The following is a 143,407-nucleotide window of genomic DNA, read 5'->3' on the forward strand; positions in this document are numbered from 1 at the left end:
AGAAATATATATTTTTTTAATATATAAGCAATTATTTAATCTAAAAAGACTTTTTTTAATGAAAAGTTTTTTTTGCCATAAAATATTACAGGTTAGTGTTAGTGTACAAGTGTTAGTTTGTAACTAATAAAGTAACTTGCAATCCAACTTAGTTACTTTAAAAAGTCAAGTAATCAGTACATTATTTAAATTATTTAAAAAAAAATTAGATAATCAGTTATTTTTTCAAGGTAACTGCGGCACCACTGGGGGGCTATAGCAAGTTTTTGGGGGGGAGTATCTCATCTCAATTGAGTGTGAGAGCTCCAAAAACATACGGTAGTGCTTATGAGATCATTTTAGTTGTGTGAGAGTTAATCCTGAATGATATCACTGTCTGGCCCTCATATTTCACAGCCCAGCGTTCCAAATTCGCATTGAAACAAAAATTCATCATTTCCATCTGTTTGCCTTTTCACTGATGTTATGAACACCAACAAACAAACAACAACAACAAAAACAACTAGAGCTACCGACAACATCCGCGTAACGTGTTGCGGTGCCCTGAGCGGGGGTCACGCTGAGGTGCGCAGTGCGCAAGGTAACAGATAACACATGTCGGGATGGGAAAGAGCAACAAGGCAACATAAAAGAGTGACACAATGGAAAAGAGTGCCACAAAAGGAGCGCCAACACAAAGACATTGACACGGCTGGGCAGGAATGTGCCGGCAGGTAGTGCACGGGGCCGCAGGAAGCAAGCAACGATACAATAGCGGCGTGTGTGCGTGCGTGTGTTCAAAGGGGGTGGGGGTGTATTGGCTTACCTGCTATCACTTACCTGCTCAGCACGACACTCAAGCAGGGAGGCGGCCTCAAAGAGAGCCGCATCAATGGTGGCTATTCACAAATTGTACTGGAATGTGTGTGCGCGAATTTCTGTAATGGACATTTTTTTAAATTTTCCATTTTTTTTTAACAAATGTTTTGAGTTCAGAATTTGTTCATGGAGCAAAAACTGCACTTTAACAAAACTTTTTTTATTTTTATGTATTGAGCTGCATATAAGGTATACAAAAAAATATGCCTAAATAAAGGTTTGACAACAAACAGTTGTTAAAGATTAAATAAAAATGTATTGTATTTTAAAGTTAAATCTGACATTATAGAAACTTTCAACAGTTAAGTCAGTGATTATTCACATATTACTAGTGGTAGTTTTTTTTTTCCAGCATTGTTGGAATTACCTGAGTGCTTTTTATACCAAAAAACAAATATAATTGACTGATTCAAAGCTACTCTTTAATTAGACTCCATCACATTGCATCAACTTCAAGTTTTGGCAAACAATCAGAGAGAAGATTGTGTTGGTAGTTACACGCTATTTAGACATCGAGGTCACGATGCTTAGCTGATTAGAAGGCGCTAAGGATCAAATGACAGCACTTCCTTGCAGCACAATGCAAAGCCTTTCAAGCCGTTTGTTCCAAGAAATCAACACAATGAAGGGGATTTTTACACGAGATATCTTCTTTCTAACACACACAAAAAAAGACCCTTATCGTTTCCTAAAATTGGACTGCATGCCATGAAGGCTGCTTCCAGTTAGTAGGCTGCTAGTAGGACGAGACTAGTCGGACATCCGAGGCAGCATTAGTCAACTGGTCATGTTGAGCTCGGTTGTGACGCTGACATAACCACGCGAAAAAGAAAAAAAACACTGCTAATTATTTACACAGTCACTGACTACAATTGGATAATGACGGCACTAGCTTGGCGGCGTTAGCGGTTTGTAGCTAGCAGCTAGCTGCTAGCGGCAAGTTCCCGGTAGGTTGCGACAGCTGATGGCCTATTAATACTAATTTCAAAGGCAGTGTAAAAGTTGAAAATCTTTACACTTTGTTGCTTTCTGTTTCACTCTGACGCAGTGGCAGTTCCTACCAATCCATTTTTAACAAACCAGGCTTACTCAAATGTATTGTGTTAGCAGGCAAAAACGCTAATTTTGACATCACTTCCAGAGGATGATTTTGCCCAAGATAGAAACACCCTGTGATTGATTATTAGTTTTAATTTAAATTAATTCTACAAACGCAATATTAATCAGAGTACCATAGTGCTGGCACATCCATTGTATTCTTGAAGGGGGAAAAAAAGTGGATTTAGTTCATCTTTTAGGAGCTTGAAGCCTCTTTTTTGAGGAATTGTTTACTAACCCATACCATACAGCACTTGAATCACAAATTTGATCAAAATACTCTATAGTATTTTATTATGTAACATATCAGAGTTGACAGTTTTTACAGTTGTCTTGTTGGGACACGTTGTGCTATCATTGCATCAAGTTTGTATGAGACGCAGAGCGGAGTACCAAAAACACGACAGATGTTTGAATGTAACCTAAGACGAGTCTCACGAGTGACACAAGACGTGGGTCACAGGGACCAAACCATGTGACCCTGCACTGCAGCTGGGGATCATGCGGTGTGTGTGAGTGATTTTTGTGCGTTGTATGTGTGATGCTAGCATGTAGCACGTGACACTTAATAGCGGAGTGGACATATTTGTGGCACCGAGATAACACTTGTGAGATGATTCCCACGCTGAATGATGCAACTTGATATGACGAGGGATCTCTCATATCAGATGCCATCTTTTCATCGTGTAAATCATCACACATCAGCAGTTGTTGGCCCTTAGGATAAGTTACTTTAAACCATAAGATGTATACTCGTAGCCGCAATTGAATTGACACGTATCGGTTGTGTGTCTTTACTCATCAAATTAGATATACAGTTTGATGCAAAAGTATTTGGACAATGACTTGTTATGATTTGACCTTTATGCACAACCACAATGGATATGAAATTTAAAAAAAATAAAAAACGTGACCAAAGACTACACCTTCAGCTTTCATTTAGGATAGTCGTAGTAGTACTAGTATTTTGGCACTGGAAATAATGCACCACAGAACAGATATCTCGGTTTAGGGTAAGAACGGCAATTGAAATACATCGGAATTTTTTTCTCCCAAAACCAATAAACATTAAATACAACAATGTCTTTTTTTTTTGCGGAGCCGATCATTGATGTAATTGATCGATTGGGCAAATAAAAACATTACAGCCAATCACCGATTTTGCATAAAATGGAAAATATCATCCAATCCCAATCCAGATTGGTGTAAAATCGAATCTATATATTTACACATTAACACATTACAACATACGATAAAGTAGTAAAGATAAAAAAATAAAGTCACAATATTACAGGGAAAAAAAACATGTAGCAATTTTAAAAGTCAAAGTTACATAAAGTACAAAGTCATAAAGTGACAAAGGTAAGAAAATAGTTATTTTACAAGCATAAATCAAATAATTAATTAATTAATTAATTAATTAATTAATTAGAATTTATTTAGTTGTCAGGTGATTTTTAATTTTTTTAAATTACTCTCATGACTTCAATATTTAACTCACGATTAATCACAAATTTTAAATCTGTTCTAAATGTACAATAAAATGTACACTAACATACATTTTTCTACATTTTTATAATCTTGTTAACATAAAAGTGGGGAAAATGTTAAACTAAAAGAAATATGGCTGCATCTTTTAGTCAATTCATAAAATTAAAAAGATGTACTGTACTGTAAAAAAAACGAGTGCGGTATTGATTTGTGTTGAGGTCATTTTTCTGCCACTAGATGGCATAATTGCATTTGTAAGACGTTGGTGACAGCTCAGTGCATTTTTCTTTTCATATTAGGAGCTATCTAATCTTGAACATGAAGTAACTTTTTTTGTAATTGTAAAATACAACTTGACCCCAGCCTCCTCAATTATATGCATTAATCTAAAATTTCTGGAATTACCCCAGTACAGGCTTTCCAAGTAAGGGGTGGTCGTTTATCGCGTGTTAAAAAAATTTGCAGCGTTAAAGAAACTTTAACTCAAAATTAACAAATTAAAAAAAATTTTTTTTATAGAAAGTACTCTAGTCGAAATTAGGCAGTAATAAAGCAGAGTCCTTTTACCAGAGACGAGTCAATGGCTTATCTCTAGCGTGGCGTCCTTAAAACACACATTTGTGCACTGACATTGATCACATACAAACATATACACGGTCACAGTCACAGTCAAAGTCCATTCACATCACAACACAACACATGTGTGGTCACTCGGGAGTGTCGTGTTGTTCTGGTGGGCTTGAAGTGTGTTTTCATCAGTTCTTATCTGACTGTGTGTGCGCGTGTTCCTGTAAAAAGCTCTGTTCTCTTGATAAAGGCCAAGCTAATCCATTTAAACTCCTTTCAAAACCGTACCATGACATCACTACTTTTGAGTTGCTCTCAAACTGAACTCAAGTCTATTTTATTACAAATACTGTAATAGTGCATCGGATTTATACACTTTACAATGGAACGAATACATTATTCATGCACTCACACAATCACACCGTGGTGGCGGTAAGCTACTTAAGTAGCCACAGCGAAATCAAATTCTTTGAGACAGTTGTAAAGTAATAGTTATATTTTGATGTAGAAAAGTCACAATGTTACTAAATATAAAGTAACATAATGCAATGAAAACCCCTAATGGTAGGAAAATAAAATTTTACAGTGACAAGACATAAAACTACCCAAAAAAAAAAGTCGAATAAGTCACAAATTGAACAAATAATTTGCTTTGCAGCTTTTAGATATGCACACAAAAAAAGAGGTTATTTTTTGTTATTTTTATATTTTTAACTGGATTCAACAACATTTTAATGTAGGAGATACTTTATATTGCCTCTGGTGAGTGCATGATGTCATATCAATTTATTTTGCCTCCTCCGGCCTGCTTTCCTCCCCCCCATATTCTCCACTATCTCATCTCTTATAACGCTCTGTCTCTTCCCCCTCCAAGATGGGAGTGCCAATTATGTTCCTCCACTTCACCCCTCCCCTATCTAGTTATGTCACTCTCTCCGTCTGCAGCTCCTCCGCCGATCGGTGGGTCATGAAACAGCACTCATACTTTCCATCAGCTCAGCGTCACGCAAGGTGTTACGATACGATTTGCATGGCCTCCCCCCTTTAAAATGCACCGTCGTAAATCAGCTTTTATGTACTGTATGTATTGTATACATGGGGAGCCCCAGGGATACGTTCCACACCCACTCACGATAGGCGAAAATCAGAAATAGGGATCGTTCGCAGAAGAGGGCTAAAGAAAATGTGCATTTAAATGGTTTATTTCTTGTGCACATGAATGATGAACCATGAAATAGTGGGGGGATAGCGTATTAATAACACAGCTGCTCTTGTATATTTATGCGTTTATATTTATATGACTCTGCAATTGCTGAAGTGGCGGAGGCCTGTTGAATGCATCAAGACTATAAAATTGTCATGTGCTTGTAGTGCTAATTGCATAAAGGGCCAATTCTGTCAAGCAGTGCTTTATTTGACTGGAGGGGGCGGGCGGGAAAGTGGGGGTGGGGGTGAGTTATGTAACTGATGGAAGGACGGAGTCGTACATAAATGCGAGCAAATGAAAAATAAAAAAAAGAGGTTTTTCCGTGCTCGGACTTGCCGGCACCCAGGAATGTCGCCTCCTGTTTAAGAAAATATATATGCTAAAATACAATAAAAACGAAATAAAGTGGCAGTAGTGATCACAGGAGGTAAGAATGTAAAAAAATATTAGTTATATGTATGAAAAAAAATGCCACACTGTAAAGCAGAGCTCAGGCTGTCAGTCAGAATGCGACAAAAGAGTAAGATTTGTTTTTTTTAAGGGAAGGTGGGGGGCATTGTCGTCTGTGCAGACCCTCGAGTGTCAGACTGACACTGCGATGACAACACCTCTTCAACACGCCACTTTTTTTTTTTTAACTCGCATGAGCCTCAGTCAACTTCAACTGCAGCACAGCAGCAAGACCATGCTAGCAACAGCATTCCACTTGCAATCAAATATGACAGCATCTATTCCAGATATTAGAATGTAGACTATCGAGTGACATCCAGTCATGCAGATGGTGTATTTTGCACGCGTAATCTCATATGGACGGAGCTATGTTCAGCATGGAGATTGGTGTATCTATAGCTGGATCCATTTCTGTCCCCCTTCTGACATTTAAACTTAAACCAAGCACAAAATACACAAACATTCACTTGTTGTGTAAATCATAGACAAAATGTAACTGTAGCTGTTCTACAAGTGATTCAACACGAACTTGCAAATCCAATATATATGATAAAATTTGTTTTAAATCAGCTTTTTTGCTATGATTTTGTTGATGTAATCCTCGTCATGTGAAACATTTTGTTTTATTTTAAATGGTAGAAATTGCACTCTGAATTTGTGTCTCTCAATATACATGCAGCCCTGTTACTAAAGTGTTTTCAGCCATCTTGGGAAAGACACAAAAAAGCTACATGACTCAGCAGAATTGACATCTTTAACTCATTCACTGCCATTGACGGCTATAAACGTTAAAAATTAATTTGACTATTTGTATTAGTTAAACATTTTTTTCCACTTTTGTTAACAAGAGTATGAAAACCTAAACATTTTTTATATATAATCTTTAAAAAAAAGAAGAAGAAAAAAAGAAAAGATTATTAAAAATTATTTTATAAATTGTAATTAATCGCATGACTTCAATAGTTAACTCCCGATTAATCACAAATTTTATATCTGTTCTAAATGTACAATTTTTTTTCTAGGGTTTCATACTCTTGTTAACAAAAGTGGAAAAAAATGTTAAACTAAGAAATAGTTCAAATGAATTTTTGACGTCTATAGCCGTTGATGGCAGTGAATGAGTTAAGCTTAGGTAAGGTGTCTTTTCTATTTTTCATATATTTTTCAGTGTTTTCAGCCTGATGTGGTGTCTCACTGTCCTAAACAAACACAAAGGGTTACTTATATTATCGAGAAAAGACAATATTATCAAACTTTTCTTTTTTTTATTCTTGAGCTAATGTTGATCTTAACGTTAGCATAGCAGCTAACACAGCTAGCATATAGTCGTGGGCAGAGGTGGAAAATCCGGGTCCAGAAAATAAAAACCCAGCCAGTTTGGCTTTAGCCTCAGATGCTAGCTAACTAGCTCGCTAGCTAGCTCACAGTCCCATGATGCCCGTCTACCTGCTTGGGAGCCAGTTAGCTAGCTAGCACCAGGGGCTAAAGCCAAACTGTGGCAGGGTATTTACTTTGTGAACCTGGATTTGCCACCTGTGGTTGTTAGTAAAAACGCTAACATTATTATTTATTTGCAACTAATGACAGTAATTAAAGTAATCTGCGTTCAAAATGAATTAAACTTTTTTTCTTTTTTACTTCAGCTACATTTTTGAAATAATTAAACGACACTAACTGGGCCAATGTTCCTTATGGTCAACACCAGTGAGAAGAGCCTAAATGACAAAACATATTTTAGACACTAAATGAAAAAACTAAACAAAAACAAACAGATAAAAAACCTTTTTTTTTTTAACGTTTTTTTCCCCCTTCAAAATCACACTCTTTGCATCTTAACATTTTTATTCTACTACACTGTGATTTAGATTTAAATGTGATTCATAGTTCAGTCCTAAACAACATTCTATCATTTGATGTATTTTAAACATGATGTCTACAATGGAGCGACACAGGCTCAGTTGTGGACAGTTTGGAAGATGAACTAGCCTGAGGGCCTTTTCTGCACTCAGGCAAATAGCATGTAAACACTGTCACAGCAGCTGAGTGTAGCCTTGTGCTGATGTCTGATTGGTGCTCAGGGGAGAGAGGAGCCATGCAACTGAATACTCACACCAACATTCATGTCTGGAGTGTTACAATAGATGGATTGGCCTGTGTTAATCGGTAAAAGTGATTGATGGGCACTACTGCTGCTTGTCTAATCCGGTCTTCAACCCCTCACCGAACTCTGACAGAAATCCACTGCAAGTGTAGCAGATTGACGTCAGAGGGATCGCCACTAACTCCCTCAAACGCCAGCATGTCGACACACAATCGCACCAATGGGCCCGCCCGCACAACGCTCATTCACGCACACACGAAAAAACACACACATTCGCACAGAGAGATGGCTTGTTCGTCAAGCGCCAACCCCGAGACGCCGCGCTTCTACATTTCAAAGGCCAAGGTCAGACGGGCGCGCATTGACCAGGAAGTTACGCAGTAATAAGGCCAATTAGGAGGCTGCGGCCAGGAGGGTATTCCGTTTCTCTCTTTCTTCGCCCACTTTGCGAGGATAAAGCCTCACTTTGTCCTCGTAAAACCATCCGCAAAAATGTTAAAAGCAATAAACACGCACATTCTCATCGGATTTTCGCTGCCGCCGTGAAACTCTCTCTGTTTACACCAGTGGCGAACCGTGCATGTGGTACCGGGGCATTTTGGGGGGACTTAGTACTCAATAAACCGCCAGTACCCCGTCGAAATCAAATCTAATAAAATAACATAATATACAGCATACGTGCCATGCAAATCATATTAAAAAGTTAAAAATCAGTGTTTAATAATAACATGACAAAAAATGTAACGTAAACAAAATCACACCGTTAGTTTTGCTTTAACATTACATCAGTTTACTAGCTGAAGCTAGCTTAAGGCTCTGTGGCGCAACGGATAGCGCAATGGACTTCTAGTTAAGCAACATTTGACATGATTCAAAGGTTGTGGGTTCAAATCCCACTAGAGTCATCTTATAGCAAAGTTTTTTACAAATACTGTAGTCAATAGCACTTACTTCTTTGATATCTTTTTGACCAAAACAATGTCAGCATGAGTCCAACCAGGGTCAAATTCTCAACGCTAAAGTGTCAAGTCAAGTTTATTTGTATAGCCCTTAATTACAAATTAGTTTCAATGGGTTTCACGTGCCCACAGTGGACAAATATTAGCGACATCCCCTCATCTAAACCTCCTAAAAGGGCCAAATTCAAACCAATCATTCAATCAATCAATCAAGAATAGAATACATTTTTAAAGAAGAGTCAAAAGATCAGGTAGGAATGAGACCCAATCCCATTTCCAAAGACCAACTTCAAGTAGATGTGTTAATGTCTCCCTACAAAAAAAGCACTGCGTTGGCCGGGAATCGAACCCGGGTCAACTGCTTGGAAGGCAGCTATGCTAACCACTATACCACCAACGCTGTGGTCTAGCACCCAGTTTGACTCCAAAGTAGTCTAATGATGATGAAGCCTGGTGCCTATGCCGTCTGAATTTGGGTGAGAAGCAGGACTGGTTGCCAATCGAAACGCTGATAATTGATTGGAAGGCAGCTACAATACTAACCACTATATCATCATCAACGCTATACAGTAACCTCTAAGGAATTGACACTTGAATCTACTGCTGTATAATTCCAGCTGTTAATTACATTTGGGGCTATTTGAATTGTGCTGGGATAGCGGTTAGCATAGCTACCGTCCAAGCAGTTGACCCTGGTTTGATTTGGAATGTTCGTCGAAGGGGCTGCAGGAGCTCATACTTATCATATTTCTATTGTCAATGTGCTATTTTGCCTGTGGAAGGACAAAATCACAACCTTACTTGGAAGAAGTGCAACGCAAGACAAAGTCCAGAGTGTTCTAGTCAAATTGTCACGTGGTTAGTGTGTGTGCAGCACAGAAAGTATTCAGGTTCATCGGGTTTGGAGTGTGCATGTTCTCCCTGCGCTTTTATGGGTTCCACCCCAAAAGAAAAGAGAGAGAGAGAATGGTGTTGCTGTTCAGTGGACAATCCCATCTACAACTACTTTTTAATTTTTGTATTTTTTTTTGTCGACAGCAGCATTTGAATCCTGGTTGTAGTGATTCTAAGGTTGTGGGTTTGAGTGCCACCACACTAGTATTGACAGAGTTCAAACATGATGCGCTGTATTCTATTTCTTTCGTGTAATTTGATAGTCAAAATCAATTTGTCAGTGTGAATCCAATATCATGGTCGAAGATGACTTCAATTGGCTCATACTCAACCTTGAGTCCATTTTACTCTGTGGCGCAATGGATAGCGCATTGGACTTCTAGGTTGAATTAATGTTGAGGAGATACAAAGGTTGTGGGTTCAAGTCCCACCAGAGTCAATTTATAGTGTATAAAAAATGTAACATAACAATACTTAGACAAAGAACACAAAGCAATTCAATGGCTATGAGAGAAACGCTAACAATTAAATCATTTGAACATGAATCAAATTATTATGAATTTTTTAACAATGTACAACTTACCAATCATCAGATGACCATTATATTCACTATAAAGTTTGTTATAAGTTCTAACCAAGGATGTTTCATTGAAAGATTTAAGGCCTTTTCACACTGCACTTAGCAACGTGTAGTACTCAGTCGACAAACCCAAACTTTAGGTATGCGCTGAGCAGGTGTAACAACGAAATGGCTTGTCGTGTCACAACGTGGGCTTTTGCCTAACGTGGTGCCGGTGCTCTGATGTCCAACGACACATCCAATTGGACAAGAGTTAACGGAGTGATTTCAGAGTATGAAAAGTACACACATGCTAGAGATCCTGGTAGGCCATTAAGCAAACATTTCCAAATATGGTTGAGCTTGTATTGGAATGTCATTGGTCCCTATAACCTCCACAGCATTGAATATCAAGAATACTAAGCGCAGAGTGAAAAGGACTCCATAGGTGTTAATAAAAACCACAAAAAAACATAAAAACAACACCAATGCCTTGAGTTTATAGAAATGAGTTTCTTAGTTGCATTTTGTCAACCGGCTTCATCATAAGATGAAAACGGTGGCACTTGAACGCCAACACCTTGGTATGTCATGGTATTACCTATGCTTAGCATCACAAAGGATTACATTGAAAAGTGTTCTTGCAACCATCGACTGCATTTAATGTGCAAGTAGAAATGTTATAGTTACACAACACCGGGCCCCAGCAGTGCACACTTACTAAGTTTCTGGTACATTTGTGTGCACTAAATAGTAACATGTCAGCTCTCTTGCCATCAAAGTACTTATATCTATTGTTTTGGTGTGTCCTGTTGTTATGGCAACAAGATAATCACACAGTGACCAGCATGTGTCCATTAATAAGCACTCATGGAAGGATTAATACTTCCATTTCAACAAGAGCGGCTACGATGCTGCAATAACAGAAAGTAATTAAGTGTTCCATTGTTTAACTCTAACACTTATTTAATGGGAACATTTTAAACCGCAAACATCGCAATGCTGTTTGTGTTTTGTTGTTCGTCATGACAAAACACAAATTGTGCGGTTTAATTAGGTATTAAAAGTTTGTGCAGCAGCTCTTTGTTCTCATTCCGGCGGTGGTGAAAAGCAGATTTGGAGCTGATTCACAGCAGACGTCATGACCTCGTTCCCAATGTGTCCCACCCACCCGGCTTTCTTTTTTCGCGTGCTTAACGACTCAACTTTACTGACATTCTGTTGGCGGATGTCCTGTTGAACCCACAAAAGAAAGAGTGAAAGTTGTCAGAAGCACCAAAGACATTTTTTGGAACTCCCCAAAGAATATTGCTAACGGCAAATGAAAGACATTTGCTTGTAAACTTTACTGGGAGTGACATTCAGAATGTCAAGGCAAAGGTTGTGGGATGAGAATGAGGGAAGGAAAATGTTCATTATTGTGATTGTAGTTTACAGTGGTGTAGAAGTGCTTTGCATCATAATGCTTCTGATATTGTATAATGATGTGGTGTGGAGGTAGGACAAGAAAGTTGGGAATATTTACGTACAAAAATGCAAAGTAACAACAGAGAGTAGAGATGGACGGATGCATGGACGCAACCTTGAAAATAAAGAACCTAAAAACAGGACCATAGCAACTGACAACTTCATCATAATTGAGAAAAACACATGTTGTAGATGAAACTGCTGTAAATCAACACGAGCACAAATACTACGAGGATACGTCTTGTACTTCTCCCACCGGTACGTTCGCAACTGACTTTTTTTTTTTTTTAGGTCGGACCAATCAGGCAATGTTTAGGGCGGGACATGCAGCTGTGACGAAACCAGAAAGCACCAATGCCGGGGGGGGAAACAAACAAACCTATCATATACGAGGACGCTGGAATCAATTCTGTTCTCGCAGAACAGACCATCAAGTCACTGGGGGAGGAGTTATGAATGCCGACTGGGTGACTGGAATTACTAAAGATTTCAAAATGCTAGCGGGTCACATTTTATAAGTCACAAAAATGGACATCCATATGAAAGACAATGTCTGGAAACCCAAGTCACAGCCATGCCAACGGAGTGGGAAGCATTTTATAGTTGGCAAAAAGTAGGCATGTCCAAAGAAATGATTTGTTGTGTAACTCCCTAACTTGATGGAGAATACGTGACTGTTTTGAACTGTGTCCTCATCTATCTTGTTATCAGGTCTGCCCGGCAGCCCTAGGTGAGTCCAGACACGTAGTCTGGACAGTGTCTAGGGTCAAGGCCCTCCTACAGAGCGCTCTCCATAGGTCACATCCTGTCCGAAATAGGGGGAGAAACAAGGAGGGGGGGTGGTGTTCTTACCATGAGAGGTGGGAGGCAGGATGTCAAAGGTCAGGACTGCTTTCTCAGGTTTCAAAGCTTGCTTGGGGTGCTGAGGTGATGAGATCACTGTGGGTAGTTTAGCTCTAGTTAGGGCCACTGTGTTGCTGCACATCACGGTAATGGCTTCCGCAGTTAAACACTAAAAATGGAAGCACTTATATCCTTTGGTTAATAGAGGAGAGTTGGGGGGGAAGTGATTGGAGCCCCCTTTTAGGCCTCTTACCTGCTGTGCGCTGCAGCTCATGCTCAAAGGGAGATTGTAGTCGGTGTTGTTGTCTTACTGTGGGATTAGTCGGCAATCAAGCATTGAGGGCGGCTCAGCTTTTTTCGGCCTGAGTGGACAAACACAACCCCAGTGTGAGCTCAGTTAGCAATAAAAGACCTGTGGCTCCAGTGGACTCGGGCGTCGGTGTGCGTGGAAGTGTAACTGTCTGTGGATGATGGACTGCAGAGTGGAAGAGGGGTTTAGAGAAGCAATTAGGAATTGTGCATTTCTATTGAAGGGGCCAATTCCATTTCAGGATAGATTTACACCGTAAGTGACGCAATTATAATTTGAGATATGCGGCATGGCAAAGTAAAGAGAAGAAAAAAAACAGATCGGAATCAGGCCTCTTCCAAATGTAGATACAAATCTGAGCCGTGTCTATTTGCCAATCAATGCGAGTTCAACGTCGTCAAAATACAGTCAACCCCAGTGAAAACTGCAAGTTAAAAAGATTTATTATGTACAGTAATTGCCTGTAGATGTCACAAAATGGCAGGACTTTTGTCTAAATGAAGCTCCTCAACTCACTGCAGTACTAATATGCCACTTGACTTGACTTGGCTTGGCTCGATGGCGCAACATCAGAATAGCATTGCATTCATTTGAAAAACAAGAAAGGCATGAGAGTGTTCTGTATTTACTTATTAGCATGTACAATATTTTTGCATTATTTTGATCCTCAAACCAGGTGGCCAACAGTAAATGGCAATCATGTATGGCATCAGGCAACATGGTGTCTTATTGGCTAACATGGCTGCCTTAGAGTCAAGAGGTCATGGGTTAAAATCTCATTTCAGGCTCCGGCTTCCTCTCACATTCTTAAAACATACATGTTACGTTCAGTATATTTTCATTGAGCCTCTCGATCCGAACTAGAGTGGGCTAACTCAATTTTTTTTAAATTAAGTTAAATGCAGAAATGACAGAGGAAATGTATATTTCAGAAGAACACTGGTTTAAATAAAGGTTTAATTTTTAGGTTTGACATATAGAGGCTACTCCACTATAGCACTTTGTTTAGCTTGGATGCTATTATTATCCGCATGTAAGCAAATTAGTGAATTCTATCGATCAACGTGACCCTAATGAAAACAAGTACTATAGAAAAATGAATGGATGCATATACATTATCAGTATGGCACATTTGAAACCACAGCACAACGGGTACTCCATGCAGTACTTTTGCTAGCTAGTAGCTACAGTAGCTAGCTAGTAGCTTTTAGGTCGAGCTACGTCGAATACAGTGGACAAGTAAGTAAATAAGTAACATGTAAATAAAGTCGGGGCTTAATGTATACACACAGACACAGCATATGCTGCTTTAATGATTGACATCCATTTTGAATTGGACGGACACTAGAAATCAAGCAGAAATAGATGTTGGAGCAGAAAGACAAGAAGATGTCAGTCTTCTGGCTCAGGGCCTGAAGAATAAGTCATTGTTTTTGTGGGCTCGCGCTGAGAAAGTGAATGCACATATTCAGTCGGGGGAGAAAGGGCAGCAGGGGATAGCGAAGAGAAGAAAGGGAGTTTGGCGTGGGTGTGCGCCACACAAAAGGGGAGAAGAGGACACTGCCAACTTGCAAGAGTGAAGAAGCACAAGTTACAAAACGTTCTATAGCGAATGAACTAGAACAGTCAAAAACAACGTTTTATATGCTGTATATATAAAACAGCTGCGGGGGAAATAAAAGATGCCCCCCACCCCCACCCATCCCACCTCCCATCAAATTAATAAATAAATGAATAAAATATTCAAAAAATATTCCAAATCAAATTTTAAAAACATATCTGTGAATATGTAAATGTTGTTAAATATGCTGGGATCCACTTTTGCATCAGTACTTCTTGTCAATCATTCTTTTCATTATGAATTTTTTTCTCTATACCTGTAAAAAATGTCCTTACGGTTATAATTGCCTGCTGTATCATAACCTACACAAATAGATTAGTGTGTTAATTTAAATTAAACGTGAAAAATGTCGACGTGAGTCTTAAAGACGTCTGTTTGCATACATTCATGGAATAAAGAGTTAAAGAGAGAACTAAAAAGATCCAAGATGTTGTTTTGTGAAGCACTTCAGCAGGTGTTATCTCACTTTAGCGATAAAGAACTTGCGTGGCGTGACGCAAGGGAAGGAGACCGACCATGTCGGGCTTACATAAGCACACACACACACACAGTCTGTGGTACTGATCCAGATGTCGCGTGTGTGTCAGTGCACTCTTGATAGACACACGGAGAAAGTCTGGACACGAGCGTCTCTGTTTCCCATCACCGTGAATCCACTCAACATGTGTTCTGGTCGGCAGCCAACAACTCACGCTGATCCACTTAGTCAGAGCAAACAGTCGGAATCAAACAAGCCGTGATGGAATGGAACACTTCAGACCGTGACCGCTCATTAACATTTATCAGCTGGGGTCTTGAATGCGTCAATGAGAGTAAAAGGTCAAAGACGTGAAAACGGGCAATTTAGGAGCAAATCATTTAAAAAAATATTTAAAAAATTAAATCAAAATCTGCGCTATTGGGATTAATGAAGTACGAATAGTCGAATACTAAAAAAGTCCAAATAATCAGGTTGAATCAGGAAACAAGATTTTTTGAAGTGCAACACTAGTTGCGTTTCCATTCACCCATTTTTATTGGAATTTTCAAGAAATGAAAATAAAACTGAATGGAAACGCTAGAAATTTGAAAAAGGGCCCAAAATTGAAAAAAAAAAAAAAAACTTAGAGGGGGTGGATTTTGAAGCATATCAAAAAAAAGGAAAATGCAAATTTTGGCTATGGAAAGACATAGGACTTATGTTTGTAGTCCCAAAGCAATGTCGGACGATAAAGTAAGGTATGTTTGGGGGGGGGGACGAAACAGAAATCTTTTTGGAATTAATTAAAGAAGCGAATATTAATATTATAGATGGAAAACAGCAAAGAAACGCTACGGTTTATCAATAATTACAAAAGAAAACTCACATGATGTCATCGCACGGCGCAGTCACTTCCTGGTCTTTTTCTTTTAAATTACTGGTGGATCACATCTCTATGGTGTATACCGCCACCTACAGCGGCGGAGTCCCCTCTCAATATTCGCAAAAGAAGAACAGATGGAAACGGGCTTTTTTGCACGTTTTCAGAAATTTGCTTAAACAATTCAAAACAATTGGATGGAAACCTGACTATTGGTAAAAATAAATAAATGAATAAAGAAATAAATAGATAAATAAATAAATAAATAAATACATAGCAAAAAATATATAATAATTTTGGATGGTTCATTTAGCCATAATTCCAAACCACTTTGGATAATTATTTTTCCTATAATTAATGAATTAAAAAAGAAACCCTTTTCAATTAATCTAATGATATAAGGGAAAACCATGTGCCACTGTTTACATGATCGGCAATGTTTGACCTTCCTTTAGATTATAGCCTTATATGGAAGTCTCCATTCATAATCCTATTAAAGTGTTACAGTGCATAGTGTATGTAACTCCCATTATATCACACAGAATGTCCATTTATCCGACAGCAAGGAGCAAAAAAACAACAACATAATATACCTTTTTTAAACGTATATATGTATGAAGTATATACATGTACTCCTAAGTGGCAAAAACTCAAAAAGCCCTCTGATTGACCCACTAGTAAACACTTATATGTATTATTTTACCAAGAGAGCAGAGTGATTCAATAAATAGGGTAGCTACAATGATTGTATGTGGTTGCATAAGTGTGCACACCCTCTTAAAAATGGGAATGAGGCTGTGTTCCGACTACTTTTCTAGTAAGCTTTATATACAAACACAACTTTGTCATCGATTTTACTTCAAGTAGTCACTTTTTGCCACCCAGAAGAACTTTGGCGCCTCTTTACAAACATTATTTAAAGGTCCATTCCAGTAGGTAGCTTACAAACAGTTATGAAACAAATCAGTTTGTTCTAATCAAAACTTAATTTGAGTCAAGATGAATGGAATATTCTGTTAAGAGTTGTATGTGTTGTATCAGACTAATTAGGTTCATATTATATTAAATTGTTGTGTGTGCAAACACTGCTGGGAGTACTTTAACCTATTGGTGCACGTGTCTGCGTATGCGTAACTAATCATCTTTATTGACGACCTCCAAACCTTTCCGTTGATTCCGCCAGTATCTGCATACTCTCGGAATAAATGTTGACAATGCCGCTTGATCAAGGAGTTCCTCGCACTATCTGTGGTGTCCACAGAGGGAACAACATGGAGTACTTGGAGGTGCGTATGTGGCACTCCTCCTCCAAGCCTCCTTTGTCAGGCTTATCTGCACCGTATGAGAGATGAAAGCACCGCGGGCTGCCTGCAATCACGCAGAACGATGGAACAAAACAAACTGATAAAGAAAAAGAAAGAAAGAGTGGAGGGAGAAGTAAGGTTAAAGTCATGCAAAGCAAATATGACCCAGATTGAGAAGATTGGATTTCAGCAGAGGCAAATGACACATAAACAGTACTTCAAACCAGCTGAGGAAAACAGGAATTATTATATAATATTGTATTAGAAATAAGACACGCTTAATTTAACACAGGCATATCACAATAGTGTCCAAGAGATTGATTTTTACATTCCTGTGAAAATTAAGACTTTAAGACTTTAAGACTTGAAAATATATGTAGCATAATTTACTTTTTTTTTTATAAACCACTTATTATCCTGATATTCTACAATTTGCCCCCCTCAAAACCCTATTCTTGTAAAAATAAGGGCTTTAATCTAGAAAATATGCAAGAAAAGAAAGAGTACAATTTTACTCTCACAAAAATACAAAACAACTTTAATCTGGTAAAATTAGTTTAATCTTGCTAAAATACTATTTTCTCAAAAACATGTTTTTTTTCTTGAAAGTTTGTTTCTGAAAAACATATGACTTTTTATCTAAAATTATTCAACAAAAAAAAAAACTTTAATATTGACAATATATAATTTTTTCGAAAAAAACAAAAACATCTTTGAAACATTCTCAAAAAAATATGGTCCTTTTTTTTCAGGAAAACCGTTGCACACTTTTGCAGCGGTTTTCCAAAAAAAAAAATATAATAATACAGGCCTTTTGATCTTGAAAAACAAGACAAAACTTTTTTCACCTCAAACCTAGGGGCTTGAAATTGGAAAATATGCTACTTTATTCTCATTAAAACAGGAAATTCTTGCAAAAATTTGTAGTAAGAGTTGAATCTGTCTTTCAGAAGTTTTAGCCAAGCAAATCAAGTTCTAATATTTACAACTCGAGTCTGACTCGTGATTCTCGTCCCCAAACGCTGCATCAGAGCCCTTTCAATGGAAGTTTACAAAATGACATGATGTCCCGCTACATTGTCACACTTTACATTTCCAAGAACGTTCGTTGGAAACGAAAGCTTACGCTGCAGCAATTTGCCATCAATCAGTCTATTTTTCATGTCCCCGGATACGAATTTGGCTCATAACACCGAAACCAATCAGTGTTACAGTCTGGACAACTTGAGCTTTGCAAACTTTCCTTATCAAGAAGCGCAGAGTGTGTAGTTAATGTCCACCACAACCTTCAAAACGACAAAGCCCGATTGTGACATAAGTCAAGTTATGTATTAACTCCGACCTCAATAGTTTCAACCATATGTCTGACTGCAGATAATGAAGTGATAACGTCATCTAAAAGAACTTCAGGAGTGGAAATGACACAAGCCTCTGCTGAGTTAGGCTTTGAAGAGTGATATAAAAGTAAAGCATTTGACATGAATGGAGCAATAAAAGCTGGTAGCTAAGTTGTTTTGAAAACTCCTTCAAGTCACCGCTGATAACAGTCAACAGCGTAACTATGGAATTTGCTATCAGTTTCCTCAGTAAGAGACATCTTTATGCCAGGCAACACATTTATAAATAGAAAGCGCTGCCCTTTATTCTCAAATGACCCGTTCTTCCACAATAAATGTTTACAATGCACACACATCAGGTCACGTGCTAACAACAAGGGGGGGGGGGGGGGGGGACAAGCTTGATAACGCGATAGTGACGGCAGATATTCTGATAGCATTGTTCTGCTTAAAAGTCAAAGATTCTGGCGAAATCATGATAGCAATAACATTTCCTTCTTCTTATGTTAGCTTGCTTGCTGTCATTTCTATTTAGCGTCGGATGGCTAAAGTTTACTTAACTTCTAGTCATAAATATAATATATAACAATTTGACATGTAGTCATAAATTGTTTTGTGACGTCAAAGCGATCACAAAATCTGGAAATGTAAGTTAAGATCATGTTGTTAGCACTGACCAGCTAAATCACTTTGGAGAGCTATTAGCTTAACTTTTACCTCGCCACAAAATGATTTGAAAGGTTTCACATATGTTTTTCCTACTACTACTAATAATAATAATAGGGGGGGGGGGTGTTGAAAGAGGCGCAGAGGACTTGATTGGTTCTCCCCATAATGAGACTGCACTGTGGGGGGTGTTTGTATAAGCTTATTACAACATAATCCTGCTAGCTGCGCCATTGTAGCATTTCAGACAAGCTTGCTGGGGTTTTTCCTCAGATGGAAAGACAGTAAATGTGATGTGTTTGAGTGCTACTAATAACTACCAACCATCTTTGGAAAGATACTTTACACACCTAGTTAGCTAAACTGAGGAGTTGCTAGCTAGATTCATGGTCCAACAATATTTTAATCAGGTAAACGAGTAAATTGCCCATTAGCTACAGTTGTGTCACCATGTGATCTGTTTTTATCCCCTATATGACTTTATCATTAAATGCTAAATGATTACTTTAAATGCTATGGTAGCGTTGCTTAGTTGGTCTGTTAGCAATTTTGTTGTCATGCTTCTCTTTCGTCAGTCTCTTTAGCACTGCTTTATATCCCGACAACACATTATAGCAGGTTCATTCGTCTTGAGCGTGTTACAAAATTGACTTTCTTTCCTTTAAAAATAAAATAAATAAAAAAGAAGCTGATTTACGTCAAGAATAAGAAATTCACAGGGTAAGCCCCAGTGTAGGTGTCTTTTAATCACGGCCCCAGACATATTGCATCGCATTACAAGGGCTTGGGCAACAGTTAATCCCAAAGACAATGCACAAAGTGGAGCACAGTCTACGTGTCGGATCCCTTCCCACCCAACAGAGCTGACTAGCATAGTTAATGTCCCCCCGTAATCCCACCCAGCAAGCAGCGGTCCAGTCATCATGCTGGCAATTATCTGAAGGGGAGCTGCAGGAATCCCTCAGCAACTCTTAATCGTCCAAACTGATTACGAAGCGCTCAATCGCAGAGTCAAGGCACCGTCATCCCCGATACAGTTCTCCGAAGTTACGTAAAGACATGGGTTCAAGGGGGCGGGCGAAGGAATTCAATAATCTTGTGGAGAATTACAGTAGAAAGAGGTTACAGCTGACTTGTGTTGCGAATTTCTTGATGAAAAAAAAAAGAAAATACAATTCCGTAACATTCTTTGACGATAATGGCGGTAGAGAACTGCTAAATCACTCAACTTTGCTGAATCCAATGTAAATAAATGATTTAGTGGAATTTTGTTTTGGGCTTCAGTAGTTTCTGTATCAAGCTTTGCAGACAAACCAGTGATGGTGGGAATGTAGCCCATTTGGCCGGGGGATGACGTGTTAAAACTTGGAAGAAGGTAGGCTACAGTTAAGCTAGAGATATAGTTTTACTAAACGTTGACAACTAACGATTAATGACTGCCAAAGCATGAACCACAAATGCTGGTTGAGCCCATTATCTTGTCATAAAATGGCTACTAAATGTTTTACGGGACATTTAGCCACCATTTTCTGGTTTGTGGATAAGCGTAGAGTAGTTGGTGGGAAGACATTTTAGAGACAATCAGTGGTAGTGAAAGGGACAATATGAGGAAGCCTCTATGAGAAAATACTTTGGATTGACATTCACTTGGGCATTCCGCAGACCATCCGAAGGGAAGATACATTTAGCTAGCATATCAACTGCATATCACAAATGTGCCCGATACTGCTGATGTGAAAAAAAAAGATTACACGCATTGGAGCGCATCACAAGACACAGTTTTACTCACATCCCCAAAAATCATGAACACTGAATGACAGGTTCTTTAATATTTAGTTGCTCTATAGGGTTTAACTCCGTAGACTTGGCTAGTCTGTTGAAAACCCAAACGTTTCGGTGCTAAGCAAAATAAAGGAATTAAGCTTACTGTTCCAATAAATTTGGAGGTTTTGTACATTTTGAAAAATTTAAAAATGGAGGTGGAGGGCGGAACGAGGTACCGAAGTAGCTGCCGACAAATTTGACTGGCCAATGACTGCCAAAGCATGAACCCCCAAACACCGGCTTAGCCCATTATCCTGTCATAAAATGGCTACCAAATGTTTTATAAGGCACCATTTTGGGGCTTTTGCGGATAAGGTTAGAAACATTGAACTTTGGCTGAGAAAAGGTTCGTACGCAGTCCACGCAAGTGAAAGTGACAAGGTTGAGCAACTTGAGCAGTTAGTGGGCCGTTGTTTCAGGAGAAGACAGTGAGGGACAGAAATGTCTTGTTACTGAAACATTGTTGGAAAGTGGATCTGAGCTGACTGTACTGATTAGGCCACTTACCCCCCCCCCCCCCCCCCCCACACACACACACACACACACACCACCACTAACACACACAACATTATGGTGTATCGTCTGCCAGAAGGCACACACTATCTTTCTATCATTCAACATTCTTGGTCTATTGGTATTTGATGCCCATATAAATATCAGGACAAAATGTCTTTTGTAAGCCATTAACCATCTGATTGTGCATAGCTTGAAGTCTTGGTGGCAGCGGAACCTCTGCAGCGAAAGCTTCGAATACAACTTCAACTCATTCAGTGCCAGTGACGGCTATAGACGTTAAAAAAATCCAAATTTAACTGGGCTGGCGTTGAATGAGTTAACTGTTTCACAGCTTTGACTCTGGGGATGAGACATTCACCGTAAAAAGTTAATTTCTATCCCTCAAAAAACTCAAGTCCATTGGGGCTTAATGGACTCAATTTAATTTTTTTTACCTTTTTTTTATGATCAAATATGAGTTCCCATGATGTAAAAGTGCTGCAGTGCCACCAAACATTTTTATGAAATATTTTAAGGAATGTATTTTGAATTCAGGTCGACACATGCAGGGCTCTGTGGCGCAATGGATAGCGCATTGGACTTCTTGACAGTTGTAGTAATTCAAAGGTTGTGGGTTCGAGTCCCACCAGAGTCACCTTATAAACCTTTCGACAGAACTCAAGAGTGAGACAGCTATAATTATGCGATCATAATTAGGATAGATTTGAAGCTTCAGTTTGTGCAGCTGTTGACAAAGTGAAAAATTTGCATACCAATTTGCATAATGTAATGTCAATTGCAATGTACCTTAATCAGTGGATTTCTTTTCACTTTTTTCTTCTTTCTCGTCACAGTTACTCAGGTACATTCTTTCATAATCCTTTCAGTTGACTTTGTTAATTCACTGCTGCAACTAACTGCTAACTAACTATGCTAACTGTTTAGCATAGATGTCTATATCGTTTTTTTGGGGTAGCAGAAACTGGAGGATCACGGTTCGTTCAAGTTGCAAGTGGTTGTCGGTTTCCTGATGGCTTAATGGCATTTTCCCGTGGAATTTGTGTGATTGCTGTTGTGTAACCTTGATCCTTTTGTGTTTCGTACATATTGTAACTATAAGGATTCTGATTGTCAATTTAAAATTTTGTCTGTAGGACCAAATCATAACCTTACTTGGAAGAAGTGCAATGCAAGACAAAGTTTAGCGTGTTATATAACTATTGTCATAAACTGAGGCTTCAGACGACTTTTGATACAATAGATCGTGTTGGATTGTGAGTTTCAAATTATTGTGGTTGGAAATGAAACCGTAAGGCTTTCAGTCATGGCTGTGTGGCGCAATGGATAGCGCGTTGGACTTCTAGGTTGTTAGAGTGAAGAGATTCAAAGGTTGTGGGTTCAAGTCCCACCAGAGTCAAATTAGCCTGGTACATAATTTCCCAAATGTACCTGAATAGCATTTGTTTAAACGAACTGGTCGAAATCTTCAATCGACCTCTACAACGATTCTGTTCTCGAACACATGACTTCTGGTTAAGTTCAATTGTGAAGGTGCTCTTAGTGGTTAGCATAGCCTTCGAAGCAGTTGACCTAGGTTTGATTGCCAGCCAACGCAGTGCTAGCAAGAAGCCTTAAAATAATGCGTTTGCCGGGAATTGAACCCGGGTCAACTACTTGGAAGGCCGCTATGCTAACCACTATACCACCAACGCTGGAGAGCAGTTTGTAAGTGATCAACGCCTTGTCGTGATGACGGAGTCATGCTTAATCCAAAAATGGGTGCCACAGAAAAGTGGTACTTTAACTTTAAAATAGGAAAGAAGCACTTACTCTCCAAATGTCATATCACGCTTCATTTCAGTTTATAAAAACTAGTAGAATTCCGTTTACGACGACCATGGTGGGATTCCAAGTGGCTCTGTGGCGCAATGGATAGCGCGTTGGACTTCTAGATAGCTAACAATCAAGTTATTCAAAGGTTGTGGGTTCGAGTCCCACCAGAGTCAATTAGCTTTTAAAGCATTCTGACCAAATGTGACAACAATAGCTAAACTTGCAATATACTTCAACTCTTAATGAGCTACATGTTAGCTTGTAGCACTGGTGGTACTGTATAGTGGTTAGCGTCACTACCTATGATTATTTTTGTGCCTTCAAATCCCCCCCAAGTCAATTTAGCATTTTGACAAAAATGTACATTTGTTCGAACACACTGGTCTCTGGAACGCTAACACGCAGCAAAGCTTTAACTTCTGGGTCACTTCAACTATTAAACTCCAAAATGCTACAATGCAGCATTGGTGGTATAGTGGTTAGCATAGCTGCCTTCCAAGCAGTTGACCTGGGTTCGATTCCCAGCCAATGCATTGTTCTGTTTCTTGTGCGAGGCGCCGTTTTTTTTGGAGCACTCTCACGGCATTGTTACATAACTAATAGTGTTCCTCAAACTGCATTGTAAATTTAAATTACAGAGCCCACAGTGTTGTGTAACAGTTCTGCTATAACAATACAATAATTACTATTATAATATTTACGATTGTCAGGGTGCAATTTTGTCTCTGGAGGGACCCAGAAACTTAAGACGTACATTACAAGTTCATATTACAGTGGTTTAAAAATGCTGCAACATTTTACTTTTCATATTTTGATTTTGTGTTTATACACAAGTTCAAAACTAACAATATTCACACGATACAAGTGAATAATAATTTGCATGAAAGTGTCAACAAAGAGCGAAGAGTTCAAATGTTTCACATTTTATTTTGTTCCATTCAAACAGCTTAACAAAATCGCTCTGTTAAGTACCGCTTATATTATGGTGACATTACAAACATCATATTATAGGACATATTTATACATACTATGTAACATACATAAATGAAAATGGCACATTCATGCATCTGCTTTGTTCATGATCAGTCGTCGGCCCAGAGTGAGCAGATATGAAGAAACCGAAACAGAAATGAATGAATAACGGGCTTCTGAAAAATAAGAAGCAAACTAACAGTATAATTCTAGAACGTGTCTCTTTAGTGGTCAATAGAGGAAGGACAATCACTAGCACTTTACATTTACGACATATGACAATGACTGTTTTTGGCACCGTATTTAGTTGGAGGTAAAAGCAGTGCACTCGTTGTATAGCTGACACTTGAGTTGAAACCTCAACTGGTCCAAAGGCCATTTGTTGCATGGCACTTCGAGTCAGTCTTGGAAATGTGCGTGGTGGCGCGATTGACAATAGCGCTACCCAACTTTAGTTAGTCATTAAAGGGCTGATCCCTTTAAGGCTTTCACCTGCACTATACAGCATCAGCTTAAGGCACATTACAGGGGGGGAGTTTGCAATAAAATAAAAAATTAAAAAAAGGAACAAAAAACATTGTTATATTTGTTAAAACTGTCAGTAGAAACATAACAGTAGTACAATTAGTAATGCCCCATTTTGTACCTAGAATTGTGTTAAGATTTTTTTTACCCCAAGAAGTCAAAATTGTCTTTTTTTGGGAGGTCAAAAATGATGTATTTAACTTTTAAAAACACAAAATCATCTGTCCTTTCTTTTTTACACATTAGCCACAAACACAATAAAAATTTGACGCATTTGCTGGTAATTTGACTCAAACCATATTAGATGTTTTTACAATTTTTTGCTGAAAAAAATGCACAAAAAAAAACATCTAAATTCTGCAAAATGAGACAAAATGCGCACACACACAAAAATCTTTGGATGTCCTTTTTTTGTGAGCTCAAGGTGCAAAAAAGCAAAATCTCACAATATTAAAAAAAAAATTGAAACATTTAAGTTTCTCAAATAAATATGAGAAATTGTTTCATCTACTGAAAGTCTAATGTTTTAGAAAACATGATTTCATCTAAAAATCAAAACCTTATCAATCTTAAAAAAAATTATTTGGAGATGCACGCTTATCAGTGGACACCAATAATCCAAACCCAACTACAGCAGACCCCCACATTTTCATATTTGGCATTTGTGAATTCAGCTATTTTTCTTTGGGGAACCTATTCCCAATATTCACGGAAATTTGGAAACTCCACTTATTCACTTATTTATTTTTCCTGGAGGTGGGAGCCTCAATTATAAACAGATTTTTGTTATTTGTAGTCAGGCTCTGTTGATTTATTTGCTCATCATCACTCTGCGGTTAATTCTACAGCTGAATGTTGCAAAAAATAATAATAAACCCCCCCCCCCCAAAAAACGCATTTGTTCAAAGCTAATAATCAACATGTTCTCATGAAAAGTATTTTTTTTTTATCCAGTTTCAAACATTTGATTTGAAAAACACTCAAACACACACATCTTCATCTGCTGTGAAGATAAAGAAAGGTGCTGGCTTTCATGCACAGTACACTACCAAGCAGTTCATTTTGCTATTCATTAGTGGAAAATTGTGTGAAGGTAGTAAAGCAATAAAAGGTGCTTTAACAAATCCGAGGTCATTTAGAACTTAGTGTCCCAATATCAATTAAAAATCTCCAGTGTGCTTGGTAAATTATTCGTAGTCACCATGGTTACGGTAATCCGCAAACACTGAATCAAGGCAACTGGAATTTTCTTATTTGCAACAACGATGCTTGTGAGCCAATGAAAATCTTCATCCTGTGAACGCAAAATGAAACGTGTTTTGAGTTTGGCAAGAACAACGTGGAATTACAGTGTACAGCCCATATAGATGATATAGCTTGAATATACAGTTCTCAGTTCATATGCTGATTATCACATTTGCGAATGCTGCGCCGCGTGCCGTTTTTGTCCTTTTCAGCGGCAAGCCACCGCAAGTGTTCGTACCCTACTGGACGCACACGTACTTCTTCCACCACGACTTGGAGAGCATCTTCATCTTATCGGCCGTGCTGCGCACCTTCCTCTCTCGCCGCAGCCTCCGCTCGCAATTGCGCAGGCCCACGGCGATGGCGGCGTCGAACACCTCCTTCAGGTTCTTTTGCGTGAGCGCCGAGCACTCCACGTAGGTGACGGCGCCGATCTTGTCGGCCAGCGCGCGGGCGTCCTCCTCGGCCACGGGACTCTCCTTCCGCCGAGCCAGCTCGATCAGCACCTTGACGTCCTGCCGCAGGTCGCACTGCGTGCCCACCAGAAGGACGGGCGTGAGGGGGCAACGCCGGCCGATCTCCGGGACCCACTTCTCCCACACGTTCTGGAAGGACGCCGGGCTGACCACGCTGAAGCACAGCAGCAAGGCGTCCGTGCGGCTGTAGCAGAAGTGACGCAGCTTGTCGAACTCGTCCTGGTGGACACACAAAAGACAGGTGAGGATCTTAAACGCGCACTGTTATTACATTTGGACTGATTTATTTACTTGTGGTCTGAAACAAAACAGACACAGGGTCGAATTATCATAAATTCAACCCAAACGAACCCATTTCACATGAGGCTCATCAACATTATTGTCTACATACAGAAGAATGATTTAGCGAAGCGGGCGTCTAAAAGTAGTGCTCTGACGCTAAATTGAGTGAATCTGCTCAGGAATAGACGAAGTGGCCACTTCATTAGGTAGGCCTGCACAATCTATTGACATTCAGTTTTCGCTGTGTGGTTAATATTGCTGTTGTAGTAAAATTGCATTAGCTTTTTCTAATTAAGTGGGTCGAGATTCGCTCCCCCCCGCCCTGGCCACTGGATTATTTGTTTCAGTTAACTCATTCAGTGCCAGTGACGGCTACAGATGTCAAAAATCCAAATTTAACTGGGCTGGCATTGAATGAGTTAATTTATAATAAAAAAATTAAATTAATTTTATTGTGTGCTCTATGTAAAATGACTTTTATGAGCAAATTGTAATTATAATTGGGATATAAAGGTCTTTAAAAAAATATCTGTCATTGTTTACATGTATCATAAGTACTTATGGTATCGGTATCGTTGAGTACTGAAGATTTGAGTAACGTATATCGGTATTGAATTTTTTTTTTACGTCAATTCATGTTGTGGTGAGTTTTTGTACTTAAGAGTTGATTACGTTTCATGCCATAAGATTGATTAATAATTAGCATGGGCGACGATTTTTACCACGATGTCTCCACACTCTTTGCCAGTAACGAATTCCACATGCCTTCAAACGTGGGGACCAAAAAGTCGGCATGTCAGCCGTGGTTGTGAAAACCCGGCCGGCGTGGTTACTTGGTGTGGAGCCTGGCTGTTTCATAAGCACACTCGGACGAACCCTGGCCTGGGAGCAGCACATTTGATACGCATGAAGCCTGCCGGCCATTGCCAGCGCTCTTATCGAGCCTCTCCTAATACCGAACTCATAACGTGTCGTGAGCTGCTGCAACAACTCACACACACGTTAGCGTGTAAGGGCGAATATCAGCAGATTCAAGTCGACACTTATGTAATTCCACGCGCCAGAAATGGTTGTGGGTGCCGATGGACTGACTGACATCATGTGAGTGACACGTTCAGGCGCAAGCAAGGCACATGGGATGGATAGATTTGGCAAAAAGGCGGGATTAGTGGAGAGGTTTGTGTTCTTCATAGGAGGAGATTTAGATTTTCTTGGCGCGCACGGACGGCAGCTTGCCCGTATTTGGAAGACCTTGCGTAGCAGCCAACCAGGAAGTAACATGGAAGCTTTTTCCCTACTGGTTGCTGTTAACACTCTGAAATCACTCCGCCAACCCCCTCTACGACTGGACGCAACTTCTGACATCATTGCAACGCCAATCTCGAATTGAACATTTGAACATCGCAGCGAGATGCCACACAGCAGTGTACAAACGGCATGCTGTGCATTACTAAGTGCAGTGTGAAAAGGCCTTTAGGGTTGCAAAGGGGTGGAACATTTCTGCTAAATTCAAATTTCAATAAATTTCCATTTTGGGCCCAACTGCTAAGGTTTTTTTTAGGCCAATTCCGATATTTAGCAGAACAAAATTCTGATAACCTGGCTGATTAATTAAAAAAGACATATCATAAATAAAATAACTTGTCTTGCTTACAACAATATAGATATGACTTAAAGGCTGAACATTTGACAGTTTTACAATGCTATCTCCTTTAGTATTGGTTATTATTATTTAAATTTACATCAGAGAGAAAAATCTTTAACTCATTCACTCCCAGCCATTTTTACTGAAGCAACCCTTTTCGCTCCCGGGTGTATCACTGGATTTTGCAAGACCCACAGAACATTGTGTTGTATTGCTATAAAAACATGGAACCTACCAAAAGAAAGATGAGAGTCTCTTCTTTCATCAGGAAAAAAGTTCATTTCTATCTGTTTCTGTTTTGCAGCAATTAGCATTAGCATATAGCTAAGTTTCATCATTCTTTACAAACCTGTGGAAAACACTGGGAAAAAGAACTTGTTGCAACATGGCCCTGGCTGATCTCTTATACTCTGCTGCCACCTGCTGGCTGTTTTTGTAAACCATTGCTTTAAACATTCTCTTCAGTTCAGAGGCTTCATCAAAGCCTTCTTTATGCTCTAGCATAAAAAAAACATAACATATAAAAAAAAATTGGGGAGTGAAGGACAAAGTATTAAAAAATATATATTTATACATTATTGGGAGCAAATGAGTTAAAAAAAATAAAAATAAAAAGACCCATTAAACTGACCAGCAAGTTAATTGGTCAGGACCTAAATCTTCTAGAACTGCTCCATCCTTGGTTGTGTGTGTGTTTGTGCGTCAAACTCACCTGTCCCGCAGTGTCGCACAACTGCAGTCGAACTGGGTTTCCGTCCACCTGAACCACAGCTGTGAGAATACAAAAAAAACAGATCAATTGAATTCAGACACACAAACACACACGCCAGTGGGACAGTTTGTACTCATCAGCCGTGTTTTTGTTTGTTCAGTGCGACTCTTCCACTGGGCCTCATTTTGAAAAGTGCGTGAGTCATCCATGTTTGAACGACGGGGTCATTCGTTTTTACAATCCAAAGCAGCGGGCACATGGAAACGTTTACAATAGGCCCTTAGGGCCGTGCGTGCGTGCGTGCGTGTGTGTGGTCGCTTGTATACTTGATCAAAGCCTTGGCTGAGACCAGCAGACTTCATCATAGCGCTAACAAAGAAGCATTATGGAACAACTTGAACCGCCAAGGCCTGACTTTTTTTTTTAACGTTATATTTTGTATTTATGTTCAAGTGACCCATATCTAACATTTACATTAGTGACCACGAGAATCAAATTGAACGTGTAGACATTCAAAATGTAGGTAAACAGAACATATTGATCATTAGGTGGGTGTATATTAGTATCGGACCGATTTATCGGCTTTTATTAAAAATTGGCCGATTTTTTTTTTGCAGATTTTTGGCAATTTTCTTTCCAAAACACAACATAATAAAGATAATGACATTCAAGGGGGTGGAGTCAAGAATTAGCATTAGCTATAAACTATATCTGCATCAAATCGGCTCCAAGCTTGTAGCTAATGTTAGACTGTATTGTCTGTCAAATGATCAAGTCAATAGCTTTGGTATAAAATAGAAATTAAACAGTCAAAACAAAACAAAAAAGAGCAATAATGATGACATTACCGAATGAACAATACTGAGCTCTTTAAAAAAAAAAAAAAAAAAAAAAAAAAAAAACTTAAACAGTCTGACGGTTTGATTTTGCTGTTTCATGCTGGAAAAAAATATCATAGTTGTGTTTTTCAAACATAGCTGTTTCGATATGTTACGGTCAGACATATGATACTTGTTAGCCAATCTGCTACAAGCTCCAACTTATCACCCCCATCGCGCTCAACACTCCGCCCGCCACCTGCGACGTTGCATAACTCCTCTCAAGTCAACTTTCACACAAAAAAACTGGGTCGCTCTCATTCATTCAGGGGGGGCCTGAAAGAAATGACATCATCACCGAGCGGTGCCCCCCACCCGACCCTGCTACCGCCGCCCCCACCCCTCCACACACACACACACACACACACACACACACGCACACACACACACACACACACAAAGTGCACAATCATTCTGTGTCAAGACAATCTGTGCCTGTGAGCCTCTGTGACAGATGTGGAGGAGAGCGCCCGCGGGTCAAGGCTGACGACGACAACAACGGGCCCGCTTGTGCAACCTAAAACCTGCCAGCGAGACACTCACTGGCTCTTTGTGATTTCTCTTCCCACACTTGAGTGTTTTTTATGAGGATTTGTGGCAACCCGGTTGGGTTTTAAAACCTCATTAGCGCAGAGGCTGAAATGTACAGCGAATAGAGCCGCAGCTATCAAATCGTTCTAGAATCGATTATTCCAACTACTAATTTAATAATCGGATAACAAAATAATAATTTAGCACTATTAAAAACTATACTGTACTATCTATGCGTTGAGTGTATATGGCTTTAAAAGGCTGGGCCTAGTATGGTGAGTGACGTGGGTGTCAACGAATGAACGAACAATTAAATACCACTGCAAATGTATTGAGGCAGTAAATATTTCACGCACCACTTTTTTTAATCATGAGTATTCTACTGGTTATCCCATCGATTAATCGGATAATTGATTGTGCATTTTTAAACGGAATAAAATGCGCATGTGAAAAGGATTGATTTTTATTTTTGTAGTCCTCTTGTGGTCATTAACCTCACGTTCTAGTGTACGATTAGTGACTTTTGGTGTGTATGGCTTTAAAAGGCGGGGTGTGGTCTGGTGAGTGACGTGGGTGCCAGCAGGAAAAAAAAGTGTAGAATTAGCTAGTTATGAATTATTATGAGTTATGGCCATAGGCATCCCATATATGAATGCGCTTATCACGCATTTGTTTAATAAAGCAATTTAAGTGCATTGGTGGCTGTGTTACCTTGTCTTGGCAAATTTGTTATCGTTCTTTTGTTGAAGTCGATACGAATTACTTCTGGGCTAGAAACAATGTTTGGTATGAGTATAAACTTCTTTTTACACTTGAATGACAGTTAATAATGTCAAAATGTTAGGTAAAAACATGCCTACCCTGTACAGGTAGTTCTATAGTAAAGGCAGTTTGCCACCAGAAGGCATTATTTTTATTTCCATCATTTCCTATGGAAATAGTACAAGTTGCCTCCAAATCCAAACAAACTTCAAAAAGCAAAGCTAGAGGACACGCGGGGCTGGATGTGATTATGACATAACGCACGTCGACTTGCTGAAAATCACTTTCATGCACGGGTTGCAACTCTCATTTGGGTTGCTAATATTTCAGCAAACAAAAGCTTGCAGGGACACGCTTGGAAAAGTGGCAACATGGCAACAACATCAGAGATAAGTCAAACACACACACAAACACACAAAAGGGACACGGAAAAACAAACACGCCTGTATTATTATTATTATTACGATAGGACATGGAACAAATTTGGGTGGGTGCTGCTCTCACCATCTCAGACAGGTAAGAACACATTCGTGTTGCCTCTGCCAAGAACTTTATTACAGTCTTAAATCAGTAAATCTCATAAAAACTACACACGTGTAACTTTAGACGTACGATATTTTGTCACTGGCGCGGTCACCTTAAAGCAGGGGTGGACAACATATGGCTCGGGGGCCAAACTAAATTAATCCAGCCATTTTTCTATGCCACTCATCATGATCAGGGTCGTGGGGAGCTAGAGACCATCCCAGCTGATAGATAGATAGATAGATAGATAGATAGATAGATAGATAGATAGATAGATAGATAGATAGATAGATAGATAGATAGATAGATAGATAGATAGATAGATAGATAGATAGATAGATAGATAGATAGATAGATAGATAGATAGATAGATACATTTAAAAAAAAACATACTATAAACACGCACTAAAATATTAAAGGAAAATTTGGGACAAAAATATATTTTTTAAATAACAAAATACACAAATTGGAAAAAAGAGAAAATGAGATATAAACAAAAATTACAAAACAGAAAACAATAGAAAATATTACAAAATAAACACAAATATTGTGAAAAATAAATTTAAAAAAATATTTGATTAACAAAAAAAATTACACTTAAATACAATGGGAAAAGAGAGAGACACGCCAAATTAAATTATCTTCTATATTAGATCAGTGCGTTCCATGTAGGTTGCTCCCTCTAGTGGAAAATGAAAGGATCCCTCAATTAAATGTTCAAACCGTGCATAATATTACAGTAGCTTCGCCTTATTTTTATTTTTTTTAATCGAGGGCAGTCCATTTGTGAAATTCAGTTGTATGTAACTTTTAAGTACAAAACATTTGCATTTCCTCTCTCTTAGAAATAATGTGTGTTTTCAAAATTGTATTCGGGTATTTTTTTCTTTCTTTGTACAAGTCTAACATATGCAAATTGACTTATACTATTTGAACATAGTGGTAATGTTGTAATTGCAGTGTAAAAACGAAGTGTGTAGTGTTAAAACGGCTAACAATATGAAATACACGATATATCGATAAAATAGCGCTTAAGATATTTTAATACAGTATTCCCCTTTCATTAATCAGACTTACCGGAAAAGTGATCAAAGGCGGTGGGGACGTATTTGGTGGGATATCCGTTGGTGGTGTAGCTGACCACCAGGCTGGTCTTGCCTACCGCTCCGTCCCCGAGCAGGACGCACTTGAGTAGCCGCTCGTGAGGCTGTCCCGGCCGGCCACTCTGGACTTTGTGCGGCGGCACCGGCGGAGCCATGGTCGGAGGGTATTCCATGGAGGAAGAATGAGGGGACATTCAAAAGAAGTCAGAAAGAGTGGCGTTCCACGTTGAGGAGGAAAAGAAAAGCGAGTCGCTTCGCTTTTAGCTGTAAAAGCGCGTTGAATCTCAAGGGAGTTTGGTCATTGTCCCGACGAAGTGACGAGCCAAGCGTTGCCTGACACAACTCGATTTTTAATGACCGGTTGCCAGCGAAGCCTGGCTTTTTATATACTCGGTTCATTTGCATAGCCCCGCCCACTTCACGTGGTGAGCAGCATGTTTTGGACCGTGCTGAGGTGATCTTTATTTGTTAACTGCCACAAGAGAAGCAATGGTAGAACTTTTAGTGTGAGTACAGTAGTACACTGAAACGTTAAAAAAGAAAAAAAGAAAAAGTATTTTCACATGTCAGCTTCTGGGCCATCTCAAATGTCCATTTTAATTCGATTTTCTACAGCTGCTCTCTCACACACTGACCTACTTTACCAGCTGATTCCATATGGAACATTAACACTTGTACGTGCACTAGTACATTCTAACAGTAGTTCTCAAACGTTGTACAAGTACAGTAGTACGACCTTAAAAAACACTTTACTGTCCAAGTAGTCTACTAGTCCGACATTAATCTACAGTAGCATAGTAGTACTCATCAAAAACAAGACAAAAGTGTTCATAACTAAAAAATATTGTTATTATTATTATAAACGTTTGTAATGTTAGGTTTTGTAAGTTAGCACTATACCTACTTAAATTATGGAATTAAAATGCATTACTCACAAAAGTTAAATGAAAAAAAAAACGTTTTAACCAACACTTCTTAAAGATATAATGCAAATGTTGATTCTAAAAAGTTAAATACAGTACAACTGAACTATACTAAGGCAGTGGTTATTTTGTGTATCACTAGAGGGAGGCCACGTAACACTTGTAGCACTCTTTTGACTGCTGGAGAATTACTGTACTACTACTAAAAACAAAAATTTAGTTTTCAAACAAATGTTTCTTTTTACTGAGCATTGATCAATTAAATGTTGTTGTTTTTTTAATAAAAACTACTTCATTTAATCTGTAAACCGTTCCAGGTTTGTTCCTATCAATGTTAAAACTGTTAATTTAATTGTGAGTGACTTGTTTTTGTAGTTATAAGTTAAGAGTCAAACTCGTAGGCATGTTTGAACACTGGAATTTTGCCGACCTCTTGTGGCCAAAAATAGCAGCACAGCGAGAAATGAATCCCTCCCCCCCAAAAAACAAGATGTTGACTTAAGTTTAATATTTGATTCTGTGAGTACAAGAGCTATATTTGAATTTTACGTATGTTCTGATATAAATTACATGTTCTGCAAAATCCTAATTCATTGTATAGTGAGGTTGTTAAGCAAGCAGTGGTGCTCGTAGCTTGAATGGGAACCTGTGCAAGACTCCCCTTTCCCCTCGTTGGCATTCTTTGATGTCGAGGGCGGTTAAATGTTTCTGGGACATGGTTGACATCAGGTAGGTTTTTATTAACTTGAGCTGTGAAGAGGGCCCCTCTGCTTGAGCCCAGAACAATTGCAAGACCAATCCAGAGTGGCAACCATGTCTTTTTTCCACAGACGTCATGCCATTCATTACACATGAGAAGAAAATTTCATGAAGCTGGGTGTGCATTCTTATTTCAAAAATTGTCACTGCATTGTCATATCAACTAAAATTGTAACAAAAAAAAATACTTTAAATGACTTATATATCAGTAATAGTGTACTTACTTCATGTATAAACTATATAAAATATATTGCATTTCTATTCAAATAAGTTGGAAGAACTGCAATGGGCCCGGGACTATTCCAGGGTGCACCCAAAGTCACTTGGGATCAACTCAAATTTTCAATGTAAATTAATACTCCTTAATATACCATGACAGATGAAGACATTGCCATATATGAAGCCACAAGACTGTACATGTTGGAGACTATCCTGACCAATTTTATTATTTCTAAAATCGACTTTTTACTTACAAGAGAACCATTGTCATGTCATCACAAAGGTATCGTACAGGTACAAAAGTCCATTCTTTGTAGGGAAAGGTGCAGGGAAATAAGAGGTGTTTGTTTGTGTGGGGGGGATAAAATCGTTCCTGAATACACTTGATCCTGCAGTTAGAAAGGCACCCCGCACTTCCTCATCCTTTCTATCACAATGACGCCCCACCAGTAGAGAACTTGGCCCATAATTGATGGTCAAACTGCAATAATGCACAATGTGAGATACTAACATGAGAAAAGTGACGGCAGGAGAAAACAGGAAATGTCTTAAAAAGGACAAAAAGGGACTTTAATTGCTTGTTTGAGTGACTTCCTTACTCGCGGGCACACACACACACACACACACACACACATGAAACCGTCATGAGAACGAATATGCATTCACAAAATACCATGCACCCTAACTGTCAATCAGATGATGGCAAGTCAACATGAAGTTTCCTTAAGGGGGGGTCTTAGGAGCCTCATTTGGACAACAGCTTTCAACAGACACTTTTGGATATTTAAAAAAACAAAACAAAAAAACACTTGTCTTTTTTTCATACGTCCTGATTAAGAATCAACCATCTAAAAACCTGAAAACTTAAGTTCAGTTCTAATAGTAAACGTCCCATCTTCCTTCCGGACTCGGCAGCTCGGTCATGTGGAGCTGGGACTGCTTGCTGGGTAAGACATCGGAGTGACGGCCCGCAGCTCCTTTGTGATCAGCGTGTCATCCATCAGTGTTTATTGGATTTTAGGTTTGGCATCACCCTGGGTCAGGCCGGGTGGGGGGGCACCCCCGTGGGCCAGTCTTTGTAGGCTGTGCGAGAGAAACATACGACGGCGTATTAGGGCCATGTATATTTTTATTTTTTTTACAGAGGGTGTATGTAATATACGGAAGAGTACGGAAGAGGATTAGGGCCAGTGAAGAGAAAAAAAAAGGTTGGCAGGATTTTGACTTAATTCTTAGAATTCTCACTTTAAATTGAGAATTCTCACTTTAATCACAGAATTGTGACTTTAAAGTGAGAATTCACACTTTAATCTCATTTAGATTTAGTCAGAATATCACTTAGATTTAGTCAGAATTCTGAGATTAAAATCTGAATTCTGACTTTAAAGTGAGAATTATGAAAATAAAGTGAGAATTCTCACTTTAATCACAGAATTGTGACTTTAAAGTGAGAATTCACACTTTAATCTCATTTAGATTTAGTCAGAATATCACTTCGATTTAGTCAGAATTCTGAGATTAAAATCTGAATTCTGACTTTAAAGTGAGAATTATGAAACTAAAGTGAGAATTCTCACTTTAAAGTCAGAATTCTGAGATTAAAGTCAGAATTCTCACTTTAAAGTCAGAATTCTCACTTTAAAGTCAGAATTCTGAGATTAAAGTCAGAATTCTGACTTTAAAGTCAGAATGTGAGAGTAAAGTGAGAATTCTCACTTTAAAGTCAGAATTCTGACTTTAAAATCCGAATGTGAGAGTAAAGTGAGAATTCTCATTTTAAAGTCAGAATTCTGAGAGTAAAGTGAGAATTCTCAATTTAAAGTCAGAATTCTGAGATTAAAGTCAGAATTCTGAGATTAAAGTCAGAATTCTCAATTTAAAGTCAGAATAAAGTGAGAATTCTGAGATTAAAGTCAGAATCCTGCCAACCTTTTTTTCCCTCTTAACTGGCCCCAATCCTCTTCCGTAGCAACACTTCTTGACCCCCTATCAGCTGACTAACAGTAACCAATTAGAACGTAGCAGACTTTAGGTAAATGCAAGTGAATGACTTAGAAAAGCAGATTCAACATATCAATTTAACGATTTATATAACATGACCCAACCGAAAAGTATTGGCACACACATCAGAGTACGCTACGTGTATTTCTCGTAAATTTGTGATTTTTTTTCTCGCAAATTGGCCACTTTATAATGTTACAAATCTGCAAGGGCTTTTTTTTCGTGAATTTGTGAGTTTTTTTCTTTGCAAATTTGCCACTTTGTAATGTCGCAAATATCTGAGTATTTTCTTGTACATTTATGATATATATATATATATATATATATAAGGCGTATATATATATATATATACGCCTTCATTGAGTGGATTTGAAATTCGGAGCGGGAAAAAATTGTCTCGTTAGAACTACAGTATCCATCTATGCCACAAGATGGCGCTGTACTCACAAATCCTTGACATTGTCGATGACTGCCTGGATCCTCGCAATGAAACCGTCCACTTGCTCCTAAGACACATTCACATACAAACATCCAGGTTATAGTGAAATATGCAAATAAAGTGGAGGAAAGCGATGGTCAGGACGTCAAATGGTTTACCTGACGCCGTCGGTAGAAAAGCGGCAAAGAAAAGAGAGCGATTACACCTGTGCAGAGGGAGAATTATTATTATTTTTTTAAAGTGCATAAGGCGAACACAGGTTGCTAAATATTTCTAGAAGCAATGTAGTACCGATGATGAAGAGTGTGAGGCCATTGCACAGATCTCCCAGGTATGTAACGAGATACATTAGGACCAGCAACTAGAAAGCAAGGAGAGAAAAAATTTAACCATAAAGTCTCACATTTGCTGCTAGACATTTTTTGGCTGTGTTGAGGCATTTTGAGGGGGACAGTTTTCTTATCATGTCAATATAAAATGTCACCACTTGTCAAGATCTAAAAAAAGGTTCCAATGAGATCATCTGCCACAAAAAGAGTAGCGGGCATCAATGGTGTCAGTGTCTCCCTTTATACTCCACAGTTAGCGCATCCCAATATGGGACGCGACGGTCTCGGATGGGGAGGGACTCCATCTCATCGCGCGCCATCTACGCAAACCCTCCTCCTCCTCCTGCTGTCGCCGCGTGTCATTTCACATTCCCGCCAGGTCAGGGTTGACATGGGAAGGTCCTCAGGTTAAGGCTCACTTCGCTCGCACTCAGTCAAAATGTAATGCTAATGTCCTCTGCAGCCTTGTCTATGTATAAACATATGCTGTTAATAGCCCGGGTGGCCAATATAAAGGCAGCAGATGACTAAAGGGAGATAAAATACTTACAACTGGAAATGCATCGTTGAAAATAATATTGTCGCAAGGAAGTGGTCAGTTCGTATGAGTCGGGTTTTGTGTGTCTGCGTTTGACAAAGTTTTGCTTAGTGTTTGTTGTCATTTTCATCCTTCTGGTCGGACTAAACTCTTCCCTCAATTTCTCAGCAGTATCCCAGTCATGAAAGGTTTTGCAATCACCAAATGAAGTCAATGATTAAATCGCTGATTATGGTTTTAAATTCGCTAATTACTGCATTAGGAGTCTTTCAAACCTGACTGTCATGTTGTCTGTTTGGTTGCATAATTTAATAGCTCAGGGTGCTGGCACATTAATTTGTACCACGGCAAATTAGGACCACGTATAAATAATTTTTTTTAGAGGGCTAATATGGCACTTCATAAAGTGTATATTTTTTTATTATGATAGTGTGTGGATCTCAATGTGCAGCACTTTGGAAACGCTGTGTTTATAAAATGTGCTCTAGAAATAAAGTGGATTGGAATATACAAATGTGACGTGATAGTTGCCGGCAGTGATGTTGGCCAAATTTAGTGGCTTGGCGCCAAGTGAGAAGGCCACTGCTGTCACAAAGCCAGTGATGTGGAGGGAGTTAGGATGGATGGCAAGCAAATTGAAAAAAATGAAAGCAATACAGTAAAAATTAATGATGGGGAGGGAAGATTGGGAGGGAAGGCAAGGCCAAGGACATCAACAGACACATAAGCACGCGCTAGCCATTGGATTGTCCGTTTTCTCTCACCTTGAGGGACTCAAAGAGGTTGGCGACAAAGAAGAGTCTTTTCAGACTGTCCACAGCACACAGAGTCATGACAATGGCTTTCTGCATTTGCAACTCGTTCTGCTCGCCGCTTAAACTGACGTCCATTTCCAGGTATGACCTGATACACGTTCAAATGATAAAAAGATATTAGAAACTGACATTTTTTCCAGAAAGAGTTGGCTGGAAAATAAGACAATTATGGGCAAAAAATAAATATATATATATATATTTTTTTTTTTTAATGGCCGCCTCCACTTGGGTGTTTTGGGGTAATTCATTGAACCCTCAAAATGGTGTTGTTAGCCCTTCTATGGAGTTTTCATTGTGTGTTAGCATTAAGCTAACATACTTTTGTTAGTTATGTGGTTTGATTATACACACGTGTAATTGTTGGTTTTATGTTTACAATTAAACTGGTAATATCAATACATATCTTGAAGAAAGCACGTTGCCAAGCGACAGATTGTATCTCAAAAAACTTCCAACTCGAAAGTCAAAAGACCACTGTGTACATATTTTCCACATACAGTATATGACCAAACTGTGAAAGAAAAGAGCTTACTTGAAGGGGTGTTCCCCGTCGCCCCACTTGAGGGCATGGAGGACGTTGTAGTAGATGCGCACCGACATGGTGACGCACACGACGGCGAGAGACACCGTGGAGACCACGGTGATGATGCTGAGCTGGAACAGGCACAGCAGACCCACCACGAAGCCCGTCAGGAGCATTCCCGTTCGTTCTGTGTCCTTCCAGTAGATCAGGTCCATGACTGGAAGATAAGGTGGAAAGAGATGCGTGGAAATTAGACAAAAATGATGCCTGTTCATGTCGTGAAAATGATCAGGAAGGTTGTTACATTTAATTTTTTACATATGGTTATGGTTAGTTAGTCGTAAAAATGGGGCCCTCTAGTGGTATATGAAAGAATTAATCGCTAAGTCCAGCTCGGTTCAAGTCACATTTGCATTTCATCTTTAAGGGGAAAAAAGAGGCTGCTTTTAAACATTTAGGTGAAAAAAATATATATATATTGAAATTTTCATTTAATCATTATTTGAGTTTTATTTTTAAAGCGTTAACTAATTAATTAATCACAAAAAATTATTGCATTTGCATATGACATTCAGAATATTTGTCAAACTATTGGGGTCATTTTTTTTTTCATTTTAAATTATGCAAGTAATTAACTGATTAGGAAAAAGAGGAGGATGAGCATGTGAATGATCAAATTTTTTTGAAGACGTCCTCAACATTAAATGTCGAAAAAATTAACACATAACAGGTGCTCTTTAAATTTGGCGGGCAAAAAATGTTGATAAAAAAAGCCATTTTAAATAGATATATATATATATATATATATATATAGTATTTTTAGTCATTTATGTATTTAGCATGAATTTTTTTTTTTTTTAATATTTCTGTATTTTGTCATTTCCAAAATATTTCCTGTATTTTTGCGAATATATCTTTTTGCATTCGTTTCCAATTTTTTGACATCTAATATTTGAAAACATTTCTAAATTGTGTGCATGTTTTCTATGTTATTTTGTTTCCAATTCCATAGTACTGCGCAACAACAAAGGTTCCAATCTAATCAATAATGATTATTTTCAAATTTAATATATTTATATATTTGTTTTTGTCATCTACACTGTAACACATTTCTGTAAGATCTACAGTAAAAAAAAAAATACAGCATTATCTTGTTTTTTTTAAATGTTACAGTATTTAAGTGTACACCGCAATGCATTGTGGGTACAAATAAAGTACAGTAATTTGCTGTAAAATTAGTCCATTTGCTAGAGTGTACTAAAAATAAGTCTCAATTTTGATGAGGAGGACACGACCGTAAAAAGTTCAAGAACTACTGGCGTATAGCAAGTAGCAATTTTGATCATGGCGAAAGATCAACGAGTTCCAAGATGCCGTGGCGGGGCAAAGAGGCTAGAGTAACAGTCAGGGGTGACCTGAGGAAGAAGAGTGCTTTCCAGCCTCCAACATGAGACGCCAGAGCGGCGAAGAGGACACATACAGATCCAGCTTGGGCTAAATTTAGCCCTCAGATGACAGAGCGAAGCAAGCGGTCGAGGGGAATTCAAACGCAGCCCAAATGGCACCTGCTGCCAGGCGTCAGCACCATTTTCTACACCCGCTTGGTTTCCCCTCACTTCGTCACCCGGCAACAGCTGCCCTGGAGACTGAACAGTCATGGTGTCATAAAATTATGAAACACACTATGTGATTCTGTCAGCTAGTTTTTCTTCCCAACATCGTGTTATGCACTTAAGTGGCCATGCAGGTGTTTATACTATTTTGGTTACCTAATTGAGCTACAATAATATATATAACAGTGTACATGAGTGGTACATTAATACTTTTTTGACAGTGTCCATCATAAGTGAACATTAATGTTCACTAAACTAAAAAGGACCCGATTTCACATTCAGTAAAACAATTTGTAAGGAAATTGCGAAAAGTTCATAATTATTTCATTATTTCAGCCTGTCCCTATGCCATTATTAATTTGACATATTATTGAAAATAATAAAAGGTAAAGAAGTTTGATTTAGTTCCAAGACCTTTGGGAAAAGTGTTTGGGAAGATGATGTCACCACCAGGATTATTATAGTTTTAAAATTGTCATTATAGTTAAGTTTTTATTTTGTTTTGTTTTTGAAATTTTATTAGTTTTCAGGGCGTTTTCGGTTTTAAAAATGCTTAGTTTTAGTATTAGTTTTCTTTTTGAAAAAAATTGTGCATTACTTGTGTGCAAGATTTAATAAACTCCTGCGTTTCAGCTGAATTAAATGAAAAAGCAGGCAAGGCGAGCCATTGGAGCCAAAAGTCAAAACTTCAAAATTGTCACCAAGGAAGGACGTCATCTGAAGATGCTTTTCTATTGGCTGCTGCTCGATGACGTCCCTTCACACTTTCCAACATCCGTATTCCGGTTAATATTTAAATAAATACTGTATACTTAAATCACATTTAAAATCAACCCCAACGGCTCATGTAATAATTACCAAAGACTAAAATTATATAAATAATTAAATTACATTTTCACTATAATTATAGTTTAAAGTTAGTTTCAGTTAGTTAGTTAGATGTTTTTTTTAAAGCATTGTCATTTTTATTTTATTTTATTTTTTTAAATTTTATTTTAGTTTTAGTTATTTCGTTAGATTTAGGCCCCGTCCAGACGGAAACAAAGTTGTTCTTCAAACAAATCTCGTACACACAGAAGCATTTCAAGACTTGCGTGTGTCCAAAAGAAGACGCTGAGGACGTTTAACGGCTGCAATGTATATGCCAAGCCTGGAGTGGCGCTGTAGCGCAGCCACAGGGAGTTAACGGAAAGCGTAGAAGAAGAATCAGCGAAGAAGACGGACACTTTAACTCATTCAATGCCAGCCCAGTTAAATTTGGATTTTTGACGTATATAGCCGTCGCTGGCACTGAATGAGTTTAAAAAAAAGAAAAAACTTTATCGCAATCTACAGATCAAACATGGCTTTGCATGTATCAAAACAATGGCGGGTGATTCAAGTACAACACTGCTCGTTGAACGTGGGAATAAAGAAGCGAAATATTTTGCTGCAAAAGCATAAGGAAGCTGCGCAAAACCACTACGACACCGCTATCTGCCATTGTTGTTGACAGACTGACAGTTCGCGCGCAGACACGCGAGAATCGGCGCATACGTCATCAATCTGCGGCAATGCGTCGTCATCGAGCTGCGACGTCATCGCTGGAGGAGTATCCTGCATATGGTGTCCAGACGGACGCGTACGGGGCGCGCTGGAGCCCGGTTTCAAAAGTGATCGGTTTCAAACTCCGAAACCGTGTGAGGATACATCGAAACTGGCATTCGTGTGGACGAACCCAAGTTAAGAACCATTGCTTTAATGGAAATGAGGAGATGAAAGCAAGTGCTGCACTCTATTTACCCTCAATTGCTTCTAGAGATGACTATTGAAACAAAATTATATTCCACAAGATTGACAATATTTGTTAATCATTAAATTGATTATTATCAGCTGTCTTGGCATTCACCACATTACACATTTTAGAACTTCTGAGCGGCAATAACGAGAAAAAGAAACTGTAGACACAATACCACGACATCATTTCATTCTATTTCCATGATAGCTGATAATGTAGGAAAATAAATAAATGACAAACAGCATCACAATTTCCAAATAACAGCTGCCTTCTGGGTATTGATCACAAAATTTGTCACACAATCACCCCCCCCCCCCCACCAGATATTCACTCGATCAAAACTCGTCCACCGTACTAAAAGAAGCTGGATCCCGTTCCTACTTTCGTATGGACCACACCACTAGAAAACACCAGCGCGTCGTCAAGATTCAGTTGGTTGAGCGCCCCTGTGTCTTTTTTCCAATTTTCCGCCAAGTTCTCTCACCTTTGCTGGCCATTTTGGCTGCCGTTTCGCCTCGCTACTCTCTCGGTCCCGCCGTGCTCCCCCTGGACCCCCCTGTGCTGTTTTTGGCCAGGCCCTGCTCGCTCAGCAGCCCCCGAGCTCAGACAGCCCAAAATAATCTTTCCTGCTTGCACCGCCCACTCCTGCAATGAAAGTTTTTTTTTTTAACTCATAAAGACTTCAGTCACGACTCCTACTGCACATCGTTTACTCAAACACAAAGCCTCTGCTTCAAATTTACAACGAAGCATAAACAATATTTAAAGTGGGTCATAAAGCGTAGAGACATTTGACAGCTGTAAAATATCAGAATAATTTAAATGGAAGAAAATAGATGTGACATTAGCACAAGTTGCAAGCTAGTGGCTAGCGCTTAATTAACTTGAAATCAACTAAATGAAAAAAGACCCTCTCTCGTGCTGATATCAATGCCATTTAAGTGAACGATCACAAAAGTTTGAATGACATTGACAATTAGGAAAGAACGCTTGTCACGAGCAATATTGAGATTAGTTAATTAGCGGACTGAAGGTAACTGAAGAAGAATCTGAAAACATGTTACCCAACACATACACCCAACGTAAAACAAACATTCTTGACAGTTTATTTAACTTTTTTTCCCCAACTTTTGTTAATAAGAGTATAAAAACTTAGAAAAAAAAGAAAATTTGTGATATATACTATTGAAGTCATGCTATTAATTTAAATCGCCTGACGCCGCTAAATTTTTAATAATCTTAAAAAATAAAAAATACAGATTATTTTTAAAAAAATGTCTAGGTTTTCATACTCTTGTGAACAAAAGTGGGAAAAATGTAAAACTAGAAATAGAAATAGTTCAAAATAATTTTTGACGTTTATATGGCAGTGAATGAGTTAAAAAGTGTCTGGAATTTGGAGAGAAAATCTACTCGCTAAATAGAACCGGAAACAGTAAATGAAAAAAAATTTAAAATAGCGTCTTGACTGAATTAGATACATTTTAAATGTTTGAGTGTGATTAGCCTGAGGTTGACCTCAGGCCAGTCTTGGGAATACAGTATATGGTCAATGTAATTCTATTATTGGTCAAATTAAACCTATTATTGGTTTGATGCGCAGTAGCAGACCCAAGCGTCAGAAACATGAAGCTCCAACAGATTAATGGGTGCTATTTATTCGGGACACCCTAAACTCTTGTCGGCAGCTTTACTGCACATTCATCAAAAGTCCCAAGGTTCACTACAACCCCCCAACACAGAGGCACACACACACGCCACTAAAATAAGTCGAGGCCACTTAAAATGCCACCAAGCAGGAAGAAAGGAGTTAGTTATCTCACACCGCAACAAGCCAGCACAAAGCTGCGAATCACAAAGACAAATGCACCTCACCTGCTAATAAAGTCATCTCGTCTGAGGTGATGCTGCGTTGAAGACCTGACCGCATGCCAGAAATACATTCCACACAATTAGCTGATCATTCCTGAATCCCGGAGAGACGGTTGCCGTGGAGACGTCGCGAAGAGGGCCGACTTTTCAAGGGTGAGCATCTATCTGAGCTTGCTCTTGACGGATCGATGTGAAATCGGATCCGTTTCCATTCAAGAGGTGATTGAGGCAAGTGGCAAAATGAGAAGGAACGTGTACCTGCTATGTGTGGCCACACGGTGGCGCTGTCTGAGGGTTGAAGGGCTGAGCGCCAACACTGGTTCGGCAGCTTTTCCTGAGTGTGTGAAGCAACGGCATCCGGCGACGTGGACTCGGGCTGGCTCGGTTGCGGGGGCGGGGGCGGGGTCGGGGGCGCCTCAGGATTGGGGCTCGTTGAGGATGCTGCTTCTGGGAAAAAAGGGATGACATCACACATCATATGACATCATCATTGCATCCTAGCATTTACCTGGTGGATGAATCAGCTTATACAAATTGACCACAAGAGGGTCACAAGTTGGCGTCAAAGCACCACTTTTCTGTACAATAAGCTCCTCAACTCACTTCCACTTAGTTCCTTGGCACCAAAATGCAGAAAAATGGCATCAAAGCACTACTTTTGTCTAGATAAAGTTCTTGGATTCATTTCAACAAACTATGCTAGCACCAAGATGCCACAAAATGGTGGCAAAGTACTACTTTTATCTAAATGAAGGCCCCAATACTTTTACAACTTTTGTCCAAAGCACAAAAACAGTCAACAGCATTTTCCCCAATTTTTTTTTTAAATGATTCTAATTGTGTGGAATTGATTATACCTGGAAGTGTCGGCGGTTCCGTTAAAGTTTGGATCAAACCGCTCTCCTCGCTTATGATCCCTGCATGGCCCTCCTGAGTGTCCATCTCCACAGTTTGGGGCGATGGCTGCATTGTTACGGTCTCATTTTGCGTCCTCCTCCTCCTGGGGCTTGCGGTCCTCATGTCCACTCGTCCCTCGTCTTCATCCGCCCGACTCTGGAAGCCTTGCGGCTCCCAGTCGACATCGGGGGAGTCCAGCGGCGTCTCCGGGGTGTCGGTACGCACCAGGGAGGTGCGACTTCCCCGCGAGCCGCCCCTGCGTCTCTCCCGATGGGTGCGCGAGGCCCCCACGGCCTCGGGTTCGGCGATGGCGATGTAGGAGAAGGTCAGCTCGAGGGAGTTCTGACGCGGCGTGCCCCAGATTGACGGCGAGGAGGCCAACGTGTCGTCGTCATCGTACCCAACCTCTTCATCCTCGGACCAGTCCCTCGCTGTTTGCAGCTCGTACAGCTCGGACTCTTCATTACCACCTGGAGGGAATAGTGTGATTAGATTTTTTTTTTAAGCACTATATGCACTGCAGATATTAGGGGTGTGCCAAAAAAATCGATTCTCATAAGGATCGCGATTCTCATTTAGTATGATTCAGAATCGATTTTATTTCAATTATTTTATACTGTCTTGCCCTTGTTTGTGTGTGCCTTTATTGGGAGCACTGTTCATGTTGTACACGATTTGGCCACAGTTGTAGCCACATAGAAGCAAAAAGTCATTATCAAGTTATTCCAATAAAAGTTTTTTTTTTTTGCAGTGTAGAATGTTAAGATGCTTCTCTGTATACATTCCTGAAGCGTTTTGTATGAATAGTCGTTCTTTTGAGCGATGAAAGTGCCATGTGTAGCGCGTTAATTAGCATTAGCGAGTCAGACTGGAGTCGATCATGAAAATTCTTTGCATATCTATAAATTGAAACAGAAATCATTGTCAATCAAATAATTTTTAATCTAAAATCGTTCTCAATCAATAATCGATTCTGAATCGAATCGCAGGACCAAAAATTGGAATCAAATCGTGAGACAGTCAAAGATTCCCAGCCCTAGCAGATATCGCATATTTTTTGTAGAGGTGCCAAAATTAATCAATTAGTAAAATTTATCTCCAGAGTCTAGGCTCCTACATAATACTTCCGATTTACACTGTTCAAACTTCTCGCCTCGCGGGGGATATATATCTTCTGATTCCACATGACTTACAGTATTCGCACAATTTAACGTTAAATGTCAACTTTTCCCCATTCATTTTCAATGGGACAGACATTGAACTTTCCGCGCCCCCACTTCCATTCATATAACCTAACATCATTACCAGGTGTCTGATACTGCTCGGTGGCACAGTTGGTAAAGTGCATTGTCCAGTAACCAGGAAGTCATCATTTCATAATTTAGCTTATAATTTATTTCATAATTTATTTCATAAGCATTCTACATGCATTTAGCTATTAGCATTTAGCTATTAGCATTTAGCTATTAGCATTTAGCTATTAGCATTTAGCTATTAGCTATTAGCTATTAGCTATTAGCATTTAGCTATTAGCATTTAGCTATTAGCATTTAGCTATTAACATTTAGCTATTAGCATTTAGCTATTAGCATTTAGCTATTAGCATTTAGCTATTAGCATTTAGCTATTAGCATTTAGCTATTAGCATTTAGCTTTCAGCATTCCCGCGCAATTTATGGAGAAATGTGTCTGCTATTTTGGTGTGCAAAGTTGGATCACCCAAGCACTATTAGAGTTATACGGCTTCATCATAGGAAGTGAAAATGCATCATCGCTCAACTTAGCTTAGCAGGCTTGAAATATTTTTCTTTATTTTTGCCAAGCTGTACCCCAGGAAAGGTGCACTTCACACACTAAAAACTTATTGGCATCCGTTTCTACTTCCTGCGTTGTTAATTTCCGCATCTCAATTTCTTTGTCTCTCTTTTGTTCCCACAAAAACACCTCAGGAGTGCCTTATGTTTGATGTCTGAAAAAAGAGAGAGAGCTGAAAGCATCTTTGAGAGATCGGAAAGGAAGCATGCGATCACTTGTGGCTCTTCAGTGAAAGAATTTTGAGGAGAGCGAGCGGGATGTCAGAGTTGCATTATTATTAAAAAAAGAAAGAAAGAAAGAAAGAAAGAAGAAGCAGAAACTCAAGTGAGTCATATGTCAGAGTGTTAGTGTGTAGCTTTCATACCGTCGGTGCACGGGGGCGTCGAATCTGGAGTGGAGGCCACTGAGCCATATTCCTCTGCAAGACAACAAAGGGAAGCATTTTTTTTTTTTGAATGGCTCTTCTGAAAATAGTCAGATTAGCAGTGTCACAGAATTGCTTCAACATGCAACACTGTTATGCTCAAATCTGGCTAACACAATGAAACCCACCAGATCGAAATGATAAAAGGTGAACCTTAAACTGCTATTCACTGTACAGCCATATTGTTTTGGTAACGTCATCAAATTTTACTGTCACGAGTACAGAACAAGAACATTTACTTAAAAGTTATCGATCAAGTATTTTTTTTTAACTCAAATTCTGAAAATACTAAACAGTAAACTTGTACATGTACCGGTACACTGTAAGATTTGTATTAAAATCTATTTATTTATCTGAAACTTCAGGCTTATAACTGTGAGCCTGTATTAACAAACAGTTTTTTTCATGTTTGAACAGCATTGAAATATGTTGAATATTTCCATCAAAAATTTATGTTTCGGCCGCATTTTGAATCGATACAAGAATTGTGCGCCGCAATATCGCGATATATCGCCTAATCAATTTTAACACCCCAGCAACTCAAGAGATATTGAAAACAATGACCATCGGGGGGAGGAACAGAATGGTATGCCTGACGGATCACCAAACAGTGCCCTAATTTTCTTAGATGAAAAATACTAAAGAAGATGGAGGACCAATGTATGTGCTGTATATATATATATATATATATATATATATTAAGGGTGGGAATATATATATATATATATATTAGGGGTGGGAATTTTTGAATGTCTCACGATTCGATTCCGATTTTTGGGTCTGCAATTAGATTCAGAATCAATTTCCGATTAAGAACGATTTTTGATTCAAAATGATTTGATTGACTGATATTTGCTTCAATTTATAGATGTTCAAGGAATTGTAATGATCTATTCCAGTCTGACTCGTTAACTTTTATTGGAATAACTTGATCGTGACTTTTTCCTTCTACTCTCTAATGTGGCTACAACTTAACAGTGTATCAGACCGCGTGGAACCACACTACCCCTAAGTGGCTAAATCGGGTACAACATGAACAGCGCTACCAATAAAGGCACACACAAACAAAGGGAAGTCAGTATAAAATAATTGAAATAAAATTGATTTTGGGACATTTAAAATCAAATCAAATTCTGAATCGCAATTCTTATGAGAATCGATTTTTTGCCACAGCCCTAATATATATATATATATATATATATAAATATTTAAGTATAATGATTTGATTCACATCTTTTAATAAATAAATAAAAGATTTTCTGAAAACAAACATGATAAAACAATTGAATAGCTTTACAGTATTTTCTGTCCAATCTATGAGAACACGCAAGCATAACTAAGTACGCGACACCAGCAAACGGTGCTGCTGCAAGCCCCTCCGTTCAACCATGTGTTTATCAAAGAGCAGGGAAGAGCAATGGAGAGGCAGGATGAGGAGGGCCAACATATGATATCGCTAGCGACAGAAATATGCTGAGCTACGGCGATGAGAAGCAGGAATATTCTCCCTCGTCAGCCGGAAAGCGAGGAAAGAAGAGCAGACTCACGGCAGTGGGAGAATCCTAAAACCTGGCCCATACTCCATCAAGACATCGCTGAGTCCTCCCAGCCTGGAAGACACCCCCCGGCCCCCCCTCCACTCTCATGTAATGCCAGGGAATCGTACGGAAAAAACCCTCTGGTCCTTCCCTCCTGATGCCTCGGTGGTCCTCGGTGGTGTGCGTGAGCAGCTTCCTGCCTTTGGCTCCGACACTCAGCCGCCCCGCCCCGCCCTGCCTCACACCAGCATCCCCCTCACGCGCCCCCTCATCCTCCTCCTCTTACTCCCACATTAGCGCCACGGCTGCGGCTAGCAGCATGCGCTACAGTAAACAGTGAGACGCTCGTACGGAAGGCTCTGGTCTGGACATCTGGCCGTCACGGACAAGTCATGTGACCATCTAATGGGGGAAGAGAGGAGACGTCAATAATGAATGAGATGAGAGCATGCAGCACATGGAATGTATTGTGTTGTGTTTCATACACAACTTTGACATTTTTTAAGGCTTACGTACGCGCGGAGGCATTTGCGGTCCGTTAGCATCTTGTTAGTAGCCCGCGACATACACAGTGGAACTTTGATTTAAAAAACTTAAGGTAACATTCATATAACACTAACACTGTCTAGGAACGAACATTTGTAAGCTGCTATGAGAGTTACTTTGTTAAGCAATGATGAAATAAATCCTATAGACTTGTTAGCGCGCCAGAAAACTATGCTAACTGGCATGGCTAACATTAGCTAAAGAGTAGAGGAGTAGAAACTCATTTACCGTGAAATACTGTTGTGCTGAAATTAAATTTAGCTAGTTTCATCTATAATTCAGTTTTGTCTATGATTATGATTATTATGATTATTACTTGCCAGCTAAGAAACTACAGCCCGGGGGGGGGGGGGGGGGGGGGGTCATTTGCAAACCATTAGCATCTTTCTAGTAGCCCGTGACATACACAGAGGAACTTTTATTTAAAAAAAAAACTAACTGGCATGGCTAACATTACCTAGCGAGCTGAGAAGTAGCAACTCATTTACTGTAAAATACTGTTATGCTGAAATTAAATTTAGCTAGTTTCATGTATAATTCAGTTTTGTCTATATTATCATGTATTATTTTTAATTACATTTTAAAGTGTTTATTTCCCCCAGAAAGTATTTATTTATTATTCTTGAGCCGCATGTTTTTGCTGGTATTACATTTTCAGTTCATAAAATATATATATATATATATTTCATTATTTATTCAAACTTAGCATGGTAAACGTCTATTATTGTATCAAATATAGTATACAATGGTACCCGGCACATTTGTGGTTCGGCACCAGCGGATTCCTATATTTCTACATTTCTTTCCTCTATTTTTCACGGAAAAAAGGCATATTGGAAATGTATGTAATTGGCGGTTAAACATTTTTTGTATTTATTTAGTCGTCGCCCCCCCCCAATTCCCATCAATTATACGCAGATTGTCCCTAATAGCATGCCAGCCCAGTCCCTATCCCTCGCGATTAACGGGCATCCATGATATGTTAAAGGGGTGGCTGTTGAGTTTTGGGCCTGGGCCTTCAGCGGAGACTTACAGTTAATTATTTAATCCACCTCAAAATAACATCCTGTCACAAAAATGGTATATACAATGGAAGGGAAAAGTGAATGTGAAAACTTGACTGGAATTTCTTGAATCTCAGCATAAAGTGGTCATTAAATGTGATCAGATTATATAAATCACAAGAATAAACAGTCTGCTTGAACTATACCACACAAACAATTTTATGTTTTCATATGGTCTTTGAAAACAACATGTACACATTCTGAAGAAAAGGGAAAAAAACGTATTTGCTTTAACAGCACTAACCTCAAGAGAATGAATCTTGTTAATATTGACACATTAGATAAGTAAACAATTACACAATCAGTGGTACTTTAACTTTAACAAGCACAAAAAAGATGATTGGAGAGTAAAGGGAGTTCTGCAGGCTCACCACAAGGGGGAAGTGTTCAGATGCAGTTTATTCAGATCATGGAGGATTAAAACAAATTACTGGGGCTGCTCGATTATGGAAAAAAAAAATCATGATTATAATTGAAATCACAATTATTCAAAGAATTATTTAAACATGTTTAAGCATTTAAACATATTAAGGTGCAAATGTATCAATTTAAACAACTCAAAAATTTGTATTAATAATCTTTTTTTACGATTATGCCAAATTTTGTAATTGTGGAATGTAATAATTGAAATTGTAATTGAATTTCGATTAATTGCACAGCCCTACCTATTACTATTTGTTGTTGTTTTGGTGACATTCAGCCATTACGCAGGCAAATTTAATTAATTTTCATATTTCTCAACAACAAAGGGTTTGAAGCAGATATATATTTTTGCTTTCTTGCATAAAAATCAAAATTACCATTCGAGGACAGCACAAGACTACTACTAAACAGCAAACAAACTCATTGTGTGCATTTTTTTCCCACAAAAATCCACTCGCTCAAAATCATATTATTATTGAGAAACTGTTTGTCTTTGCATATCATTCCAAATGTGCAAAAAATATTAGGCTTACTCATGTCGTAGGGGTGAATTAATCAAGAAGTCACAAAAATATCTTTATCCAAAGTTTTTATTAATAAGGTTTTCCATCAATTAGTGAGTTAGAATTAAACCAGCGTATTCTGAAGGCTGCATGTGTGCTGGCAAGTCATGTAAGTGATTAACCCAGCAGTGTTCTAGAGACGAAGGGAGGGAGGAAGGGGGAAGTAGGATAAAGATGCTGAAATAGACAAGCCAATAGACGCTTGCGGCTAAGAAGGGAGGAGTACAGGACACACAGACCCAAAGAGTTGTGATCAAATTCACAGAGTGACCACATTAGTGAAGGATGCAAGAACCTGCGTGAGCTCCGTGTTTCATTTGAAGTCATCTTTTTGACTTAGGTTTAGGTTCACCTGTTCATCAGCTGCCCTGGACCTGCTGAGGAAGACTCCGGTCCGACGGAGGGTCACCAGCAGGAGGAGGAGGCTCGCGGCGGCCAGGTCGAGCAAGAAGCTCGAGCAGCGCCTCCGAGGCGTGATGAGGACGGCGCGCAGGGCGAGCAACGTGGAGGTGCCCTCCTTCCTCCGCCAGCTGGTTAAAGAAACGGAGAAGATGGTGACCTTCTTTTTCAAAGGCGGCGCAAGAGAAAAGGGGCAAGAGGAACAGGGCGGCTTCGACGAAGAGGATGACATGCCCAGCCCGTACCTGGAGAGGCCCGTCTTGGAGAAGCACGTGTCCGAGGGGGGGTCTCAGTCGGGGGTAAACTACGCGGTGGCGAGCATGCAGGGCTGGAGGGCTCAGATGGAAGACGCGCACACTTGCATGCCTCACATGAGAGGGGAGCTGAGCGAGTGGGCCTACTTCGCAGTGTTTGACGGCCACGCGGGGAGCACGGTGGCCCAGTACTGCTCCAGGAACCTGCTGGACCACATCCTTGCCACAGGTACTGGAACATAAACTCAAACTGATTTTTTACGGGCTCTAAAGGGTAGATTACATGTGCATTTTATAACATAAATCGACAGCCCTATCAATATGCCACAGTGTCTGTATTTTGCATGGATTATGGGCATATCTTTCAAAAGCACCTTATTTTTAAGAAAGAGAATACCTGCAACAACGTCATAGTGCAGGGTCCGCAACCTGCGGCTCTGGAGCCTCATTTGGCTCTTTAATCCCGCTCCCTGTTGATCTCCCCCCCCCCCCAAAAAATTAAAGAAATTAATATTTTTGTTTTATGTTTATTTTTTTGATAAAATATTATTTAAATGAATTAATGATTCAGATTTAAAAAAAAAAATAAGAATAATTAAATATTCTCATATTGTTGGACGCCGAATTTTTTGAGTTGTCAGAAAAAGAGACAAAACTGACCATAAAATGCCCAAAAGGGAAGAGGAAAAACGGAAAATTACCATAAAATGCCCATGAAATTGCCAAAAATGTCAGAGAATTTAAAAAAAAATGCAATAAAAATGTGAAATAAAATGTTAAAAAACAAAAGAAGAAATCCTGAAAATTACTGTAAAATGTAGACAAAATGGCCACAAAAAAAGCCAGAAAACTTATTTTTTTAAAGCAGAAAATAAAATGTTTAAAAAGTAACTATGAAACATCCAAAAACAAAAGAAGAAATCCTAAAAAAAAAAAATACTGTAACATGTAGACAAAATTGCCCCCCAAAAAGTCAGAAAAGGTTTGTTTTTTTAAAACAGAAAATATATTTTTTTTAAAGTTACTGTGAAATGTCCAAAAAGAAAAGAAAAAATCAAGAAAAATACCATAAAATGTCCACAAAATTACCAATACAAAGTCAGAAAATTTAAAGACTGGAAAGAAAATGTTTAAAAAGCCATAAATTGTCCAAAAACAAAAGAAATCTTGAAAATTACCATAAAATGTACACAAAATTGCCAAAAATGTATAGTAAAAAGACAGAAAAAAATGTTAACAAAAAAAGCCATAAAATGTCTAATAAAGGAAGGTGAGGGACAGAAAATGACCATAATTTAACTCTAAAATTGTCAAAAATTTGACAGAAAGGCAGAAAAGTCTAAAAACGTATGAAAAACTAAGTATGAAAAATTACACCAATTTTTTTTTCTTCTTATATCCAAAAATGGAGGAAGAAAAAAATGAATTTCAAAGTGTGGATGCGGCATATTTTTCTGCTATGGTGCAGCTCTAATTATCTCTTGGGTTCTCAGTACATTAGACTAACATGAACACACGACTTCGCTCATCATGTTCAAATGTTTTGCGGCTGCAGACAGATTTAGTATTTATTTATTTATTTATATATATATTATTTATTTATTTATTTAGTATTTATTTAGCCTAAAATGGCTCTTTTGCCAGTAAAGGTTGCTGACCCCTGTCATAGAGCCATGCGTTTGACACAGGTGGTGTAAAATCAAGCGAAGACCCAGAGAAGGTGAAGGAGGGCATCCGCGAGGGATTCCTCGAAATCGACCGCCACATGCACAAAGTGGCCCGTGAGGACAACTGGGACCGGAGCGGAACCACGGCGGCGGCCGTTATGATCTCCCCACAATACGTGTACTTTATCAACTGCGGGGATTCGCGCACTCTTCTCTGCAACGATGGCCAGCTGGTCTTCTACACCGAGGACCACAAGCCCTTCAACCCCAGGGAGAAGGAGCGCATACAGAACGCCGGCGGCTCCGTCACGCTGCAACGCATCAACGGCTCGCTGGCCGTATCCAGAGCGCTGGGCGATTTTGACTTCAAGGAGGTGGACTGGAGGCCGCAGACGGAGCAGCTGGTGTCGCCCGAGCCCGAAGTGTACGAGGTGGCGCGGGCGGCCCGGGACGAGTTCGTCGTGCTGGCGTGCGACGGCGTTTGGGACGCCATCGGCAACGAGGAACTCTGCGCCTTTGTGCGCAGCCGCCTGCAGGTGTGCGACGACCTGCGAGAGATTTGCACGCAAGTCATCGACCTTTGTCTCTACAAGGTGAGACGATATGCAAATAAGTGGGGCGGGGCCAAACAAATTCTCAATTTTTTTAATTTCAATTTTAAGGGGAGGTCAACCCCGCTCAGGTCTCAGGGAACAACCAATCACAGCTCAGTTTCAGAAAACAGCTGAGCTGGGATTGGTCGTTGGAGCAACTGTGATGTCATCTTCAGTCGACAACAAGTGGCAAAATGGCCGCCCCATGAGATGGATAAAAACGGCTGGATTTTGCTTCATAACTCATATTCCACAAATGTAATATTAATCAGAATGTCACGTCTAACATATCATTGTCAAGAAATGTTTAAGGATGATGTACTTGAATAACGACAACATTACTGTTTATTTGAATTATGGCATACGCTTTGTGGTTGCATAAGTGTGCACACCCTCCTATAAGTGGGGACATGACAGCGTTCAGAATTAACCAATCACATTCAAACTCACTAAATGGGCGTCAGCACACAACTGCCACAATTTAAAGTTTCTCTGATTAGCCCCAGATAAAGTTCAGCTGCTGGAACAGTTCATAATTCCCTCCAAATTGACTTTTTTTCCCGTAAAAATGGGCGTCACATGCAGGTTTAAAACCTCACTTTTTCTTCCCAGATGGTGCACAACAATAAAACTCAATTGTTAAATGTATATATCGTTGTGACATTCTAAGTTCGTACCGTGCAGGGGCACCAAATGTGATGCAAGTCATGTGCAGCAAGTAATAGTTTCCCAACAGTTACAACAAGTGTTTTCATGAATGGAGAGCTTTACATTGAAGGGAGCGCATGAGCATGACAAAGAGGCATTACGCTGGCGTCCATTTGTAAGTAGATTTAGCCGACCTCCCAGTCGAGAGCGTCAACCTGACACTATAAATAGCCGCGTGCGCTATTATGCTACGCTGGGACATTGGACGACACATGGCTGGGATTAACACTAAATGTGAGGGAGTGCTGTTGCTCGAAATATACCAGCTCAGTGGCATTATCCTACCCTTACATGGCGTTCTATTTGTTACACTTGAAAAGATTCAAGTCTACCAGCACTCATTCATGAGACTTGGCTCTTCCTCGGCTGTGTGATGACATCATAGAGGATGTGGATGATGTCATCAAACCTGCCTCATAATATATTGGTCACGCCATTACCTTTGCCATTATTAAGGCATACTTAGAGAATTATTTTAAGTGCCATAGAAAGGCATTTTGCTTTGGTGAACATCTTCGAAATTACTATATAAAAATCATTATAATTTAACTCATTCACTGCCATTGACGGCTATAAACGTCAAAAATGAATTTGTTGTTAGTTTAACTTTTTTTTTTTACTTTTGTTAACAAGAGTATGAAAACCTAGATTTTTATTTATTGTACATTTAGAACCGATATAAAATTTGTGATTAATCGTGAGTTAACAAGTGAAGTCATGCGATTATAACAATTACAAAATGTAATCGCCTCTTGTTCCTAATTTTTAATAATCTGTTTTTTAAATGAATTTATGGCAGTGAATGAGTTAATTATAATAATAGCCTCTTTTTTTGTTTTACAAATGCGTAGTACGTCATCAAACTTAATTAATTGTTTCCTCTTTACAGTACTGTTTTATTTTCCATATTACTTGATTAACCAATTAAATCTGTCGCCCCCTGCAGGGCAGCCTGGATAATATCAGCATCATTATAGTGTGCCTCCCGGGCGCCCCCCAGGTGTGCCAAGAGGCACTGCAGCAGGAGGCGGCGTTGGAACAACACATCGACATGAAAGTAGAAGGTGCTCACCTTAAAATAAAAAAAATGAAATTAAAACTTTTCAGTTGTTGCTTTGTTTGCTCTTTCTAATCTAGTTTCACTTCCAGAAATCATCAAGACGATGCGGTCCAAAGATGAGGATCCTGACCTTTGGCATGTGATCAAGTTCCTGACCGAGGAGGAATTACCGGGACTTCCTCCAGGGGGCGGCATCACCAGCAAGTAAGCACTGAAACACACATAAGGACTCAAAAGTGAGGATGCCGATGAAACATTTGAGAAATGAGTTGTTCTTTTTGACATTTGTCACCATGCAGGCGAGATTGCATCATCTCTTCGTATCAGAAACACCTGGCAGCTCTCAGGACTCACAAGCCGATGGTACGCAACATTACGGACTCATTTATCTTTTATTCTTCTCGTCATTTTCATTTATCATTTGATTTTAGTACACTGTTTTGGGACATCCAGCATCCTTAAACTAATTTTCAATGACGTTTTTTTTTTAAACAATATACAGTGCATAATTATACTGTTTTATGCCATTTAAGGACATTGGTGGATCAGAAGAGGATTCCAGCTAAAAGCATCACCATGGAAACCCTTTCATCAACATATTTTCTCAAGCCCATCCACATTTCAGAGGAGCTCATTGATGCAACATATTAATTGATGCCAATTTCACTTTACAAAATGTATAATGATTTAACACTATCAATATACATCATAAACGAGAAAGCTTCTGTAAAAGCGGCTCATTGTATCATTCCGTCTTTACAAAGAAATTATTTTTGATTGATACTATCAGAGAGGGTTCAGTTTAAAGAGAAAACGCTGCCAGTATAATGCAGTCAACTTCTACTTTCTGGATGAAAGTTTCCAGTGAAGTACAGCACAAGCTCATTAAGAAAAAAAAAAGAAAAGTAAAATGTTATTACTATGAATGTATACTAAGTTGTTCATTTCATGGAATGTGCTTTATGTAATTAAATGATATATGTAAATATGTATCCAAATAAAAGCAATATTTAATAGGTATGATGAAATTCCACACCACGCAATCAAAACAGAGCATAATCATCTTTGTAAATGCAAAATTTGGGATACAGCTCTTGTACTGGATGTCATTAGATTGTACAGACTGTATGCAATCAAGTGTCCCGTGACCGTACAATACTTATACGTATACTGTACTTTACCATACACAAGTCAATAATAAACAATGTGCTCCCCGCACGTGCCGCATCTTCTCGTGATGACATACGCTAAAGAAGTTGACACGAAGCTGCCAGGGGTCAAAAGGTGAGCAGGAAGCCACGACGGGATAAAGGAATGCGTAAGCGAACTTGAGGAGAGAGATACAAGGAATTAGCACAAATGTTTTATTAAAATGACTGACAGGAACTTTGGAAGATTGTGTGAGGTGTGACGTCACAGGTTATGTAACTGTTGTTCGCGCCATACAAATATCAAGATCTATGTCGCGAATTACCAAAAACAAATTGACCCCACCCCACAAGATGGCGCTAAAGCACTTAAAACGAACAGGATCATAAGGCATCGACACACTATTCAGTGGTTAAATTATTCAAAAACTAACACACCACCTTCACATGAGGCTCATCTAAACTAGAAGCTCAGACACGAGCATAAATAGCATGCCTGACGGGACATCACACATGGTCATACATGCGCACTTAATACACATTCTGTATTAACTTATTAAACTCCCTCCGTAGGCGTGCTAACAAAAACTAGCATCGATGCTGCACTAATAATAAACAACTTGTACTTGAACTTAACCAGTACCAACACAGGGAGACAGAGCATAAAACGATACTCAGAGGCGTATGTTCTTTATCCTCTGAATTTTTTTTTAATACAGTATTAGACCACTGCAGTTTAGTGTGATAACCTTTTGTTTCATCAGCAAATCAACACATGGTTTGTCTGTATGCATTATGCTGCCTCCTGGTGGCCATGATGCACAAACTGGTTTATATTTTGCGTTCGATGTCATCACGTTATACTGTATGTTTTAATAAGAAAAAATGTCAGAGTGATATTTTAATTTTTTTGGAGCACAGAAACAAATGAATGGCATTTTAATTAAATTCATTGGTGATAGAAATCAAAGTCTCCATTTCAATCACTCTATATAATCATAAAACGTACGTCATTATCCAAATACTTACACACGAAGAGCACACGATGGAAGGTCTTTGTCATGTGTCTTCAGAATGTGTTGCAAGGGTGCGTAGTGAGGCTCGGCACCTGTGTATTAAGTGACTCAGCAGTGCCTTTATTGGACAGAGGTTACTTCTCACCTCCTCACTCTGCAAAAGTCAGGACAGCGAAAGCCCACGCAGGCGAAAAGTTCCACGGCAAGACGACTTGAAAGGAAAGAGATAAGGTGAGTAGAAACTGTGTTTGTTTGGCTGGTTGTTGTACGGCAGGAAAAAAAAATCGAGGAGTCAAAGATCAGATAAGGAAGAATATGTGCTTCGAGTGTCTCAAAAATAAGGTATGACAGATGGACATTTTGAAGACATTAATAAAGTCCAACACATTTTATAGGCCACAATCAAGTCTAAATTGGCATGGCGTTCAAATGAGAACAATTACATTCAAAAACGTATAATGTAATTCACCATGTCGCACCTTTAAGAGGAGTACAGTGTTCCCTCGCTAAAACGCGGTTCACTTTTTGCGGCCTCGCTATATCGCAGATTTTTTCCCCCTGCAAATTTGCATGCTTTTTTTTTTTTACAGTAATGAATCTATTTGATCAAATTTATGAAGGTTTGAACATTGACAATGTTTAAAGAGAGAAATGTGAGAAAATGCAAATGCCTCGATGGCAGTGAGGGGTTTTAGAGCCTTAAAACATTTATAATAAATGTACAACATAAAGCTAACTACTTCTCGGATTTCATTTCTTTTTTTTCTTTGAGATTCTCGGATTTCATTTCTTGAGCGGAAAACGAGGGAACACTGTATGTAACAAATTAATTGTATTATTTAAATATTCTAGAGGGTGTCCCATAAATTTAAATACATGTTTTTGTTTTGTTTTTTAAATATTTTTTTATATTTCATATGCCCTAAAAAAAGCATTTTAATTTTATTATTATTAATTAATTAATAAAATTGCTTGATGATTCTCCATCGTTTTGTTTTATTTATTTATTGCCATTAATGTTGCTACCGCAGTAGCTACTGGAAACAAATTCTTGTATGTGTTTTTTTTTTTTCTTCCTAAACATACAAACATATTTTTCTGTTTCCCACGAGGTTGTTTTCAGTTTCATAACTGCTAGCAAGTTTTGAATGTGCATTCATGATCTGGCCTTTAATCGTGCTCAGCGTGTATGTAAACAAACACATTGCCAACACGTTGAATTGGGTGAGGGCTCATCATAAAACACCTGTAAGAAGCAGGAAATGCCACTAACGAGAACGTGCGAGCCGGTTCACGAGTGTCCCCTCTCACCTGCAGCCCAGCGCCATGCCTCTGAACGTCGGCGACACCGGCTATGGCAGCGTGGCCGGCTCGGGCCTCTCGTCCAGCGGGGCCGCCGGCTCCTCGGAGACGGCCGCTTTGCTCGTCCCGGAGTTCGGGGAGGAAGGAGAGCCGGAGCAGGAGTGGCGGCCCTTGAGCAAGGAGGAGCTGGAGGAGTCGGCGGGAGGGCCCGGCTGGAAGAGGCTACGCGGCTACCTGGTGGTGCTCTTCTGGCTGGCGTGGCTCGCCATGCTGGCAATCGCCGTGGCCATCGTCGTCACCAGCCCGCGGCCTGTGGCCACGCCGCTAAACTGGTGGCAGAAGTCGGTCTTTTTTCAACTGCAGCCCGACCTCTTCACCGGGACGCCACCTGCGGGCTCAGGGGCCGTCGACGGTGAGACAGTTAAGCTCCATTATCAGTATTTAAATTGTATTTTTTTATTGTAACCAGTTACAACTGTTATGTGGTAGTTGGTTATTTTAATGTTATAAAATGTATTTATTTAATTAATTAATTTAACTTACTTACTGATTCTACTAGTAGAATAATTCAAATGTTATGCCCCCTAGTGTTACAGATAGGAAGTTGAGGAACGCCACACCATTTCACTGACATCCTCGGTAGTGTTTTGCTCGATTCGTGAATCAAACCCGGCACGTTCTAGGGTCTAGGTAGGAATGTGAATAGTTGTTTGTCTATAAATGCCCTGCGATTGGCTGGCCACCTGTCCGGGGTAAGCTGGCGTGGGAATACCCGACTAAAGATGAATCGATACCGCATCGGAAACCGCACAGACTGCACACAGTTTCCTGTTGACTGCAAAAAATAGCACCTAGTCTTTACCACGTTGTGTACAACAAAGGCCTCCGTGCAATGGGAGCCATTGCGAAATGTGTGTTTTGAATTCTGACTTTGTGAAAGTAATGACGCTCAGTAACCATCAATGCAACCAAAATAGCAAACAAGCTGTTACATAGAAGGAATTAAAGGTCAGCATAATTGTCAAGATAAAAATCTCAGATAGTTTAATCTGTTCCCAATGTTATGACTCGTATACCACAGATTATAATGTTCTAATTTGAAATCCTCTTATGAAACCCTAACTTGAAACTTTAACCCAAGGTTGAAACCCCGATATGAAACCTGAACTTTAAACCCAAACCCTAGATTGAAACCCTCTTTGAACCTTAACCCTAATTTAAAACACTACTTTGTAACCGCAACTCTATTTTAAAATAATACTTTGAAACTCTTAACCCTTACTTTCGTTTGTTTGTTTGAAATAAATATAGCGCAATGTAATCAGCTTTCCTACCTCAAGTCTTTGGGCATTAGTGCTCTCATCCTGAGTGGCTTGTTCGGACCGTCCAATGCAACAGAGAGCGGGGAGAGCTCAGGAATGCTGCCACAGGTCCAACATCTGCTCAGCGAGAGCAACAAAGTGGGTGAGTGAGTCAAAGGTTTTGAACTGAACGATTTTGGAAAATAATCTCATTGTGATTTTTTTCTTTTCGATTTAGTGTGATTTTTGTTTTTTTTGTTTTGAAGGTCCTCTTCCAATGTATTTTTTAAAATCTGTATTAACCCATTACACAGCTGGTGGAGTGGTTTAGTGTTGTTTTGGCTTATTATGGCATGATTAAACTATCCAAGTTCCTGCCGAGCCATTAGTTTTTCTTTTCTGCTCGTGTTCTCCGTCCACACGTGTGATTATGTCTCGACGCGCAGGCCTCAAAGTGGTCCTGGACGTGTGCGATGTGCAGCTTTTTGGGGCTCGCGAAGACGCGGAGACTAAAGAAGCCTGGGACGCCACGCAGGTCTGACATGCTCTCATTGAGAAATTCTGGCTTAGCAATGCGACATTTGCCGAAATGTGTATAACATTCCCACAGCATGCACTTCGTTTGTGGTTGGGTCAAGGCGTGGCAGGATTTTTAATGTGTGACACGGGTACAGCTTACACCGAAAAGGTAAATATTTTATCACTTGAGGACCTTATATAAAAAAATATGTTTTAAACATTTTATTAAATGGATATTTGCATTACAGTCTCTGATGCTGTGGCGAGGTGTTTTGGAGGAGTTCAGTAAAGAAGATGAAGAAAGGTATTGTCAGTTGTTTATTGGTGGGTTGGTTACGCCCACTTTTACACCCTTGTGCTCAGTAAGATGCGATCAAATTAATCATTTTTTGTAGAAGTTTAGTAATGTGTACCTGTGAGTATTTTTATGCCATTTTGTTTGTCTAAATCTGCACTATTTGTGTTCAAATATCCGTTGCTTAAAGGGTTTTAGCGCACTACAACATCTTTGCTATTTGTTAGCCTAGCAACGGTGTTTTGCGTTGTGTGTTAGCATTAAGCTAGCAGGGTTCCTTCGGCAAAATCATGGGGTTGTTTTACATATACAATGTGTAATTCTTTTTGCTTTGTGTTTCATTTGATGGTAAACTTAAAATGGGAATTTTAATAGACAGCTTGAAGTCTATTTTGGGAAGAATATTTACGAAATATATCAAATTGATGCTTGTTGTGAAGTGAATTGAGTTTGCTCCTACCATCTAGCCCTAAATCAAGGCAACTTCTCTAGGCTAAAATCTTTTTTGTTGTTATAGTTTTTTTGTACATTTGGATTTATACACATTAAAACAATTGACAGCTGTTTATGTAAAATAAAGACAAAACTATGACATTTTTATGACAATATGGAAGCAGAGCTGATTAAAATATTTTATTTTAGCTGTATGTAAATATAAAAATTCAAAGACTGCCTTTTGTTAAATTTCAAGTTCTTTTTTTTTTTTTTTTTTAAATACAATTTACCCTAAATATGTAGTCAAAATTAGTTTAACAGCTGTAAAAATGTTTTTCTTACTGCTGCCCTTGGCTTGAAATACCAATGATCGCAAATGCTAGGTAGTACAGGGCTCCCTCTAGTGGCACCTAAAAGAATCACTGAATTAATTGTTTGAAAAAAGCTTGGACTAATAACGTTTCTTTGATGTTTTCATTCATGATGTCACAGCAGTTTAAAGTTTGTTTTTAACCCAAGACAATACAATTATTAAATACATTTGCAGTGAATTATTTAGAATTTAATAAATACTTCAGGAAATTGATGGGAGCTTTAATTTAACGTGTCTGTTTGTTCAGGATTATTGTGGTCAAGCAGACGCGAGAGCTCCTCCCCCCTCTGAGGGTCTCGGGCCAGCAGCTCAACATCACCTTGGTGGACGTGCTCCTGAGGTCCGTGCTGCCCGCCTCACCTCGCCCACTGTCAGCCCGCCAGGTGGCCGACGCCATCGAGACTCACCTGCAGACGCCTGAAGACACGTGGCTGGGCTGGATGGTAAGAACGGCAAACGATGGTGTGACAGTGAACATTCTCCATATGACATCATGGGCTGAAGATCTAAAGGACAACTTGTCTCTTGTTAGGTTGGAGGCAAAGCGCCTTCTGATTTGAGGAGACTGCTGCTGGTGTTGCTCATGACTCTGCCTGGGACACCTGTGGTCCAGTATGACCAATTATATCCCGCACAGGTTCAGTTCAAGATTTACATTTGAATTTATTTGCTAAGTACTGAATTCAAGTCTTATGCAACTGTTTGTGTTTCTCCACATGATGGCATATTGCAGGGAGGAAATTGCAGCAAATACTCCGACTCCACAGTGAGTATTAGCATTATGTATATTTTATTTTCACAAAGTTGTCACTTTTATAGCTGGACTTTTTAGTCCTGGAATGTATAATCATGGAGACCAATAAATAGTTTGATTGGGGAGGTATGCATATTACTAAAAAGTATATTTAAAGGAATACAAGATTTATGAAAAACTAACCAGCTATTTTGTGAAATGGTTAATTTCAACTCTTCCCTGAAAAAAAATGAAAATTTATGTTGCGCGATTATGATTTTATAGCACCTTTTATTAATATTTTTGCATTAAGTAACAGTATATGCCATTTTGGACAGTGACGTGTCGCATGCAGAAATGGCCGCTAATGACAACAAAGCCACCCACGAGGAATTATTGCGTCCCACAGCGGGCATCAAAGGTGGAATTACGCCCTATAGCAAAGAAGCACTACTTCAAAAGCAGTACAGCCACGGAGGACTCGCCAAAGATTTGTATCCGGCCGAAAGCCGAGATGAAACTGGCTGACTCATCGAGCCCGCCGGCTCATAGCGAGTCGAAGTTGGGGACCGTCTACAAGTTGCATGTAACAGAGGCTCAAATTACCAGTCAAATCATTATTGACATTGTTCACTCTGGAAATTTAATTTGCGGACGGTCCCTAACCTGGACTGTAAACATCCGGGTGACTTTTACTCTGCTAGGCCAAGCTACATGTTGTGTGCTAAGAACGCTTTTGCCCACATTAGGAGAGGCCACCAAACACCATCCCACCCCCACACGGAATGACATGAAAGCTGACGTGCTGAGGGTTTTATTCTGATCAGAATTGGTGCAGTAATTGGGACAGAAGACGGTCTTTTTCTTGCCCATTACGTCAACAAACTCCAATTGAAATAAACGAAGACGGCTTTCGTTAACGCACGGGATACGTCATCACGATCACGTGACCAGGATAATGGAATAAGATGCAAGAGATATTTGCACTTTTACTCTTTGTACACAATGCCTAATCCAATACTGGAAAATGAGTTATAAATCTTGTATCGCTTTGATAATATTGTACAATATGCTAGAATGTGCCCAAAAAATAAATACAATTATATAGTGATTATTGCACATAAAAATTTACCTACGTAAATGTTTGGACATTTAATCCAGAGATTCTCCACCTACCACTAGAGGGAGCCAGCGTGCCACACTTTCAGAATCATTAATGTAGATCGTCCATTAATTTTCAGACTTCCATTTTAACATTTTGTTTCAATGTGTGGTTGGCAAATTTGGAACACAACCACATCCCAGTTGTAAGAGGGTGTGCGCACTTGTGCAACCACATTTTCTCACTTGATAATTTTTGTTTCACCTCATTTTTTTCCCTTTTTCCGATGGAGTTGTATAGTACACTACAGTTTATAGGTTAGTAGATGATTTAGCTTTGTCTCATTTTTTATCACAAAATCTGGCATTAGAACAGGGGTGTATAGACTTTTTATATCCACTGTGAATATATTTCTGTCTGTCTTTTTCAAGACCTCTTTTATGGTAGTACAGTAACACGCCACACGGTGGCGCCTCTTTGATTTGTGTCATGTCTACTAAATTAAGTGCCTGTGGAAATTGTACAAGTCTTTGCTCCCTTTTGCTATCCAACTGCAACTGTCCATGCTAGCCAGCTTAGCTCACAGCCTCGCACCACCACACGATACAAGTAGCTGTACTTCTATTGGAACGGACTAAACCGCTTTCTTCTTCTTCTTTAGGATAATTTCAAGTCGAGGCATTCCACAGTAGCTCTCTTCAACTCCCTGAGTCACAGCCGAGCACGTGAAGAAGCTCTCATCTTCGGAAACTTCACCTTCCTCCCCTATAACGCCACCTCCAACCTGTCCTCTTCCTCCCCGCCTCCCCTCCTGGCATTTCTGCGCTCGTGGGGCTGCGTCCACTTCCTGGTTCTGCTCAACACCGGGTCCGAGCCCCAAGGCCTGGATCCCGCTTGGGCGCCCAGTCTGCCCGAGGCCGGCGTCTTCTTGGCCAGCACGGCGATGGGCCGCCTGGGCGCCGTCAACCTGGACACGCTGGTGCTGCGGCCCCGCGAAGCCGCGGTCGTCAAACTGTTTGAGCCTGGAAGCTACACCTCGTAATATACGCAAATGTTAACGTTTTTTTTAATTTATTGTTATAGTCAACGTGATGGGTACTATTTGAGTCTGTAAAATAAAAGGATTGCATCTCTCGCTGGCTTTTTTTATGTGCTAAAATTGACCTTTGAAATGTTGCAATCAAGTGGTTTGTATTAGAAGAAGTAGAACCTGCTGGAGGCAATTACTCATAAGCAACCACAAGCTCAATAGCTCGTTGTCATTTTTTCCCCCCATTGAGCACCAGTTAATCAGTCAAACGCCATACTGACAAGGCCACTAGGTGAACAAAAAAAAAACGGTTCTCGTTCTCAAACTTTTAAGTACTCAAAATTCCACAGAAAAAGAATGACAGATATATATCTATCTATATATCCCAATCTAGCATTTTTTCCTTAAAATGATATGATATTAATGGCAATTTTCTATTGTTATTTCTAATTCGTTTGTAAAATGGCCACAAGATGGCGGCCAATACTGTTGTTAGGTGCTGCTAGGCAAGATACATTACGCAATTTCATTCAATTTATAAAAAAAAAGTAGCATAACACTTTGGGAAACTGTGACTAAAGCATCACATCTGATAAACGTTACGTAAATGTTGCGCCACATAGAAAGAGGAATGGATTGGATTTATAGATGACATTTCTGAATGAGGAATACAGCAGCACCGCTACATACAATTTAACTGCTTTTTTTTTTCTGGAGTAAATCAACCGTCTATAGTAAGTACTAAAAAAATAATAATAATTACGTTTAATATGAAATGCAATGCACATTATGTAGTATAAACAGAAATTGACTTGTAAATACTAAACCCTAATATATCTAATAATAAAAAAAAACTCTTTGCTCCTCCCTCTCTGTGTAGTTTTTGGCATCTTGTCAGTTAGCTCAGGAGCATCTCTGCTTTAATATTATATTACACATGCACATGACACCACAGCTTACCTTCTCTCATTGCAATTCAAACAGTGGTGCTGTTTCTGACCACCGAGATGATTCCTAGCTAGAAAAAAATATATATACATTAGCTAACATAGCAAAATAAAGAGTTAGGGATTACAGACTGCAGCAAAAATGAGGATTTGACTGTTGTTGTTGAGGGGAAAAATATTTTGCTTCTTTATGTCTTTTACACTTAGAACATACACATTCAACAAATAAAAATGTATTTCAACAGGATATTGGGTAACAGTACATAAAACAGTTATTCATTCCATTGTGCTTCCAAATGTACTATTACACTGACTTTAAAATACACATTCACAAATGTCCATCAAAAATGACACACCTAAGCATTACAATACTTGTTCTGTTTTTGTTTTTTTGTAACTTTGCATTTCACATTTTTTTTTTAAAGTGTAGAGTGTTATTGAATGTACTGCACATTACCATTTACAAATCAAGTCTTACATTCATTCTCAATACAGGTCGTAACAAGTACTTGGCTTGCACGTCATGCGCAGGTGAACCTCAAAAGTAAAAGCCATTGTGCAAAACAAACAAACAGTGACAACAGCAAAAGAGGCACAAATACACATTTGAAAGGCACGCTCATAACAAATCACATTCCTAAGCTGCAGAATTGACAGAGGAAGCACCACAAAAGCTCTTTCGACCCAAATAAAGTCCATGCAGTGAGATTGTAAATTTGTTTAAATCCCAACAGTGTACACATTTCACGAATAAAACTATTTCCCAATTATTCATACACGAGTCTGTACTTTCACATCATTGGTCATGTCAGGACTGAATCATAATGAAAGAACACTGTAAACATTCATGCATGATTGATTTTAGCCATATGCACCCACTGGACACTTTATTCGGTACCCCTCACAGCAGGTCAGGGGTCACACTTGCATGATATGTGTGGCACAGTTTTGACACCTGATGCAACCAAACTATTTTTATTCAGGGTTGGAATCGGCATGCGACGTAAAGCGTCTTGCTTCAGGACCCAACTGGATGTTAGCAAGGTTACATACAATAAAATTGACTTGAACCTGTCCAAAATGGCGACCCATTTCAGCTTCAAATTAATCTTCGACCACTCTGCTGAGTCAAAAATAGTTGGGGAAAAGTACGATAACAGTGAGTGAGTTAACAAACAAAAAAAAAAATGCAGCATTTTTGTATGCAGTCCCAATCATTTCTCCCTCGCCATCGGATGTGGGCGGAGCATAGCAGCATAGCATCAAAGTTGTTTGCCAACCATTTTGAAGATTTTGGAAAGTAAAAAAAAAAAAAAAGTCCTTGAAACCAGTTTTACCAATCAACATGAAATCAGATAGACATGCCTATCATCAGAAGACACAAAAAAAAAGCCAGAGGGACCCATTCCTGAATTTAAACAGGAAATCAGCCATGTTGGTAAGAAGCAGCCATTTTAAGTGAAGCCTTTCACCTTCATATGTAGTAAACATTTTGTTGGGAGGTAAGTGATTTTCTTTATTTTAAATTTTTTTGGTTTGGCCCTACCACGACTGCCGGACGACAATAACGAATAACGAGGAAAAATGCTAACATGGCTTTGTCACTGTTGTTCTGACCTCTCTTGCTTATATAAATCCTGGCATGCTGTGACATGTATGAAAATGTATCTGAAGGGCCTTTTCTTTTGCGATCGCTACACACACACAAAAAAAGCAACAAAACTCGCCGCCCCACTGTCAAAGACATAAAACAACCTGATATGACAGACAGGGCATATGGTGGTAAAGGATAGCTCGTTGAAACTGGAGAATGTCAGTGACAGTTGCGTAGGACGATGTTTCTGGATCAGGTCGGCTCTTTTTCAGCCCTCGACACTCAAGCCATCTCTTCAATTGAACATTAGTATGTTATTCAACGTCTATACCGGGGAATTTGGAATCAGGGACATCATCCTTGGACAGAATTTAGCTCCGTAGACATCTCGCTCGTTGACTTGTTTACATGCGTCTAGCGTGACCGGCCCACCGAGTTTGACCGCCCCCGCGGTGACGTGTATCGTGCGGTACGCCATTCTACTATTTTTGAGTACGTCCACTAATGTGGATGGAGCATGTGTTTTGTTTTTTGGTTAAAAAACAAACAAAAAAATCGGATTTCTTTTTTTTTTCACAAAACGCTGATGAACATTCACTATATTTTTTTACCATGATAAATGGGGGCTAATTGGTGGGGGAAAATATCCAGAATATGAACAATTACAGTGTTCATTTATGAGGAAAAAAAAGTAAAATAAATAAATAAAAAGTTTGTGCACTATGTTGCTCCTTTTTATATGTTTTAAATGTCCCAAAAACATATTTTGTTTGTTTTACGCTCGAGCATACAGAAGGCTCTGATGCAGCCTCTCAACTGCAGAGAATGGTTGAAGAAATTGTATTTATTACAAAAACGGCCAGCAGGTGGCAGCAGAGCAAAATAGATCAACCAGTGGCCATGTTGAAAAAAAGCTCATTTACCCTCAGTTCCCAAACAGATTTGTGATTAATGATGAAACTTAGCTATATTCTAATGCTAATTTCTGAAAAACGGAAACGGATAGAAATATACTTTTTTTTCCTGATGAAAGAAGAGATTCTAATCTTTCTTTTGGTAGGTTCCATTTTTTTTTTATAGCAATAGAACGCAATATTCAAAATCCAGTCAAAATCCAGTAAAACAGCCGGGAGTGAAGGGGGTTGCTTCAGTGAAAATGGCTGTGAGTGAATGAGTTCATGTTTTCTTGTTCAGTAGTTTTGTACCGTTCTTGAATGGTTATTTTTGTGTAAGAAAGCCTTTTGCACTAGAAAAAATATATACTGTGTGCATATTTTGTTGATTGCGTCAGATCTTTTTTACACTCATTGGAAAGGGTTTTTATCAAACGAAGCATGCATTTTGTCCACATGTTTAAAAACGCATTTTGGTCATACATGAAAAATTGTGGGATGTCTTCACCACCTTGCGACAGTCAGTCTACAGATGGTGCCTAATCTGTATTCAAAGGTCCGTGTGCCTTGTTTACAACAGTGCAGGTTTGTCAAACTGATTTTCGATTAGTGTTCCGTCACACACAATCGAGTCCATCATGTGCCGGGTGACGTGGGTACACCTGAATAGAAGCCGCTCTGCATCACGTCTGGAGGTTTGCGCTGGATCACGTGGCCCTCTTGGGGTAAGGGCGTGGCGGGGCAATGAGACGGAGTCTTGACGCCGGCCCCCCGACCGAAGCGGCAGCTCAGCAAGGAGCACAGGTGTCGCAGGACCGACTTGCGGCAGATGATGAACACCCAGGGGTCCACGATGGGGTTTAAGGCGTAGAAGCGGAAAGCGGTCAGGTTCTCGTCGTCGCCGCAAAACGGGTGGATGGCGTTGATAAAGCCGGCGATCTGCCAAGACGGGAAGGAGCTGTCAGTATATATATATATATATATATATATATATATAAAAATATAATATATATATAACATAAATATAATATAATATAACATAATATAATATAATATAATATAATATAATATAAATATAGTGCTGTCATCAATATCCAACATTAAACGCTTATCAATGTCAAACATTAAACGCTTATGCCATCTACTAGCAGAACAATGATCTCAACACAAATCAATGTCTCGAAATTTTATTTTTTACAGCACAGTACATCTTTTTTAACTAACTTTAATTAGCTTTATGAATTATTATAAAATTGTTGTCAATCAATTAACTAAAAGTTCCACCATATTTGTATCAATTTAACATATTTTTGCACTTTTAAGTTAACAAGAGTACGAAAAATTGGGGGGGGGGAGATATTTTATTGTACATTTAGAACAGATAAAAAAAGGTGAGAGTAATTTTCGATTATTCATGAGTTAATTCTTGACATCGATTAATGCGATTAATCACGATTAAAAAAATTAAGCGACTGAAGTTGCCGTAGTGAATGCTTAAAAGACTCAAAGTCAAACTGTTAACTGTAAGTTAATAACTCTAATTTGAAGTATATAAACTGTCACATTTTGAACTCTGTTCAGTACTGGGCTGTGATTGGCCAGTCTGCATGTCTGGGGCGTAGCTCAGCAAAATCAGTTGTAGAGACAGTCGTGTAGTTTTCCTGGTAAGTTGCGTACCTACTTAAAGTGGGTAGCTAACGGACAGAACCGCAAACTGTGGCCAAGCAGAGGCCACGCAGCCAGACAGCAGCAGCTGGGAAGTTCAAAAGCACGCGCCAGCTGGCCCGTGAAGACTATTTCTCACCTCATTCTTCTTTTCTATCAACAAATCTCCATAACCTCTGCGAAAAAAAACAACAAACCCCGCAGACCTCAATGACAGATTGATTGTTTTCAGTACTGCCGTAAATGTTTCCCTGTTGCTAAGGGCCTCAACTCCACCACGAATCAGTCGATGATAGATAACAAACAGCAGGAGTGAGTCCAGCCCCGACCGAGTCCACATCTCGACTCACGCGGATGTGGTCACCCCTGACAAGCGGGAGGGGTCGGGCGCTGGGAATCAAAACAACGGCAACTCTTCTATTGAAGCATTGCACACAACTGGAGAACCCATGGAAGAGCGTCGTCATCTGCCATGTGTCACGCGGCCCAAAAAGTGGAAGCAAAACAACGCCCATGTATGTTTAACGGTTTAAGGAAGTTGTCCAGTTGAGTCCGGTGACTGGAGGTAGTGTTGAACTTCTTGAGTTTCTCAAGCAACAGGGGTCTGCTGTCAATGCCTATTTGGTGCTTTGGTGCTTTGGTGCATGTGCATGTGGTTTAGATGATGAAACTACAGAGCAGTTTTGTGAAACACTGGCTTCATTTGAGGAGCAACTTTCTCATTTTGAGGAGATTTTTTTTTTTTCCAGGTTTATCCCAGGCCACCACCAAACCTCATTGCGGGTTAGGCCTACAGGTTTGCGGTTCCGCTGCTCCACTTTTATTGTGTGTACAGTTAATTAACTATTTTGGCTCAGAAAAATCGGTGGAATTCATTTTTGACCACTAGATGGCAGCACATTTATAAATAAATATATAAATAAACTGAATAAATATATATTAATGACATAAAATGTGCTTTGTTTTCATCTTTTCAATTAACTCATTCACTGCCATTGATGGTTATAGACGTCAAAAATTAATTTGAACTATTTCTATTAATTTCAAAAAATGTTCCCACTTTTGTTAACAAGAGTATGAAAACCTAGAATTTTTTTAATTGTACATTTAGAACAAATATCAAATTTGTGATTAATCGTGAGTATTGACTATTGAAGTCATGCGATTAATTACAATTAAAACATTTAATCGCCTGACTCCCCTAATTTTTAATAATCCTTTATTTTTGAAATTAGGGATATCAGGCGATTAATTTTTTTTAAATTGTAATTAATCACATGAATTTACTAGGTAACTCAAAATTAATCACAAATTTGATATTTGTTCTAAATGTACAATACTTTTTTTTTAGGTTTTCATACTAAAAATTGAAACTAATACGAAATTGTTCAAATGAATTTTTGACGTCTATAGCCGTCAATGGCAGTGAATGAGTTAATATAGAAGCGCTTTCTGGGTTTGTTTTAAGTGTATTCATTTCTGTATTTCTGCATGTCAGTACAGAAGAAGGTCAAATACTGTCGTCAGTTGAAAATTGTAGTTTACTGTCCTTCATTACATATTTTAAAAATATTTATTATGCACGTATACCAAGCATTTTCAAAAACAAAAAACAAATTAGTTCTAAAAATGTATTTAAACCAACCTTTCAAACAAGTCCAAATGAAATCAACTCATTTGAACAAAAACTCCAAAACTATTACAATCATGGTTTCAGCACAGGCCAACTTTTGTTGGAAATTATTGAATATAATTCGCGGCATTTCATAATGTACATCTTTGGGCATGATTAAATTTGTTAGTTTGGGGTTTGTTTACTGTAAACACATAGAAGGATCACTTCAAAATTGCACAATATTTTTGTCATCATTGCCTTTAAAAAAAAAGTGAAGTGCCATAAATGCTATAAAAACATGCTTTTAGAGTATTTAAATCGGGCATTTGTATATCGTGAATTACCGTTGTTGCACTGTTAGTTCCCACCACCGCATAGAGCAATTAGTTGTCTTACAAGTGCGTGTCATCATCCATCATAAAGTGTTGCCAGAAAGCTCCTCATGAGCTTTGCCACCCTGTGCTGTCGCCTTTGCACGCGCGTTCATGCCGCCCGGCCTCTTATGGTCTTTTACGCGGCTCCGCAGCAAGAAACAAATCTCAGCTGGCGGCGGGGACACAAGTGTTAACGTGTCAGGTGGTCTTTAAACAGCAGACTATGAATGTGTTTGGTCTGAGGCTGAAGCTCACGAGGCCAATAAAGACACGGTCCGAAGGTTGCCAATTGGAAAGTACATTGTTTGTTTTGTACACTCATGCGCACTCATTTATCATCCTGTCATTGTCCAGCAGCGTCCACAAACTATTACTGCGTGTCCAACAAGAAATATTTTCCTTACACTCCCTCAATCATCCTGTCAGTGATTTGTTTAGTTGGATACCATTCAAAAGCTTTGGGGCTTGACATACGGCACACTGGTAAATTGTTTCTAAATACAGTAAATAAATAAATACAAAAGATGAAAAAAAATCAAAGTAAAACAATGACATGAGAAAAATAAGTTCAGCAACTACAGTTAAATAATAAGTAAAGTAAAATAAATAACCAAAAAGTAAAATTTGCTAAAACATTTCTTACTATTAAAAATGTGTTAAAAAAAAAAAAGTTAGATAATAGCAAAAATTTGACTGCAATGAAAATGCATGAAAATAAGGCACAAGTAAAAGAATCCTATTTATGTCTTTTTGAAAAGCTGTCCACGTTTAAAAATAAAATAAACTACGCAACTAAATTGTGTCATTAAAATAAACTAATATGAATAGTACATAAATAAAAATGTGTAAAATACATTTAAATTAATAGATTCACAACAACCTTTTACTAGTTATAATATTTTCTCAAAACTTTGAAAATAAGAAAATTATTATTTTTAAATTAGTTCATTAAAAATCCTATCGTACCCCATGTATCAAGATACGTATCAAATCCTCTGTTATTGGGAGATGCACAGCCCAAATATGTTAGTTGGCTCAAAATGTTCCTAAATTCAACAGAACCTGGGAGCTCAATGTTTATCCCCTCTCATAGGTGCGATTAGTGTACCTAATGAAGCGTCCTGTCCAATCAGCAAACACATCAATGAATGTTTTTGTCTCATTATTTTTCTGCCGTGAGTCATTGCAGCCATCACTTTGCTTGCGCTCACACCTTCGCGACATCTGGCCGCCTTGTCTTCAGTTTGGTGTGTTCCGGCCGGGACGCGTCACACAAGCTGGCGAGGACGGCCGCAACTTCCAAGAAATGAAGCACGCTAATGGACGTCTACGACGTTACAAGTTTCACTGTCTGTTAATTCCCAGCTCAGATCCCGGTGGGCTCTTCCCTGACTTGCCTGCTTCCTGATTCTCTTTGACAGTCCAATCATTACACAGCTCACATACTCACACACACATTACTGGCCTTTTAGTGAGCATCATTTACAACAGCGTGCAGACACAACGATCCTTTTAGAGGCATACTTCCAAGTACTTCCACAACACACAATGGAACGAGAGTCAATTCAGGAGATGCATCCCATACTCTCCTTGGTATCCGTTGTTATCTATCTGTTGATGGCCTTAAGGTTCAACATTGGTTTGATCAAAGCATACAACATTTTCCCACGTGTTTGAGAAATTCCATTATGGTCACATGAAGCCAAATCACCATAACTTAATTTGCACAAAAAGTGTTAGCACGAAACCTTTAGTCTTCTGCCAGAAGGGGGACAACAGCTCAGGAAAAGCCTGCTAGAACATCTGAACTTTATTTGGGTTTAATAATGGCTTGTGTATGCTGACTGGCATTTAACTCAAGTTTGAAAGTGACCAGTTAATTTTAAACATACTATAGCTAGCACGAGCTACACGTCATGTTATACAAGGGTGTGTACACTTATGCAACCACATCGTGTGAGTTGTTAAGTTTCGCTTTCTCTCTCAAAATGATTTATCTTGGTCTTATTTTTTTAGATAGTATATCACAAAACTTACCATTTGATCAGGGGTGTGTAGACTTTTTACAGCCACTGTCTGTCTATCAAAACAGATGATACTTAAAAAATATATCAAAATACTGTTTAGTTTTTCATCTAATACTGTATTTCTATAATTTTGCCGAATAATATATATTGTATGTAATATGTATTTTTTTGCATTTTTCCACAATATTTCTCAAATTTCCCCTAAACAGTTTTCTACAAATAGAATACAAAACAAATAATAACATTTTGAGCAAAAAATGCCAGGAATAGTCTACTAGTGCATTTTAGTCTTACATTTCTCCATTGTTCTATAATCATGTACAGTTACATAAATAGTTGACTTTCAAATTATATTTAGATACAAGCGTTATTGTGTAAATGCAAAGTGTCAGTGTTGGTGGAAAGGGAGCATCATTACGTCGTAAATAATTTCTGGCTGTTTATTGATCCGCCGTGTCTAAATTGAGATTGCTCACTTAAGAGTTGAAAGCAGCATAAATCATATACTGTAGTGTGTGTAGTGTGTATTCTCAGAAACTACAATTGGTTAACGAATGTGTTTGACCATCCATTAGAGACTTTTTTCCCCCCCACTTTTTTTCCACTTTCCACACTTTTTCCACAAAAATCGCATTATAACTCATACACACATTCAGATGCTCACACAGAAAGAGGAAGTGAAATGAGCAAGAAGAGTGAAAATCCCCCTAGTGTTGAAATTGGTTAAGTGAAAGGAGAAGAGGTAAATGAGTGTTGACTGTGTCCACACACCCAAAAAAATCTCTCTCTCTCTCTCTCTCTCTCTCTCTCTCTCTCTCTCTCTCTCTCTCTCTCTCACTATCTCTCTCTCTCTCTCTCTCTATATATATATATATGGCCACTTATTACTGTGAATGTGGCAAGGAACTTTAGTCATATGATTTAACTCAAGTCAGACTCAAGTCGCCAAATTTAGGACTTGCTACTTGCTTAGCGAACAGCTAGGACTCGACGGCAAACTCACTCGTATCTCAAGGCACCACTCCATAAACATTTGCCAATATCTGAGCGCTTTAATCTTCGTATTGTTTTGTTTTCACTAGAAAAGAGCCATTTCAAAAATATTTGCACACAAAAAAAAAAAAAAAACATTTTTATTGCGTCCCCCCCCCCCCCCCCCCCAACGCTGATCGATTAGGAAATTCCATGGGATTGAGGTTCAAATCTTAGTTGGCTTGAAAACCGAAAGTTGGTCAATACTAGTTCCAGTAACAGCAAGGCGTTACTGGAACACAGTCGTCCACACGATGCCGGCTGAAAATCAATAGAGGTGCTCGTGGCCACCAACAGTAGAAGTTTTGGCTAATTGGAGGTTGTACTTGTATTTAGGAGAGTGAGGGATGCTACTGAGGAAGGCATAAAGTCTTTTTTACAGTCCATGTTCTTGTAAGATGGTAAACATTAGCGATGGTTCACTGAGCCCTATAATCCCCAAACCACAGAACCTTCCACAGTGCCTGGTGGTAATTATCCCCTTTTGTTTTTTTTATGTCTTTGTTGTCTGTGTGACTAAGTTGACATTTTCAGAGGGGGGGGGGGGGGGGGGTAATGCAAGATCAAAATATTTTGGAAAGAAACAGGAGACTTAATCACTCTGACACGGCCCTCGGATCATTGAGAACTAATTCATTTTGCTATAGTTCTCAGAAGATTAGAAATTACAAGAGGTTAACAGTTCTAATTTTAAATTCATGTATGAACATCTGGAGAAAATAAAATAGGAAAATGGGAGAATTTGTTACCAAAAAACACATTTTCAAGTGAGCAAAAGTACGGTAAGCCCCTCTCCATCACAAATTCCGGATTCCCGACATTTCTCAGATACATTTTTTTTCTGGTTGTGTTGTAACTCAGTATTGTTCTTTATTTTGAAGCGTAATTCCACTTCTGGCCACTAAGAAGAGAAACATGCCTGACTCATTTTTGCTAAAGAGATTAGAAAGAGTATTTTTTTTCTTCTCTTTTAAAAAAAAAAATATATATATATTTTTTAAATAAAATAAAAAAATAAAAAAGTAAAAAAGAAAGAGTATTTTTGATGTCTCAATCCTCGCCCATCCTGCGTTTTACGCCTACAGAAAGCGACCGCTGTAGGTTCATTTTATAATGGGCTCTTGTACACTGTTACACTGTTTGTACAATATTTTTATTTATCCTTTACTCTTCTAGCTCTCTCTATATTAAATGTTTTTGAATTGATTTGTATTATTTTACAGTGTGTTTAAAGACCTTTAAAACACAAAGTGCCATAAATGCTATATGAAAAATGACTGAGGAGTATTTAATATATATTATATGTATTTGTCGATTTCACTTAGCGCGGGGGAAGGCTAGAACGTAACCCAGGGCCAGCAAAAATTGTGTTGTATGGTGGCAGTGCAAAAAATAATTCCGTTAATCTAAGGTATACACTCTTCTAAATAATTTCAAATTAAATACATATTAGAAAAAAAATCTGTAAACATAAATGATTAAAAATTAATTATGTTCCATATTATAAAACAACATCATGGTTTCATGAATTTTTTAGTGCTTGACTTATTTTTATGCTCAACCGTTACGGTGTTGTGCAAAACATTCTGTACCGTTAACAAGGGTTTTACGATTGCCACATTTTAACTCCTTTCCATATTTTTTTAAGGGAAAATTTGAAAAAAAAAGAGGAATTTATGACTAGACGTAAAAAAGGAACTAACAAGTTATGTACGCAACTTCTTTTCACACTTAAATGACTTAAATTCAGTAGGCTGAAGTGTTCCTTGAAATGTCACTTGCACTGGAATAAAGCATGAGACCATCTCAGGCAATTGTGCCGCACCAACACATGATGGATATTTTTATACTTCTCATATGTTTTTATTTGACGTCACGTGAGGGTGTTGTATTTCACCGCGATGTGTCTCGGAACAACTTTTTATTGGCTCAACCTCGTAATAATGATAAAGCTGGCATCATTAAAACAAATTATTTGCTAACATAGTGTTCTACTGATTGGTCGAGCGGGCACGAGGTAGCCCCCAGGCTCAGACGGTCGCATCACACCACTACTTATTAATTCACATTACTATCAGTGCCAAAGAATTAGCTCTCACTTTCAAAAAGGTTGGTGACCCCTGGCCTATTGCAAATATATCTCAAATCTAGTGGGATTCTGTCAGCTGCAATTGACTCAAGAAGACTTATTTATTTACTCTGGCTTCATCTGCTGCAGAGGCCTCAGATCCAACATGTGGTCAAAATCAATGCACTTTTATTATTCGGTCGATGGAATGAACTTCTATTAGCAGATTAGGTGCAGATAAATGGTTTTAATAGAGGCATGTAAGTTGAGTATATGTCTTTTCTCATTTGCTCCCAAAAAGGTATAAATACGTTCTATTTTAAATATTACCATGCTCCCAGATACGTATTTATACATTTTTTATGTTTTTTTTTTTAAATACTAACATAAGCCTCTGAACTGAAGAGAATGCATGAAGCAACGGTAGTTATTACAAAAAACGGTCAGCAGGTGGCAGCAGAGTATAAGATATCAACCAGGGCCATGTTGCAACAAAGCTGTGATTTGTGAATAATGGTGAATCTTAGCTATATTCTAATGCTAATTGTTGCAAAACGGAAATAGATGGAATTATTCTTTTTTTCCTGATGAAAGAAAAGACTAATCTTTATTTTGGTAGGTCCCATGTTTTTATAGCAATAGAACACAATATTCTGTGGGCCTTGCAAAATCGGTCAAAATCCAGTAAAACAGCCGGGAGCGAAGTCACAAACAAAGAGGAATTAAAGTGAAAGAAGTTTTTAATCAAAGTCTAGTGGTTAAATCTTAAAATAAATGATGACAGGCAAACGCCCTCGGAAATAGTGAATTTTGGCTTTTTTAGGGGGTGGGGTATCATGTGACATATCACAATCATTTCATCTCAAAGCAACGCCCCGAATCCTGCGGAGAAAAACACCCAACATCTGTGCTAGCCTTAAAATTTAAAAGAAAAATGAGTCAACTTCTGTTGTTCTGAATGCAGAAATGTCAAGTATGAGAAAGAGTGTTCAGAAATATTTTTCGACCCATATTATATTGAAGACATTTACTAGGAGCTCTGACAGGCATCTAAAGGTGGATTTACTCAAACTAGCTAAAAAGCATCGATACTGGACAATGAATCAAAACGAATGTTTGAAGTGGATTGTTGACACAGACACTCTTCAGTCGATGCAGAAGGCAAGCAAGGACATGAGCCACATTGATAAACGATATCAACGATAAGGATCTGAAAAGTCTGAGCATATAAAACACACAGTTGAGACACAGCTGGGTAGAACGCATGACTGGCAGCAGAAAGAAAATGAACGCTTTAAATAAAAGAACACAAAATAATTCCTGTAATATTTTGCGCGATGCCAGTAAACAGTGAGCTCATGTGGCCTTTTCAACACACGCTTTGATTGACGTCGCTGACGCAAGCGCTAGCCTTTTCAGTAGCGCCTTGTGTCTTTCTTTATTTTTTATGTAGTTGAAGCTAATTTAGTTTTTATGGTGGGTTGCCGAACAAGTTTCTGTCAGTCATGGACAATCCAGAGAATGACTACTGCTCAGTACCCTCTCTAGGCAGATGAACAACGGTCGAGCTACAGTATCAATCGAGCAGGTTAGCTAGCTACCTAGCTATAGCTTTTCACAATGTACAGAGAGTCCTACTACAATTTCACAGAAAATCAAATATACAATGACATTTTCACCAGGAACTATTTATAACAAATTTAATCGCTAGTCAATCTGGTGATTGGGGGTTGTGTTATTACTTTAGCTAATGCTAAATGCTATGTTGGTTGACAGTTCAACAACGCTAAACTAAGACAATGGACTCACCATTATTATCTAATTTTTGGTCGGAAGTCAGATTTTTCCGACTGAAATTTCACTCAAGACTTCACCGGCGCACTACAAGTGACGTCACTCTACAATGGCGACCTCTCTGGAAAAACAGAACGTGAATGTTAAAACATAATTTACACGGGTATAAAACTAGATAGCTTTTTTTATTCATAAATATTCGATTTAACTTCACGTAACACAACGTACATGACAGTATGCCGCTATCTCCCTGCATGAAATTATACGGTGAACTACTGAATTGTATGGAATGCTTATGAAATAAAATAAAAACAATAAATGTAGCAAAATTGTGAGAAGGCAAGTTTGCTGGTGGTCAAAATGAGTTTTGAGAACCAAAATAAGAAACTATTTATCACTATCCGCCATTTTGGTTGTTTACTTTCGCCTCGAACGCTTTCAAGTCAAAACTGGGAAAAAAACATTCTCGAATGTAGCATTAGTAGTTCTCGTTCCGGCATGATGAAAACATGGAACGCCAGCTAGCGATTAGATGCGGACGAGAAAAAAAACGTAAATGTGAATGTGAAAGTAAATACGAAGGAATTGAACAGTTAAAACTCCTTTTTAATTGGTTTATCATATGAATCGCTATGGCAACCAAACCAATCAAACCGGGACTGTTCCGGTTAAATGCAATGTTTGAGCATTGTAATTTAGAATTTTCCATCCATCTATGTTACTTTTCCCCCCTGATATCTGGATTTTGGCCTGTTTTGCTGTTGAGGCTTGAACGAATGAACAGCATTTCAACAACGGGAAATATGATTTGTGTATTCGTATCTCAGGGCACCGCTGTAGTAAATGATCCGAGCCACCACGGCAACAATACAGATGCTATTATTTACTACAAGCCAGTTTACCAGCCACATTGCTTTAAAGCTGTTATTTTGAATGTCACATTTTTATACAGTGTCGCTTCAATAAAGGTTGAGTGCCTCCACAGCACAGAGGATCATCACCTTCATCCATCATCAAAAATGTCCCGTGCAGCCTTTCGTTCCCAATTGAATGCAAGCCTTTGAGCCTCCTAACCTCATTAAACTGATCAATTGTTCTAGAAGTCAATACGGTCAATGGACAAATTGCAGGTAAGTTTATCTGCAAGTCAATGTTTGCAGCCATCTTCATGCTCTTGGTAAACATCCTGAATGGAGGCTTAAATGTCCTCCCACAAAGAAGAGGCATTCCCAATTGTTTAGAACACATTACGAGAATCATCTTTCCTCCCATGGAAGCTTTTCTTTCTTTTCTTTTTTCTTTTTTTTTTTAATCGGCAGCAGCTGCAGGACAACAAAAGTGCGCGAAACAAAGACGACCTTATGTAGTGTGACTCTCACCTGAGCCACGCCTATGCTTTTGCACAGTGTCACGCTTTGCTCTGCAAAAACACATGCATGGTTACAAATGGTTGGGAAATGGATGGAAATTCCATTTAAAAAACAAACAAACAGTACTTTCGTGCTAGTAATCGAGACCATGGGGATGGGAACCTTAATGAACTTTATGCGCTCTAAACGAACTGTCCAAAGTTCTTGTGAGGAATCACTGTTGTTTGGGTACTTTTGGATTTTTTGACCGCTTTTCGGTGCCCAAGATGCTGAAAGGTAGACTTTTTCCGTCATAAGGTAGCTAATCATTATCGTCCATGTTTTGACCACCCATAGAACGTTGAGTAAAAATTTTTTTTTTAGCAGTGTTTAAGAGAGCATTTCAATAGTGCATATATATAATATATATTATCGTAGTCTAGGGCCGCCTTTTTTTTCTTTTTTTACATATTTGCTATTTCAACCAATTTTCCTTTACATAACACACACATGCTTTTGTTTATGTACATTTGCTTCCTGCTTAGCCTGTCAAGTCGTTCAGATTTATGAGGTTCAACTCTCTTGAGGAGGTTGCTATTTAATGCCTCCTCTTACACAATCGTATCATACCAAGAGCTCTTCAGCCCACACAAGGATCATTTCCCCATGCTCATGTCACAAAAAAACAAGTTCTTCTTTTTCTTCTTGACATTCTTAGATCGTTTGGCAACGGAGAGAAAGAAGGACGATGTGCGCAGCGCCGGTTGTCATGTATTTGGTGTAACAAGAGAAGCAGCAGCAACCGCAATGTAAATAGCGTGTATTTAATTTGGACTTGCTAAACAAATGACTGAATCGTTGATTTTTCTGTTTGCAGTATGAAGAAGAGGAGCAGTGAGAGTAATTTCCCAGCATCTGTTCGGTACATTTTATTCCCTGCTATTTGACGTACACGACTTGTAAAGCATAATAGCAGCATTTTAGAATATATTTACAGAAACACTGACGTCAATTGTGAGTTTCCACTCACTTTATGTGAAGTCAGTTGTTTTATTGGTTTGAGTCATTATATTAAATTAGTGGCTAACTTCGAAAGTGTGGCGCACGAATGCAGCAAATCTCAAAGCGGGGGTATGTGGGCTCCCTCTAGTGGTATGTGAAAGGATCACTGAATTAAATGCTCAAACTGGAAATTGAGCCTTGAGGCCCTTAGCTCGCGAACATCACATGACCAAACTTTTTTTGTTTCTGGTGTGGGGGGAGAGCAATGTGATTCCATACTTAGCGTTCAGTTGCATTTACCTATTAAGTACAAGTCATTTGCATCCAATCTTATAAAACTAACACATTTACCTATAATTCTTTATGTATCCCTTATGTGCAATAGATTTGGTATGCAACACTATTTGCTTTTTTTTTCACCTCAACCTTTCTTTACAAAACAGCCTAATTAATCTCATCGCTGCTGCTATTTATTGTTGCACTTTTACTTTAAACTTGGCGTGCGTTCGCATCACACAACTCTAATTGAGTCAATATTGGCGTGCTGTCTGAGTCACTCACACAGAAGCGCCACTAATGGAAACCTTTCATCGTGACGCCAAAGCATTAATAATTTCAGCGAGTTTCCATCCTAATGATTCACATTAGCTAAACATATGACGAGTGAGGACTTTCCTCAATGAAGATGCGAGTAGATTTATGAGTATAATCGCATCCAGGCCCTTCAAATAGCACTTTATTGAGCTGAATATTGACTGGTGGTTGCCGTGGAAACGGCGCTGATGGTGCTAGTGGGGGTGGGTGTTCAATTAGTCTGTACCTGTCCCTAACATAATGAGCGTGATGAGGAAAAAGACAAGATTCATTAGAGATAAATGGCATAGCAATTGCCTCCAATGTCCCAGAAAGAGCTATTTAGTTTCATTATTGATTCAACTGTTGATTGTTTTTCTAATTCCTAAATGTAGACTAGAGTCTCTTCAGGGATGAGCCCAATAAATACATTAACAAAGGTTACTCAATATTTGGCATGTGAAAGAGACATTTCATTAGGCAATTAAATGCTGCTATTAGCTTCTGATTCTTATCTATCGTGTCCAATGGGCACATTTCAGTTTTACTGTTTAAGTTGTCAGTGGAGCGTCTACAAAAGTGTTATTCAAGGGAAGCTTTGTATCTCCCTGTAACGTGATCTCTGTCACACGTTTTAAAAGGCTATCAAAGCTATAATCGTATTGACTTAATGGCACGGAATATAAAACGCTGCGCGTGAACGGCACTCCTGTTTTGCAAACAAATCAAACGTTCTTTCACAGGCCATCTGCGATGACATTCAGCGGCCATTGGTTAAGGCGGTCTTATCTCTGCAAGCCGTACGGTAATCACACTGTGAGCGTCGTATACTGTATTGTGACTGTAAGAAAAGTAGCGGATGATATTTTACAGTCAAGCTGTTAATTTGACAAGCCTGAGAAAAAATAAGTGTCGCGATAGAGAAATATTTTTTTTAAATAATAATAATAATAATAATAATAATAATAATAATAATAATAATAATGGAATGGATACCTTATTCATGCACTCGGCCCCTCCGACCACCCCCAAACATTCGCACCTTTCATACACCAGTGTGAGTAGCACTGGAGGCAATGTGTGTGAAGTGCCTTGCCCAAGAGCAGGGATCAAACAGCCGACCTCCTGGTTACTGAACGACCGTCTATACGCCCTGAGCCACGGCCGACCACATTAGAGAACAAGAACTATTATTACTATTATTACTATTATTATTATCTGTGATTGGCTGGCAACCAGTTCAGGGTGTACCCCGCCTACTGTCCGAAGCTAGCTGGGATAGGCTCCAGCACCCCTGTGGCCCTTGTGAGGACAAGCGGTTAAGAAGATGGCTGGATGGACTATCATTATTATTATATAGCATGTAACCCTGTTACTATAATTTGAGCTAGACTAACATTACATTAGCATTTAAATTAAATGTAACTTTCACTAGGAATTTTTTTTTCAGCCCCCCCCAAAAAAAACGCTTTTTCCGGTGCCTGAATAACTGTATCAGGGTTGGGCCAAATACAGCAAAATGTATCACTTGACAGATAAAATTGCTAAAAAAATAAATACATAAATATATAAATACATACTGGTGCCTAAACTGTCCTCCAATTCTGGAATGACCTGTGTATATTGTATACCAACAGTCTGTAAAAATAGTACCGGTACTCAAAACAAGCATGACACAAACTGTGTGAACATCTGACAATCATGCATTAGCATTATTAGAAAGACAGAAATTTGTATTATCAGATTGCTGTGTCAACGCAAGATTTGTGTGGTTGTGGGAGTCAGTTGCACGAGGCTGATATAAACTGCATGTTCTCCTTGCATGCAATAAAAAATAAATAATCTAATTGTATCTCTCATTACTATCGAAGTACTTGTCAGGTTTCGTCCACTGAAGGTTAAGATTTTGACACATTCCACAGCTGGCTTAGTGTTATGTTACTGCAAGACTGTTTCTTTGTGATGCACTTAATGTGGTTTCTTCATAGCAACAACAGGTTAAACAGGTGAAAACCAGGCTGTCAGCTGCCTTTGAGAATGTGTGAAGCTCTTCTAAAACCAAGCTGCTGCTCTGCCTTGGCCTATCTAAACACAAATTAGTAATCAGGACGGATTACCCCGCCCCCCCCCCCCACCCCCCCAACCCCCCCGGCCAAACAGCACATTTGAGTACGCCTGGTTTGTTAAAAAATGGATCAATAGGAACTGCAGCTGTGTCAGGCTGTCAGCATCAAAGTGTGTAGTCATTTTTGGCATTGAAACTGCCTTTGAAAAGGAGTTAGACGGATCCAGCCAGCCCATATGGGACCCTTGCTTAGCAGCTAGCTGCTAGCTGCTAACGCTTGGAACAGACGCTGGATTCTGAAATGTCAGTGTAATGAATGAGATTTTTTGCTTTTTTTGCATCCTTAAATAGGGTTTGAACATGATTTCAGGAAGACGTTGAGTTGATGTTGGCGCCAACAGTTTGTGATGGCAATTTAAACTTAAACTGGGCTCCAACTTCCAGTTAGCACGATGAGTCAAGACGGCCGTCACGCCACCGTGTGCTGCCATGAACAATTGAACAGAATGAAAGCGTACCAAGGCACTGATGTCCTTGCATTACTGTATTTGGGAAGATTTTATTTGTTGAAGTTGGCCTTCTCACCACGTTACCAGCGTTACCGTCATAGTGTTGCTATGGCTAGCTTGACTATCTTTCCCGACAATACACACCGAATGAACAGTGTAGGTGGACCAAGTTTTTCTGTTCAACGAAGTCCCATTTTTGTTACACATTCAATATGCTTTCGTGGAATACCGAAATGTTGTGGATTCCTTTCATCCCACATACTATGCAACCTGATCCCTACAGCAACATTACTCATTCCCGCCAAGGAACAAATTGAGTAATTAGTATCCTGCTCTGTTTAACATAAATAAAACCATTGCGGTCTAGAATCATGCATCAAGTGCAATCATCTGTTTCTTCACACATCACAGAGGCCGACATCCAGAGTGATGTCACGAACCTTCCCTCAAACGGGCCTCTCAGCGACTTGACGTGTATGATCTCATGCTTGGTGGTCTGCTTCAGTATTTACCACAAGCAGAACATGAGACCTTTGGGTGAGCAACAACGAGTAGGTTGAAGCACTTTTAATGCTTCCCGTATATGACCTGAAGATAAACTTCAGCAATTGAATTACATTCGTATTTACAAAATGGAGTTTTTCCTGCGCTAAATATGTTCTGGCTCGTGTTTTTGGGGCATGCACGAGATGCTGATTAACCCGATGGACCTGTCATCCTCGGGTTCATTATTTTTTAAATGACATTGTTGTCAAATAGTTCTACTTAATAGCTAAAGAATGATGTGCATACACACGCGCGCGCGCACAAAGCGCCAGTGTGGTGAATGCGGCGACATGCCTAAGGCACAACTTCTTTTTTTTCCCCTTCTTTGTCACATTGTGTAACTCCAACCACCTGCACCTAAACACCACCAAGACCAATGGTGGACTTCAGGAGGACCAAACCTCACCATGAATCGGTTCACATAAATGGTGTCAGTGTAGAGATTGCACATCTGTGTATAAGGCCAACACTGACGTCCTTTGCAGGAAACGACAGCGCCGCTTGAATTTCCTTAGAAGACTCGCATCTCTTGACATTTGCAAAAAAAGATGTTGAGGATAAGATGCTCTACCAGCCTGTGCTGGCGAGCGCCATTAGAATGCAGTTGTGCGGAACTAAGTGGGCTCAATCATAGGCGCGGAGTTTGACGGCCTGCCATCTTTGGCGGAAAGGACGACGCTCAACAAGCTGCTGTCCATCATGGCCAATTCAAAGCATCTACTGCGCATTAATTGATAAGCTGAGGTCACTTTGCTCTATTGGCAGACTGAGGTAGTCCTCCCTTCCTCAAGCCATGCAGTTTTTCCAATTCCACCCTGGGAAGGAGACGCTACTATCACATTCCCTCGACTCTGGACTGCACTGTTAGGAGCTTACACACTGATTGATCACCGTTCACCTTTTGCAGGACCTTCAGACAAGCGCTGGAATTTTGACATATGACTGTATTTTGAAAGAAAAAAAAGAATAGAAAAGTTTCAGAATTCTCATATTTCTAAGATCTCCATATGCTGATCTATCCATCCATCCATCCATCCAGCATTTAACAGTGGTTCTGGTAGATAATCCCCTAAAAGATTCTGCTCGAGAAATGTACAATGTTTTGTTATAATGTATTAAGATCACTTTGATTGTGTGACTCAAAACGGAGCCTTTTTATCTATTTAAGGACGCTGTTGAGCTTTTGATTGATTGATAGCTTCAGGCCTTATAAGGTAGAAACACAGGACAGCGGTGACATTAAGGAACGCGAACCTGTGAGCATTAATAACGATTATGCAACAACTCGGAGAAGCAAGATTCCTGGTGAATGCTTTGAGTCATGTGCTAGCCTAAACAGCACCAGCTTCTGGCATTCAAAAATTCTCAAACTAAATCTGACACAGCACATACAGGTAAAGTCAAATTGACTATACAAGAGAAAGCCCATTTACCTGAAAAGTCAATTTTTTTCAGTTATCGTTTTTTTAAGAAAAAAAAGAGTATTCTACATAACTAACAAAATTTATTATTTCTTCTTCTTTTTTCTATTTTTTTTACACAGTATCCTGTACTTGGAATCCTGTGACTTTTGTTTTCAACTGGTATATAGCAGTGCCAGTAATTCTAAATTCCCTTTGACAAATTTAATCCAACTCTTGCTTTTGGTTGAAAATATGGTAAAAACAAACAAAAAAAAAAAGTATGCATAGACACACAAACTAAGTAGAGTATGTACTCACCGTCAGTGGCAGTGAACAGACGGCGAAGATGACCGTGATGAGCGCCAGCAACACCAGGTGGTCCATCTCCTCCTCGCCCCATCCGAACAAGGCCAGGCTGAACTTCCTCCTCCTGCCGGTGGAGCCGGCCGAGCCTCGCCGCATTAACTGGCTGCGGTGCATCTGGCAGAGGCTGGCGATCACCGAGCCGTTGCAGGCGAACACGGCCAAGATGATCAGCGCCATGAAAGAGGAGTACGTCAGCGAGAAGGCCTGCACCCGCTCCGCGTTGGCGTCCCCCGTTGCATCCATGTCGATGAAGCACCACGTTCCCGGGCAGTACTGCCTGAACCTGCCGATACCGCCGAATGGCAGCAGGCAGAAAGCAAGGGAAAAGAGATAAATGGCGACGAGCGTCACCTTGGCAAAGCTTCGTCGGATGTGCACCGAGTAGAAGTACGGGTGACTGATGGCCAGGCAGCGCTCCACGGCCATGGTGCACAGGATGAGTGTGGGCGCCAGGCCGAAGAAGCTCATGGCGAAGCCGAAGAGCTGGCACAGGCTCTCGTCGCCCAGGCCGATGAGGGACACGTTGCGGGCGTAGCAGATGAAGACGGGCGGGCTGAGGAGACAGGTGCCCAGCAGGTCGGTGAGGGCGAGGCCCGTCACCAGGATGGAGAAGACGGACGACGTGGAGCGGTGCTCTTTGCGGTGTACGCCCAGAATGAAGAGCGCCAGGAGGTTCCCCACCACGCCGGCCAAGAACATGATGATGCTCGTGGCCGGCTTGCTGTCGCCTTTCACCGTCAGGCTCCCGTTGCACGTGATGTTGGGACACAAGCCGTCACAAGCCATGCTTGTGTTCATGGATGAGTCACTGGAGAGAATCTAAACGGCTCCCAGATGTTCAAAGAGGCAACAGGGCGGTCTTGGTTTCATTTGGAGGGCAGTTCTCACCAAAGTGCTCTGTGGGTGGGAGCAACAATATTTCCTTACCATACACAGACTACATAAAATGCTCTATGACCTTTACAGGTGAATTGAATCCATTTTTAAATGGATGTCCAACTGTTAAAAATCCTTTATTCGCTAACAAGAAACGACATATGTAGATATGAGTCTGTCCGTGCGCCTGACGCGCAACCCAAAGGAAATACACAAACAGAGGTAAACAAACCAGATGCAACAAAGAACCGCATTTGGAGCGAGGAGGAAACTGTCACGGGTTCGTAAACGGGTTGTACTTTAAGCGTAGTATGTGACTCCTTTGGTCATTCTGTCTTTAATGTAGCTGACTCTAACCTCAGTGCCCACTTCCCTCCGAGAACATCCTGTCTGAAGGTAGTGTTGCTCTTTTGCTACGCGCCATCTTGGTCATCATGATGTCAAAATAGGAATGGCATGATGAAGAAGAAGACAATTTAAATGGCACTTCGGAATGGATTCAGTAAGGCCAAATCGGGAATTCTTAACCTGTAGAAGTTCTTGACCATATAAAACACGCATTGGTTTTGATGGTTTTACCCTCTCCTACACAAACGCAAATACTGTATCAATTGTATCATGTGTTAGATGCCTTAAAGAGGTGGGGCCTGTTGAGGTGGCGTCCGATGTCGGCGAAGGAGCTTGGTTCGAGCTATGGCGAGTTTGCACGAGAGTCTGTCTGGGCAGATGCATGAGCGTGCTCGTTGTTTTGATCTCTTCCTGCTCTTCCAGCAATCAATCAATTAAAAAGTGCATCAGGACTGTGTCTCTCCTTTCCCACATATCGAGAGCATTATAGTAAGTAGCTATACTGTGAAGACCTATTGAAATGATCCCTATAAATTTACAGAAGTGGATTTAAAAATAATAATAATAATAATTCAAAACTGTGAAGTAGCAGGGCCACAGTGGGCGATCTATCTTTGTATTTCTAGCGGCATATTGTGACTGGCAAAACGATGAAGTGCTCGTCCACTAAACTTTGTACTCACTTGTTGCCATTCATACAATTGCTTCGTAATAAGTCCATATTTTAAACTGAGTGAGTGCATGAGTAAAATGAGACAAGATCATTATTACTTGCGATCCTTTGTGAGCTTCTTCTAATGAAAATATGCATCCACTGCTCTAAAGTACATCCGTTGAGTTGCAGCAAATCCATGCAGGCCACTGCTATGGCAAAACTGCTTTGGTCAGCATTATTTTGCCCAAAACAAACGCAATCAAGAAAATGTAGTCATTGCCTATTCAGTCAGGTAAACTCCAGTATTCTCATTAACTTTGTCTACAATTGAAAGAAGTTTCACATCACAAATTATTTGTTATATACCGCAAATGCAGAACCACAATTATCAAGAGAATCTTACTCTTGTCACTTGTTACTAGGTAGATTTTACAAGGTTCAGTCGCAAATCTGCCTTACTCTTCCATTAAAAATGAATGAATAAATAAATAAATCACACTAGGCATTTTGAATGGCAAACTCGGAGCTGACAGAAAATATAAGCTTACACTAAAGACATTTCTTTACACCCACTTGAATCACTGCCCTGTATTCAATATAAAACGCACATCAGAAAGAAAACAGGAAAGCGCGCAATTACTGTCATCAATGCAGAAAGTCTTCAGAATCCAATAAAAGAGAAAAATGACAACTCACCTTCCCATGGTCGCGTTCTTGTGTGGTTAAGTGGATCGGTCCACATCTGTGCCACGCTGAAAGGAAGGTTGAAGTTTGAAAGCAGCGCTCCGCAACACCAGTTTGTCTGCTCGCACTCTCTCTCTCTCTCTCTCTCCATCGCAACCTCTCGTCCCGCCTGCTCTCATAACACCACACCTACTTTTTGCAACACTGTTGCACCAAAGGAGAAACAAAACAGGTTACAAACGAGAACAGGAAGTGAAGAGTGTGAACTGCAAATAATATTGTTTGATTTCATTGGATTGCCTCGGTTAAATTTTTCAGATTTTACAAAGCAGGGGATTTTATTTTGTTTTTATTATTTTTTAAATTGCTGTACTGTATATTGTACTGTAGCCTTATTGCCTTCATGAAGGCTTTATGTCATATACTGTAAATGCAATATTGGATGATTGATTTTTAATTATTATTATTTTTGGCTTTTTAATTTAAGTATATTTTACATTTGATATTGTTCTGCAATGTTGTTGTGGAAGAGCCCAACTGTAGAGTAGAATTGAGAACTTGCATTAGCTAGTACCTCTGTTTGCGTCACATCACATCACATTGTCCCTGTCAAATAAAAAGTTATTATTATTATGACTTAAAGTTACAATTTCTTCCGAGAAAAAAAGTCTAAAAGAACAAAGACTTAGGCTACTGTATTTTGTTAAGAAAAAATATTAATTTTTTCATTATTGAGTTAGCTAAAAACAAACACTAAATAAGTAGCTTAGTTCTGCAATAATATTATTGTTAAATATATTTTTCATCCATTGATGCAATACAATCATGAGAATTTTTTATTTAACCAAAACTACAATTGTGAGGAGTGATTGGTTCACTGTTTAATTCATTGTTTTATGTTTAGTTTGACAGCAAATTTCAATTTCAAATGTTCATGTTGGTCGCAAGTCCAAACCAAGTCGCCCGGTTGACAACTCATGAAAAATGTGCAAGTTGGCTAACTCATATTTCTTTTTTTTTAATTCTTTTTTTTTCTTTTTTTCCCGGAGAGCTCAGTTCATTCGGTCATTTCGGGTCACTCATATTTCAAGGTACAGCTTTATATCATTTCATCATAAAATACTTTAAAGCATGTAAATTCAACACCAGAATGACTTTTACCTGGAATGTAAAGAAAAAAGATATTGTTCCTGCGAAGCCTGTCCATTCATGTGCTCCCTTATTGTTTGCTTTTCACGACAAGCAAACACAAGCGCGGGGGTGAGACAACTCGACAAGAAAAAAGCGCACACATATGAATAGAAATGATTGGAAGTAATCACATTTTGCCTCGTTTCCTGCAGCCGTCTGTTTGCGTAATTGGCCAAAAACACAATTAGAACAAGACAGTGCCAATGTTTGCTTAATGGGGATCAGGTTGCTTCCTAAATTGCACTTGCCGCATGAACATTCAAATCTTGCAGTACGATGAGGATATTGGTGGGATGATGTGTGGGTTGAAAAAATGTATTATTCCCATGTGGCTTTTCCCAAGTTGTAGATGACAGGCTGGCTCAGTCTAGACGTGCATGCCAAGTCACATTCGCAAAACACACACGACATTTAAAGTATGGACCTAACGTGGGCCTTGACAAGTTCTCATTACTGTATTACAATGCCGACAGTAAGCTTTAACATACATGCAGACACTAAAAGGATGTGGTTGATAAGCAAAGTGATCACTTTCAGAGACAGGGAGTGTGCTTAACAAATGTAATGGCTCGGCCTTGATGGTATATTTAAAAGCCAGATCGAATAAAAGCCAGTGCAGTAAACCCTGAGAAGGCGAAAGTGTGTCATGACGGACATAGAACCAGTAAGTGAACAACGTTCTTCTGAGACCCGTGTATAAATTGCACTTGATTCTATTCCATTGTCCCAAAACAGCGTGCCGGCTCTTTCTTTTTTCTTTTCTTTTGTTTTTTTAACAACAGAAAAGCATCAGATTTTAATTGCTGGCTTAAGTATAAAAGTTAAGTCGTGTTCAAGTTTTTATGTTCTTCTGAAACGAACAACAAAGTATTTAATGGGGAGTAATAAAATGGGGAAACTATAAACTTTGGTCACTTGATTGAAAGCAGTTAGAAAAAAAATGAATTATTTTTAAGGAGTCATGAAGATTACGCCACTGCTATATGGTCTAACTAAAACATTTTGCATCACTATGGAAACGTCCATCTGCAGTTCATTGAGATCTTTTAATTCACTTTGGAATGTTCTTAGTTAATGTCATTCCATATTTTGATGACTGGTCGATGACTGCCTGGAATTTTTAAGACTACTCAGCTAGCATATGATATCACTTATTTGTGTTGTGCTTATGAAAAGTTCAAAAGTACTGAACTGTGCACTAGTTTTACATTTTCTTTTGATTTGATTTGATTTGATTTTTACAATAGCAAGCACAATGGCCTAGTGATTAGCATATCCACAGTTCTTACGATTCGAATCTCAGGTCTGGCCTCCCTTCGTGGAATTTGTATGCTCTGTTCACATGCTTGCGTGTGTTTTCTCCTGGTACTAAAACAACATAGCTGGCCACGCAAAAGGTGAGGACAAAATGGGTGGATGGAAAATTTGACATCGTTTTTTTTTGTTTTAGCATTCAAAGATTTAGGACAAGCGTTAACTGATCTCAATATGGTTAGCGTGAAGAGGTTTTGATGAGCACTACCCACGCACTACTAGAGTGGTAGTGTGGAAATTACCCAGAGACAGCGAGGACTTCCCCCATCCTGCAAACAATTTACAGACAAAAACTATCCAAATGCATTAGCCAGTGCTGATTCAATTTGAGGTAATTCAAACCCTAACGGAATCTGACGATACACTCTGCTGAAATGGATCTATAGCTACTTACAATTGTGTTAAAAAAGAACACAATTTCTCGACTTCATTAACCTCCAAAATGATACAATTTAGAGTTCAATGGGGGGAAAAAATCAACATTTAGGAGTAGTGTGACAACTTTCTTTTCCTTCTGTTTATTTCAAACATGTAAAAATAATACAATGAAATAAGCAAGACATGCCAAAATGTTACACAGCATTTCAGAAAAAGACTATCACACCAATAGTTAAACATTGTGGCAGTAGCGATGGTCTGGGGCTGCTTTTGCTGCGCCAGTACGACTTGAATTGATGAACTATGAGTTTTGACTTTGCTTTGAAATACTACTGCTATGAGTTCACTAGCACCGTAGTAGCGCTCATGTGTCTATTTTTTGCTCGCAGACGGCTCATATCTCGAAGAACTCGCCAGTCGGATCATTAAATTTTTCAAGGCAACACTGTACTGATAAAAAAGGTTTTATAATGGCAACAGTTTGATTGTGGAACTTTTTTAAATTTTATTATAAAAACATGAAAGTCAATCAGTGTCATAGAAGATTGTGTTCACTGTACACATTTGTAACTGGAGGGTTTCAGTGCGTTTTGTACGAATACTTGTCAGGTTCTCCCTCTTTTGTTATTTGAAAATAATAAGAGGAGTTTTAAAAAGTTAATGTAAGTTGAAACTTATTTTGTTTACAATATGAGACTATATAAATATTATGTGAGCATTGTAACAATGAGCCTAAGTGTTGGATTTGTAAATTAATTTATATTGCTGATAATTGTAAAATAATTGGAGCATATTTATTTTGATTGTATTACAATTATGTATGTATATTTGTTATTTGACTGCATCGACCTTTCATTTTCTTTTATTTATTTTTGTTGTTGTTTAGTGTACGTGTGTGAGTGTAGGTGTTTGAAATGATTGTAATGAATTTGAAAAGACGCCAGGAAGATTAGCTCCTGAGATGTGTCAGGAGATAATGGGGCTCTTAAGAAACAAAACAAAAATAAATCTTCCAACTATGTAGCAAAACACATTAGTTAATAGATTGGGCTTTAAACAGGTTTGTTAATCACGTTAGGAAAGTGAATTGACATTTGGGGAAATTTGCGGTTTTTTCCCCCTTCATGCTGGCTTTGCCAGTTTGTCAAAGGTGTCTTGTTTCATTCTGATTAAATGCACTTTCACCAGAATGTGGTCAGCGTTGGCACTCAACTTTGATGTGAGAATGGAATAATTAAGGGGCATTCCTCATGAATCATTAATGTTAGGGTAAGTGCTGCAAAACAGGAGCAGTCTGGCACTGGAAAAAAATCACGAGCTTGTCGTAGGGCATAATGTGAACATCTTTTTTTTTAAATTATTAACAAAGCCACTTTGTCAAATACTCAACTAAGTAAAGTCAGCAATTTGAATTACTAGTACAAATTCACTTTTAGGTTGGTCTTTAAAGTGGTTCATGAAGGACTTTGAGGAGACAACTGCCAATTTATGCTATGAACTAAAATAACCTTTTCTGGATTATTGTAGTTTATTGAGATGCAACTTTATATAAATTACATATTGATTTCATCATATATATATCTTTTTTTCCATTTCCAATTGAATTCTACAAATAATAGGACACATTATCTTTTAATTCCATCCGGTCAGTTGTGAAAAGCAAAAGCCAACAATTCATTTGATGTAACGACGCCCCCTGGTGTAGAATCCACAATACAATCACTAGTGTGAGGGTAATTTAACTTGATAGATGGACCTTGATAAAGACCCACCTCAGTAGGTCCCCCTCTTCCTCCCTTCATTGCATGTATTCTTCATGTTCATCTGAGGTTTATAGCTACCATGTGGACAACCAGAGGATAATCATCGCGCCTGTGACGCTGCACTTGTCATTTTCCTGCTGAGCGTGCGCCTCTTCCCTAATTCGCCTCATCTATCTGCTTAACCACAGTGGACGCAAATAGCGCTGGACCACACGTCCAATCCCATCTACTCCCCTCTGAAGCCACCTCATCCCATTGGCTCGGGATCCCGCCCGTCAAAGGGAGGCCGAAGGGGTCGCGCGCTCTTTCGGTCGCATTTGGAGCTCAGCGGGGCTAAGGGTCGTGAGCCCCGGATGACCTGGATTTACACACTTTGCTCCGGCAGCAATTCCATGAGCCACTAAAGATAATGCCAGGCTGCCTGAGTGCTCTCTCCAGTGAAGGGCTTGGGTGACTCACCATGACCCGGTTTGAGGCGGAACGATCCTCAACGGGAAATGTAATCAACTGGCAGGGAAAGAATATTGAGAACAGTAATTCAGAGACAGCGCAATTCAGAGCTCAGCATCAATGCGAACTAGATGGGTACTCACAGGCAATTTGGGCCAAATTTGAGCATCTTCCTCACTTTGGATCGAACTCAGCAAGGTCCAGATTATCGAATATCCCTGACAGATTACTCCAAGTGTTTATCCTCTGGTGTGGGGAGTGTTCTAGTCAATTTTCACTGCACCTGCTTAAAAATCAGTTGAGGCAACGATCGTAAATGTTAAACCTGTTCAACATATAGGAGTGCGAGATTTTGTGTGTGCGTGTGATCATAAGTACACATGGGAAATTGAGTTGAAGTAAAGCTCATTCAGTTTATTGATTTATGGAAAATATATCACATCTTTACATCTTTTGAGACACCATCAGAAGCTAACAGTCCATTACCGTTTACTTCCTCGTATCAGAATCAAACGTCGCTGATTGAAATGCCTCAGTGTGGTATTGAGTTTCAATCCCCTCCCCACGATGACTCACCTCAAGTGTTAAAATGCTGAAACCGGTTCAATTAAATGCTACAACCCCTTCTCATGTTTTATTAGAACAGGCCAACTACGTAAGGTATTTGTAAATATACAGCATAGTATATGCATTCTTTTGAGTAAAACAAGCAAGCAGGTTGGAGTTGAAATCACTGGACTACAAACTTAAGATAGAACAGCCAACAAAGATGAGAAATTAGGGAAACTCGAGTTGTTATCGCAGCAGTCCAATTTTGTTTTCTTTTTGCAATATCCACATGATTAATACCAAGTGCAAACTGTTATGTCTTCTAGTGCGAGAGTTCCGTAGATATTTAGGTTGAGGCATTTGGGAAGCGTTATGGCACATTTCAAAACCAAAGAAAAAAACGAGCACGATCCATTTACTACTACAACAACAACAACAGGCAATGCTAACTTTACGACACACCAATATACTGTATATATAGAGAGATTTTGTGACCAAAGTTTGTCATCAATACATAATATTTGAGAACACATTTAGAAAGCATTACATCAATATTGTATCGTCAGGATATCCGTTTGCAGAACAAATGTATTAACAGTAGTCCTCATGAGCGTCTTCACAACAATCAGCCTCAAGCAACACGTCGCACTAGCGTCTCCGCTCGGTTGCCGCGGCAACGTATAAAGCCACCCGCTCAAAAACAACAGAGAACACCCCGCTAGGGATCAATCAGTCTCTTGTTCTTAGCCAAACTTTTAAACTGCTCATTTCCAACCAAGCACCAATGAACACCACAGACTGCAACTAGTTGCTTTTGAAATAACCAATAGTGACACATATATATTTTATTTTTACAGATATATAGCTATATATGAAAGTATATACCTCCACTGTGTACAATATCTGACCACTACCTCTGATGGGATCAGAACCACCTTGTCGAGACAGGAGACCACCACAGAACGGCTGCATGCAAGAAGAGTAGTCAAATTGGTATTGAGAAAATCACCACTGGTGCTAGTAGAGAGGCGAGGTTCTTTGCGGAAGCGGAAAGATTTTAAATAACCGACTTCTCTAAAGTGGTCGGTGGCATCGGTTCCTACCCCCCTCCCCCTCCCTTGCAGTGGCAGCGCTGCCCTTTCTCTAAATTATTCATGAGCTGGGTGACTCGGCAGAATCTTGGTCGGAAGTAAAAGGCCGTTGGCCCTCTTAAGCTTGGTCCATTAACTTCTTCGGGGATTATTCTGTAGGTGTATGCTTAACAGATACCTCAGAAGTACTTGGATGTATTAAGTACACATGGCCAAATTCTACATGAAATGTCTGGTTTGGATTTGTTTAGCGGGGTAAAAGGGAGGGTGGGGGTGTCATCAGCTGATAATTGTTCCTTTTTGTTCTTAAAGTGATCTTAAGAGGACAAGCAACATTTAAGAGAAAAATCAGCCTTCTCTTCACTTGGCTGTCATCATCTGGACAAATTCTGAAAGACACAAACACACACACATCAACTGTTAAAACATAACGTGAATTCAGAGATTTTTTTTCTAAAATTCATGATACACAATTGTGTAATTGATAAAAAATGTTCAGACTGTGGACAGTGTAGTACTCAATTGTGGAGATAAAGCAATAAACTGTTTTTTACCTTTCAATTTTCCAGATTTTTTGGCCGTGGCTGAAACGGTGCCCATTTAAAAAGTTCAACCCACAGTATGAGTTCCCTGCTCATCGATTGTGAAGGACTAATGCTACACTACAGTCAGACCGAACGTGAAATATCGGGACGTCTGTCTTGCGTGTGTTTGATCGCTGGGATGACTCCACACACTGGCGTTGCTTTGAGCGGAGAAGAGGAGGGGCTCCTCCTCCGACAGAAAAAAATTAAAGTTTTAAGATCACTAGTCAATCTAGTGTCCTTTGGTTGTGTTGGCTGCCAAATGCTGTCTTGGTTGACAGCTCAACAGTTAGTCCACTGACTAGATATGTACACCAACTTCCTCGCTTCCTATCTTTATGCACTTTTTTTTGCTTTGTTTTTTTTTTTTTTTTAATCAAGGTTCCCGGCCGGTAAATAGCAGTGGCTGTGTTGTAAACTACTCGAATGGTCCAGCAGACCGCAATGATATTGTCTTACGTTGTTTTTATACTCGAAACATGTTCAGTCTGTACGTAGCATAAAGTACATTACAAAAGCAAAATTGTCACTTTTGTCCCCCAAAGCAATTCTAGTAGCTAATACTTTTTAACACACCTACAGATCTTCTTCTTAATATGTACTGTGCATACATATACATATTGTTGGCAGTTGGCATTTTGTCCTACTCATTGAGTCAATTTATTGATATTTATTGTATTTATATTGTGTGTAATTTTTTTGTCTTTTAAATGTAATGCTGCTCAGTTGCTGCTATTTTTCAATTGTCCCTAGGGAATGAATACAATTATATTGAATTAAATTGAATGTATTCACATCAGCAGTTATCCTACAAAACTGCAATATGCAGTTAGCTGGCTAGCTAGCTAGCTAGCTACATTTACTCACTAAAAAAACAACTTCCCTTCAGATAGAGCACTTTGATGTTGGTCGTGAGTGGGCACATATCCCATATAAAGATGGGCTGACATGGCCACTTTAGAGCGCCTCGTTGTGGTGCGCAAAAGCCAAACGACGGCCCAATGGGAAGGGTTTTTAACAACACTATTCTCTGTGTTGTGTCAAATTTACAAGACATTTATTTTCACTTTACAGGCATTTTAAAGGTCAAACCATCATTTCCTGCTGTTTTGGGTTGGGTATCACTGGCATCATAAAAAAGTAACATCTTACCCTCGTAGTTGACTTGACCGTCGCCGTCAATGTCGGCCTCACGGATCATTTCGTCCACCTCCTCGTCAGTGAGCTTCTCCCCCAAGTTGGTCATGACGTGCCGTAGCTCTGCTGCACTGATGTAGCCGTTGCCGTCCTGCAGAGGGAGCATGCAAACACTCCTGTCATTCTCACGAACACACCCACTTGCTCTACTTGTAAAGCTCATCTGAATCAAACATTTGTTGAAGAGTCCTGTCACATGTCACGTACAGTGGTACCTTGATCAACATCTGCCCAAAAAAATTCAAGCGACGTCGCTTGGCAGATTTTTTTGCTTTGTGTTGCAGTCAAAATCTAACATAAGAGTACGTTTTAGGCACTAGAGGGCAGCGCCCAACTTCACACAGTGTGAAAGTACAGTATACCTAACTATTGTATTGTTTACCAACAGTCCTAGTAAAATTAAACATAACACAAAGAATATGCGTTGTGTATTTAACCAACCACATAACAACGGGTGAAGCAAACCATGCAGTCATATATTATTTATGGGCTATGTAAAATAACTTATATTACTGTTGCTTAGTTGCAAAAGTCTGTGTGTTAAATCATCAAATGTACATTTACATTTATTTTTATTATACAGCTCCCTACTGGCAAATGCACACACACGAAAAGGAGCAGCACTATTCAAATGGAACACGAAATCATGATGCAAAAAACTAATGTTTTACATTCTCTTAAATTGTTAAATTACTCTATGTTTTTCTAAGCAGAATACTGTAGAGTGCGATTTCCATTATTGAAAAATGCGGTGTGTTTTGGGGGGGGGCTGAAAAGGATTAATGGCAATTCATCGAATTTCATTAGAACAAATTCAATTTCTAAGCCAAAATACCACAAAAACTGTTACGTTTTCGGGCATGTAGGCCCCAAAAAGGTGATTTATTTGTCAGAATTATACTAAAAAATACAGCGATTCCAAGAGGGCCTTCACATTTGGCTAACTAGCCATTCAACCACCGCATTCTTCTTTAAAAAGAAAAAGAAGACAAAATGGTATATGTGCCCACGTTTGACATAAAAAGGGCCATGGCTATTGTTTCACAGTGTTCCAGACCTTGTCAAAGACTCTGAATGCTTCTCTGATCTCCTCCTCACTGTCTGTGTCCTTCATCTTCCTCGCCATCATCGTCAGGAACTCCGGGAAATCAATTGTCCCGTTACCTAACGAGGCACACAAAGCAATTGCCATGAAAAATTGAAAATGTACTTTAAAACAAGGCAAACATTCAGTAGCTGCATTTGTATGCCAGGTACATTTATTCATCCCCCCTCCCCCCGAATGATATCCTTGACAAACCGGGCGTGGGAGGTGGTGTACAAAAGTTTTTTTCAGCCATTTTCAGTGTCAACCACAGAAGAACACATCAACACTTCAGTTCTCGTGGTGCATCAGGCACAGTTGGAAAATCCAAGCCCATAAAGTAAAAACCCTGCCACAATTTGGCTTTAGCCATAGTTGTTTCTAAGTAGAAGGGTGCGGGTAACAGGAGCCAACCGCACACTGCTATCATCCACGGCACATGCGCCCTTCATACACCACATTTTAGCAGCACGTGAGTACATTTCGGGGGCTCTCCTAGAGGATATTCACATCAATATATATCACTAGATATCAAAACATAAAACAATATCTCTTCAGCTTCGAGATTATTTGAATCTGACTTGGATGTCGCCATCTTGAATGATCACATGATCCCAATACGTGATATGGATGCACGATAATGCTATTTTCAACCGATACGATAAACCAATAATTTAGAGAGTGCCGATGACGATAACCGATAAGTAAGCCGATAATTGTTTGCAAAATTAACTTGAACACAAATATACTTTCGAGTCCTACTATAAGCCTAACGTACATACAATACAATACACTAATTGAAACATTGTGTAAAGCACCATGAAGCTGAATTTTATTGATACCTCTGCTTCAAAGACAACCAGTAACTCATTTGGAGTTTGCCAAAACAAAACAGTGATGTTTTAAAGACGCAACAAAAAAACTGCAAAGGTAACATTTTGGGGAGACACATTAAAGAAAAGCCTACACTGGTGACTGCCTTGTCGCCATGATTGATTTTCTGTGAACACGACATTGCGCGTATTATGACATCACAAATATGCAACAATACCATCGGAGAGGGGAGGGGTTGAGGAGTTGGGCACAACTTAAGTCACAACCACAACAGATAGACCAACGCGGCAAGTCTTTTATTATCGGCGGATTTGTTTATTATCGGGTTTATCTGTATGACGTCCAATTAGTCGATAATTACCGATAATTATCGGCCACCGATATTATCGTGCATCCCTAGTGATCAACGCAACTGTTGTGACTTCTGGAAACTAAAATATAACAAATGTTAGTAGTAATAGCCAAATTAGGTTGATTTTGTAAGCACTTGAGCACTAGTACGTCCAGTATGTGATGTTTTTCTTACCGTCTGCGTCGACCTCATTGATCATGTCCTGCAGCTCGGCCTCGGTGGGGTTCTGGCCCAGGGAGCGCATGACAGTGCCAAGCTCCTTGGTGGTGATAGTTCCGTCGCCATCCTTGTCAAACAGCGAGAACGCCTCCTTGAACTCTGCACATTAACACAATTAACACACATGAATCCCCATGACACAAGAGATTGGCAAGTAGTAAAGACACACGCAAAGTTAAGTGGTAGCATTGTGTGTGCATCTCTGTGTGTTTATGACTCATCCAGCCCTTAAAAATGCTTAAATAAATGGATGCGGGAAGGATGCCTAAGTAAAAGCTCTGGTGAATTTATAGTGTCGACTCCAAAATGAGGTTTTTGCAGAGGAGACTGACTCACAGCCCCGCCGATTTCTGCTTTGGCTGAATGATGTCAAGCGGCTTGTTGGAGAATACCAAGTGACAACCGCAGGCCAAGTGTTTATCCTCCGCAGTCGATCATCTCTCTGTCACCTCGGAGCTGCTAAAGTTAAAAGCATCGCTGTGCTATGTACTCACCTGCGATCTGTTCCTCGGTCAGCTGGTCTGCCTGTTGACAGAAGAGCACATTGATGAATCACTAGAGGCTCACTTTTCACTGAAAAGACTTGCCATACAACCGAAACAATTTCTCACCTCTACACCACTATAAGACAAACATCCAAAGTTGAATACTTTGACCATAAGAAAATTGTTAGTAATTTAACCAAGTCATCTGTGGTAACATTCTGTGGTGACATCCACCCCCCCAAAAAAAGACAAAGAAGGGGGGAGCTCGTAGGTGGCTTAATTTCACAACACTACGACCAATCGTAAACAAAACCAAATCGTCATATTACTATTTTAAGAGATTGATGTCGGCCTAAGTTAGAGTTGTATGTCCATTTCAACCTCTTAAAATATAAAAACAATCGCCACAGTATTTTGGATTATATTGACATTCAGCCTTCCTACACATAGACGCTTACTATAAAAATCTTAACGCGTTAATTATGACCAATCGCCACCAAAATTGACATGCACATCTCTAACTTAGGCCTACATCAATCTCCTAAAATAGCAATGCTGCCATTGACATACTGTTGTTACTTTATATGTAGGTGCTTCGAAAAGGGGAAAAAAATCTGGGAAAGTTTTCACAGGGAAAAACTAGTAACTTTAGAGAGTCACCAGCCACGTTGGCTGGTCATCAAAAAAGTTAATTTAGAGCCCTGCCTGTATTTAAGATAAATTCCATCTCTGTGTTTATCAAAATTAATTAACTATTATACATCTTAGGGCTGGGCGAAATGGCCAAAAAATGAATTCTAATAAACCCAACAAACATTTATTTAAAGCTTTCATTTATTCAAAAATAATTGCTGTACAAAATGTTCATACAACAATAATGTATACTAATTCTAAATTAGTTTTAACATAAATTTAACATTCATAGATTGTGCTTAAATCCCACAATTAAGTAATTGGTAGCGAATGTAAACATGTCTTGTAAATCACCCATCCAGCATTCTGACACTACGAAATTACAACTCACAATAACATTTGGATGTTACAGAACATAAGAACAGCTTTTAATAATCCAGAAGACATAGCTCGATTTCATGATGGAGCAAATTTTCAACTATTTGATTTTTAAAATGACGATTAATCGAATTAATTTGACTTATTGCCCAGCCCTAGTACATCTATGACTAAACAATACTTGAATATGTTAAATGAGCTTTCTCTAAACCTCACTGATTTAACTATCAAGCCCAACTCAGCGGCTAATTTGCTGTGATTAAAACATAAAAAAATGAGTCCGGTGCTATTACAATTCATTTTAACTTCACCTGACATGTCACTCTGACACCCGTGTGAGGTCTTTACTAAGCCTGTCCAACTCAGTCAGTATGTCCAGTTAAAGCCGCGAAAGTGTGATGAGGGCCGGGGCCAAGGCCCGAAATACACACGTCTACTATAATTAGTGAGACGTGAATAGGATCGCATATGTAGCACACCGAAGATCACCGCCCCTAAGCACCTTTAAAAAATAAAATAAAATAAAAAATAATAATATTAATAATTTAATTGAAACCCTATAAGGTTCACTTTGTTATCAATGAGAAAGAAGCCTACCTGTTGCATATCTCAAGGTCTAGTTTTAATGACACAATGCAACTAACTTCACTCCTTAAACAGCACTGGTATTTGCAAAGTGGTTAAAATAATTGGACAATATACAGATAGCAACTAAGCTTGCACAGCTTTAACAGATTTTTTCTATGCCTGTGCCCACTCTTGTATTATGGATTAAGTATTTTCCTAACACTAAACATTAGAATTTGGAAACTGACCAAAGGAAGTTGACATATCATACGACAAAGAACAGGATATACTCGGTTGTATATCATCTTGATGTGAAGAAACACCTCTCAGGCGTAATTTAATCCTATTTTAACTATACACCCCCCACCCCCAAATAAATAAATAAATAAAAATAATAGATAAAAACTAATCCTATCCCCTCCTTTTAGTGCTTAACTTATTGCACTTCAAGGACAGTTAAGAGTTGCACTCGCTTTTAGTGATTTTGTCAGGATGAATGGTTGTTTGCCTATACATGCTCCGTGGTTGTCCAGTGACCAGTCCAGGTTGTACCCCACATATCGCCCAAAGTCAAAAACCCTTTTCACACAGCACTTAGTCAAGTGTGAATGGTTGCGTGGCAGTGTGGAAAAACGACTGGGAGCCAGCATGCCCACATTTACGATTTAGACGAGAAGTAGGCCGCATCTCGACAAGATGTATCTGTCATTGTTGCAAAAGACAGCCCTGGCTTTGTTCATTACAAGGAGGAGACGAGGAGCAGCAGAAAAGTGAATGAGTGCATCCTTTACTAATGGCTGAGTAGGAACTTGGAGAATTTAATCTTGTTTGTGAACGACAGTTCCACCAAGACCGCTTCGAGGCACGGTACATTTCAGGCTGAGCAAGGAGCAGTCTTCTTAACGACACTGTATGTCATCTCTGGTGTGTCCCAAAGCTCAGGACAATGAGACACTGCATTTATTAAGGCTTTGTCCATTGCCCTCATGCTGTTACCTGTGAATAAGTCCGCCAAAATAGCCCTACATTGCTCCGCAGGCTCCTCTCGTATTAGAGGAAGGTGTCTGACGTCATGGCAACGCCGCTCTGGCAATTTTTAATTTGAGGCGCCTCGCCATTGCGGTGGACGCCTTCCAGCCGCACCCCACTGCCCAGCAATGCTCTATTCCGCAGGCGGCTAAAACTCACCAACGGCAAGAGAGAGGATGAGCAGTACAGAAAATGGATCACTCGCAGTATTTCCCAGATTTGAAATCTACTAGAGTGGGTGGACTCTGGCGGGTGGGGGAGTGAAGGGGGTCCGGTGGGGTGGCGGGGGATGCTTTAGGTTGTTAGTCGTGTTACTTGTGTCTCCTCTAGCCTCAAGATCCACAAATGAGTGACGGTGAACTAGCGTTACATGCGGTATATCTGGTCGCGGCACGTTTTTTTTCTTCTTTTTTAAAAATTTTTTTTTTGAAAACTTCTTGGGTGGCAGCCAGTTTAGTTGGGTGGCCCGCCCAAGTATTAACATGGTGTGGGAAACACTGGGAAGGGTATAGGCATTTCAATGTATGTTAATGAGGGGTCTAGAAAAAAACATTAAAATTGGTTAATCGGTTTTAATTTAAAAGATGCGAGTGCAATGCGGTTTGACACTCCCTGTTAACTACTTTACAGAAAAACTTACACAAAATAAAGATACTGCGTTTATTTAAACAAACAAAGCTTCGTCTTGCTAAAATACATATATAAATATATATATATATAGTGCCAAACGCTTCAGACACGCTAATGAATAACACTGATATCAGAGTACAGTATTACAAACTTGTACATAACAAATATTGCTTGGACAACTGACAATCATCTGCAAATCAGAGAAGTTGTTTAGAGTAACTGTGTTCCTTTTTTCTTTTTTTTTTTACTTTAACCCCACCTGAAACACGAAGCAAAAAAGTTTACGTTTGTGCTGAATGGTGATTTCATATAACCTTGGCAATAGCCAGATTGATATTGTGATTCACTCAAGGGAGTTCCTCCACAATATCAATCTGGTACTGTTCCACAATGATTTGCTCGGGAAAGGCAGGACATTCTGTACAATAGTTTTCAAATGCTTAATTTTGTTTAACACACAAATAACCACGCTGCTTTCATGGAGGACTACAGAAATCTGAGAACATTTAATGTTTAGACGCTGAAATACGGGAGAATTTTGATTATTTTAAATCTAGATAAACAAGGTCTCGAAATATGAATTATAAAAACAGTTGAGTAATTTGATAATCAATTAGTTACTTGTCAATACTTGATTAATTGTTGCACCTGTAGCTTTGACCAATATTTTAAAATAAAACACATTTTTAACAAACAGCAAAGCAAAATGGCATTATCAAGTATCAGTTCTCAGTACTGTCGAGTACTCGGTGCACCCCTGTGCAAAGTGGATGCAATGCCAGTGGATCTTCAAGTCAATTTATCTGAGTCATCTGGATGGAAGTGGGGGTGTGGTTATAAGAAAGATGCGAGACAATGCAAAATTTATATTTTCTTTGAAAATGTTGATGAGCTGATCAATTCGAAAGAATCCAGACGTAGGTTTTATTAGGGCATAGTTAAGGAGGTTTGGAATTAGTTTCTTCCCATTGTGAAGGGTGCACTGCAGATGATGACAGCCTACTGCGCCAAGCATGGCTTGGTTGGAAGCGGGAGGGGGTGGGGGATTGGATGGGTGGCACAGGATGAGGAAAGGGGTTGGGGGGGACATGGAGGCGCATTCACCAGGAGCAGAATGCGGTTCAACGACATGGCGCAGGAAGCACGCCATCATTTACGTTTAAACATCACACGCGTGTAACCACTCACTACCTGTAGGCAGTGATCTTATGTAATGCAATTGGGGTGGCGAATACGCTTTTGAACGCTTGTTGCGCATGTCAAAGTAGATCCACAGCCCACTGTTGATGCACACCAGCAAGAGCCGCTGGCCGCGGCTGCAGACAGCTTATTGCGTGAGCATTTTACGAAGGCGTTAGCGATCATTTTTATGCATCTGCCCCCTCGCGAAAGGTTATAAGAGACGAGATGAGTTTCAAGATAACACCGGGGCCGGGGTGGTCTATTCTTAGCAGCCCCTCTTTGCACCACCACGCCCACTCTTCCTCGGTCACATTTAGCTACAAGGAGGCTGCAAAAAAAAAAAAAACGCTTGCGCAGCAAAGGATTAAACGAAACGCCTTTGTAAATCATCGAAATGACTTGCGTGCTATTACGCCGCAACGCCATGGATGCGGCGTTCATTTAGTTCCACAGCACAAAATACAAGGTGCGCAAGAGGCTTTTGCGACACATAAATGTGATTCATTCATATAAACCAATGTGTGTATTGGAAATAGCCTTCAAAATTAATTACATACAATCGTAAGCGGCCGTTATAAAGCCCACATTGGAATCGCCCATTTTAGCTAGCTAAGCTCATTTAGAAAAATATTTTAATGAACGCCCAAAACTGGGTAAACGTTAATTCATACTACCAACTTTAAAGTGATTTTCTTAACATTAAAAGGGTCTCATCGAAGCAGTTGTAATATCGTTGACGACAATATCGAGTGCTGTCCACTTTCATGTCCAAGCTAGCTAACCACGTCGTTGGCCTGGTACTCACCATTTTGACTTTTCAAGCTCCGCGAAGATGGAGAAGAGAAAAAAAACGTCAAGTTGAAGCTTTGAGACGTAAAATACCTAAATGACGCGCACTCTCCCGGGAGTACTTGAGTCAAATTCGGCTTTATTCGCGTATACAACTGAGAATCTGTTGAGTCAGAACACCGTTATTGCGGTAGAGTTGCCCGGAAACCTCAATCGAGGAAGAGACGCCAGCCTGTCATGCCCTACTCGGACGAGTGTATCCCTCCGCCCGAACATTGCTTGACCTCCACGCAGTGTGAAAAAACGTCTTGAAATGCTTCTCATTATTAACGCAAAGTATTTTAAATTTCAAAATAATTAATTGCTCGTTGATACATATTCATTTAAGCTCCTTTAATATCCCCTAACAAAGAGGATCTATGTTGCACTATAACACCGCTATGCGCAGCGATACTACCCCAGCACGCCATAAAGAGGATGGAGCTGTATGGAGGATTAAATCTGACAATACTATTAACTGGTAAACACAATCAAGCCATAAGCAGTCGGTCACCATTTCGCTGTGTACTCAAATGTATTACAGTATACAATGAAAGAAAATTATACATTATATTGAGGGGGGGGGGGGGGGGGGTCAAAAGAGTTGAAGAAAACACATGTTCCAGGAACACATGCAGTACAAAAACTACCCCAGCACCTGCACAAAGTTGACAGTCTCAAGCCATATTTTTTTAAGTAAACATTTACCAGACAAGCGCCAAACAGACTGTCTGCAAGTGTCCTATGTGTATATACAAGTGTATTCAAATTTACAAATTAGCTGAGAATTTTTTTAATATTTGATTTAAACAATCTTAATTCATCCCTTTTCTATACCGCACTTGTTCTCATTGGGGTCATGGTTGAGTTGATCCCAGTTAAATTTGGGTGAGAGAAGTACTCAGCTAATTGCAGGGCGCATCTAGACAACCATACACTCTCACATTCAGACCTATGGATCATTTTGAGTCTTCTATTAACCAAACATGCATGTTTTAGGAATGTGGGTCAGCTGGAACTGTACATATTAGTAGGGGAGGGAATTATACAGCTCCAAATAAGTTAGTGTTTGCACAAAACCTTCAGGCTTCTGCTAGAAATAATAACAAATATAATATATCGGGGAAAGCCTTCTAAATATCAACATTTTATTTGGGCTTAATCAGCGTGAAAAATGGGCCACCCTGGCTGGATTTTCCCTTTAAATTCTGGCAGATGTGCTTACTCCTATCTAACATGAGTTTGAATGTGATCACTTAACTCTGAAAACAACCTCCTAAGAGGGTGTGCACACTTGTGCAACCACATTATCTCATTTGATTATTTTGATTATTTTCAATTGGGTTACAGTTTATGGGTCACAGTTTTTAAATGATTTATATTGCTCTATCACAAGAATTTGGCTGAGGTTTTTGAGGATGTTTGCACTGTATATGTAAATTTGATTTATGATCTTGATTTTTATTCAACCTTAAGCTTGAAGTAAACAATTGAATAGAATAGAATAGAATATAATTCAATTACAGTCTTTGATGATAGGCTGGAACAACTCACATGGTTCTTATTGCCTTATAGTGAGCAATGTGGGGTATTCTTTATGGTTCTTAGTCCTATTGAGGCCTGCACAATCAAAGCAAGCGCAGACATTGACACATTTGATCAAATATGGGATAATAAGAATCCACATATGAGCTAAGCAGTTGAACACAAAAAAAAAGCTTATTGTCAAGATTTCAAATGACTGCAATAGGAAGAGATTCCTTACTACTGCTTGAATTCTCCCCAAGTTCATTGTCAGAAAGTTCTCTTTGGCAAACTGTTTCCACTTTAGATTCGTCACAACAGCACACATCACTTGCATGTGGACAGCCTGTACAGTCAGACAGACAGCTGAGTTCCAGAAAACGGCCGTAAGCCCTGGCCAGTGTCCTCATTATGCAGCTGAGTCCTTGTCTGATTATCACAGAGACGGTGTTAAAGAGGGAGTACGTGCAGCACACCCCGAGAAGCATCACGACGCAGTTTGCCACCTGGTACGCTCGGATGTCCTCGTGTTGCTTCCTCTGGACGCTCACAAAGTCCCCGAAGCCCACCGTGCTGAAGGCCACGAAGCAGAAGTAGAGAGATTCTAGGTACGTCCATCCCTCCATGGCCGAGTAAAGCGAGGCCGCACCGCAAGCGACGACCATGACGACAACGAAAAGCAACAGAGTCACTTGGTACGTGGGTGGCTTCCACTCGTTTTTGTGGCCACCTCGGCGGCCCAGGGTCTCCAGTCTGCTGTGTCGGATTCTCCTCGAGTGGCACCAGAATAAAATGAAGCTCAACAGCGTGACGACTCTCTCCAAGAAGAGGTTGAAGAACAGCATGGCGGCCGAGCAGCCGAACAAGCCGTAGAACACGAGCAAGACCTTCCCTGCTATTGTGGACGGGGCTGTCACACCAAACCCTATTGGGAAACAAGACACAGAAGAAGTTTGTATAATGAATTAAGGATGGGTTTGTAGTTTCTCACAAATACCCTAACTTACTAAAATGAATAATGTAATCCCATAATATCAATGAGCCAAAACTGGAGCTGTATGGCAAGTCTTATCAGCTCTATGTTCTGGGACTGCTTTGCTACGTCAGACATAGTATGTATTGAATGTGTCACAGTAGATTATGGGTTCTTCCACAGGATATAGACCAAAACACTTATAGTAGCTAGAAATATAGAAGAATGGCTAAGAACCGTGAACTATTGAAAGCTTGTAGACAGAACCAAAATCAGCAGAGTCAGTCATGCAGAAAAACAAAAGAACAAAAGATCAGTAATAAATATAAATTGAACAACTGTGTGCAGGCGACTATATGCAACATTTTGTAAAGCAGATATATAAAAGTTGTTTTTGAATGCCACTGTATGAACCACTGGGACTATTGTGAAACATTAAATGTCTCACGGTTACATCATTAAATGTCAGTAAACACGGAAGTTGCAGTAAAAAAAAAAAAGAGAAAAAAAAGGACATTGATCTGTGATTAATGCTGCCTGCTCCAACGTTTCCACAGTGACAAAGGCAGTCTAAAGATAGTGGAAATAGTCATAAAGCAAGAAATTGATTTTCTTCGATCGAATTTGTTTAATTTTCATCTAAATGACTTGTTTGTCCCTGATGGATTTAGGGGGGATATTGATGGACTGTCATAGAGTTTGAAACGCCTCTGCTGTGTGTGTGTGTGTGTGTGTGTGTGTGTGTGTGTGTGTGTGTGTGTGTGTGTGTGTGTGTGTGTGTGTGTGTGTGTGTGTGTGTGTGTGTGTGTGTGTGTGTGTGTGTGTGTGAGTGTGACTGAATCAGTGTAGCTTTTCTAGCATTTCTGATATTCCCGCGCACCTTACACGGTGTAAACAAACATCATATTGTATTGCTCTTGAATGTGACTAGCTTACAAACCAGGCAGATTGTTATACTGTAGTAGTCAAATGACATTTCATTACATTTTGAAATCAAAAATAATCCTCACACACATATAAAATTACGATGTCAATGTTTTTCAATGAGCACAGAGCTTCCTTTCACCGGTTAGTGCTGCATTCGAGGAAGGTGGGAAAACGGAATGATCCCACTCGGATTGTCCGACTTCTGACCTCAAAGCGTTCAAGGCAAATGGCCAACAAAGATCGCTGATGATTACGATAAATTGTTTGTTGTTCTAGTTAAAGCAGTCAGTCAATATCACGTTGGGCTACATGAAGTTACTTACCTTGAATAACTGAACTAATGTCATAATAAATAAAGAGATAAATGTGTTTATAATTGTGTAAATTGTGTTTTGCCATTCACGATCTGTGTCTCTATTGTCAAGCTGGTCGATGATGTCGAGGTCTTCCCCCCCAAACTTTGCAACTCGGATCTCCAAGTTCAAATGAGCGTTCCAGTACACAACTCATGGTCTGAAGTTGGAAAAGCCAGACGATTTTGAAGCCTTATTTTAAATATGTGGAAATGTTTATTAATTATTGAAATGTAAAAGGCTTGCTAACAACACTCTTCCCTGTTATGCATCACATTCAGAAGACATTTATTTTTACTTTACTTTGACTTGAAAATAAAATGTAATAGTATTATCATTATTAAAATCGCATTAATTATTCAATGATGGGTGTCATACTTTTGTGTAACACTAACATAAAACTAAAAGCCTGCACTTTAATTAATTAAAATCCATTATAAGCAATATCATCAACTATTCTATCTCATTGTGTAAATTATTTTGGACTGGTCCTTTGAACTTACCAATGGTGGACACCACAGTTCCCACAAAGTAAAAAGCTCCTGGAATGTCCCACAGGGCTCTGCCACGTTCAGCGCGGACGCCCGCCATCCTGGCCTCCTCGTAGTGGCGTAAAAGAGATTTCAGATCTTGGTAACTAATATTATGCATGTGACTGAAGTCCCTTAGTCTCTTTTGCCAATGCTGGTGGGTCAGAATTTCTGCTGATCGCTCTAAGGAAGAAAACAGGACTGCGCCAGCCAGCATGTAAAGGGCAATGAGCACTCCGAGGAGAATGAAGCGAGCGGTATCCACACTGGCTGACAAGGATGGACAGGAATCTTTCTTGAGTGGCATTGGGGGAATAAAAAGTTGAATATTTGTTGGCGCTGTGAGCTGGGGAAAAAATGGCTGCTTATACTGTACATAAAAATCAAACCTTTATTGTATTTTAAGCTTTAAATGAATTAGAGTTACTTACAAAATCACAACTCCCTTATCCAATTGTGTTCTGGTTAGATCAGTGTGTGCAGATGGCTTTAAAAGGGGCTTTAATTATGTGTGTTGGTAGGCTTCTGCTTATCACCAGCTCAATAATCAGCCTTTACTCTACTTTTATGAGTGCAAACATGTTCCGTCCATAAACATAGAGACCACTGCTCTCCCATCCATGAAAACACAAGCGTAAAACACATACACACGGCTATAACATTATGACCGCTTGCGCAACCTCTCATGAAGTTCTTAGAAAGCCAGAAACAATCAGAAAAATACATTTGGTGAATATAAATGCTTGCTAAATTGGTTAATATGAAGGAAAACAATGATATTTTTACCCCCCCCCCCCCAAAAAAAAACACATCCCCTGTTTAATAAGAATCATTAAAGACTTACTAGACTTAATGTATTTGCATTAATGAGCCATGTAAAAATCATGTAGGAGATCAACGTTGTTTGACCATTGAGTTTGACAACTATGGTCCAAATATTGTGGTGCTCAAAAGTTTACATATTGGCAGAATTTGTCAGATGTCAACATCTGACAAAAGACAAATGCGATTCAAGGGACGGCTGAATTTCACAATTATTAAACAAAACAGCAGTAAGGAAAATAATGAGATGATCTTTGCTCAGGCATCAGTCATATATTTCCAACAAATTCTGCCCGGGTAACTTATGAGCCCGACGGTACTTTGGGACAGGGTTGCACTTGTATTTCTATCCATAGGATGGCAGTAGTTAACTTCCTCGTCAGCGAGTCGCAAATAAAGTTCAACAGAAGAAGACCAAGCAACGTTGTGTATGTGTGTTGTTTTGCTAGCAGGTTGCTAACAACAAGGCGGAGTCGGTAAGTTTAAAACAAACCTATTTTAATTTTAATGTCAATATCGGCAACATTTGTGCAGAGAACAGCAACTGCACTGTGTGTGTATGTCGCCGTTTGCGTCCAAAACGTGGCTTTTACTTTGAGAAAAGTAAGACGGGAGCAGATGACACATATGGACCCTTTACTCGCCCTTGTTTTCTGTTTATAAATAAAGTCTCAATTTGAGGAATGGCAACACCGGTGCCTGTACTTCGTCTGCCGAGAGGCCCCGACCCTCACAGCCGTGGCTTCGACCCCAAATCCCCTCGCTTCATCGCTCTCTGTAGCACGTCAATCATTTCTTCTTCCTGCGCGTGCGCAGACCCGGAGGAACTGAAGCAGGAGCAGCGGGCGCGGACGCAGTTGCGAGAGCGCTTCCTCAGGTGTTTGCTGGCCACGCGCGACAAGAAGGTGAGCTTCCTTCTGCACGGTGACGTGACAGTGGACGCCACGTTCGGCTGCTGCGACATCGACGTGCTCAACCTGCAGGTGTCCAACCTGCACACTCCCATCGGCGTGCAGAAGGAAGCGCTCATCAGATGCCAGGACGTCATTTCATACACTTTTGATTTGTGAAGACTTTAATAAAAAAAATAAAAAAATTGTACGCCAAGGCGGACTTGTTTACATAAAGATACACCTCCGTTTATGAGGAGTTTAGCTTTGTTTGACAGAAAAACGAAAAAGCACAATCTGCTTTCTGGCACAAGATGGCGACATATGCTCATGTTTTTCTATGGAGGTGAAAGTCTGTAAAGGGCAAAAATCATTGTTACATTTTGTAAAAGTTGAATTTTGCGTACAAGTACATGTAAAAACCATCTACTAAGTGTGTGTCAGTCACATCCAGGGCAGAATGATTTTGAAAAATAATCAAATTAATATTGTTCTTTCCTCTATAATCTCTTTCTTTTTGTAACCCCCCCCCCCCCCTCCAGGTATTTTTCCCAATGTCTCATGTATTTTTTATTTTTACAAACATGCAATAAAATGATTTGTATTACAATAAATATAATCTGAATGATTTTTAGGGCTGAACAATTGATGAAATAAAAATCAAGATTTTTATCCGTCCATCCTCTGGTTGTCTATGGTAACAGTCTGCAAGGCACGTTGAGACAAAAGACCACACAAACTCATTCCTATTTAGAATCGTCATGGACCTAACATTTATGGGGGGGTTAATGAGGAAGGAGGCTGGAGTCGCCAGAGAAAATCACTTAAGGGGAGGTGTAGCAGCTTGAGAGTATAGTGAATTTTTAATTGTTTTTTTTGTCCCTCTATACATTTTTATCTTAAGGTACATAAAGGAGAAAATAGATATATATTTTTATGTTTCCATTACTTTAAAACTATGATGTGCAGTGCTGAATTGATTTTTTATTTAATTAAGTGTTTTATTGATTATTTTTGGTGATATTTTCTCATGACTTGAATTATCAAAGACCTTGCCAAAAGCAATTTACCATAAAAATCATGTATTCTTAATGTAGCTCTAAAACAAGTAATTTATTATTATTTTTCAGTAAAATTAGTCGTAAAATTGGTGTTGCATCTATTTATTTAAATTTATATTATTATTTTTTATATTATTTTGTGTATTATTTAAAAATCCAAATCCACAGCAGGTAACTCTTAAACACAACGAGAAGTTGCATATTTGTTTTCCAGTAATGCAAAAAAGTCAGTCATGAGCACATGGGATGGCAGCACACATCTTTCATATAGTATTCCGAGCTGCAGGATTCCTCATTGTTGTGCCAGTCTGATGAGCAGGGGAACATCAATACTATTTAATCTCCCTAAAAGGTGTATTTTGCAAGTTCCAATAAGTCATTTTATTTGAGTGCCATTAGGCGGCCGCGATCCGCCTGCGTCTTTTTTTCTCTCTTTTTTTGTACCTGAATTATCCGACCACTCAATGGAGACAGTCATCAATGAGAGAGTGACTCATCCCTCCTCTTCGCCCTCCCTAATCCGAAATATAACTTAAATGACGTCATCGGAGCCTGTGTGATTCAATCAGGAAGCCCCCAAGGACGAGCAAGGTTAATTTTATTTACGCAGACATGCTTGTTGTGTGGGCTACAGCCTCGGACACTGTCACTTCTTCTCACCTGTGACGAGCGCCTATGTCCACCACGTGATGGCTCTACATCACATTTGCATACCAAGTGGTGCTGTGCACAAGTATTGAAATGGTCACACTCAATGACAACTTGATTTGCATTTGTGCTGCTTGAGTGTTAATCTTTTATCGTCTATTAGATTGATCAGGGATGACCAAAGTTTTTTTTTTGCTAGAGCCATTTTGGCATTCTACACCTGTTCTACCACATGTATGAATGTGTGCTGCACTTACTGGTTTCTACTGAGTGGGCCCATGCATGATGATGATGTCATTCTGTTTTTAGGTAATGCATGTAAATACCAGTCTGATAATATTACCAAAACTCATTCAGTGGGAATAAAATGAATAACATCAGTTATAAAGATGTGATAATGTGGTGATCAATTATAAGAGTGAGCTGAATTATTATGGCAGCTTCTATTTGTAACCGTGCAGGGAGACACTGTCTCAATGTTATCTCCTCACACTTTCCTGCTAGTCTCCACCTTCTGGGGGAAAACATCTCTACCTCAGCACGTGTGTGTGTGTGTGTTGACGTACAGTTGGTCACCCGTGATGGTCCAAGGAATCTGACCTGTACACGCAGTCGGTCGACAGGAAGCACATTCCGAACTCCTTCCTGTTTGTGGCCCTCTCTCTCACACTTCCTGGCCAGTGTCTGATAACTTTTAAAAGCACTTCATCATCCTTTGCCCAAACCTGGACTGAAATAACTGGGCTGTGACCTCATGCTTAATTTATTTTTGGGACACTTCTTTTTAACATTTCACAGACCACAAGACCGCTGTTTATATGATAGAACCTGCTGGAATGGATTGAATATGCTACATGGAAAATAAGTTAATTTACTATCTTTTGTAGCTCCGCAGACAGAGATGCATTAATACTCTGAATTGTTTTTAGTTCCATTTCCAAAGCCCGAAATCATGTAGAAGCAGGTCCTGGATGACTACAATCCAAGCTACATTTGTGTACGCATGTTATGGCTAAAACAACGCTACAATGTTGTTTGTTCGTTTATGAAAATATTGACTCATTACGCTACCAAATTAGGCTAAACACATAGCAATATTTACAATTCCATCATGGTTGCTTTAAGCTTAGCTTCTTCTATTTCTTCTTCCACTCCTACTCTCTTGTTCTTTGTATTGTACGTTAGTTAGCTCAGCTCTGGAATTAGCTGGAGCAGCTAACAAGAGCAGCTAGCTGAGCCATAGGCTGGAGTGGCTAAAAAGAGCGGCTAGCGGGAGGAGCTAGTAAAAAAAAAAAAAGCTAGTAAAAGCTTCCAAGAGCAAAGCAGAAAGTGACAAGCGACGGGCCTGAATCATGGGAGTTAGTGACGACCACCTGCAGGCCCCAGCTAGGGAAGGTAAGCTGCGGTCGACCCATTGGTTCCAACACTCAATGCAATACCACCCGGGCTAACGACATTCATGAAGTTGTCCTTTGGGCATCCGTAGCAGGAAGATGGCAGCGAAACATGGCAGATCTAGTAAAATGAGACTACAGCCACGTAGACCAACGATTATATATTTTTTATGATTATGCGATACAACATATTTTTTTGCATACTACTGAAATAAACAGTCGTTTAGTTTTTTTAAATTGAATGAATTATTAGTTCACCTCTAGATGATGCTAGGGATTACTGAATGTCCCTTTAAATTAAGCTAACAAGGTTAACCACTGCTCTTGGTTTGGTATTGGTCCATTGCCTTTGAATGATTAAGATTCATATGAGCAGTGTTGTTGCTCCATAAAATTGTCCTTGAAATGCATTTTCACAACAGTTTGACAACTGCTAAACCCTAGCTTGTTTTACTGCCACGTTTCAGCTATAGGTTTAGCTATGTGAGTCACTGATGTTGTAGTGCTTCATTGTCCTGACTTCCATGCAGGCAGCATGGATTCGGTTCCCATTCTGTGACAGTGTGGATGTGAGTGTAAACTGTTGTAATTGACCAGTCCAGGGTGTAGCCTGCCTTTCGCCCCAAGTCAGCTAGGATAGGCTCCAACCATGGATGGATGCATTTGTTTTATTGTTTGATTACTGTGGTCCTATAAGTCTAAGAGTTTTGAGGTTACTTGTTTAACGGTGACGTGCTTGCCCGTTGCAAGGTGTTTTCAAGGCAGCCAGCCCGGGGTCGTCACAATAGGAATGGCTGAGTCACTGTTAGTCCTCAGACTTGTTTGAGCGGCTATCAGCGGGGAATGTTGGAGGTGCTCCAGTGATTGTGAGGGCCAGGAGCTGTATGGCAGCCTCACTTCCTGACTCCAGCAACCCGGGGAGATAAAGACGGAGCATAGCCACATTGGAACATTGGCCTTATGTTTATGTACAACCGCAGTTTTTAAGTATGGAACTTCTGTTTCAGGTTAGACCACTTGCATGATTGTGCCGAAGAATTTAAAGTACAGTGAGTCCACAGTCCAAAATGGCACTGACAGAACAGTGTGCAATAGTTTGCACAGCGGTGTAATACATGGTCACATCACACACAAAAACAAGCTTTGTTGATTCATGGCCCAGAAGTATTTTTCATACAAATATTTACTGTTATTATGACGTCGCGGCTACATTACATTGGACACACCAAACGACTCGGCTGAAAGCGACTGAACTATCATGCAGTGTGCTGGGTTATGTCACTAGGTTTCACGAGAGGCCAACTGTCGCATGAGTGTCCGGCTTTATTCTATACAGGAAGTCACATAAAGATGAGGGAGGAGAAGGGAAGCACCAATTAAATGGCAATTAAAGTTATCTTAATTTGTCTGTAAGACCCAATCATGGTCCACTCCCTGTCCCACTGGGGTAAACACAGGAAGATGCCGCTAACGAGTGTCTGTGATGCGGTCGAGCTTCTGACGTCCTACCTCCACTTGGGCGATTACATATGGACCCTGAGAAATATAACATCTAAGCCACGGAAGCAGCGTGACTTTGGGTTTGAGTTTGGGGCGTAACAGTCATGGTCTTGAGACCGTTTTATGTACGTAAAGGGAAACAGTATTAAATGAAGCTGAATAGAGATGTATTAAAAATGTTACCTCAACAAGATTATGCCCAGTCTTTTAACAATTCAGTGTATTCGGAATGGGTCACGGACGCCATTGTGTTGAATAGTATGGTAGTACGTGTTGGAACTGTTCTGTGCATCATACTGAACGCCATTTAGAATACTTCATTTTCAAATCTGTTCCGTGACGCTTGTTGACTCCCAAGTTGTTCTAATTTTGAAACAAATGATCCCATGAGAAATAAGTGGATGATTATTAACTGGTTGTTTTTGGTTTGTTAGACTTTTTGGACCACATGTTTAGCTACGCAAGATGGGCACAAAGAAAAGTGCTTGCGTACTATTATATCAAACCACTTGACTTGTTCTTGTTCAATTAGAGAGAAGTAAAACAAACTCCTGTGGTGTTGGACAAGTGCTTTCCCAGTGGCAGTGGGATCGTATTCTCATTATCAACAGCAACTTTTTAACTGCCACCTACAAGATGTCTTGTGAGTACTTTTCCATTGTTCCTCCTCCTGTTCCATACTCTGGAGCTCACCTGTTTTCCCCGCTGCTCCGCCCACACACCCCTCACACATCTTAAATCACTTAATCTGCGTCACTTCGCTCGCTCCCATCTTTCGCATCATCAAAACAGCTACGTCGACTCCCAGCGCCGAGGCTGAATTAATTGCTTCGAATCCCACTTAGACACGCGCTCACGTCCCGAGCCCGCGCTCCCGCTCACCAGACAGCAATCTCTCCATCTTTTATTCTTCTCCCCAAGAGACATGATTTACTTGTGTCAGGGACAAGGACATCTGCCTATTAGGAAGTGCCTCTGACGTAGGCATCCGCATCCCCTCCTCCTTATTATCCCCCATCCTCATCTGCTTTCTTCTCCCGCTTCTCCTCCTTCTTGCCTTACTCAAATTGGGGTCGCCAACCTTTTATCGTGCAGACTGGTGAATCATCAGCGAGACTTGCTCCACACAAGGAAGCGTAGAGGGACGCTCCGCATCCCGCCCGCCCAGGATGCTTCCGTCCTCCTTCCCATATTAGCAGGGTAACCCGACATTGTCTGCTCTCTACTGTCACATCACTCTATCACGCAGAGAGGACAAAGACGTGGACACAGTGGTTGGACGTCAATGGGGTACTGGTGGGGGAGGCGATGGGGCTACAGTACAATGCTTACATGCTAATCGTAAAGTCTGGAAAAACAATTCTAATACATGCAAGTTCTTTTGGGAAGCCATGAAAAGTCCAGTTAACCTCTATTTAGGGTTTTCTCTGAACATGAGCCCAGATTATACAGTGCACCACTTTGAACAGGGTAGGTGCTGGGTTCAGGTTCTATCCCCAACAGCAAAACAGCATGTACGTGAAGTGGAAGTAGTGCCGTAGTTCAGTCTGTAAGGGCATAGTGTGTCTTGGAGATATTTGCCTTTGGACCAGAGGGTTCCCATCCAGATACTTGATCTTGGGACTGCTTGTCGGCTCAAGACCCATAACACACCAAGGTAACTGCCATTCTGTTTGCAGGGGACGGTAGAGAGCCTGTTTTGTGTTGAGTTTCAAAGACCTGTACCATACTAAATAAAACACTGTTTTGAGGAGATGGCAGAGTCCCTTTTTTAGACTAAACCCTGATTTCTCTTTTCTTTTTGGTTTCAATAGGGGCATAACTGATCTGCCAAGACATGAAGTATCTTCATAAGATGGAAATGTAGACTGGTTGAATCAGAGGTTTCTCTATGGAGTATTTAGTGGGTAAAGCCTTTGGAGAGACACTAATTATTAGGGTGGAGGTCAATCTGTTAGACTTTGGCTTAATAACAGGAAGGTTTCAGACACATTGCAAGCTACAAAAATGTATGGTTGAAATGGTTTCTGGAGAGTCTGTGTAGAAGGCCAATAGAATGACGCATAGGATCGGAGAGTAAATTAATCTGTGAGAACTTTGTTTTGGGACTGACTTAAATGAAGAAGGTAAAACATGTCGAATTGAGACATTACCTTTATTGTGTTAGCCTTGACCAAATACACTAAAGCTTTGACTGCCTGGTTCTGAACACCGTTACCATTCATATCGATCTGAGGTGGCAGTAAGAGCATATTTCAGAAGTTTGAAGGTTCAAAACCCACCTCGGACCGAGAGCTTTGGAAATCGGGACTGGTTTCTGGACTTGAGGAAAATGTGATCACTTGAGAGTGTGTCCAAACAAAGCTTTCTGAGTTCTTGGAGATAAGAGAGGGGAGAAGTTTCAGGACCCGTTATGGATCAAGAAATGTGGAAATGATGACTAGTTTGAGACATTTCTGCCCCTTATCTCAGACAGATACAATCCCCCAACATCTTGGGGCACAACTCCATTTTGAACATCAACTTCGCTCTATACACTTAAATGCATGCTCACTTTGATACCAAGTTCTCATAACTCGCACCAGCCGGACCACTTACGAGTGTTTACAACTGGGCCAGATGTGGAAAGCAGCATCTTGTCTTAATGCAGCCAGAGATTATTTGCTGATGTTATCTGGCTGATAGAATCTGCATAAACAGAGATGTTACAAAGCAAGTAGAGCATGTCTTAGTTTTTAAACTGCTTGCAATGCACAAACAAGCCCACTGTTTTTCCTTTTGGATGCATTTCTGTGTACTTCATGAAATGCACAACCAACCAATATTTCCTTCTTTTTCACACTCAGTATCCTGAGCGGCTGTTTTGTTCCGGTAAGCCTTTAAGATCCTGTGTCTGCTCTTGCTGCCGCAGATATCAACGAGAACAGATGTACAGACAGACAGTTACATCCTGACTCACACACAAAAAAAAACTGTGCACACAGACTCATATGATGACTTTACCAAAGCAAGGTATAAAAATTTACTATTTGCCCGAAGACATGTTGCACTGGGAATGCATTTTCACGGTAACCCGCCGAGACGACGGACCACACCTGGACACAGCTGGACCATGGTGGACTACCTTGTTCTGGGCCCCCGTACATCTGTGTGCGGCTATAGGACACACAAGGAGAGCTATAAATAAAGATTAGAGTTTGTCATAAGACGCTCACAAAAAACACCAGACCTTGAGTTACCTTTGAAGGTGCACCAGAAGTCAGCTGCTTGTGTCGTGCGTGGGTCGCAGCTTGGCGTGTTTGTTTACTTCAAATGACAAATTGGTCAACTAAGATTGCATCGACATAAAAGGGCAGTTTCTTGTTATTACGTACCACGCACACACATTTACATTTACAAAGCTGCACTTTACAGGAAAAGGAACATTCAAACACTGATGAAGACGGTGAGGGAAATGAAGATGAACAGGCCTGTTCTCACGATTTTGTATCATAATAAGTAGAAAACGTATGCATATGGTCAGAACAAAGAACAGGACTTATACTGCGCCTATACCACCTTAACTATAAGTGAGGTTTTGTCAGGCGCAGTGACGCTTATGATGTGCTTATGTTTTGGCATAATTTTCCTTTAAATTAATCAGTTTTTAAAAAGTGTCTGGGGCAATATGGCAAACTAACGGTTAGCATGTTAGCACGTTATAACTTCTCATGCTTGTGTGGGGTTTCTCCTAGTAATATGGCAACCTCCCACATTCTAAAAGCGTGCATGTTAAGGTTAATTGAAAATTCAGTATTATGCGTACGTTTGTGTGAATGTTGGAGTGAATGGTTGGTTGTTCCTATATGTGCCCTGCGATTGGCTAGCAATCAATCTCGTGTGTACCTCTCGCTCAAAGTCCTCTGGGAAAGGCTCCAGCTCACCCTCAATTGGTATTGAGAGAACGGCGCACGTGAAATTACACATGGTAGGCCTTTACTATCTTTAAGCGTACGCTCCCCGCCCCCCACAACTACACACCCATAGCCTACAAAGGATTTCTCATCGATGACCTTGCCGTATGTAAAAATATGATATGATTATGTTGCTATTGAGACCTGAGTGGTATCCTGTTTTTGATTGGCCAATTAAAAACATTTGAGACTTACTGTAACTGCTCAGCCCTGTTTCATTTGACATGTAAAATATTGATAACATTGCTTAATACGACTTTTATTTAGACCGATACCGATACGATACTCAAATCATACATCGTACTCACCGATACCGATACCAAGTGCAGATACCATTAGTACTTGTCTTTTGATACATACAATTTCCACCCCCCCCCAAAAAAACAGACAGATTTTTATTTTATTTTTTAAGATCCTTCCGCAGGTTCACCTACGGAAACCTTGTTCGTCGCCGCAGCCATTTCCGCATTCCGTGCACCTTTTCGATTTGTCTTTTATTCCTTCGTTCCTGCTGCTTGAATTAAATAAGTAACATCCGCTTCTTCTTTCTTCCCTTGCATTGGTGATATAAGTGGCTAAATTAAAAGTAGCCCGTGCGTACGCTACGCTAAAGCCTTAAATAAACGAGTACTTTAAGCAGGGAAAAAAAACTCAGATTTTTCGTACTCGAGGTATCTGTGGTGGTCAATAAATGCAAAATAACCATTTAGGCCGTTAGTTCCTAACCGAAAAGAGCGAGACTGATATCAGTATCGGTATCCATCGATACCATGAAATATGTCTGGTATCGGCCCAATACAACACCTGGTATCGGTACTCGCTCATCCCTACTTAATAGTATTTAAAAAATGCATTTTATAATGCAAATGGCATCTAAACCCATCTGTAGTCTGGCTGCTATTTCCGAAAATACGGTATTTTAATTCCTAATTGCGGTCCTTGTTACTGCTCCTTATCCTCAGCCACAAACATTGAGCTCAGGATAAAGGAATGACATCTTATCAGTGTAAAAACGTACTGTGGAATTTGTCAGCGGTGAATGAAAAAAACATGAGACCTTGTTTGTGTGTGTGTGTGTGTGTGCGTGTGTGTCTGTCTTTGTACATAATTCTACTGGAGCACATCCCTGTATGTGAACATTAATACAATTTTGTCTTTGTCTCCTTCTCTACTTTCAGACATCCATTTGTCCTTCCCAGCCAAAACCCTCACAAATCATCCACTTCAATTATTATTATTATTTTTATTTTGTCTGCAAAGTCATCCCTAAGCTCCAGGCTTTGATATAATGTCTAAAAGTAGTGCAGAACCACTGAGTATTTACTGGAAGAGAGGGGAAAAAACATCATTACATCATCAAGTTATCATGTCTTTGACATCAACTTTAGGATTCTCTGTTAGTCATGACAAAGTTTTTGGTGATATACTTTTAAATCCATCTGTCTGTACTGTTGGATAAAGAGTATTGAGTAAAAAAATTAACACTATTGTGTTAGCTTCTCGTGCTAGCTGTTAACTAGCGGCTGACATGCTACCACGTAAACTGCACCATTTCTAAAAAAAATCTATTATTAATAATAGAAAAAGGGGAAATTACACCAAATTAAATTATACCTATTTATTTATTTATTTATTCATTCATTCATTCATACAGATTTGTATAGTTTTCAAAAACTATGACTTGGAGGCATGTCACGTTCCTCTCTTAAGAATTAATCACCTTAAGTGTTGCATCATCAATCTTTGCTCATTTTGTGGCTATTGGGGTACTTTGCTTTCATGACTCACCTTTCTTTGTGATGCAGTCCTGTGGGACAATTGGATTTGGGCTCAGCGCGACAAATGAGGCAGCCATTAATCTCTACTGTATCCGTAAATTACGCAAGCAACGGTTTGCATTAAGTGGCCATGCATTAGCGTCATGTCTCAGACCGAATCCAACGAACTCGTGCACTGGGTGGGAGTTGAATTTGAAGTTCTAGAGCCTGCCTGTAGGGGTCAATGTATTTGTATTGGAGGCGAGCTAAATTGGCTCAGGAAGAGGAAGAAGCTGTGTGCTGCGCAGCAGGAAGAATAAGGTGCAATGACAACCGCTCTAACCTTGCTGTGTTCCGTGTGCATATGTCACCAAGCAGATAGCCGTGTCGGTTCGCAGAGGGCACACGGACAGTGTAGCCATGTTTGCAACCATTCATTTTCCAACCGCAGTGTTATACCATGCTTCACAGATGAGCTTGAGTGTTTAGAAGCATAAGCAGATCCTTTCTTTGTCCATACTTTGGCTTTTCCATCATTTGGAGTTTAATCTTCGTCAGAGGAAAGGTGTAAGTTAACTAATGATGATAGCAGCAGTATTAATTCTAATTTAATTCAATTACTGGACTTTGATCCAATAGAGGATGCGTCTGAAGAGGAGAGTGAAGTGAGAAAGAACTGAAAGAGGCTGCAGTAAAGGCCTGGAAAAGCATTTCAAATGAAAAATGCAACAGACCGGTGAACTCAATGGGTCTCAGGCTTGATGCAGTTATTGCAAATAAAGTTGATTAAATATTCAATGTTATTCACTTTAAGTAAATTTGAGTAATGTCTGTTCCAATACTTTTGAAAAGTGGGTGGGTTCAATGAAAAGGTTAACATATCTAGATGTAAAGAATACCTTGAAACAAAAGCTGGAATTTTGAACTTTTGTCTCATATTCATCTTTTGATGTAAAAACCAAATGTCTTCAGCATGCAACTATTCCAATATGGCACTTTTAGTGAGGACTATATGTTTTCTTTTTTTTCTTATTCATTTCTATTTATTATAATCTATTTATTTTATTTATTACATTTATTTTATATTAATTAATTAATTAATTTATTAATTATTTAGTTGAAGTAATTAATTATTATTATTATTATTAATAATAATATTATTATTTCTTATTGTGGCCCAAATAATGATTTTTACCATCAGTATTATTAGTGTGCTATTGACTAATTAAAGAATGTCACACCTTCATACCCATGAGGCTGTTTGAATGACAAATTAGGGGGCGCATGTCACATTGCTTCTGGACCAGGTCTGCAGGTTATTTTCACAATGTAATCACTCCTCTGTATTAAATATTAAAATACTTGGTGCTACTGCTGTTATTCTCACAAGTGGTATAGTTTGGATGATGTCAACACTTCTGGTTCATGATTGGATCCTAGCTAACCAATCACAATCGCATGTTCATGTTAAAAATGTTACATATAAGCTTGGTAAGTTTACAACACGTTATAGCCATATTATCTTGGCGTCCAATATAACAAATAAAAACATGGATATCCCCCCAAAATCTTTCTATGTTGTTCTTATGTGGGAAAGAGTCAAAATCAGCACCCAAAAAACAAAAACTAATGCCCAGCGGGAAAAAATGCAGGTCTGAAGGGGTTACATAGGCCTACACTTCCGTTGTTTTCAACTTTTATGTTCAGTAAAGTTGCATTTAATCTTTTGATGTGCAATACATTTGAACTGAATCAATATCCTAGTTATTATTTCAAGTGAAACCAGGAGCTTGGCTGCGATGGCGCTCTCCATTGGGATTGCAGACTGAACTAATTGCGCCTAACGATTCGCTTGGCACCTTGCTAGGCATCCCACCATTAGCGTGACAAAGTGCGCGGTGAATACCAATGCAATGCTGTAATGCGCTTTAGATAAAATAGCTGTCGAAAATACTCACCGTGTAATGAAATGTGATACAGTGGCTGACCAATGGAAGAAAGGGGGGGGGGGACGATTAAGAGGGTATTACGTCTAGTAAAAAAAAAAAAAAGAAGAAGAGGGTATTGGCAAGCGCCAGCAAAACATGAACAGAAAATATCCAAAGGTGCCTAAAACAAGCCGATGTAATTTTTAATACCACTATATGGACTTTTGTTTTAAATTTTAATTTTTTTTGACACTGCTTAATTGACACTAATGAGCACATGAAAATCCCCTTTTTTTTCCTTTTTTGGATTGTGTATGTATGCTCTTCCTCTTTTGCTGCCATTGACTTGATAGAACTTTTGGCAACATTTTGTGATGAGAAAAAAAAAGGACTTTGATTTGGGTCTTTGGTGACTGTTAGTGACAAGGCCATGTAAAATGTGGGTTTTTCAGCTTGATAGTGATTTAGTCAGCGAGTGAACTGTAGCTCGAAAGTGCCTCTGGATCGTCCCCATCCGAGCTGGGAACTTAGCTGATTTGCAATAGAAGGCAAACTTCAGAAAAAGCTCGTTTAAAGTCGCATTTTCAGAAAGGGATAAAAGATGTACAGTGATGCCTTGAGATAAGAGCAACCTGACGTACACATTTTTCAAGAAGTGTCGTCATTTTTTTGTTTGTTTTGACTCACTGGTGCAAGCTTGAAATATAAGCACTATATGGTGGAAGTAAACTCAATTCTACTCACTTCAAAATGAGTTGAAGTTTGAGGCTCTTTACTGCCACTGACAGTGGATGTTTACTGTCAAGCAAAACATTAAACAAAGAGAATTACGTGGTATATATTTAAAACAGCCAAACTACATTAAGAACCGCCCAGTATCTTACATCCCATTTTGACGCCTTCTTAGTCATTTTTTCAGATTTTTTTAGGAAACACAATTTTTTTAACCATTTGCATCATGAGGAAATGATTTAGGCAAAAAACAAACAAAAAAACACACACAAAAAAAACAAAAAACAAAAAAACGACTTAGGAAATTATTTTAAGAGGAGTTTTGTTTTCTAAAAAAATAAATAAATCCCATTTTACATTTGATTTGTTGTGTTCTGATTTTACACTCTATTCTAGAATGCTGCAACGATGGATGACTTGCGAAGAGGGTGCTGAGAAGTTGCTCTCCACCCCCGTCAGCGGAAGTCAGCGGGACAAGGCAGCAGACGTCTTTTCCAGAGGATGGGAAACCTGGAGGCTGGAATCGCCGCTTATTTGGAAGGAGGAGGAGGAGGAGGCAGCGGTCAGTATAGCCGCAGATCACATGTGAAAGAATGTCAAGTGGCTATTAATGCCTTTATACGGTTTGACACACATTTTTCAGCTTGCCACTGTCCATTATCACTTAAACTCATACTGTTTTAAAAATTAGAACATGATGTGTAGGTTCACTGATGATATGCCGATTTCATTAGGATTTGAAGTGGTGGTCCCTAAATGTGTTATTAATTTAAGAGGCTAACAGCCATGTTATTATTATGAGCATTCAGATGACTGACCAAGAAGACCAAGGGAGAACATATCAGACTCTCATTATGGAGGTATGCATTATATTTCATGCCCAGACATGACATGCTAAAATGCTAAACTTCACTAAACCAAGAAAAGATCAACTACGCTGCAACAAACAGTTCTTCACAAAAATAAGGTAAACTAAACAAACTAAGAAAAAACAGACTATGCCATGCTAAGACACCAATTTAACATAAACTACAATAAGATACCATTTGCTAAACTACCCTAGCAGTAGTTAAAAGTTAAACTAAACTTACAGACATGTTATGCTAATACACTTAGCAAAGCTCGATTATGCCAGGCTAAAATATGCCTATATATTTTACATAATAAAAAACTAAGATATGATAAACTGCTCTAATAAGATTGGCTAAACTAATCTATGAAAAATGACGCTACACTAAAATAAGTTAATCTATAGCCCCATGCTACACTTAGCTAAATTCAGACAAGCTATCCTAATTTCCAATAAGGCAAAAACTTAACATAGCTAGACGACATGATTCCAATGTAACATACACTTAACTAAACTAAATACTCTAAACTGCAATACGCTAAGCCAATATAAGATAAGCAAATTTACAGCAATGAAGTTATGCTGAAATAAACAAAATCATGGTATGACGATATAAGAGAAACAAAGTTGCTTAAACTGTGACAACGACAACTAAGCTGATCCCGCAAAATCCCCATACTGCATTCTTTAAAAAATAAATAAATAAATACAATTAAAACCTACACTCCCTTGAATATACACCTTCCCTTTGGATGGTTCACTGGCATGGCTGCTTTAGAGTGCCCTGTTGTCAGCCATGGGTGTGTGAATGTCATGAAGAGAAAGACAGAATAGTGAGGACAAGGGAAATTAAAATAATGTCTTCGAGGCATATTTGACTGTTTCCAAACTGTACAACTTTTAGACAACTGCATGAATGGGCTGAGAATTTCAACAGATAGTGACCGAGTCATGAATGAGCTAATCATATATTTCAATTACAGTCTGTTGTCCAAGAAGTTAATTGATTGACAGATAACAGATTGACTTCTCAGGGAAAAACAATGTGAGTGCATGACTAGTGTTTTGTGTGCGTGTTTGCTGTGATGAATGAGGCGGGTTTCTCGTGCGTGTGTGAGCAGTAAGATGTGAGACGATGCATCCTAAAGAGACGTTTGCTCATGGGCCACTCCATGAATATAAATTCCGGAAAGGACGAGTGCACCTTGCTTCTCCCGTCTAATAGTTACCCCCCCCCCCCCCCCCTATTCTTCCATCCAATCACAAACGCAAACTGCGCTGACTTCACGGCCCGCTGACTCATCCATTCATACATTTGGGTTTATTATTTATTATACCCGAATCCCATTCCGAGTTACGAGGGCCACGTATTTATAATGAAGGAGCCATTGTCCCACAGCAATGGCGCTTTTGACACGCAGCAGGTGAGTTTGTTATGGGGAGGGAGGGGGGAAAAAAGCGAAATTGTTAGTTTGTTTAATGTCATGTGCTGGTTTAGTTGGTTAATTAAATGAATGTGACATTAATATAAGGGAGTTAGTGGCTGGGAAAAGTTTAACACGGTCGTTTTTTAGGCAAAAAAAAGGCAGCAAAGAGAGCAAATGTGTATGTGCGTGTGTGAGAGAGAAAGAGGGAGAGAATGAGTGAGCGAGAGAGAGAGAGAGAAAAAAAGGGGGAGGAGACAGCAAAGGAAGGGAGCGGGACAATATAGTAAGAGGGTTGAGGTCCAACAGGGAGTTGATTCATTCACTCACACTCGTCCAGCTTCTTTGCATGCACACACATTAGCACCTGCACAGTGTTTTAAGCAGCACACGCAGGTGGAAAGTGTACCTTTGGATACAACATGGAGGGAGTATTACACAACGTAGTTGTAGAGTTGTATTTACATGACATAGACAGACACTCGCTCTAGTTAAGAGAAGCAAGAAAAGAGTCCACGCAAGACTTGACACAATCCAATCTGTCCAAAGGAGCAGGAGGGAGAGCCGAGGGATCGGAACACTGGAGCTCAAGGATAAGCCATGGACACTGCGTACATCCCTGCACACCTGGAGGTGAGCACTACACACACACACACGCATAAACAAATATAAGATTTGAATGCCAAGCAGTGTCATACAGTACTGCAAAAAGAGGGAGTGATCAGTTTTGAAATTTGATTCCAATAATTTTTTTTAAAGAAAATGAATAGTGACATTACCAAAACTTAATTCACAATTATCTTGATTGGGCAAGTATATAAGAAACACACAAGAAATTAAATTCCGATATTTGTCGCCACTTTAGTACTACAGCAAACAAGCCACTATAACAAAAAATGAACATTTATTACGTAAACAGCAACATAAGTACAGAGAGTGTTTAGCAGGTGACCTTCAATGCCGTAATAGTGATACCATGACCAGTGTGTCAGGTGCATCATTTCATCAATCAACTTCATTAGTCAATCACATCTCAATCTCAATACATTCAAATAGTTGTTCTCAAACCTTTTACACCACCTAAAAAAAACTGAGTGCTAACATGCTAACCAAGTACTACCATAATGACCAACATCGCCAGTCACTAAAACATTGTGCACAGTTTGAACGTTAACACTGCACCTAAGAAAATTGTACTAAAAAGTTAAATACAGCTGTACTGTATTTGGGCCAATAGGGTGAGCTTGAACACCACTAGTGATGCTAGTACCACACTTTGAGAATCACTGCATTAAAATATTTTAGAAAGGTTTATTTTCAATAGTTTCATTCAGTAATTGCAATTCTTATATTGTACAGATCCATTAAACAAAACACTTTAGGAAAATACTTTTCAGAGAACCCATTAAAAGGGGAAAACAACCTTAAACATTTCTTGACAATAATATGTTATATGTCTAAACATGACATTCTGATTAATATTACATTTGTGTAATATGAGTTCTGAAGCAAAATCCAACGGTTTTTACCCACCTCAGGGGGGGGGGGGGGCATTTTGCCACTTGCTGTCGACTGAAGATGACATCACAGTTGCTCAGGGCTCAGGCAACGACCAATCACAGCTCACCTGTTTTCTGAAGCTGAGCTGTGATTGGTTGTTACCTGAGACCTGAGCAACTGTGATGTCATTCTCACTTGACAGCAAGTGGCAAAATGGCCGCCTTCTGATATTGATAAAAACTGCTGGATTTTGCTGCGTAACTCATATTTCACTAACAGAATATTAACCAGAATACAGTGTTTAAACTAGTGGGGCTGCATAGAACATATTGTTGTCAAGATCTTTTTGGGGGGTGGACTTCCCTTTTAAAAACTATTTTCATCTATTTACATGAAATACTTCACTCTGTATTTAGTGACAATAATATGAGTTTCACTTTTGAATTAAACTCTAGTGCTGAAATTATTATTTTTTTTTTTACATGGTTTTCTGTATCGTCGCGTCTAAAAATAATTATTTACTTTTGGGATAGACCCTTTTCCGAAATGCATTTTTGACCCTCAACAGCCACCGTATGCCTAACTCAAGGAACCAACACGCTAATAATACTCATTTAACCGACATACCGCATTTTGGGTCTACTTGAATGAGAAAGCTATGTGACAACACACCAGCCACTTCAGTGCATTATGGGACTTTGGAGAATCAGTGCTACAGTTTAGTCATAACACAAACATCCATCCATTTTCTTAAACTGTGGTCCAAGTGTGTATTCAAAATATGAATACATTACATTCTAATGTCTACTGTCACCGGTAGTATTTTTAGAGGTTCTTAAATGACATTTAGTGCTGCTTGAGCAGTCAAAATACGCCCATTTGTCTGGAAGTGTGCTGCTGAAGACATTAGTCACACTGGGGAAAACACACGCATGCATACAAACACAGCAGTTGCTCAATCCCAACGCCAGTGCTCTATAAGCTACCTGAAGAGTGTTCCCATTATGAGTTCAAAGAGCAGCAGGTAATTGAGCCTGCGCGTTGTGAGGTGGCTGCCGCCGAGAGCGTTATTAATGTGAAAAACAGGCAGTCTTGTGTTTTTTACTTACTGTCAGACGCAGTGTGACACTAGTAGCCACCAGTGAGATACCGTTTGTCAATATTTCCACCCGAGCTTGTCTCTCCTGTTTGTAATATTTCGGCCCTCTCATAGGGAATTCAAAATATTAGGAACACCTCTTTATATGATGCAGTGCATTTCTACAGCACCACAATAGTTATCATATTGTTTAATGAATACCTCTCTGATTGTGAGGGCATATGTTGTGTTGCATTGGATGATGCAGGTATACCTAATGAAGTGTCCAGTGAGGCTCAAACTGCTGGTAAATGAGTGTTGTTGACGTTGTGGTGTGTGTGCAACAAATGAGCATTTGGAGATCATACATAGATGCTAACTGTAACATAACATGAACATATCGTTGCTGCTTTGTGAAAAACACTTATGTCCATTTTTTAAAAATGTTTTTGAGATGTCTGTATTCAGTTTCATCCCAAAAACGTAAATAAAATAAAATAATGGACATAAGTGTTTTTCACATAGCAGCGACGATATGCATATAAATTAATGCAAAAACAAACAAACACACAATTTTGGTTTCCAGAAAAGGTTGTTTAATGAGCTCACTATGGAAAATGACATGATATTGTGCCATTAACAACAAAAGTGGGGTAAATCCATTTTTAGTTGTTTTGCTAGAAAGTATGTAATTAAAAATGTGGCTGCAATACAATCTGGGAGATTTTTATCATGGTTATTACTTTTTCAGGATATACAGTATGTTTTTAGAGAAAATGTGTTTTCCCTCAGATTTTGACCTTTTATTAAATATAATTTTGGAATTAAATCACATTGGAACATATTGCTTGCACTTCATCCACAATTGAGGTATACCTCATGTATATGTATACATGTCACCATTTTCAGTATCATCTTGGTTGCTTTCAAGAGAAGGAACAAACTGAAGATAGAAAGAAGCTTATTAGTGCAATAGTGATCTAAGTCCAAAATATCTGTCAAAGCTATCAATTCAATAGTTAGTGAAAGATGGAAAACAACATTCACTTATACAATCATACAGCTGTACTGACCCCCAAACTAAAGCAAACCTTACTTTCTGAACCTATTTTTATTTGCACGGCCATCTTGGAAGTGGGAGTTAGTCCAGTGTTGAACTGATGAATCAATAGAAGATGGCCGGAGCGCAATAATGAGCTGCCCCCTAAATGTTAACATTGGAACTAAATCTAAACCAATATTATAATTATGTTATAATATAATAATAGCTGTAACTGAAAGATATGAAAAATGACCAAAATGGAGTTAGCCCACTGTAGTTGTCAGCAGCTCGGTTTTAAGCAAGTGGAATATTTAGCTGTCATGCAACATGTTCCAAAGCACAACAACGAGTGAGCTGTAGAGGGGGACTGAGAAGTCCAGAAGAGAAAGAGAGAAAGAGAGAGAGAGAGAGAGAGAGAGAGAGAGAGAGAGAGAGAGAGAGAGAGAGAGAGAGAGAGGAGGAATTTGGGAAAAGAAACACGGGAAGAGCAACAGGAAGGGAAAGTTGAGGACCAGGCGTAACATGAAGACAGTGGCGGCGGATAAATCAACCAGCTGCAGTGACACTGGGGGCCGTCCATGTGCCGCACTCTTCCGCAAAAACACCATTCATATAAGGCTTTGGAAAAATAGAATAAAAGGAGGGGGGAGAAGCCATTGAGGTAAAAAAAAAAAAGAAAGACACGGTTGTAGTGAAGGAGGAAGGGGGAAAACCACGTTGAAATAAACAGATAAAAAGAGAGGATGGGAGTTTATCGCCACACTGTCTGCTGCTCAGGGAGGTCAGGTCACATCCAATATGTCTTAAAACCTTCATTTTACCAAAATCATTCATCACAGTCTGTCTGTCTCTCTCTCTCTCTCTCTCTCTCTCTCTCTCTCTCTCTCTCTCTCTCTCTCTCTCTCTCTCTCTCTCTCTCTCTCTCTCTCTCTCTCACTCTCTCTCACTCTCTCTCTCTAATCCCAAGTGAATGTTAGATATAGAAAAAAAATGTCAATAAATTTATGGGTGCAGTGTTGCTAACTCCCCAGTAAGGAAAGTAAAAAATTTAAAATGACATGATTGCCTTGTTTGCATAATTGGGAATTTGCATGTAATTGAAGGAGAAAGGAAAAACATCATAGGAGAGGCAAAAAGTGAGTAAAAAAAAAAAACGAAATATGTTTACAGCTATAAATTAAGTTTCTTCTGTTAGTCTTTTGGTTTGTTTTTTATTTTCCCTTTGAAATGGGCCATCACTTCTCAAAACAACTTCATGACTTAAAGCTGCTTGAATGCAGAACATTTTATTTTGAATCGCTACTGCCACATGTGGCCAAAAAATGAAACTGCACACTCCCTTTTTCATGCATTCTACAATACGCAATTGCGCACATGAAGTCACATCCACAGAGAGAGGGTGGGAAATTTGAAAGCTATTGTAAAGATATTTTGGGGCAATAGACATAGAGCAACTTTAATTAAATTATTTGTCTAAACCCATATTATATAAGTCTATCTCATCCTGTATTGTTAAACGCTAGACTATCCAAATATTATCAAAGACTGTCATGTTATGAGTCTTTAGAACACCAGAAAAAGCCTTAGATTTGTCACTATACTTGTAGGCGAAATTGTACAATTTTCTTTACAGCTTTGTCTGAAAGCATCATGACCTTTTTCCACATACTTACCATTTTTCGTCATAATATTAAGATTTATATCCTGTCAAATTACCACTTTTATTCCCGTAAATTGACTTTTTCCTGGCAACATTGCAGCTTTATTGTTAGTATTTTTTCTTGTACGTTTCTGTGAGTGCACTGCCCATGCTATGTGAACCTTTGAACCTTTCAGTGTCTTTTAGTAGAGGAGGAAAGTACAGGAGAGATGTCTTCTTGCTTGTCCTTTTTTAGCAACCAGGGAGAGGCGTCTCATCTGTAATTGTACTGAGCTGCCTACGCCTCAGGTGAAACGCTCCCTACTGGGTGGGGCCGGCCATCACACTGTAATGGATGGGTCACGACAATCCCACGCTGTTTTTCCCGTGCCCTTTGAACCCGCTTCGGCCGGCCGGGTGTACGCAATCACGTACGCATAAAAGCATAAACCGATACGGTCACACCTGTAGCCTCGCGCTAACCTCTTTTCTGACAGCGGGGCCAGATACGTGGGCTATTACGGCATCATTATGCGTTCGCTCGGGCCCTAAACGCCTCGTTATCTTGCCGTTAATCCATTCGATGCCTCGTAAAGAGATAAAGGAGGGCAGACCAGGGTTATAATAGTTGGGCATTTTTCATTATAACAAGTTTTGATTTCATGGTGATTTTTTTTTATTCAATTAGTTTTAATTAGCTTTTAGAGCAGGTTTGTTAGTTTTTATTTTTGGGAAAAGGCTTCATTTTAGTTTATTTATTTTATTTTATTTTTTCTGGGAGAGTTTATTTTTTTGTTAGTTTTTGTATTAGTTTTAGTTTTTGGTTGTTTTTTTGTTTTTAAATATGTATGGAGTATTTGTTGAGTGCAACAACAACAAAAAGGTCACTAAGAACAGTGTAATAAAGTAAACTACTATTCTCAAATTACTGTTTGACCTTCCAGTCGGTATGAATTCAAATTAACCCAGAAAGCTCACGTATAATGAATGTACGAAAATTTACATTTTCATTATAGTTATCTTTAGTTGATTTTATAAACTTAAGGTGTAGTGTCCATTAGTTTTCATTATTTCAAAAGCATTTTTGTTTTTATTTCGTTTCATAAAGGAAAATGTTTTTCAATTTTAGCTGTAGTTATTTCTTAGTTTTTCTTAACTATAATAATAACCCTATTTTATTTTTTTACTTGTGCATCTTCTAATGTCAGCTCTGGTTTGACTTCTTTTATTTGGATACTTTTTTCTTTTTTTTTAACACTTCACCTCAATTTTCACCCCAGGAGGGCCGTTAACGCTTTAATGACCGGTTGACTTATTAACATGACGTCATGATGGTATGCTGTTAGCCGTGGTCGTGATTGTGCGACCTCCCAGTTTGTGGTCATGTTCCCGCGCACACACGCACACTCACAGTCAAAATGTATGAGAGACAGAATGGGAGGGAAGAACTCATCTTGTTGTGTGTCACCTCTCATTGTAGTTCACGGGAGCAATCATTTTCTTCGGGCTGGATGCTAAATGCAAGGGAGGGAAGATAATCAAATGCAAGTGATATGCAGAATTCAAATCATTGTTCTTTGAATCGGTAATATTATGTTCTCCCGATGTAATTTATTTATTCATCCTTGGATGTTGGTTGAAAGATGGCCTTAACCTATTAGTGGAACCTTGGTTTACTAATGAATCAGTTTATAATTTTATTTTTAGACAAATATTGCATGACTTCACAAACTATGCCTGACATCCAAGTGGAACATTCAGTAATGTTAACTTGTGCTTTCTCTCACATTGCGTAAACATCATTCGCATCACACATAAAGTATTTTACGTAGCTTTGTTTTATTTTCTGCAAATTAGTCATCAGTTTTGCTCCTAATAAGGTTTAAAAAAAAAAAATGCAAGCGATTGTGTTATTAAAAGCTTGGGGAAGTAAATAACTGAACGTAAATAAAATAAAATAAGAACATTTTCATAAATGAAATAAAAATAAAAACAGAGCAAGTAACTTGAAACTGAAACTATAATTACAGCAAAAATGTCCTTCATTTTCATCTTTGTCAATTTCATACATGAGCTTTTAGGGTCCATTTTAAATGTATTTATTTTGGTGTTGCTGTACGGAAAGAAGCTTGAAGAGTCATTTGGGAATTGTGATTTACTTTACTGTATCACACATTACTTATTGTGACCTTTCTTTTTAATCATGCACTCGAAGAATACTCTATAACTACACATAAAACTAATACTAAAACTAATACTAAAACTAATACCAAAACTAATACTAAAACTAATACTAAAACTAATAAAGACGAAGCCAGAATGAAAAAAATAAAACAATTAATAAAAAACTAGCTAATGTTTTCCATGACAATGGTTTAGAACTTTCCCCCAATATTTCCAGATGTATTTTTTAACAAAATAATGCAGTGGTGGGGGTGTACCAATATTTTAATTGTTTATTATTTTAATTGTTTTTTTACTTGAGCACTGTCTTGTTCCTCACATTAGGTCCACCATGCTCCTTGCTAACCTCCTGCTCCTCATGGTCCTGCTGCTACCTCAAGCCTCGACCGGTAGCCAAGGTGACACCGACGAGGTCCTCAATGGCAGGCTAGCCGGCCCGTCGCCCGCCACCTCGGAGCCCCCGCCCACCGGGTCCACCCCGGAGGCGGGCCTGGCTCAGACCATCCAGAATCTCCTGCTGAGCCGCCTGGGCCTGCAGTCGCAGCCCAGCCCTCGGCCCGGCGTGCCGATCCCTCGGTACCTCCTGGATCTGTACCGCTTTCACCAGCAGCAGTACCACCTGCTGGAAGACCCCGCCTTCAGCTTCCCCAGCCAGCACGTGCAGCAGGCCAACACCATACGCAGCTTTCACCACAACGGTAAGACCAGTGCTACACCGTGACCACACACCTGTGTCAAAATGAGAGCAAGCCGAGGACCTTTAGCCCGCACCGTGCAAGCTGTTTGTATGTTCTCTTTTATCAGCACATGGTGATGTAAAAATCTACTTTATGACAGGTGTAGATATCTTTGACAAGTCTCATTTAACAACCAAAACATGGCAGATGGTTCGAGCACGCTCACTATAGATTAGACAGGGTTGAGTAATTGATGGCGATTATAATTGTATTGGGGCAAAAAATAATACAATAATAAATATTTTTGAACCCCCAAAAATTTTTGAAAAAAGAGGACATACTATTAAACATATTCCATGAAAAATGGGGGTTGGCTAAAATTAATACAATAAAAAACGGTGTAAAAATAATCCACATAAAATATATTCTCAGCACACTGCCTCAATTGCGACAGCACAAACAAGTTGGCACGTAGCTGAGCTCTTCCTACTACAGTCTTACTGCAGCTAATCAGTGGAATTTTGCTTATCTGCAGGGTCAGCTGTGGAGAAAAATCTGCCATAAAATAATGGCAATTTGGGAACAAGCATAAAAAATGTTGCCCAGTGTTATTTTTATTTGTTGTAGTATTTATTATGCTTTATTCCTGGTTACTAGTATTTGCTCATTTATTTTTGGAAAAATAAATAAATATATATATATATATATATATACATATTAGTGCTGTCAAAGTAAAAAAAAATGATCGCTTTAATCATGTATTAATGCAGATTAATAATTAACACATAACAGGTGCTCTTCAAATTTGGCGGGCGAAAAATGTCGAGAAAAAGCGATTAAGTGATTAATCGTGATTAATCAAATTTCTAAGAGGTGATTATTCAAAAAATATGAATTAATTAGCATTTGACTGACACCTCTAATGCATGTTTGCAGCCAGTTTGGCATTGCAAATGAGAATCTGTTCTCATTGAACTGGATAAAGAAATAAACAAAGGTTAAATAAATTGCAAACAGTAAGACTTTGTCTCGTTGTTGTTCCCTTAGAGCCCCTCACAGTAGAGGACCAGAAATGGGCACACATCTCCTTCAACATCTCATCCATCCCCCTGGATGAGAAGGTGCTCTCGGCTGAGCTCCGCCTCCTACGCACCGCCAGGACCACCTTCCTGGGCCCCGGGCCCCACAGACTGAACCTGTACCTCTCTGGGCACCAGCAGGTCCCCACCCTGCTGGAGACCAGACTCCTCGCCGCTGAACCTCAAAATCATCCAAAAGGCAACCTTTGGGAGGCGTTCAGCCTGAAGGCAGAGCTCTTTGATTTGGCCCTGACTGGAGCGGACCACCTTGGCTTCCTCCTGGAGGTGGTGTCAGAGAACAGCACCGATCTGGGGAAAGGGGAGCGACATAAAGGGGGGCACTTGAGGGTGTGCAGGTCTGTGGGGCAGGACGAGCACAGCTGGGCCCAGGAGAGGCCCCTCCTGGTGACGTATAGTCACGACGGGCGTGGAGAGCCTTTGGTCAAACACGGCAGGAGGAACCTCAGCGGGGTGGCTAGGAAAAGCTGGAATAGGGACAAAAAGTGGGGCCGGGGTAAAACGTATAAAACGCCGAGCTGGGGTGACCAAACGGGAAGAGTGAAACGAAACGGAGGTCGTGCGGCCAAGCTCAAGCGCCTCTCCCGCAACCGCTGCCGCCGCCATCCCCTCTACGTGGATTTTAACGAGGTGGGCTGGCACGAGTGGATCATCGCACCCAGCGGCTACCACGCCTTCTTCTGCCTGGGCGAGTGCCGCTTCCCCCTGGCCGACCACATGAATTCCTCTAGCCACGCCATGGTGCAGACGCTCGTCAACTCGGTCAACGGCGCCGTGCCGCGGGCCTGCTGCGTGCCCACCTCGCTCAGCCCCATCGCCCTGCTCTACCTGGACCCCCAGGACCGCGTGGTGCTGAAGAACTACCCGGACATGGTGGTGGAGGGATGCGGGTGCCGGTAGCGTGCTGAGCAGATACCGTCCGGGGAGGACGACGATGGCAGGATGACGACTAAATGTGAGGGAGATCTCAGTTTGAGTGTAAACATCAGAAAATGTTGCTCCGCTTTTCCACTGCACGGTCAAAATGTTAATTGAAGCAATGTTGAACAGCTAAAGCGGGGTACACACATATCATTAATCGGACCAAATTTGAGCATTTCGGCCACTCAGGAAAAGTCAAATTATCAGATGTATTTGAAAGATTTTTTTTTTTTTTAATCGAGTAGTCAACAAGTTTACCACTCCACAATGACATTTGGAGTGTGACGTCAACTAGTTAACTAGTTGTTGACTAGTTGATGTGTCGACTTACAGTAACTCTTCTAAAAAACTTTTTAAAGAACGACGTCAACAAGTTACTAGTAGCTATTAAGGATTGACTGGATTCGTCAATGACACTCTTCCGCATTGACGTTTACCTCTTGAGGTCGACTACTCACTAATCATGTATTGACGGCATCTTGACCTTATTTAAAGGGGAAGCCCCCCCCCCCAAAAAAGATTTAAAATAAAAAATCTTGACAAAAATATGTTAGATGCAGCCCCACCAATATTGCGTCAGTTAAGCAGCAAAATCCAGCAATTTTTATCAATATCAGGAGGCGGCCATTTTGCCACTTGCTGTCGGGTGAAAATGACATCACAGCTGCTCAGGTCTCGGGTAACAACCAATCACAGCTCAGCTTCAGAAAACAGGTAAGATGTGATTGGTCGACAGCAAGTGGCAAAATGGCCGCCCCTGAGATTGATAAAAAATTCTGGATTTCTGGTCATGTTTAGACTAGTGAGGTCACATATAACATATTGTCCAAAAATGTTTAAGGTTGACTTCTCCTTTAAGCATTTTTTGCCTCCTTAATATTAAAGTCAGATTATCAGATGTTTTTGAAAGATTACCCTGAGCTATTATTCTATGGTGAGGGGTGTGTTAAAAGTAGCTTTTTTTCATATTAATCGACTGGTCAACCATTTTACTTTACTACGCTACAACGACTTTTAGAGCATAAAGTCGACTAGTAACTAATAGGGATCTAACCAACTGACTTCACTCTTCCCAAAAAAATTTGAAATCATTTCATCGAAAAGTCACTATACTACGGGTTGAACGGGTTCATTAGATTAGTCGATGAGTCGACTGACAACAGTATTCACTATCAAATTTATTTTTGGTATCTCAACTTGCAATTGACCAATTTACAGAAGAATTATCAGATGTATTGGTAACATTTTCCTGAGCAATTATCCTTACAGTCATAGATGCATAGATTTTTTTTCAGGGAACACAAAAATTGAAGCATTTTCATCATGAGGAGATGATTTAGGCAAAAAAAAAAAAATCAAAAAAATGACTGTCTATTTCATGAGGGTGACAATATGCAAAAAAAAAATGGTATGTGTAAACCCCGCTTAAGCTTCTTAAATAGTGACTGACCAGCAGTAGTTCAACAAAACCGTCAATCGTGAGCAGGTACTGTGCAGCAGGAAAACAGGTCAACACTTCTCATTCCTTTGACATTGTTTTGCAACAGCGATAAACAGCATCAATCAAAACATCGTCCTCGAAAGCACCTGTATGTCACCAGCTATTTAAGTACAACTCATCAACAATGCTGAGAAAGAAATTACAGCGCTATTGTTCTGAATGTACTCTATTATTATTTAAAATAAATATTTTCTTTGCAGACGTGAAGATGATCCGACGCGATTCCATATCAATCTGCCACCGCGCCATTCTCTAACTTAAAATGTATTTAAAGGCTGCAGCGTTGCGGCGTATTTAATCTTGGTGATATTTAAGATAAGCTGCACACTCACATGAAGTGAGTTATGGCTTTACCTGTTTGTGCGTCATGTCAGCTGAGCAACGTTCACAACATAAGTGGTGTCCACTAACAAAGCTGTGTGTGTGTGCGTAGGAGTGCGTGCGGGCGTTTGTGACTTAGGGGTTGAATAGACTAGTTGACTTGACAACTTTTCCAGTCCACAATGACGTGACGAGTATTAAATCGAATAGTCACTAATAGGGTGTTGAAGTGATGAATTGAATAGTCAACTTGACTACTCCACAATGATGTTCAGAGTGTGAGGTCGACTAGTCGCTTATAGGGGGCGAACTGATTTCAACAAGTTGACTTTACTACTTTGCATCAATATTTAAAGCTTGAAGTCGACTAATCACTAATTTTGCGCATTTGGCATCTCGTCTTGCTCATTCAGTCAACCAGGCGATACACTTTTCATACATCTGCGCAGATGCGAGAGTACAGAAATAATCTGGTGAGAAAAGTGGTGAGCTAACTTTGACTAGTATGATCGTCGCTAGTCTTAAAATATTTTCACCAGCGGGACCACAGGACTGGCAAACAGAGGTGACAAATCCAGTTCCAGAAAGTAAAAACCCTGCCACAGTTTGGCTTTAGCCCCAGATGCTAGCGAGCGAGCTCCCTGGCTAGCTCCCCGGGTGCTCGGATACCTGCTAGAGCACTAGCTAGCTAGCACAAGGGGCTAAAGCCAAACTGTGGCAGGGTTTTTTACTTTCTGGACATGGATTTGCCACCTCTGCTGGCACAGCAGCACAAAGTGACGGTCCATTTTCGTTGATAAAGTGTTAGGTTTAATAATCCACAGACAACAATAAGTGTGCTAACAAGAACTTTATCCATGTCGCAACTTGATCACTTTATGATCCTGTGTATAAACGTGTGAAAATATTTTGCCAAAAATGAGACAAGTAAAAAGTCTATCATCATATAATGTACAATAAAAGCACAAGTGAAATAAAAATAGTCAAACAGAGAAATGCTTAATTTTTTGGAGTGTGGATATGATGTCCCATCTTACAACACGCTATGCTAAGGAATAAAAGATAACACCAGCCATATTGTTGATGAGAAAAATGTGAAGGGCTCCCTCTATTTACAAAAACTATACATTTGCGTGTTTTTATTTGCTTTTTTTTTGGTTGGGACCGCTGTAGTACACTACAAAAAAATCTTCATTGTTCAATCCACTAATTGATAAAATTATATTTCTTTACTAAAAAAATATATATCAGTAGCATTATCAGCGACTAGTCGATGTTCACTAGTCTTTTATCACATTTGTGATATAAGGAAAAAAAATAATCTAAAATCATGCAATCCCTAGTGCAAGTGTATAAGTGTATATGTGTGTCGTCACTGCTGCTGAAGTGAAGTCTCGTCCGCTGTGTCTGCATGTGTCAACAGCAAAGAAAAACTGATGGCACATTTTTGTGCCTTTCAATCGACGTGTTTTCTGCTCATTGTTTTTCCAGTGTCGCATTCTCTTCTCTCTTTGTGAAAACATCGACGAAGCAGCAGCAGCTTGTAAAATGTTCAGAATATGACTCCCAATAAAGAAAACAAACACATGAGAGCTTGTGAGATTTTTCTGTTCCATGCACTCAGGATTCTTAATACATAGACACAGAAGTGAAGCCACAAGACCCGCTTGTTCAAATAATATGTTAGAGCTCTAAAGATAATAAAAGAAAAAAAAATGTGATTCTAAATAATGAATACAAATTGGTATAATAGTAAAACATTGCAAAAGAAAAAGCAAATAGGAGGAAAAAAATATATCAAGAATATCATGCATCTATGAAATACAAGTTTATACACAAAGGAAATAAACTAAATTGAATGAAATTAAATTCAATAGCAAAAAAACAACAGAAATAAGCACCAATTAATTGCATCAATATATTCATTCATTAACTCAACTTTATTTATAGAGCACTTTAACTTATTTAAAATATATTTTGCAGCATAATGTCAACCAGCAAAATTGTGTGTATGATATGAACGACAAGATATTCCCTCCAAACATGTCAATGTAATAGGAAATGGAATAAAACTGCACATGGACATAAAGGGCCTTTGTGGCAACGTACAGTTTGTTTTCACTGATGGCCACTGACTGCTGTACAATACATGGTGGACGAGTGCCAGTACATTTCATGTCATAGGCTGTAACACATCACGGCTCACTTACTGGCCCGTTGATGACCTCTGGCCTTCCTCCTCCATTATCTAACCTTCTCCACTATCCAAAAGCTGTCACTCACTTCCTCCTCTTCTAACAACCCATCCCTAACTCTCTCTCTCTCTCTCTCTCTCTCTCTCTCTCTCTCTCTCTCTCTCTCTCTCTCTCTCTCTCTCTCTCTCTCTCTCTCTCTCTCTCTCTCTCTCGCTATCTCTCTCGCTATCTCGCTCTCTCTCATCATCTCATCCATCAGTAAACGTCGCTGCTATGTGAAAAACACTTATGTTCATGTTTTTTTGTTTTTTTACTTTTACGTTTTCAGGATGAAACTGAATGCAGACGTCCCAAAAACGGAAAAATAAAAATAATAAAAAGTGTGGGGGGGGGGGGGGGTGGACATAAGTGTTTTTCACATAGCAGCGACAATATATTTTATTAGAATTCATTGACAATTATTAATTTTAATAATTAAAATTAAATCGAATTTTAGTGTTGAGTGATTTGGTTCGTTCCATTGTACAAATCAAATTGAGTTTTCCGATTCAAATTGTTTTCGTTACACCCGTTTTAAATAAAGTTATGTTATTTAACTTTCAGGTAAAGTATATGTCATCTTCAAGTACTGTTTGTTTCGAAACATTTATTTAGGTACCATTTTTATTTTGGGAGATTGGTGAAAACGTTTGAGATCCACTTCAATATAATATAAACATATCAAAACGGTTCTTTCATAAGTTGTGGCTTTTGCTAAGCGACAGCATCAACACTCAAAGCCGGACATGGCTCAGCGCTGGTGGCAAAAGCTTCCCTTTTGGACGTCAGACACTGTAACTAACCCCTTAAGTACAGTAAATTGCAGTTTGATACGTATGTGTGTCACACCATAAAATGCGAGGGTCCCAGATCGCTGCGGCAGATGTCAATGACTCCACCAGTTGCGCGCCGCCGAGGAGCCCAGTCACAT

At 39.5% G+C, this 143,407-nt stretch overlaps 9 protein-coding genes, 1 long non-coding RNA gene and 7 other non-coding genes across 19 annotated transcripts; 10 read left to right on the top strand and 7 right to left on the bottom strand.

The window, feature by feature from the left end:
• The first annotated feature begins 8,584 nt into the window (after positions 1 to 8,584).
• trnar-ucu (transfer RNA arginine (anticodon UCU)) lies at positions 8,585 to 8,677 on the top strand. The gene is made up of 2 exons: positions 8,585 to 8,621; positions 8,642 to 8,677. It is a non-coding gene; the product is annotated as a tRNA-Arg (tRNA).
• Positions 8,678 to 9,059: 382 nt separating this feature from the next.
• On the bottom strand, positions 9,060 to 9,131 carry trnag-ucc (transfer RNA glycine (anticodon UCC)). The gene has a single exon. It is a non-coding gene; the product is annotated as a tRNA-Gly (tRNA).
• Positions 9,132 to 9,970: 839 nt separating this feature from the next.
• trnar-ucu (transfer RNA arginine (anticodon UCU)) lies at positions 9,971 to 10,064 on the top strand. The gene is made up of 2 exons: positions 9,971 to 10,007; positions 10,029 to 10,064. It is a non-coding gene; the product is annotated as a tRNA-Arg (tRNA).
• Positions 10,065 to 21,960: 11,896 nt separating this feature from the next.
• Positions 21,961 to 22,046, top strand: trnar-ucu (transfer RNA arginine (anticodon UCU)). The gene is given in 2 exon segments: positions 21,961 to 21,997; positions 22,011 to 22,046. It is a non-coding gene; the product is annotated as a tRNA-Arg (tRNA).
• A 671-nt stretch (positions 22,047 to 22,717) lies between these two features.
• On the top strand, positions 22,718 to 22,808 carry trnar-ucu (transfer RNA arginine (anticodon UCU)). Its single transcript is given in 2 exon segments — positions 22,718 to 22,754; positions 22,773 to 22,808. It is a non-coding gene; the product is annotated as a tRNA-Arg (tRNA).
• A 497-nt stretch (positions 22,809 to 23,305) lies between these two features.
• Positions 23,306 to 23,397, top strand: trnar-ucu (transfer RNA arginine (anticodon UCU)). The gene is given in 2 exon segments: positions 23,306 to 23,342; positions 23,362 to 23,397. It is a non-coding gene; the product is annotated as a tRNA-Arg (tRNA).
• A 288-nt stretch (positions 23,398 to 23,685) lies between these two features.
• Positions 23,686 to 23,757, top strand: trnag-ucc (transfer RNA glycine (anticodon UCC)). The gene has a single exon. It is a non-coding gene; the product is annotated as a tRNA-Gly (tRNA).
• A 374-nt stretch (positions 23,758 to 24,131) lies between these two features.
• Positions 24,132 to 33,222, bottom strand: rhoub (ras homolog family member Ub). Its single transcript, XM_086080088.1, has 3 exons — positions 32,855 to 33,222; positions 29,082 to 29,140; positions 24,132 to 26,661 (listed from the first exon to the last, which is right to left on the bottom strand). Exons 1-3 carry the CDS (start codon positions 33,072 to 33,074, stop codon positions 26,206 to 26,208), a joined length of 735 nt encoding a protein of 244 aa, XP_085936214.1. The 5' UTR covers positions 33,075 to 33,222; the 3' UTR covers positions 24,132 to 26,205.
• Positions 33,223 to 34,982: 1,760 nt separating this feature from the next.
• rtn2a (reticulon 2a) lies at positions 34,983 to 49,684 on the bottom strand. Its single transcript, XM_086080173.1, has 10 exons — positions 49,372 to 49,684; positions 47,765 to 47,818; positions 45,546 to 46,055; positions 44,947 to 45,135; positions 39,436 to 39,643; positions 38,853 to 38,991; positions 37,513 to 37,582; positions 37,380 to 37,426; positions 37,230 to 37,288; positions 34,983 to 35,864 (listed from the first exon to the last, which is right to left on the bottom strand). The coding sequence occupies exons 1-10, from the start codon at positions 49,400 to 49,402 to the stop codon at positions 35,789 to 35,791; spliced, it is 1,383 nt and encodes a 460-aa protein (XP_085936299.1). The 5' UTR covers positions 49,403 to 49,684; the 3' UTR covers positions 34,983 to 35,788.
• ppm1na (protein phosphatase, Mg2+/Mn2+ dependent, 1Na (putative)) lies at positions 49,577 to 57,857 on the top strand. 2 transcript variants are annotated; one of them, XM_086080171.1, is made up of 7 exons: positions 49,577 to 49,826; positions 52,299 to 52,840; positions 54,300 to 54,871; positions 56,526 to 56,643; positions 56,729 to 56,843; positions 56,939 to 57,002; positions 57,173 to 57,857. In XM_086080171.1, coding segments are annotated over exons 1-7 (1,446 nt in total). In that variant the 5' UTR covers positions 49,577 to 49,824; the 3' UTR covers positions 57,206 to 57,857. The 2 variants fall into 2 exon arrangements, with proteins under 2 accessions (XP_085936297.1, XP_085936298.1); XM_086080172.1 differs by lacking the exon at positions 49,577 to 49,826 and adding an exon at positions 49,847 to 49,960.
• LOC147171314 (uncharacterized) lies at positions 56,704 to 60,505 on the bottom strand. Its single transcript, XR_015095551.1, has 3 exons — positions 60,115 to 60,505; positions 58,817 to 59,014; positions 56,704 to 56,850 (listed from the first exon to the last, which is right to left on the bottom strand). It is a non-coding gene; the product is annotated as an uncharacterized LOC147171314 (long non-coding RNA).
• LOC147171315 (amino acid transporter heavy chain SLC3A2) lies at positions 60,092 to 65,948 on the top strand. The gene is made up of 9 exons (XM_086080170.1): positions 60,092 to 60,517; positions 61,417 to 61,569; positions 61,853 to 61,941; positions 62,017 to 62,094; positions 62,174 to 62,229; positions 63,276 to 63,471; positions 63,561 to 63,665; positions 63,762 to 63,794; positions 65,525 to 65,948. Exons 1-9 carry the CDS (start codon positions 60,130 to 60,132, stop codon positions 65,903 to 65,905), a joined length of 1,479 nt encoding a protein of 492 aa, XP_085936296.1. The 5' UTR covers positions 60,092 to 60,129; the 3' UTR covers positions 65,906 to 65,948.
• Positions 65,949 to 67,013: 1,065 nt separating this feature from the next.
• ptgir (prostaglandin I2 receptor) lies at positions 67,014 to 95,667 on the bottom strand. Of its 2 annotated transcripts, XM_086081104.1 has the most exons (5): positions 95,518 to 95,667; positions 95,384 to 95,431; positions 90,291 to 90,482; positions 87,668 to 88,612; positions 67,014 to 70,266 (listed from the first exon to the last, which is right to left on the bottom strand). In XM_086081104.1, the coding sequence occupies exons 4-5, from the start codon at positions 88,511 to 88,513 to the stop codon at positions 69,964 to 69,966; spliced, it is 1,149 nt and encodes a 382-aa protein (XP_085937230.1). In that variant the 5' UTR covers positions 88,514 to 88,612; positions 90,291 to 90,482; positions 95,384 to 95,431; positions 95,518 to 95,667; the 3' UTR covers positions 67,014 to 69,963. The 2 variants fall into 2 exon arrangements, with proteins under 2 accessions (XP_085937230.1, XP_085937229.1); XM_086081103.1 differs by having other exon boundaries at positions 90,291 to 95,431.
• Positions 95,668 to 95,767: 100 nt separating this feature from the next.
• On the bottom strand, positions 95,768 to 107,231 carry calm3a (calmodulin 3a (phosphorylase kinase, delta)). The gene is made up of 6 exons (XM_086081105.1): positions 106,994 to 107,231; positions 101,779 to 101,809; positions 101,240 to 101,383; positions 99,853 to 99,959; positions 98,751 to 98,886; positions 95,768 to 97,403 (listed from the first exon to the last, which is right to left on the bottom strand). Exons 1-6 carry the CDS (start codon positions 106,994 to 106,996, stop codon positions 97,375 to 97,377), a joined length of 450 nt encoding a protein of 149 aa, XP_085937231.1. The 5' UTR covers positions 106,997 to 107,231; the 3' UTR covers positions 95,768 to 97,374.
• Positions 107,232 to 108,749: 1,518 nt separating this feature from the next.
• kcnk20 (potassium channel, subfamily K, member 20) lies at positions 108,750 to 111,630 on the bottom strand. Its single transcript, XM_086080806.1, has 2 exons — positions 111,297 to 111,630; positions 108,750 to 109,465 (listed from the first exon to the last, which is right to left on the bottom strand). The coding sequence occupies exons 1-2, from the start codon at positions 111,628 to 111,630 to the stop codon at positions 108,750 to 108,752; spliced, it is 1,050 nt and encodes a 349-aa protein (XP_085936932.1).
• Positions 111,631 to 112,531: 901 nt separating this feature from the next.
• gemin7 (gem (nuclear organelle) associated protein 7) lies at positions 112,532 to 113,710 on the top strand. The gene is made up of 2 exons (XM_086080968.1): positions 112,532 to 112,621; positions 112,815 to 113,710. Exon 2 carries the CDS (start codon positions 112,829 to 112,831, stop codon positions 113,213 to 113,215), a length of 387 nt encoding a protein of 128 aa, XP_085937094.1. The 5' UTR covers positions 112,532 to 112,621; positions 112,815 to 112,828; the 3' UTR covers positions 113,216 to 113,710.
• Positions 113,711 to 128,596: 14,886 nt separating this feature from the next.
• On the top strand, positions 128,597 to 141,829 carry bmp16 (bone morphogenetic protein 16). The gene is made up of 3 exons (XM_086081390.1): positions 128,597 to 128,915; positions 136,050 to 136,423; positions 137,450 to 141,829. Exons 2-3 carry the CDS (start codon positions 136,057 to 136,059, stop codon positions 138,397 to 138,399), a joined length of 1,317 nt encoding a protein of 438 aa, XP_085937516.1. The 5' UTR covers positions 128,597 to 128,915; positions 136,050 to 136,056; the 3' UTR covers positions 138,400 to 141,829.
• Positions 141,830 to 143,407: the final 1,578 nt, after the last annotated feature.

Source organism: Leptonotus elevatus, chromosome 7, assembly GCF_054856555.1.
Source record: "Leptonotus elevatus isolate MCC_2025b chromosome 7, RoL_Lele_1.0, whole genome shotgun sequence".
NCBI lineage: Eukaryota > Metazoa > Chordata > Actinopteri > Syngnathiformes > Syngnathidae > Leptonotus > Leptonotus elevatus.

Bases quoted from the DNA above. Each gene is read 5' to 3' on its own strand.
- calm3a (XM_086081105.1), bottom strand. The intron at 101,384-101,778 runs GTGAGTACATAG...GTTAATGTGCAG, and splicing joins GACCGAGGAACAGATCGCAG to AGTTCAAGGAGGCGTTCTCG. The intron at 97,404-98,750 runs GTAAGATGTTAC...TGTGTCTTTCAG, and splicing joins CGGTCAAGTCAACTACGAGG to AATTTGTCCAGATGATGACA.
- rtn2a (XM_086080173.1), bottom strand. From the start codon at position 49,402: ATGGGCCAGGTTTTAGGATTCTCCCACTGCC. The intron at 46,056-47,764 runs GTATGAAAGCTA...TATTCCCTCCAG, and splicing joins GACGCCCCCGTGCACCGACG to GTGGTAATGAAGAGTCCGAG. The intron at 37,583-38,852 runs GTGAGAGAAAAC...CTTGCTTTCTAG, and splicing joins ACCTCTTTGAGTCCCTCAAG to TTGCTGGTCCTAATGTATCT.
- bmp16 (XM_086081390.1), top strand. From the start codon at position 136,057: ATGCTCCTTGCTAACCTCCTGCTCCTCATGGTCCTGCTGCTACCTCAA. The intron at 136,424-137,449 runs GTAAGACCAGTG...TTGTTCCCTTAG, and splicing joins ACGCAGCTTTCACCACAACG to AGCCCCTCACAGTAGAGGAC.
- ppm1na (XM_086080171.1), top strand. The intron at 52,841-54,299 runs GTACTGGAACAT...CGTTTGACACAG, and splicing joins GGACCACATCCTTGCCACAG to GTGGTGTAAAATCAAGCGAA. The intron at 56,844-56,938 runs GTAAGCACTGAA...GTCACCATGCAG, and splicing joins GGGGGCGGCATCACCAGCAA to GCGAGATTGCATCATCTCTT.
- ptgir (XM_086081104.1), bottom strand. From the start codon at position 88,513: ATGAACACAAGCATGGCTTGTGACGGCTTGTGTCCCAACATCACGTGC. The intron at 70,267-87,667 runs GTGAGTACATAC...CCGTCTTGGCAG, and splicing joins TCTGTTCACTGCCACTGACG to ATCGCCGGCTTTATCAACGC.
- LOC147171315 (XM_086080170.1), top strand. From the start codon at position 60,130: ATGCCTCTGAACGTCGGCGACACCGGCTATGGCAGCGTGGCCGGCTCG. The intron at 60,518-61,416 runs GTGAGACAGTTA...AAATAAATATAG, and splicing joins GGGCTCAGGGGCCGTCGACG to CGCAATGTAATCAGCTTTCC. The intron at 62,095-62,173 runs GTAAATATTTTA...TTTGCATTACAG, and splicing joins GTACAGCTTACACCGAAAAG to TCTCTGATGCTGTGGCGAGG.
- gemin7 (XM_086080968.1), top strand. From the start codon at position 112,829: ATGGCAACACCGGTGCCTGTACTTCGTCTGCCGAGAGGCCCCGACCCT.
- rhoub (XM_086080088.1), bottom strand. From the start codon at position 33,074: ATGTCCCCTCATTCTTCCTCCATGGAATACCCTCCGACCATGGCTCCG. The intron at 29,141-32,854 runs GTAAGTCTGATT...GTATTCTCACAG, and splicing joins CGCCTTTGATCACTTTTCCG to CTGTGGTTCAGGTGGACGGA. The intron at 26,662-29,081 runs GTGAGTTTGACG...TGTGTCCACCAG, and splicing joins TGTGCGACACTGCGGGACAG to GACGAGTTCGACAAGCTGCG.
- kcnk20 (XM_086080806.1), bottom strand. From the start codon at position 111,630: ATGCCACTCAAGAAAGATTCCTGTCCATCCTTGTCAGCCAGTGTGGAT. The intron at 109,466-111,296 runs GTAAGTTCAAAG...GTTTCCCAATAG, and splicing joins AACTGTGGTGTCCACCATTG to GGTTTGGTGTGACAGCCCCG.